The sequence below is a fragment of the Magnolia sinica genome, chromosome 5 (genome assembly GCF_029962835.1).
Source record: "Magnolia sinica isolate HGM2019 chromosome 5, MsV1, whole genome shotgun sequence".
Classification (NCBI taxonomy): Eukaryota; Viridiplantae; Streptophyta; class Magnoliopsida; order Magnoliales; family Magnoliaceae; genus Magnolia; species Magnolia sinica.
Window position 1 is genome coordinate 344,346 of NC_080577.1, and position 133,117 is coordinate 477,462.

At 40.3% G+C, this 133,117-nt stretch overlaps 4 protein-coding genes across 9 annotated transcripts; 3 read left to right on the top strand and 1 right to left on the bottom strand.

Moving 5' to 3' along the window:
- Window positions 1-16,000: 16,000 nt before the first annotated feature.
- Window positions 16,001-36,211, top strand: LOC131245028 (protein SGT1 homolog). The gene is made up of 10 exons (XM_058244193.1): window positions 16,001-16,314; window positions 16,934-17,003; window positions 19,679-19,803; window positions 27,726-27,897; window positions 29,059-29,155; window positions 29,319-29,384; window positions 33,461-33,599; window positions 35,304-35,386; window positions 35,521-35,625; window positions 35,863-36,211. The coding sequence occupies exons 1-10, from the start codon at window positions 16,155-16,157 to the stop codon at window positions 35,968-35,970; spliced, it is 1,125 nt and encodes a 374-aa protein (XP_058100176.1). The 5' UTR covers window positions 16,001-16,154; the 3' UTR covers window positions 35,971-36,211.
- Window positions 36,212-37,752: 1,541 nt separating this feature from the next.
- LOC131245031 (uncharacterized) lies at window positions 37,753-38,802 on the top strand. The gene has a single exon (XM_058244201.1). The coding sequence runs from the start codon at window positions 38,008-38,010 to the stop codon at window positions 38,560-38,562; it is 555 nt and encodes a 184-aa protein (XP_058100184.1). The 5' UTR covers window positions 37,753-38,007; the 3' UTR covers window positions 38,563-38,802.
- A 683-nt stretch (window positions 38,803-39,485) lies between these two features.
- Window positions 39,486-101,092, bottom strand: LOC131245030 (E4 SUMO-protein ligase PIAL2-like). 6 transcript variants are annotated; one of them, XM_058244195.1, is made up of 15 exons: window positions 100,621-101,092; window positions 87,225-87,297; window positions 86,824-86,889; window positions 80,065-80,130; window positions 79,868-79,950; window positions 68,533-68,584; window positions 66,840-66,911; window positions 51,911-51,978; window positions 51,795-51,843; window positions 51,608-51,692; window positions 51,343-51,444; window positions 50,128-50,179; window positions 45,910-45,961; window positions 44,636-45,646; window positions 39,486-40,436 (listed from the first exon to the last, which is right to left on the bottom strand). In XM_058244195.1, the coding sequence occupies exons 1-15, from the start codon at window positions 100,809-100,811 to the stop codon at window positions 39,837-39,839; spliced, it is 2,622 nt and encodes an 873-aa protein (XP_058100178.1). In that variant the 5' UTR covers window positions 100,812-101,092; the 3' UTR covers window positions 39,486-39,836. The 6 variants fall into 6 exon arrangements, with proteins under 6 accessions (XP_058100178.1, XP_058100177.1, XP_058100179.1 ...); XM_058244194.1 differs by having other exon boundaries at window positions 50,128-50,182; XM_058244196.1 differs by lacking the exon at window positions 66,840-66,911 and having other exon boundaries at window positions 50,128-50,182.
- Window positions 101,093-120,963: 19,871 nt separating this feature from the next.
- Window positions 120,964-123,034, top strand: LOC131247169 (late embryogenesis abundant protein Lea14-A). Its single transcript, XM_058247601.1, has 2 exons — window positions 120,964-121,283; window positions 121,366-123,034. Exons 1-2 carry the CDS (start codon window positions 121,078-121,080, stop codon window positions 121,613-121,615), a joined length of 456 nt encoding a protein of 151 aa, XP_058103584.1. The 5' UTR covers window positions 120,964-121,077; the 3' UTR covers window positions 121,616-123,034.
- The last annotated feature ends 10,083 nt before the right edge of the window (window positions 123,035-133,117 follow it).

The window sequence follows — 133,117 nt, forward strand, 5'->3', positions numbered from 1 at the left end:
CCCCCCCTCCCCTTTTTTTAAAATTTCAATGGGCCCCACACTCTGAAATATAGTTTTGGTGGGCCCCACAATCAATGTACATAGTTTTTGTGTGCCCCATACTCATGAAATTCAGTTTTGGTGGGCCCCACACTCAATGTACATGATTTTGGGTAATATGTATCTTTGGGTATGGGTTTATAAGATGAGTAAGGTTTGCAATAATACCCAGACTTCACTGTAAACTGACCATTTTGTCATCAGCCTCCAAATAAATATGCACTCTTATAGACCCAAAGAGGTTGAGCCAATCGACTATCATGGTTAATATCTTTAGCTATACTATCTCAAATAATAGAGAAGTCCAAAGAGCCATTGGGCCTAATAGGATCTTTCTAACATCCTGAGGAACATCAAGAAGAATCTACATTTTAATAGCAAAGTGTCACCCACCAGAAGCTAATCCCCCCTTTGACATCTTTTAAATCTCCATTTCAATAGGAAAGCATGGCCAACAACGGCTAATTTCTCCATTGGCATATTTTATCCTAACATTCTGAGGATCATCAAGCTGATTCTGCATTCCAATAGGAGAGCTTATCCCACCGGAGGCTAATTTCTTCCTTGGCATCTTTTAACATAAACATTCCGAGGAACATCAAGCTGTTTTTGTGTTTCAATAGAAGAGAGTTGCCTACCAGAGGCTAATTTCTCCATTTTCAATGAATGACATAATTTATCAAAAATCTCATTTCAAACTCTATGGACTTCCATCAACTAGAGCAGATTCTAGACAAATATGCCTTACCAAAATGAATTGGCTTGATACATTTAGAACAAATTCATTTTGACCATAAATTCATTTGATGATACATGCTTCTAGTCCAAGTGTATAGCAAGACTCAGGAAAGGTTTTAAGGTCTTGGGGAATGGGATCCATCATCTGGGCCCCTTATCAGAGAATCCAAGCATGAAAATGAGCGGGGCAAACATGAAAATGAGCGGGGTAAACATGAAAATGAGCGGGGCAAGCAAATGAGCAGGGTAAGCATTAAAATGAGCGGGGCAAGCATGAAAATGAGCAGGCCAAGCATGAAAATGAGTGGGTCAAGCATTGAGTTCCATATACATTGAACTTGATCGACGAGCATAGGAGACAAACTAAAAATACAGTGGGACAAAGTATAAAATTCATTTCATCATCCACCAAAATTACAAAGTATGTTATACATCAAAACTTACAATTCCGGCGATTATGCAAAAAAATTCCAAGTCTGTGCATTTCAGTCCGAGTTCCTTCTTTAATCACGATAGCCATGAGAGGGTTGATCCGAGGGGTGGGTTGATTGCAAAAGGGCCGATTAAAACTATATTGGGTTATCTTGCTGGCTAGCAAAATGATTTTAGGACCAGCAAGATAACCCAATATAGTTTTAATCAGCCATTTTACAGTTAACCCATCCCTTGGATTAACCCACCAGAGGCTATCATGATTAGAGAAGGAACTCAAACTGAAATGCATAGACTTGAAAATTTTCTGCACTCCAAGATTACTATAAACCTCATACAATGTATATTTAACGATGTATATAATACAATGTATACAACATATTTCCAAAATTTCTCCCATGCCCTGGACAAATATCATCTACAGACTAGAGACAAGCAATCATATGCTATTGACTTCCTCCAATTGGCGGTGAATTTTTGCATATCTGTTCCCGCCAAGGTGAGACCGCTACACAAAATGTTGATGTTTTTCATTACGAATATACCGCAGTCTAACCATTGTCCTACTTCGGCGTAGATTCATCGACTCTAACGATCCACTTCTTCCCTTCAAGCGCAGTGCTGTCTCCAGCGGCATGGAAGAGAATGAGGAGTGCATCAGTCATCTTCTTCATCTTCTGCTTGTACTTCGGCATTAGATTTGTGCATAAGCTATCCACAACAACGATTTCTCTTACTCTAGGATATATGACTAGTAAAAATCAATGTGAATTTTCATGATTTATGGGCGCATAGACCTGTTCATGTTTCACAAAATAATATATTAGTCAAAACATGATAGAACACGTAACAGTAAGACTTGGTGTTCTGTGATGAGTGCATTACTCATTCATAACACCAAATCGCTTTAACGTATGGTTTATCTCGCTGCTTGCCAATTGCGTAGGCCGTACTCAGCTGACTTATTAGCGAGGCCCGTTCTGATGCCAATTTGGAGGCCCGGTATGCAATCAAAAATGGTAAACACTCCTCAAGGCTTTGTTGTTACAAACATGATCAAAGTTCAATACATGTAAGAAAATAAAATTTTCAAACAGATTAAGAATTGGCGAAATAAACAGTTACCGTAAAATACATAGGACAACTTGCAATCTTGAGGATATACTATTGAAAGGTCGTTGTGCCTTTTCTCAAGGAACTCGATGTATGTGTCGACAGCCTAATCAATAGGATAGTACGATTTAGTCATAGATTAATATAACAATTAATTATATGTCAATCAATGCATATAAAGAATAAATTAATAATGCTTACATCGCTATCAACCCACTCATCCTTCATCCATATCGTACTGAACCATTTCTCCGCTGCCATGGCCTTGTTTTCTTCATACCAGTCTCTGCCTTTTTCACCTCCTACGTGGATAGTATCCTAAAAGGATCCATCTGTAGTGGAAATGGTATCGGAGAAGTAGCAAAAGCTATTACTTGCTCGGGTTCAGGAACCGCCCCAGGGGTTGTATCGAATACAGACATGGACAAATACAGAGAAATCTTGTAATATGATGGCTTCGGTATCCTTTTGGTTCTCCTTTCATAAACGGGATGAGAAGTGGATGGATTCGATACATTACCTTTGGCATTACTATACGATTGCACATCTAGATCCCCATGTCCAAGTTTTTAATCTTCAATATCATTTTGTTCCCCTCTCTTCCTTAACCCTTCACCCTCCTCCTCTATCACAAAACGTCCTCTCTGTGTACGACTACATTCCTTCTCCTTATTAAACTCCTCCCTCTCATTCGTTAACTTTTCCTTGTCCTCAAAAAATAAATCCTTCTCCCTCTTCAATTGTTCTTTCTCTTTCAGTAACGTCTCTCTCTCAGCAAACATTGTTTCTTTCCTTCTCATCCCTTCCCTCTCTTTTCTCAATTCGTCCCTCTCCTTCTTCAATTCCTCTCTCTCCTTCTTCAACTCTTCTCTCTCAATTCGAAATTTCTCCATAAAAACAACATTCTTCACAATACCCCCCTCCTCGGTCCCTCTCCCTCCACGCCTTTCTCATCGTTATCATCTGACTCGTCATCCTCCTCATGATCAATCTCATTACCCTCCTCATCATCTTCCTGGTCTCAGTGAGATACAAAATGTATAGATAAATATGTAAGAGTAAGGATAACTTTACAATGGAAGAAAAATTATGGTTCATTTTTCATAACATCTCACCTGGAAACTGTCACGCATCGAGCGAATGACATCCGTTTCCTATTCTCGTAGCGTTGGTTCTAATTTCATTACTACTGATGTCTACAAAAGAATAAAGAGTAATGTTAAATAAAAAAGTGTATATGTTAACTTACGTAAAGTAAATGCCGGACATATATATAAACTTACAGCTTTACTCTAGAAAATAACATGTATTCTGTTGTACCTCTAACTCTTCCAGCCTTGATATTGAATGAAGCGTGGAATTTGATGGGGAATATATGAAACAACACACACTTATAGGGCCGGTAATATCTCTACTGCCCATACCCGTTAGAATGAAATTTCACCAGGTTAAAATTTTAAAATTGACTATAGAGGGAAAACATATAGAAAATAAAAGGTGTTCTTACTTGTAGAGGAAGGACGCAATCACGTACAGTGTACCGAGGGAAACTTAATGCGGCAACGGCAGATTTGATTCCTTACAAAATTGTATAGTATCCCAAACTACCCCAGGGATATATATAGAAATCATCTAACGAGTCCACCAGGTGAATATAATTCATGTTACACATGGTTTTCGGTTCGGTTCCCCTAAGAAAAGCACACCACAACTAGAAGTAGGGCAACCTTCAGGACGTCCTCGTGCTTATTGGTGTCAACTAATCTCTCAAACACGTCCGTTAGGTGCTTCTTTAAGATTGGATATTCTTTGAAATATTTGTCTCTTAGTGTACTCGTAGTGTAACGAATCTTCGGTATAGTAAGATCTCCAATCCTAAGACCGGTAATGAGGGCGAAGTCCATCTCGGAAAATTACAATTGCCTCCCCCTGATCTCAAATACTAAATCACCTTTGTATCTTAATAAAAGAAGGTGAAATAGAGCCCCTATAAATATAAAGGATGTAACATGCAATAGAAACGAGAAAGGGAATTGCTTAAACAGATTTAAGCGACTATCGTGCTTCTCCACTCCACCCTTCACATTGTCAAACCACCATGTCGGTGTATACCTAGATGTTGGGTTGGAGATTATGGCAGAATATTCGTCGCCTGTAGAGATGAATTGAAAAATATATCAAACATAAAATTCACAAGATAAACATAGTGTACAAAATCAGACATAATTGAAAACAATGTAGCATTTTATTAAATTGAACAAGCTTCATATGAAATATAAATAGAAATTGAGCGAGGAAATACCGAAAATTGTACGAGACAAATTATCAACATAAGCGAGACAAACTATAATTTGATCAGGGCAAACTACAAATTGAGCAGGGCAAACTGGATATTGAACAGGGCAAGCTAGACATTTTACCAAGTTCAACGTTAGCCAGATTAGTGAACATTTATACTGGTAGTATCAACAAGAAGAAGTTATTTGCATCCACAAAAGATGTCTTTATCCTTTGTTCCAAAGAAAATAAGGATCAAAACAAACTATATAGGAATCAATGGTTTCAAGAAAATTGGAAGTTAGAAATACTTAAAGAGGATAGAGACCTGTCATGGATTGAAAAACGTCTTCTGACTCTTCTTTTTAACTAAAAACAATGGAATTATCCATTGCGATATATAAAAAAATGATCGCTTTGAGAAAACATTGAGCAGGGCGAACTAGAAAATTGATCAAGGGAAACATTCAATTTAGCAGGGGAAACATGAAATTCAGCGGGGAAAGGAAAATATGAAATTGAGCTGGGCAAACTTGAATTTCAGTGGGGGAGACATGAAATTGAGGAGGGCAAACTAGAAAATCAGCAGGGCAAACTACAAATTCAGCGGGGTAAGCATAAAATTGTACAGGGCAAACTGGAAAATCAGCGGGACAAACATGAAATTGAGCGGGACAAACTAGAAAATCAGCGGGGCAAACTAGAAAATCGGCGGGGCAAACTAGGAAATCAGTAGGGCAAACATGAAATTCAGCGGGGCAAACTAGACAATCAGCTGGGCAAACTTAACAAATAATTTCATGGCTTAAGTCGAAAAATCTAAACGTATCCAATGTTCAAATAGACCACACTACACGAAATTTTGAATTGAACTTCTAATGTTGATCATTTCTTAGGAGCCACAGAAGTTTTAGATCAAGCTTATAATTGTGTTTTCTATTAATCCATGTCTGTATGATCTTATGAATAGGTTTGATAACAAACAAACATAACTATTGGGCCGACTATGGTTTCAACGGTGGAAATCATTATGCCCACTATTTCCCGTGGTATGATCCACTTGATCTTTTGATATGCTTCAATTTGGGGCTAAACCCCTTAAAATAGATGGAAAAACAGATGGACACCGTGGATATACTACATACATTTAATGTGGGCCTAACTGAGTTTACTTAGTACAATGGGAGTGTACTGACTAACTCTGTACGCAATACGATTACGCTTGCTACGCCCTACAATAATGTTTTATTTGTAATATATCATGTTCATCGGATTATGTAATACCCCTCCGTTTTCATCGGAATATGTATACACCAAAACCCCATATGCGGAAGGGAACCTGGACATTGAGGGAGAGAACCTAGACATTGAGCGGGACAAACATGAAATTGAACGGGGCAAACATGAAATTTAGCGGGGGAAACATTAAATTCAGCGGGGAAAACATGAAATTCAACGGGAAAAAATAAGAAATTGATCGGGGCAAACTTAATTTTCAACGGGGAAAACATGAAATTCAGCAGGGCAAATCATGAAATTCAGTGGGGCAAACATGGAATTGAGCAGGGCAAACTGAAAATTGAGTGGGGCAAACATGAAATTCAGCGGGGCAAACTAGGAATTGAGCAGGGCAAACTACAAAATCAGTGGGGCAAACTAGGAAATCAGCGGGACAAACATGAAATTGAGTGGAGGAAACTAGAAAATCAGCGGGGCAAACTAGAAAATCAGTGGGACAAACTAGGAAATTAGCGGGGCAAATATGAAAATGAGAGGGGCAAATATGAAATTCAAAGGGGCAAACTAGACAATCAGCGGGGCCAACTTAACAAATAATTTCATGGCTTGAGCCGAAAAATCTAAATGTATCCAATGTTCAAATGGACCACACCACATGAAATTTTGAATTGAACTTCTAATGTTAATCATTTCTTAGGGGCCACAAAAGTTTTGGATCAAGCTTATAATTGTGTTTTCTATTAATCCATGTCTATATGATCTTATGAATAGGTTTGATAACAAACAAACATCACTGTTGGGTCAACTATGGTTTCAACGGTGGAAATCATTATGCCCACTGTTTCCCGTGGTATGATCCACTTGATCTTTTGATATGCTTCAATTTGGGAGTAAACCCCTTAAAATAGATGGAAAAACATATGGACGGCATGGATATACTACATACATTCAATGTGGGCCCAACTGAGTTTACTTAGTACAATGGGAGCGTACTGACTAACTCAGTATGCAATCCAATTACACTTGCTACGCCCCACAATGATGCTTTATTTGTAATACATCATGTTCATCGGATTATGCCCCTCCGTTTTCATTGGAATATGTATACACTAAAACCCCATATGCGGAAGGGAACCTAGACATTGAGGGAGGGAACCTAGACATTAAGTGCGACAAACATGATATTGAACGGGGCAAACATGAAATTCATTGAGGGAAACATTAAATTCAGGGGAGAAAACATGAAATTCATCGGGGAAAACAAGAAATTGATCAGGTAAACTTGATTTTCAGCGGGGGAAACATGAAATTCAGTAGGGCAAATCATGAAATTCAGCGGGGCAAACTAGGAATTCAGCGGAGCAAACTAGAAAATTAGCGGGGCAAACATGAAATTAAGCGGGGGAAACATGAAATCAGCAGGCAAACTAGAAAATCAGCAGGGCAAATTAGAAAATCATTATGCCCACTATTTCCCATGGTATGATCCACTTGATCTTTTGATATGCTTTAATTTGGGGCTCAACCCCTTAAAATAGATGGAAAAACGGATGGACGGCGTGGATATACTACATACGTTCAATGTGGGCCCAACTGAGTTTAAAATATACCTGTGCTGGGGTCCTTACTCTTGCTTGGGTGGTAAACTCTTAGGAGTTTCAACTCCCGGTCAAGGGTTCGAGTACCCATAGGTGGTGAAATTCCACCAGCGTGAGTGTGTGGGGTGTGTGTGCATGTGTAATAATAAATAAAAATATATATATACCTGTGCTGCGTGCTTTCTTCACTGGACCGACCATTTTCAGAAGAAGACAAAATGTTGATAAGGGGGGCCCACAAAAAGGGTTTTTTTGATCTTTCTACCAAAAATGCAGTGAGGAAAGGGGGTGAAAGCAACGGTAGTGAAAGCAGCAGTGGAAAGGGAGAGGAAAAGCAAACAGAGGAAATGGAGAGGAAAAGCCGTTTTCGTGAAAAGGAGGGGTATTTTCGTCCTGAAATTCGGTGTCCGTACGAGGAGGTCTAAGTGCACATTGTAAGTTTGTATTGCTTTAAAAAACCGCTGGATAAAAGGTGGGGTCCACAGTCGTAAATTTCTCCGGCATAATTTAATGAAGGCAAATTTCCTACTGTACGACCCATTTATGGCCCACGAACCTTTTTAAGCCCACTTATTTTTAGCTCCCAAGAATAAGCCTCAGCTGTACGGACAGCTTTTTCGATGTCGAAAATGCCCCTGCTTTTCACATGTCGAAAATCCCCCTGCAAAGATGAGTGCTGGAGCTCCGAGTTGTACGAATGGGCCCCACGGTTTTGTATTTATTATATCCACAACGTTCATCCATATTTCGAGATCATTTTGGAGCATTATCTTATAATAAAAAAAACCATATCTAAAGATCAACTGGACCACACCACATAGCAGCGGGGATATTGATTTTCACCGTTAAAAATTTCGTAAGGCCCACCATAACGTTTATTTTCCATCCAATCCATTCATAAGGTCACAAAGACCTGGATGAAGAGGAAAAACAAATTTTATATTGATCCAAAACTTCTGTGACCCTTAAAAGGGTTTCAATGGTAGATGTTCAATCCCCACTATTTTTTACAGTGTGGTCCACTTGATAGTTAGATCTGCCTTATTTTTCGTCTTAAGCCTTAATACGAGCTTGCCAAATGGATGAATGGTTTGGATATAACACATACCTCGTGATTGGACCCACAGAACTTGCTGACGTCAATACATAGTTATATAGTTGGTGTGTGGTACACCAGCCAATTCGCTTCCTTCTTCCACATGCGGCACTACCACCGACCCGGCGGCAGTGCTGCGCGAACTGTCCAGCCGGCGACAGTAGTACCGCCGGACCGCGGCATTGCCGCCCGGAAATGGATTGGCTACTCCCCTGACGTTAACCAATGGCTGGTGGTCGGTGCTATGTGGACCCCACCATTATGTATTTGTTTCATCCGTGCCGTCCGTATATTTTTAAAGATCATTTTAAGGTATAAGACCAAAGATGAGGTATATCTCAATCTTAAGTGGACCATATTACGGGAAACAGTTTTGAATGAGCATTGATCATTAAAAACATTTTGGGGGCCATAAAAGTTTTGGATCAAGCTAATTTTTATTTTTTTCCCTTCATCTAGTCCTATATGACCTAATTAACAGATTGGATGTCAAATAAACAGTATAGTACTCCTTAGGAGGATTTTAATGATGGATATCCAATAACTATTGTTTTCATGTGGTGTGGTCCACCTGAGATTTATATCTCTCTCATGTTTTAGATCAAGCACTTAAATGATCGGAATGGATGAAACACATACATCATGGTGGGGCTCATAGAGCACCGACCACCATCCACAGGGTTGGTTGCAGGAGGAGTAGCCAATCCGTTTCCCTGCCGCCCATCATCGTAGGCCCATAGAGCATGGATAAAACACATGCATAAAACGATGGATAAAACACATGCATCATTGTAGGCCCATAGAGCTTTGACACCAGCTAGCTGGGTGGCGTTGGGGTCATTAGCCAAACCACGTCTGGGCAAGTGATATGGATTATGGAATGCTCATTGTTTTGGCAGGCAGTCCCTTGGCCGGGATTGGTAACTCGTCCGAGTCGGATGTAACTTGTTTGAGTTGATTCAGATTGTGTTGTGTCAGATCTAAATCGACACCTAAATTGGATTAGTAAAGAGGGTGACTGGGTCTAACTCAGCCGAGTCACCTCAACTCAATTGGTGGGGCCCAACGTCATTTGAATTCGAATGGTTTTGGAAGGGTTTGTCGTCTGCAAGGATGAATTGGAAATTATATCAACGATAATATTTAATATTTAACGAAGCATAATGTGAAAGTTGACTTGTTGTGGTAGAAAATCATAAAGTATGGTGTGAGTCTGCCGAGTCGGCGGTCAGTTTTTTACGAATTTCAAATGAAAGTACAAGACTTATAAGTGAGTTTTCACAAGTTTTGGGCCTGTTTCACTCATTTATCAGTCAAATTCATGAAGTTGTCAGTAAATTTATACAAGGTTGTCGATCAAAAAGATGTCAATATTAAGCAGTTATCGGTCATTTTGACGAATTCCATGTCAACGTGGTCGACTCATAGGTGACATTCAACAAGTCTGCGGCCAATTTCACTCAGTTATTAGTCAATTCTCCGAGTTATATGTTGCATTTTGGCCCGAGAACGTCGTGAAATTGGTCAATTCCCTTCATGTCATGATCAATTCCATGCATTTCACGGTTAGTTCCGGCGATTCCCGTTCACTTCATGGTCAATTCAATTCATTTCACGGTCAATTCCCTTCACTTCACGATCAATTCAATTAATTTCATGGTCAATTCTCTTCACTTCACGGTCAATTCCATGCACTTCATGGTTAATTCCGGCGATTCCCTTTCAGTTCATGGTCAATTCAATTCATTTCACGGTCAATTCAATTCATTTCACGGTCATCCCCTTCACTTCACAGTCAATTCCATGCATTTCACGGTCAATTCCCTTCACTTCACGTCAATTCAATTCATTTCACGGTTAATCCCCTTCACTTCACGGTCAATTCCATGCATTTTTCAATCACTTCAAGACCGAGAAGTGAGTGAAATTCATCGCGAAGTGAGTGAACCTGTCCTAGAATTGAGTGAAATTTATCGCAAAAGTGAGTGAAATTGACCACGAAGTGAGTGAAAATCATCACGAACTGAGTGACATATATCCCTGCAGTTGAGAACTTTGAATATTTGACTGATAAGTTGGTCATATTCGAGCTAGTACAATGGTGGATTTCATACTACTTGGTGAAATTCACCTTATACATGTGAATATTAAACGAGTTATATCATTGTGTTTGTTTTCAAAAAATGACTTTGATAATCATCCTATGCTCAAATGGTGGGGAGTTAGTAAGTGAAAACAATCGATATACGTACAAGGGTGAAATGCATGGAATTGACCGTGAAGTGAAGGGAATTGACTGTGAGGTGAAGGGGAATCGCCGGGAATGACCGTGAAATGCATGGAATTGACCGTGAAGTGAAAGGGGAATCGTCGAGATTAACCGTGAAATGCATGGAATTGACTGTGAAGTGAAGGGAGTTGACCGTGAAATGAATGGAAATGACCGTGAAGTGAAGGGAATTGATTGTGAAATGCATGAAATTGACCATTAAGTGAAGGGGAATCACCGGGATTCACCGTGAAATGCATGGAATTGATCGTGAAGTGAAGGGAGTTTACCATGAAATGAATGGAAATGACTGTGAAGTGAAGGGAATTGGCCGTGAAATGCATGGAATTGACCGTGAAGTGAAGGGGAATCGCCGGGATTGACCATGAAATGCATGGAATTGACCGTGAAATGAATGGAAATGACCGTGAAGTGAAGGGAATTGACTGTGAAATGCATGGAATTGACCATGAAGTGAAGGGGAATCGTCGGGATTGACTTTGAAATGCATGGAATTGACCATGAAGTGAAGGGAATTGACCGTGAAATGAATGGAAATGACTGTGAAGTGAAGGGAATTGACCGTGAAATGCATGGAATTGACCGTGAAGTGAAGGGGAATCGCTGGGAACAGTTGTAAAATGCATGGAATTGATCACTAAGTAAATGAAATGAATGAAATTGACCGTGAAGTGAATGAAATGGATTTTCAACCATCGACCATCGACCTGATGGAATCTTGAAAAATAACTAGGTTGGTTGGCTGAACTAATTGAAATTGACCATGAAGTGAATGAAATGGATTTTCAACTATCAACCTGATGGAATCTTCGAAAATAACTAGGTTGGTTGGCTAAAGCAGGGCTGAAAGTCAGGTGGGTTGGGTTGGGCTGGTGCTCAACCCTAGCCCAACCCAAAGTTCCTATACCTCAACCTTAACCCAACCCAACCCAACCCAACCTCGGGTTGGGAATTCTCAACCCAAGCCCAACCTAAGTGAGCTCGGTCGGGTTGGCCGGGTTGGTTGGGTAGATATATGCTAATATTTTCGTTATTACGTTAGTCTATTATATTTTAAATACGCATCTTTTTTTTGTACCTGTTATTCCATTTATTATATATATAGTTATTTATCGTAAAGAAGTTCATTTTTTTCTAAACAAACAAGCTAAAATATAGGATAACTACTCTTTTAAAAGTCATATTGTGTATCAAGCAATCTATTTGGAAGAGAGAAATTCGACGTGTCTTGTTAGTTCGAGTCATTAGAAATGACTTGGACCAATGAAACCCAACAACATTGGAATTTCCTGTGCCTTCAACACAAACAATTTACACCCAATTATAATTGACTTATAAGGAACTTATATATCAATCGGGTTCGGGTTGGGTCGAGTAACCCAAGACCTCAACCCGAGCCCAACCCAAGTTTTATCGGGTTGGTGTTTGTATGGCCCAAGCCCGATATCAAACTCGATACATCCTGCCCAAGCCCAACCCAATGTTGGGTCGGTCGGGTTGAACCCGCCCAACTTTCAGCCCTAGGTTAAAGTAGCTTCTCCTACCTTAAAATCATATATGGTACGTCAAGTAACTCATTTTGGTTTAGAAGATATGCTTGTTAAATGAATAAAGAAAGAAATGAATAAAAAGAGATAATTTTTTTTATTTTTATTTTTTATGATTATATATTCATATTTATATAAACATGTATTGGAGAAAAATGTAGGGGGAAAAAATTCTCCATGATTTTTTTTCACGGTGTAATCCCCACCACTTTTGTGGGTCCCATCACAAGGTATATGTCATATCCAAACCGTACATCTATTTGGCAAACTCATATTAAGGCTTGAGACGAAAAATAAGACAGATCTAGCTATCAAGTGGACCACACTCTAAAAGGCAGTGGAGGATTAAATGTCTACCATTGAAACCCTTTTTGAGTCACAGAAGTTTTGGATCATTGTGAAATTTGTTTTTCGTCTACATCCAGGTATTTTTTACCTTATGAATAGATTAGATGGAAAATAAATGTTATGGTGGGCCCTACAAATTTTTTAATGATGAAAATCTATTTTCCCACTGCTTTTTGTGGTGTGGTCCCGTTGATCTTTGGATATATATATATATATATATATAATGCCCCGAAATGATCTCGAAATACGGATGAGCGTTGTGGATATAATAAATACATAACTGCGGGGCCATGCAACTTTGGTCTCTTTTGAACCGTTCATATGACTCGGAGTTCGAGGAGCGTTTGTGCTCTTCTTCGAGCGCCAGCCGATCCGCTTCCGGAAGGAAAGGCGGGGACATTTTTGACCTGTGAAAAGCTGTCAGTACAGCTGGGGCTTATTCCGGAGAGCTAAAAATAAGTGAGCTTGAAAAGGTTCTTGGGCCATTAATGGGTCGTGCCTGAGGAAATTTCTCTTTAATGAAGCGGCACCTTAGTATTGAACCAGCCTGACTTTTGGGGAAGTAAAGTACGCTTTGCTCCGCGGGTGCTACCCTAACCGTGTAGGGGCCACCTTGATGTATTTTTTGTATATCTACACCGTTCACCTGTTTTTTTATATCATTTTAAGGTGATATAGCAAACCATGAGAAATAAAAATCTCAGGTAGACCACACCACTGGAAACAGTGGTGAATAGCCATTAAAAACTTTTATTGCGCCACAAAGTTTTCGTTCAAGCTGATCTCTGTATTTTCCCTTCATCCAGGTTTTGTTGACATTATTAACATGTTGGATGTCAAATAAACATTATGAAAACATTATGATGGGCCTTTGGAATTTTTAATGGTGACGCACTCAATCACTACTGCTTTTTTGTGGTGTGGTCCACCTTAGATTTGGATCTGCTTATTTGTTGGGACATGACCTAAGATAGGGTGGAGAAACGGATGTACGGTGTTGATGTTAGGAAAAAAAGCATCAAGGTGGGCCCCACAGCAAGGGTAACACCACCAAGGTGTTACTCGGGTGACACCTGATCCGCTCCCGACATTCGGTAAAAGGGGGTACGCGACGAAGAAGGTGGATTTCATTCACGTAGAGTCCTTTTGAGAAAATAATCCCTGCTTACAAGGTAGGGTTTGCCGATGTTTTCCTTTCCCAAACCTGTTATGCCTATGTAAAGTTAATTCCAGGAGACGCCAGATCATGGCTAGTGATCAGTACTCTCTGGCCCACCATGATGTATGCGATTCATTTACGTTGTTCATCCATTTTTCGGATCATTTGATGGTATAGTCTAAAAATTTAGGTAGATCCAAAACTCAAGTGAAATATATTATAAGAAATAATGTTGCTTGAATGCTAACCATTAAGAATTTCATGAGGTTCATGAAAGTTTTGAGTCAAGTTAATATCCATAACTTTTCTTTTACCATGACCTAATCAATAAGTTAAATGTCAATTAAGCATTATAGTGAGCTTTCTTAATAGCAGACATTTAATTATTATTGTTTTTCTTATTTTATTGTACACCTTAGATTTAAATATGCTTCAGACTTAAGATACCTTAAAATAATTTTAAAAAATGAACAGACAAAGTGGGTAAAAAACATACATGATGGTGGGGCCACATAGCACCAACACTAGCCACCTAACTGGTGACATCATTGTTGTTAAAGGATGTCTTAAATTTTAGTCATACTCAACCAATTAAGGGACTTAAAGGTCCTTTCGACTCGAAGTCCAGCAATGAGGTATTTGGGATTTTCAGGACGCTTAACCAGTCGAGGGACAGGCTTGACCAGTTGAAGCCCTGACTCGACTAGTCGAAGGTTACGTAGATGGTGTGCGGATTCCGCGCAGACTACGTAAATTTGAGATGGTCTCTAGGAGGTGCATAAGTAGGATTTCTCTATCTATAAATAGGAGTCCCTAAGATCATTCTAAGGTATTTAAAGTTTCTAAATGTATTCTAAGAGTTTTTAAAAGAGTTCTAGGGTTATAAATTATTTTCATAGTGAAGATCTATGACTTTGTGCCGTGGCTTTTTCTGCAAAAGTTTTCTATGTTAAATCTCTGTATTCTCTTGTGATTGCTTAGTGCCCTTAGATTGATATCCTAGATCCATATTTGTAATATAGCAACACAAATCCCAACAAGCATCACTAGCCAAACTGTGTCCAATTCCATGAGAGCCATACACGCCAACACAACACAACACAACGGACATCAACACAACGGTGCATGACATAGGTGGGAGATCTCGTACGTGAGCCATACTGTTTACATCTTATGGCTCTGGCCTAATTGTCCTCGGAGCATAAAAATGAACCCCAAAAAACAAACTCAGGTATGCCACTATCACAGTGGACAATCAGGACAGTGATGCAACCAATAGAAACCTTGCACATTGTACGTGGGAACAACATTTTTTTAATTTTAAACCAAATCCATTTAGAAGGTGAATCCAATGAGGGTATAGTGACAAGAAGAAGAAGAAAAAAAACAGGCCATTGCAATACTCTGGTGGGTCACGACACACTATTCTAAAAGTTTTAGGAATGATTTTACACGGTGAAGTGCAATTGAGTTTGAATCTAAATTGATTTTCGGAATCCAATGGTTATTGGATGACTAACAGATTGGATTTTATTAATGGCCCACGTGTTGATTTTGAAGTTAGGCTCACCGTAAAAGCATTTGCATTGGATCTGGTCTCCTCTCTGTCACGATCTTTTACTGATCATGTAAGTAACAGCAACGCGGATTGCGTCCTACCCCGCCTGTATACAGCCGGGAAGGGAAGGAGCTATGATTGGCTACCGCCGTGTATGGGTTTTATCCACACCGTCCATCCCTTTCGCCGTGGACCACACCATAGAAAGCAAAGGTGATAATGATGCTTACCTTCGAAACTTTCTTGAGGCCCACCGTGATGTTTATTTGCCATCCAACCTATTCACAAAGTTTATAGACTTAATTCCCACCGTGTGGTTCACCTGCGTCTTGGATCACAAATATCCGTCGCCCTTTAAAGCTTTAATTCCCACTGTGTGGTTCACCTGCGTCTTGGATCAGCGTCAGTTTTGGTAGAGTGTATTGAAATGATACAAAAAAAAGAATGAACGGCGTGGATGAAACCCATACATCACGGTGGCCCCTCGGAACCCCTGACCGTTTCGAGCTAGAGACGGGCAGGGGTAGGACGGTATCCGCATTCTAGTAATAGAGGGATGAATGTACAGTGGCAATCGGTATCTTTAGGGTCGCTTGCGAGAAGTTTCCAGAAGTCAAGGGGGTCTCCCATCGACACCCTTTTTCTATGCCACCGCGGATCACCAGCCATTATTGCTCCCAATCGTCTCTCAAATAATCGAATTCGGGTGCAGCGACGACGATGGCGTCTGATCTGGAAAAGCGAGCGAAAGAGGCGTTTGTCGACGATAACTTCGAACTAGCCGCTGATCTGTACACGCAGGCCCTCGATGTGGATCCGAAGAACGCTATTCTCTTGGCTGACCGCGCCCAGGCTAACATCAAGCTCACCAATTACACTGGTTTCTATCCTATCCCTGTCGATTTCCTTGCTCTAGGGCTTGCTTTGTTTATTTATTTATTTATTTATTTATTTATTTTACTTCCACTACTGCTTGCACTCTACTTGTATTATTACATCATCCCTGTCTTTCCTATTATTTCTGCAATTTTACACATGATTTTGCAAACTACGATTGGAACTATTCCTATCATTCAAGTAATCTCTCTCGTTTTTCTCCCCCTCCTCTCTATCTGTTTCTTCTCTTTTCCTTTTTCCTTTGTTTTCTTTTCTTTTCTTCTCTCTCTTGGTTTTGAGAGTTCTAGAACCAGATCGATTGGTTTCTATTGCTTCTGGTCAAATTCCTCTCGCAGCATCAATGATGTTTAATTGTGCCCGTGCCTACCCTTTTTTCTTAGTCTTGCATGTTCTATGGATTGCAATTTGCATGCTCATAGTATTGAAAAAGAAGTTTTATTTTGCAGTGTTACAATGCCGTTCATTTCTATTTATTACAGGGACACTTTTTGCATTGTTGCTTCTATTTAGTTTGCTTTCACGATTTGACATTGATAAACACGCACACGCATATTTATTGAATATAACATTGACAATGAATCTTTGCTTTTTTGTTTGAGCAGAGGCTGTTGCTGATGCGAACCGGGCACTGGAGCTGGATCCGTCAATGTCCAAGGCGTACTTTCGTAAGGGGTAACTACTGTGCTCTCTTACCATCTTAGTTGTCTCTGTAGAGGCTGGTGTTTAATGCTCCTGAGTCCCGATCTCTCTCTCTCTCTCTCTCTCTCTCTCTCTCTCTCTCTCTCTCTTATATTTATTATTATTTTTTTCTTTTTTCTTTTAGGTGTTGGTTTACGTACAATATTCCGATTTGATATATTTGTTTATAGGCTTGCTTGAAATATGGGAATTTAGAAAAGCAGACACCTTTAAACTTCACAGTGCTCTACTACTTATTAGCTTTCCATCTATCCAACATGGAGAAGAGATACTTCTCTTGTTTTTGGTGCATCTGCTCTATGGTACTACTAATAATGGTTTCTTTGTCACTCTCCAAGCAATATAACGTCTCTAGTTGACTCTCTACAGTATTTGTAAAGCTAGCACCAAATGGCTGTGACGCAGCTGCTGCCGACAGTGTCTCTGTTCATCCAAATAATGTTCCAAATATTGGCAATTTATCGATAATACCCCTGATATTATCGGTATCTCCAGGTCAGTGACACTGAAACTGCTGGATCCTGGAAGTATAAAAATTTCAAAATATTGCCAATATTTTGGATAATATTAGCATACTTGGCAATATTACCAATACCAGCTATACTTTGAGAAAACCTGCTCATAAAAGTTATTTGTTATCAACGATATTGTAGATAATATCCCCTATACAAGTGTTAATATCCCCAGTACCAGGGAAACATCGGTAAATAGGCAAAAATTGACAGAAAATTGGAAAATTTTAAAACCCAAAAAATCTCCCTCTTTTTTTTCTTTTCTTTTCTTTCTAGTTCTTTATTTTTGTTTTTGGAAATTTGTTCCTTAGGTGATTTTGATCAGTCTTGTTTTTTTTATTGAATAAAAGTTTGGATTTGGGGAGAAATTTTGACTTGAAACGAAGACGGGTTAGAACTCAAAGGTGATGAAAAATCTATGAAAGCTTCATTTTTCAAATGTTCGCATGGATTATAGTAGAAATCCATGTCTATGCATGATTCTTATGTATAGACATGGATTTGTGGCAAAAAAAATAACATTTGATTTTATATTGGAAAAGGTGCTCATCACTGTTAATTAATGTGGAAATTTTATATATTAATGAGTGCTGGCCAATATATTGATTGGCTACAAATTTTGTATATTTATTTTATACTGATTTTTTTTTTTTTTTTTGGACAACATATGATTAAGCCCCGATAAAATGTATAATTGCTTGTCACAATATTTTGATTCCTACATTTAGAAACATGTCTTTTAACATCTCTTGAAGTTTCATTGAAAAATTCCACCTTTTTCCCAACGTTTTCCCAATGTTTTCCTCAGACATAGATATTTTCTTTTACTATCGGCGATACCAATACATGTTTCCATATCCCCAGTCATTGATACATGTAATGATACCGAAACTCCGAACACTGCATCCAAACAACATTGTACCCATATGAGAAGAAATCACTTTATTGCACAGAGGGATGCTACTTAAAGCAATCTGCAGCATGCGATTTTAAATTTCTCAAAATTTACCCTTGTAATGTCTAGTAACAGTGAAATAGATTGCTTTACATAAGATAATTGAATTTCCATATTTGTAAAATTTTTATTTATCTATTTTTCAAACATGGCCATCAAGTGACTTTGTTTAGCCTTCAAGTGGACTACAAAAATCCTCTTCACAAAGGGGCAGTGCCCCTGAAGCACAAAATATATGCTATTACACGCCTACAAGTTTTTGAGGGGACCGCTTCCACCCGTATCATATAACAAAGTTGGTCGATATGGATATGATATGGCTGTATTAGTTTGGGTGTGAATGTTCCCTAAGTGAAAATGATTGTTTGTTTTTCTAGTGAAGCTCTAGTCATTATGCCATGTAAGTTTTTTGGTTAGGACATTCTATTTGAAAAGGGAAACATAGAGCTTAGAGCCCATATTCTTCATTCATGCAACTAGTTGGGTTGTTTCGTTTCTTAACATTTCCTTGGGCTCACAAAAGAATTTTGTTATGATTTTTTTTCCTTGGGAGATAACGAAACTTTTATTAAGAAAAAGCAAAACCAAAGTAACAACAAGAGGGACACTGAGTGGGTGACCCGAGAACTATCCAAGAAAAGCATGATTACAATCCCTCAATTTGGAAGAACAAGAGGCCCATTTGATAACTAGTGACCTTGCCCATTTGATAACTTTTGTTATGAATTTATGCACAGTGATCGAGTCTTAGGCACCGTTTGGTGGATGCCTAAAAATGAATTGATCTCATTTAACTAACAATAATTATGTATTAGAGATCTTGATTGCCAATGCATAATCACTATAAACCGAAATGAGATGAACTCATTTTTAGACGTCTACCAAAGAGGACCTTAGTGTTTGTAGTTTTAACTCTTTAGCTCATTAAAACTCAACAAGATCTTTGTGATCAGATTGCTATGTTGAACATTCATTGACATGTGCGCCTTCACATTTTATGATCAACTTATGTGGGGCTTTCTTCCTTCACGTAGTGTTTATACTAGTGCAAATGTGTCCTACATCAAATCTTGTTCCCTTTTTTTTTTGGTGGATTATTTTGCATTTATAGACTTTATTATTTATTTTGAATTACCACTTCCTTTCAATCCACTAATTTGTTCATTTGTTCCGATTAACAGCATTGCATGTATGAAGCTAGAAGAATATCAAACTGCGAAGACGGCTCTTGAAGCAGGTGCTTCTTTGGCACCTGGTGATTCTAGATTCACGAAGTTGATTCAGGATTGCGATGAGCGCATAGCAGGTAGCAACTTGCTTTTGGTAACTTGTAATAATTCATTATCAAGGGTAGAGTGCTTTACAATCTCTAGAAGAAGCATGTTTTGAGAGATGTGCCCTTTACATGGCATTTGGCTTGGTAGGCATCTAAACTTTCTTTTTTTTGAGAGATAATAAAATTTATTAAAAGCCAACAAAAGGTAGGAAAAGAATACAGGCACAGAGAACAAAACAATGGGAGATCAATTAGCCGTAGCTGGCAAAGCATAAGGCACCCAACCCTTAACAAGCGCCACCACTACATTAATCACCCCACTGACCGAAGATTTTCGGCTTTGAAAACATTGCTTGTTTCTTTCTTTCCATATTGCCCAAAAAATTGCCATAACAATAAGCCTCCAAATGACTTTCCTCTCCTTCCCACTTCTAGCTCCATGCCAAGCCCAACAGAAATTCATGCACCGACTCCGGTATAACCCAAGCCATGTTAGATTTGGCAAGGAAGAAGACCCACACTTCACGAGCGAAATTGTAGTGAATGAATAAATGATTAATAGACTCTGCATCTTTCATACACATCAAACAAATATTCAGGAGGACAAGAGACCTTTGTTGCAAGTTATTGATAGTTAAGATTCTCATACAACCAGGGTGTCCCGTATCCGTTACGATACGGCCGTATCGGCTGTTACGTAACGGTAACGGCCTAGGCCGTTACGCGATACGGGGTCAAAACGGGCACCCCTCGATTTTGTGATCGTAACGGCCGTTACGGGCCATAACGGCCGTTACGGACCTGTAACAGCCGTAACGACTGTTACGGGCCTAAAGGAGATAGAGAAAAAAAAAAGTAAAAAAAAACACATACCTTTTTTTTTTTTTTTCTTTTCTTTCCTTCTTCTTCTCGGGCTGCGGCTGCGGTTGCGGCCCCCCTCTCGTTTTCTCCTTCTCCTTCTTCTTCTTCTTCTCAGGCTGCGGCTGCGGCCCCCCCTCTCGTTTTTTCCTCCTCCTTCTTCTTCTTCTGGGCTGCGGCTGCAGCTCTTATTTTCCCCTTCTCTCTCGTTTTCTCTTTCTTTCCCTCTCGTTTTCTTCCTCTCCATTTCCCTTTCTTTTCCTCTCATTTTTCTTTTTCCCTCTCATTTCTCTCCCCCCCTCTTGGTCTCGGTCGGGAAAAGAATGGAATCGGATTGGCTGGTGTACCGCACACCAGCTATATCGTTGCTGTAGGTATGTGTCGTGCGAAGACGAGCACAGACGCTCCTCGAGCTCCGAGTTGTACGAACGGTTTAAAGGAAATCAAAGTTACATGGGCCCCACAGTGATGTATTTATTATATCTACACCGTTCATCTATTTTTAGAGTTCATTTTAGAACATTACCCAAAAAATGAATCATATCCAAAGATCATCTGAACCACAACCTAAATAGTTGCAGAGATAATGATTTTCACCATTAAACAATTTGTAGGGCCCACCATAATGTTTATTTTACATCCAATCTGTTCATAAGGTCAAAAATACCTAAATGAAGAGGGATTTTTTTTTCATATTGATCCAAAACTTCTGTGACCCCAAAAAGGGTTTCAATGGTAGACGTTCAATCCCCCACTGCTTTTTGAAGTGTGGTCCACTTGATAATTAGATCTGTATTATTTTTCGTGTCAAGCCCTAAGACGAGCTTGTCAAATGAGTGGACGGTTTAGATATAACACATACCTCATGATCAGACCCACAGGACTTGGTGACGTCAAATGAATGGACTGTGTACGCAGCACGCTTTGATGACACGAGTTAATAAAAGGTACACGTGCCACATGGGCCCCACCATGATGTATGTATTTTATCCATGCTGTTCATCCATTTTGCCACATCATTTTAGGTCATGATCCAAAAAATTAGTAAGATCCAAATCTCAGGTGGACCACAACATAGGAAACAGTGGTTATAGAATGCTCACCATTAAAAATTTCTTAGGGTCCTCCACTGTAATGTTTATTTTCTATCTAACCTATTAATTGGGTCACACTGACGTGGATGAAGGGAAAACACACATGTCAGCTTGATCTAAAACTTTTGTAGCCCCCAAATTTTTTTTTTAACGGTGGCTTTTTAATTATTGTTGTTTCTTATGGTGTGGTCCACCCGAGCTTTGGATCTGCCTCATTTTTGGGCTCATGCACTAAAATTATTTGGCAAAATGGATGGACGGTGTGGACATAACACATTCATCACGGGTGGGGCTAAAAAAACTTTGACACTCCTGTGCTACACTTCACAATCCAAGTCCAGCCTAATTCGGGCCCTTAAAAAATTGTACACGAGATATGTATTAACTTAAAATTTACCAATTAAATTATGGACTATAATTGCTAACTCACAATGCCAAAATCAAATTGTTTGAATAGTTTTAATTGTTAATTTTTGGACACTTATTTTTTAAAATAGGGCCTTATTTTTTTTCATGATTCACTATCCAATAAATGTCCACCAATTCATAAGTGGGATAATGCCAATAAATTGCATGAATTTGAGGTTGATTTGGGGCATGGATTGGTCCTCCAAGTCAGCCCCAAATTGGCAACGCTATCTACGTAAATTTAATTTCATTTTTTAATAGAACTTTTCGGAGAAATGATATCAAATTGTTGAGTATATAAATTAGATATTTAGAAAATTAAATATATGAATTTTGTAGTCAAATTCAGGTTATCTGGTTCATAAATTCATTAGACAGTCCGATACAACTTCTCACCAAAGAGTGGACTGTTATACCATCATAAACATGTTCCAATTTATAAATGAATGCATATTTGGAATGCTTAGAATATTTCAGATTTAATCCATATTTTTTCATATTTTTTTAGCTAAAATTTTTTTTTGCACCGTTACGGGCCGTTACGCCCCCGTATCGCCATTACACCACTGTATCTGTATCGGTATCGGAGGGCACCGTTACGTCAACCGATACCGATACGGGATACCTTGCGTACAACCAACCGGCCAAACAAAAGCTGTTATCTCGGGGGGTGGGTGGATGCATAAAACCAATAGAGAAAGGGATGGGACGGACCTTAGAGGCCAGGATCACGAGAGACGGACTAGAAGAAAGACGCAACAGAGAACCTCCTCGATTTATGCCATTTCCAAAGCAAAGAGTCGTCCCTTGGAGAAGGCACCTCATTCTTAAGGTGATCCGGCAAATGGATAAATTTTGTTGTTTCTTCATCTGACAAGCTCCTATTGCAAGTGGGACACCACACCATGATGCCATCAGGAACCAAATAACATTGAGAAGCAAGGATAAAGTGGTCAGGAGCTAAATTTGCCAGTCTTAGGAAATAGTCTTAATGCGGCCCATCTCCACACCACATCGATCCAAAATCGGATGCGATCCCCTCTTCCCAAAGCGAACGAAATACCTTCACGCACCAAATGATCGGATGACACTATAGCCTTTTGAATACCTGAAGCCCGATAAAGAGAGGACCATTTCACAAACCAACTGCCATCTTGAACACCATACTTGGAAGCATTGACCTTCCTCCATAGGCTTTTAGGCGTGGACCCGAATCTCCAAATCCACTTGCCTAAAAGAGCGATGTTCATAAGGCCCAAATCCCTAATTCCCGCCCCTCCTTCGATTTTCAGCTTTCACAACTCCTTTCATATAAGAAGATGAAACTTTCGGCCGTCCTGAACCCCTTTCCATAAAAAAAACCCTTCCTCATTTTATCAATCCTATTGAGCACCGAACTTTGGCATTTGAAAAGGTCAGAAAATACATTGGCAAATTAGAAAGGACCGAACTTAAGAGAGTCAATCTAGCCCCCAATGACATGATTTGACATTTTCAGGATGCTAGCTTCCTTTTGATTCTTTCCAAAATCTTATCCCAAAGGTGTTTAGCGGTCTTCCCAATGCAAAGAGGCAACCGAAGGTACAAAGAAGGGAAAGAGCCTGTCTTACATCCCATAACTGCTGCAAGACTTGCCAACTGCTACTTAGCGACATGAATGCCCAACATTTCACCTTTAGTAACATTAACCTTTAGCCTGGACACTTCTTCGAAACAAACAAGAATTTTACGCATATCGTCCATTGCGGTCGCTTCTGTGTCACAAAACAACATCATTTCATCCACATACTGAAGATGGCTAATAGTAGCACCCTCATCCGCCACTTGTAATCCGGTAACAATACCTTGTTCCTCCCCCCTAACGATCATCTTGCTGAGTGCCTCGCCAAACACCACAAAAAGATAGGGAGAGAGGGGTTCACCTTGCTGGAGACCTCTAGAAGCCTTGAAGAAACCTTTTGGCAAGCCATTCACCAAAACAAAGAAAGAACCTGAATACATTCAAGATTGAATCCATTCTCTCCACTTCTGGCCAAATCCCAACCTGTCTAGCATATAGTCTAAGAAGTCCCAATCTACATGATTGTATGCCTTGTGAAGATCAAGCTTACAAACCAAACCATTCTTCTTCTGTCTAAATCTTGAATCGATGCACTCGTGAGCGATAAGAACCGTATTCAAAATCTGCTGACCCTTCACGAAGGCCCCTTCAAAATCTGAAATGACTTTAGAGAGCACGTTCTGGAGCTGTAACGCAAGAACTTTGGCTATATTTTGTAAGGACCCCCTAACAAGCTTATCGGGCGAAAATATGACAATTGTTCTGCTCCTAGTTTAGAGATAAGCGCTATGAAAGAGGTGCCGACTTCTTCCGTTAATCTGTTGTGCTCGAAGAAATCTGTAACAAAGTCCATGGCATCTTTCCAAAGGATATTCCAAAAATTCTAAAAAAAAAGCTATAGAGAAGCCATCCGGAAGAGGGGCTTTATCGCTGCTAAGCAAGTCAATATTCGCCTTCACTTCTTTTATATAACATTGAACCTCAATTGACGCGGCCTCCTCTTCTGAAATCCTGTTGAAAGGGAGAAAATCGAGGCACGGTCTATTCCACCTCTCTGAATAGAAGATTGGTATAGAAGGACATAATAACTTCATAGATCCTATCCTTATCCATCGTTCTCTCACCATTCACAGCTAGAGAGTTGATACGGTTGCACCTGGCACTGGCACTTGAGATCCAAATCCCGAATAATTGCTGACATATCATCAAATTCTGCCTCTCGGGCCCCTAGAACTTCCTTTTTCCAGGTCGTCAACTTTTCTTTCAGAAGCTTGAGTTTTCTACATAATCGATACCCCGCAAAGCCTTCAACCTCCGAGGAAGACTACCATTCCGCTTTCAATTTCTTAAACCCATCAATCTCCACCCATGCCAATTCAAACCTGAAGGGTTTTGGGCCTCAGTTATCAATGGGCACTTCCAACAGAATTAGCCGGTGGTCCGAAATGGTTCTAGGCAGCCCACGCTGACACAACAACGAGAATTTGTCAATAAAATCTGGAGTCACCAAGAATCTGTCCAATGTAAACAAAATCGCATTGCTCTGGCCATTTGACCACATAAATTTGCCCCCCCACAAGCGGGAGATCCACCAAATCATGTCTGCTCACCCAGCCTGAGAATCTTCTCATACTTCTGTTGATCCGTTCCCCCGTTGACTTTTTGTGTGCAAATCGGATGGCATTAAAATCCTTGCCCACAAACCAAGGAGAAACCCATTTATGTCTGACACTGTCCAATGGACTCTGTCTCTCCCGACCCTCCCCAGAAGAAGTCCCTCCTTCGTCTTTCGAAAACATTTAGAATAGATTTCGGGCATTTAAAGAGAGACATAAAATAGATTGGAACGTTTGACATAGATGTTGCCACTAAGCATGATCCTCTAATGCGCTCATGGATGTTCTAGATTTGGGTCCACCATAGGGTGCATGACTGTAGTTGTGCCACAATGAACTAAACCTTTTTCTTGTTTGGCATCTCTTCCTCTACTCGAAAAATTTGCTTTCTAATTCTATCTGAACCAAATACTGAGGAAGTTCTTCGGCTGCAAACCTCCTTTGACCTCCAGCATCTTAACCTTCACACCACAGGTGTAATCATGATCCTCTAATTAGTTGTTTCCTCTACCAAAATTTGCTTTCTAATTCTATCTGAACCAAACACTGAGGAAGTTCTTCAGCTGCAAACCTCCTTTGACCTCCAGCATCTTAACCTTCACACCATAGGTGTAATCATGATCCTCTAATTAGTTGTTTACTCTACCATGGCGATGATTGAATGGAATACTATTGGAATTATTACCATTGGATTTTACAATGTTGCCAGTTGCCATCTTCCTACTTACGGAGAGGGTTTCCTTGATGCTGTGAAGACGGTGCCAGCTGCCAACTTCTCTAATCTATTCAAATATCTTGAACAATCATGCCTCCTATTGACTTCCTCAAAGAAGTTCCTCTAGTTGCTTGCTGTTTATTTGAAACAAGCTCACAGAACTTACTTGAATACCAATTTGATGTAGGGTGGATGTGAAAAAAGAAAAGAAAAAGGTGAGGAACTTTATTTAATCACTCTAAGACGTGTAGCATCAACCCTTGATTTTTTTTCCTCAAAACTCTAAAAATACTGTAGCATCACTATATTGTTATTGTAGCAAGTCGTTGTAGTGCAGAACCCCAATGCATAGTGTAGCATGGTACTTTGGCACACAGATACTTGCAGAATCCTTTTAGAAAATAAAAAAACCCAAAACAACTGAAAAACAACTCTCCTTTGTGCATTGGCATGTGTTTAACACATGTGGTGTCCAATGCATGGGATGCATAATCGACAAATAGTCCCTTTGGAACCCACATCTTCATTGCATGCTTGTTGCGGCCCCCTCAGTTTCTCATTACTCTCCAAATTCCACAACCATTTGCCAAGTAACTCTTGGTTCATGAGTTTCAACTATTTAGTTGAAAGTCATTATACAATGACAACCTGACTCTCCCTCTCCCCCCAGCTTTGGCAGATATTAGTAACCTAGATCAGATTGCGGAGAATAAATTAGGAGGAGATGATAGAGAAATAAGGTGGTTAGATGGTTTTCCAGTGGAATCACATCTCTAGACTAGAGTTGCACCTCCAGGGCTAGAAGATTCTTGAGTTTTAGGGCTATCCAGTTGCAGGATATCGAAAACAATATTACAGATAAAATTTCATTAAGTAATGAGCAGAACCTTCACGCATTGTGTATATTGGACAATTAGAAGCATGTGTAATCCTTCTCAGAATACAGAATCTCCAGGAAGCTAGGGAACTAATAATGTGTAACAAGCAGCTAAATGAGGAAGCTAAAGAAGTAAACTGATTGATGTTGAAAAATAGATATGCTAAACTTGCTAAGAGAACTAACCCATTTTGTAGACCATTGGAGTCTGAGTACGAATGGTGCACTCATATGAACATTCCAGACATGTGAACAGTGTGTACATGTGTAAACAATGCACATACATGAACACTGCACAGACATGCACAACGTGTATCCATGGGTTGTGCAGACCATTTTTTTTTTTTGGTGAATGATTCTTACAGACCAGTGTTGAAACTTGAAAACTAGACTTGGACCTTGAAGGTTTGTTGAGTAACCCAGTCATGTTATTTCTAGTAATTCAGTCATGTTTTTTTTTGAGTCCTGAATGCCAATAGTCAGTAATGCCATATATTTAAAATTTATAAATATTTTGTGGTTTTGGTGAATCAAGTAGAGTTTTATCGAGTTGGTTGAGTCAAGTTCAGCGAACCGAGTCAATACATGGCCAAGTCAAAGTCTGATTTAAGCAAATTTGCATGCTGTCTTGTGCAGTATTGTACCTGTAGTTGTTGCTTGCCCTCTTTAAGCTTGGAATAGATCTTCTGAACTCATTTTCTAAGACGTCTTCTTAATTTGAGAAGATTCAATATGACACATTTATGATAACTGTATGTCCTTTTTTCATGTTGTATTTATTCTATACTTTTTTAATGGCTGTATTTGGTCTATACTTGCGCAGAGGAAACTAATAATGTACCAAAAAATGTGACGCATGATTGCTCGCCAAGCACTGTACCTCCTTCAGTTGGATCTCATTCATCAGATGCAACTGCCGACACTGTAGAAGATGGTCCGGGACGTGACAAATCTCGTCAGTTGTCGATGGCATCATCGGTTAAACCAAAGTACAGGTAGTTTTCAGCCCTTTCTGCCTGCCATGCTTTTCAAACCTTAGTTTTCCACAAAAGGAACCTGTTAATTTTTTCTTCTTTTGCATCTTGTGTGATTATCATGATTGTTCAACGCTTGTATGTTTTGTGATGTCCATAGTTTAACAGAACCAAAACTTGAGAACCACAGTTTCAACCTTTGTGGCAAGAACAATATAAGATGGCATTTCATTTATAATCATCTTATCTAGGAAACCATCGTACATAGTTGTCTAATTAGAATGACCAGTGTTTTCTGATAATCAGGGCCCCATGGTTAAAAACATTGGCCCTGTATCACGTATCAGTACTTTACTGATAAGATTTTTGCACATGAATCAACCATGGTCAAAATTCACTCCATATTAGGGTACGGACCATTATGGGTTGATATGCAATGGCGCTAGTTGTGGGATTGTTTTTTTTTTTTTTTTTTCCTCTGTTGGTTGTGGATATTATCTTAAAGAAGTGGTGAAAGGTTTTTTTTTTTTCTTTGTAGAGTTGTAAACTTGTAGTATAAGTTTTGTGTTTCAGTTTCACACATGAAGTACACAATGCTTTTGCACTATTTGATTTACAGAATACTTAAAAAACTTTAAAAACTCTAAAACATTCATATCCATGAGGATGATGATGATGTCTACGACCCTTCTGACCTTTGCTGTGGTATTGGCTGACTAATTCACTGAGCATGTATCCTAGATTACCCTTATACTATACTAACTAGTATCTGTTATCTGATTCATTTAAAGGTCTGTCCTCTTGTCGCTAGTCATATCTCTTGTACTCTTCAAGGTCTAGGCATATAATATATAAATAAAAGTTTTTAACTATATCTAACTCATGTCTTTCTCACTTGCACACATACATATGATTTATGTCTTGACAGATTTACAAACTCAAGGTACCATAGAAGTTGATCATAAAAGAAATGTTCCTAGTCACAGATTGGCTTGTTAGAAGATTTATGCTTATCTTTCCATATTCTTGCTTTTAGAGTTGTTGACCATGCCTGTCCAGTTGTTGGTTCTCTAAAGTGTAAATATTAACAGAGAAAGATAAACTGATGATCTTCACTTTCATAAATATTTTGTACCAGTGTCTCAGCTGTATGCTTATTTGACAAGTGAATGTGTCATGCAGGCGTGAATATTACCAGACGCCAGCTGAAGTTGTTTTGACCATATTTGCAAAGGCCATACCGGCTAGAAATGTGGCGGTTGATTTTGGTGAACAGATAGTATGCTTCTTTATTAAACAAGATTTATCATGCTCTGTTATATTTGTCCTTGTCACTTCATCACATGGGTTTTATATTATATTGCAAAGGTTCATGGGCCTACAATCATGAGACATTGATTATATTCCTGCTTTCCATTCATAACAATTGTGTTGCTTTCCAGCTGAGTGTTACTATTGATATCCTGGACGAAGATCCATATCATTTTCAACCACGTCTTTTTGGGAAGGTAATTTCCTTGTGATAGATTACGTTGTCTCTGCAAATGGAGTTTGTTATTTTGATACACAACGGCTATATCCTGTCTGTTGATGGATACTAATCACGTAGTTCTTCTAGATACACTGTCTCTATAGGAATGATTGGAGAAACAGAATCTGTAAGGCTGACCCAAATAGTTGTGAAAAGGCTATACTGATGAATCACTGTCTCCGTTTTACCCTCCCTTCTAGCATCTCAAGTTATGCTATCTACGTACATGCATGGTGGGCATGATGAAACTAATAATTTGTGTTGGATGATTTTCACTAAAGATTTGTGTTTGTAGGCAACATTTTCCTGTTTGGTTGTTCATAATAATTTTTTGAGTGTTGTTCCAAATAATTAAGCCATGATGTGTTTGGTGTTTTTCCTTTCTTTCATTTCCCCTAGACCATTGTTTATGCCTCATGTCAGTGGTTGTTTTGCACTGTAAGGTAGGGGTGCACATGGGTCGGTTCGGTCTGGTTCTGGGGTGAAACCAGAACTGAAAGTTCCTAACGGTTCCAGGAAAATCGGAACCTGAACCAGACCGTTTGCACCCTAGAACCAAACTGGAACCGTACTGTAAAAACTGGTTCGGTTCTACAGTTTTGGGCTTTTTATAATGCAGACTAGAGAGAGAGATGAGAATGGAATGGGGGCGGTAGGGGTGGCGTGAAGAGAATCAAGAGATTATGTTTTTTTTTTTTTTTCTTTTTCTTTTTTAAATATTTATTGCTTGAGATGGTCCGGTTCCAAGGTCGGTTCCACAGTTCGGTTCTACATAACCCCAAACTAACAACCGAACCGAACTAATCAGTTCTTTGATTTTCGGAACCGGAACCGGTGCACTTTAGAACTGGACCAAACCGTGCGGCTTGGCCGGTTGTGGTCTAGTTTACCGGTTCCATGTGCACCCCTACTGTAAGGCATCTTCTGTTTCAATGGCAACTGGCATTTTGCATATTTAAGTCAAGCATATATCATCATCATTATTTTATTTCTTTTCATATGTTTTGAGAGAAAGGGGGTGACTCAAACTAACTCGGCCAAGTCACACCTGACTCGTCAGAGGGAGGGAGGGTTGTCATGGGAACTTCGTGAGAACTTTTGACATGTGATGTTCTCATGGGAACTTCGTGAGAACTTTTGACACATGATGTAGGTACAAAATCCAGACGGTCAACTAGATGAGTCACCTAGGGAGGGAGGGATGTTCTCATGGGAACTTCGTGAGAACTTTTGACAGGTGATGTGGGTACAAAATCCGGACGATCAACTAGATGAATCACCTCATGAAATCCGAAGGGCCAAAAATCTGGTGGGCCATAACAAAGTGAGAGGCAGTTCAAGGGCCTCGGGGTTTTCACTTTGCTATAGCCCACCAGATTTTAGGATCATGCCGAAAAGTTAGCCCAATGGTTTTCATGAGGTGACTCATCTAGTGGACTGTTCGGATTTTATGCCCACATCACGTGTCAAAAGTTCCCATGAGAATTGGTTCTTATGAGAGTGCGCACGCGTGTGTGAAGTTCCCATGAGAACCAGTTCCTTCGGGAGCATTTGTATGGGTGGGTGGGGTTGACTCAAATCACCTCGGCCAAGTCACACCTGACTCGTGTGGCATGAGAGAGAGAGAGAGAGAGAGACCCAAAATTTATAAACAACCTGCAAAGCAGGAAAAAATATAACCCCACACTACCCAGAGGTAGCAAAAAGATCACTGGGCACACTGGCTTTTACATACACTGCCCAAGTTGCCATAAACCCTTTAATTTGGCTGTGTGTGTGTGTGGAGAGAGAGAGAGAGAGAGAGAGAGAGAGAGAGAGAGAGAGAGAGAGAGAGAGAGAGAGCCTCGGGGTTTCTACTTTGCTATGGCCCACCAGATTTTTGGATCGTGCAAAAAAGTTAGCCTCGGGGTTTTCATGAGGTGACTCATTTGGTGGACCGTTCGGATTTTGTGCCCACATCACGTGTAAAAAGTTCTCATATAGTTCCCAGGAGAATCGGTTCCTACAAGAGCATTTGTGTGTGTGTGTGTGTCTGTGTGTGTGTGTTTGTGAAGTTCCCATGAGAACCAGTTCCTATGGGAGCATTTGTGTGGGTGGGTGTGGGGTTTTCCTAACATCCCCATGTCCCCACCTTCATGGAGACGTTAACAACGTCCCTAGACCTTTTAAAGGGCCCACGGGGTGACCTATTGTTGACCTTAACCATTCATTCATTCATACAACTAGGAGCAAGCCATGGTGCAAGAATCACACCGATTGGATGATCCTAACCCTTTGAATGGGCCTATTTGTTACAACCATCAGTTGTTTATGAGCAACAAAACACATGGTTAGAATCATAAAATCAAAGTGTTACTTTAGAACCATGAGAAATACAAAGCGGGATCTATCTACTAGATGTTTCAAGATGATGATCGGATGTATTATGTTTCTCCGGTCAATGTTGACTGTCCATTTTCATGCTGTTGATTGAATGGGCCTATTTGTTACAACCATCTGTTGTTTATGAGCCATAAATCACATGGTTAGAATCATCAAATCAAAATGTTACTTTAGAACCATAAGAAATGCAAAGCGGGATCTATCTAATAGATGTTTCAAGATGATGATTGCATGTATTTTGTTTATCTAGTCAATGTTGACTGTCCAATTTCATGCTGTTGATTGGAAGTTTAGGATCACCTGATTGGCATGATTTTTGCACCATGGCTTGCTCTTTGTTCTATGAATGAGTGAATGGTTTGGGTCATCAATGGTCACCCCCTGTGCCATTTAAAAGGAGGGAGGGAGTCATCAATTTAAGACTGTCCATATATAAATCCCAACCTTCATGGGGAGGTTAGCAATGTCAGCTCTTAAATGACACATGGGACAACCTTCCCAGCTTCCAATGTTTAACGGTTAGATCTTTGGCTTGTAAAAAAGGATGGTTGTAACAAACGGGCCCCATTCAAGGGTTAGGATCAACAAATCGGCATGATTCTTGCACCATGGCTTGGTTCCAATGGTACTATTGAATGAACCATCCCAATTAATGGTCGGGCATCCCAAATGTTGTTGAAAAGCTCTGGTGACATTGCTAATGTCCTCATGAAGGTGGGGATGTTAGCATTTCCACACACACACACACACGTGCACACACGTACACACACACAAACACATCTCCATATGTATGTATGTAGAGAAAGGGGAACGGGGGAGTGCCTTAAACAAATGAACTCATTGTGGTTTGGGTAGGAACTACAAACAGATCAGTTCAAGTGTAGATAACATGGAAGCATTGGAGTATGCACGAACCTGTTCATTAGCCCCAGATTCCATATTCTTTCATCATTTATCACCATGTAATAATGGCCTGTGATTTACCATTTACTCTAATTGTATAGTCATCAAGAAATCCACACTCCAAAAGAAAGGGGAAGAACTTTTCAGAATAGGTGTCTCACTAATAAATGGATCCAACCTATTATTACCTTTTGTGTATGGATTCCAACACAAACTTCTATTTTCTTAAGGGTTCCTTGAGGAAGCTCATGTCATAGAGACCCCAGCTGCTGAACTATATCAGTAGCCTCAAGATCAGGCGATGCTGTGTCCTTTCATCTAAGCACCGTGCATCCACCTTTGTATATCGTGGCGAGAACATGATAATAGTAGGACATTCAGGAAAGCGGAGATAATCACTTGGTGGTATCGGTCAGTAATTGGTGGCATAGTAGGCATATGTGCTTTTATGTTTACGGGGGACACTTGGATAAGTGTACACAGTTGCCTATTTTTGTTAAGCGTACAACCACTTCTATTCTGTTTTATATAATAATTTTTCTGATGAATTGTTTTATTTAAGACAGTACTTTCCTTTCGCACAACTCTTGGTAATGGAAAGACTGGACATTTTATATGCATTGCCTCTGTTATTTTGAAATTGAAATGCTTCGAGTCTTTGTAGAAGCCACCTGTTTGATTACTGTGCACCTTTTACACAAGTTATTTTTGTAACTTTGTTGGCTAAATCAATTTGATTATGGTGTTGTTGGCTGGGTGGCAAGACAGATTATACCTGAAAAATGCAGATACGACGTATTGTCTACCAAAATTGAGATCCGTCTCGCAAAAGCTGAAGCTATTAATTGGACTTCTCTGGAATTTAGCAAGGAGAATGCAGTTCCACAGAAGATACACGTATCATCAGGTAGCCATGTGTTTGTTTGGTATGTAATGCTGTATATGTTTGCACAGTGTCTGCAGGGTTTTCTGCATGATTATGTTACCCACATATGAAGTTTTGAGTATGAGATTTGCACATAAAATTGTAGTGCCAATATGGGTACAGCAAGAGCACAGCAAGCAGCAACAATTGCCATGTGTATAGGGCTACCGCTGCTAGAGAGCGCAGCAGCCATGTGGCTCATGGCTGCTTTCAGCAGAAGAGGCAATGTGATACCCTTTAATATGGAAGGGAATCACACCCTTTCTTGTGAGCTCACAACAGCTGCCATGTGTCAGTTACCCGACACATGGGCTGCCGTCTCTTTACATAACCAGGGGATTCCCCTCTAATGTAGCCACAACAGTTGCCACCTAGCAGGGACAGTCTGTTGCCTTCTCAAAGGCAGGCATTTTTTTTTTTTTTTTCCTCACTTGTTGCTGATAGCTGCAGCACCTGCCAGGTGGCACTCCAAAGAGTCATGCCTTGACAAAGGGCTCTTATAGCAGTGTGGTGTGGTGACAATATGGGGGAGACCCCTTGCATATGCCTCTATAACATGGAAAGAACTCACCTGACAGAAAGGTCCCACGCTCTCTCGTTAGCAGTTTGCATTTGCTGCTTTCCCTTCACAGGGCAGTTCTTGTTCAGGCTAACTGTCCATCACCATGTGTGTGCAGCTACATAGGTGAGCTCTAGGAGTCCACCCTTATTGCAGTAGGATGCCAATGCCCTGCTGACACATCTCGAGGTGAAGGATCCATGGATCTCTTCTTTGATGGAGATCAGAGGCACTGATGTGTCTAGTCCCCATTGGAGTAGTGATACGCATGATCCAAGTGACCTGGTGCAGGGAACACTTCCAACAAAGCGGCTCTAAACAAGGAAAATTTTCCCTTTCCAGAGGATTCACTCTCTATGACATGGCAACATACAACTGATGCAATGTCCGTCAGGTTGATAGCCCTGATAGCCCTGGCTTTTGGGAGTCTTGCCACATCAGCAGATCCCCTGCATGCATGTAGGATTTCTAAAAACCCTAAGAGAGTGGTATTCTGGCACTTACCTTAAGGAAGGGCTCTCTTTAATGGTTGCAGGATCCTTCTAACTAGGTGTCGCACCCGCTTCGAATCCCTGCTTTGGACTCTCCCTGTTGCTCCCACTTCCTATGTATTTAACTTGTTTAGATTTTAAAAGAGACAATTCTCTGCTCGTGCACCCAAACTTGTAGCCACTTCGCTTCATGCCTCATACAACTATAGGGCTGCCATTTCCACACCTAGGACTGGCTCTTATCTCAGCCAGCTGGAGCCTACCATGTGGATGACTCCCATTTGGGAAGGGTTCTACCACCCTTTTGTCCCTTTGGAGACCTACTAATAACCCTGAAGGGGTCCCTTTGAAGGACAGTTCTTCCTCAGTCTAGGGTTTAACCAGAGAGATTTCTTGAGAGCCCTGCAATCAGAGCTTCTAGAGTTAACTATATGCACTCCTCTCTCTTCTATTTCTCCTATTTTCTCTTTACTTTATTTCTTGCATCCAAATTCTATAACTCTCATGCTAGATCCATATCTAGCCATCTTCTACTGAGAAGTGGGGAGTTTCACCTCTATAACAGTAAGAGGAAATGTTGGTGTCCCGAATCTCAGGTGTTCTTATGCCTTTACTTTCTTTATTTTGAACTTTCAGGTCTTAAAAATGAAAGACCCACATACCCATCTTCAAAATCGACAGTTGATTGGGATAAGCTGGAAGCACAAGTCAAGAAGGAGGTCTGCCAGTAAACTCATATGCGCAACATTTGACATATTTATGTCGAGTATTTACCTTGGATATGACTGACGAAATGCACACACACTGTTAGTTCCCATTGATACCTGATTTTGAGATTTGCACTTTCATTCAGGAGAAAGAGGAGAAGCTAGAAGGCGATGCAGCTTTAAACAAACTATTCCGTGATATATACCAAGATGCTGATGAGGATACAAGGCGTGCCATGAGAAAATCTTATGTAAGACTTAACTACCCTGTGACTTCCATGCAATTGCATTGCTAGCTGTTATTCTCTGTTCTTCACTGGAGAGCTTTCATTGTCCCTTTAGCTTTTGACTGGCTGTGCCATCCATCGGTCATCTTGGAAAGTTTGTAAACATTGCAGTTGCTCTTCATAGGATTGAAGCACATTTTTCTCCCTGATATGTTATTCCTCCACTGTAGTATTCTAATTTGTCTCCTTTTATTTGTACAGTATGAGTCAAATGGCACAGTGCTTTCCACAAATTGGAAAGACGTGGGCTCAAAGAAGGTGGAAGGCAGTCCTCCTGAGGGTATGGAGCTGAAAAAATGGGAGTATTAACTGTTCAGGCTGGATTCTTCTACTGTATCGTTATATGTGTCTTGTGTGGTGACAATTTTTTAATCAGTACATTGTGACATGTTTCGGGCAGATTCTAAACTGCTGGTTGCATCGTGGTCATGGAATCTTGGTGAGGTTTGGTAGTTTTCGAAGGCATTTCTTAGTTTTCAAGGAATGGTCATGCAAATCAGATGACTCTACAGTTTGTCGTTGTGTTAATTATTAGAGGGTCTTATCTCTACTTGGTTGAGATTTCCCCAGGTTTGTACATTTGGAAAGACTAATATGAGCACACAGTGCAATCTGGGAGTTGGCTGTACATGCATCTAACTCCCGGTAGAACTAGCAAGCCATTTCAAAATGCAAACTTTCAGCAGTACTTTTGAAATTGTGTTAACATCCTGGCTGCCACCCTCAGTGCATTTTGTGCATACCAACTATACCCGTAGGCATTTATGGTTATTTAAACCCGCTATTGTCTCTCTCCCAGCTCAGTTTTCCATAATATTATAAACAGTTGGGATCCCAGAGTTGGTTAGTGGCTGGGGAGCATACTGTTGAATTTGGATAGAAAGTGTATCAGTCCATTAGAAGCCATGATCTGATCCATGTACAATGGTACCATGATCCGAGCAGTTTGGATTTAGTGGCCATGGCTGTGGTTGTGCTTGGGGTGTCACCCTGTGGAAGCAACTCTGGCACGTAATCTAATCAAGTTTTTTCCACCAACATGCCACGTGTAGGACATCCATACCATGCCATATTTGTGTATGCTTATCACCTATATGTTGAGTCAGATTGTTGTGGGTGGCCGGCCTAATTAGTGTCAGGTTATCTTAGCGGTGAGCTTAGCACACCAGTTTGAATGGTACTTATGTCCAACTTTTAGGTGGCATGAGGCAAGAAAGACCTGGATATGGATTTCCTTGGTCTTATCGTTTATCCAAAGACTAGACTTGTGTGATCATTGACACTTTTTCTAAAGTTAATGGCGGTGGCCCATCCACCGTGCACCAATCCAATCTATGAAGATCTTGGGCCCTCCTTGTTGGCATGTACCTCCGAATGTAGACCTATTGGATTTCTCATAGTCATCTTTCGAGAGAGCTAGAAATTTATTATTATTATTATTATTATTATTATTATTATTATTATTTTTTCAGTTTACCTTCTACAATCAACAATTCGGATTGACATAGTCGTAGGATCAATCTAGATCCCATGATAGTTCACCACAAATGGCTGTCTTGTCGACTGTCCACATGGCATTCTTGTACATCAAGCAGGGCTGTCAATATTGCTCACCTAATTGTGGATAGAGAATTAACTAAAAAGCATGAAATTTTCACTGAGGTAAAGGGCCCTAGTCCAAAAATCTCAAGGGAGGCAAATAATTCAACAGTTGTGATTTTCTGCCTATCCTTTAACATGAGTCCATTTATGAAAAGGGGCTTGCTTAATGTGCCCTTTGAGATCCAGAAAAGAATATGTATCTTACTAGAGATTTTCACCGTTGATGTTAAGTCATTTGCGCAGCTTGAGGGATCTTTTTGTTAAATGGGCCACACATGGCTGGGCTCCATTTTTGTATTAAAAAAAAAAAAAAATCCCAAAGGGTGCTGTACGGATAGTACGCATTAAGCAGTACTTCCGGGGCGCTAATATCTACTAGAGGTTAAAAATGAGAGAAGAGGAGAAGAGAAGAGAAGAGGAGCAAAAATATCCACTTAAGTTTAAAAACGAGAGAAGAGTGCTAATATCTACTTGAGGTTAAAAAACGAGCGAAAAAAGAAGAGGAGAAAAGAAAGGAAACAAAAAGGGACGGAAAAAAAAGGGCTAAAAAAAACAGAAGCAGCAGGTTTTACAGGCGAGTAGCTGCTTGGATAGCAGTCAAAAGAAGAGAGGCTCTGACTAGTGGGGGAAAAAGAGGAAAAATCGTAGGCTCTGGCTAGTGGGGAAAAAAGAGGAAAAATCGTAGACAAGTAAGAAGAATGGAGGAAGACCGAAGAAGCAATCAAAGACCATCTAGGAGTAGGGATGCTTAGCAAGCTCAAAAACACAGCACAAAAGCATCTTCTTCTTCTTCCTCCTCTTCTTCTTCTTCTTCTTCTTCTTATTGGGATGATGATTTGGACGGTGGTGGTGAAATTGGGGACGAAAAGGAGGACATGGGTAGCTCTGTTCGTCCTCGTCTATGCACTCCTACTCTCTTCCTCTTGGAACCTCATCCGCTCCATCCTCACCTGGTATTCTTCCTCCACCATTGGCTTATGGCCCGCCCTCTACGCCTCCCTCCTCTTCGGGGGCGTCTTCGGCCTCCTCTCCATGGCTGCTGCCTTCGCTATTGTCCTCCCTGCCACTGTCGTTACTTGGATCACCGTCCTTGTCCTCCTCGCTTTCGCCGGCAAGCCTCGCCGCTCCCTTGTGGTTGAGGCCCGCAAGATCACCGCTGATATCACCACCTTCGCCATTAAGATCGTCCTCAGGGAAGGGAATATTGTTGCTGCTGCCGCCGCCATTCTCAGCTTCCTCGCACTGTTTCGGAGCAGCCGTAATGGTGGGACTACCACTGATTCATCCTTTGTTAATTAATTAGTTATCTTTCTATCTAATTCTAATACATCCCCCACCCTGAGTGCCGATATAATCATTGTGGAGAGAGAGAGAGAGAGAGAGAGAGAGAGAGAGAGAGAGAGAGAACAATGCAATGCTCTTCGCCATTCCCTTTTAATATTTCTTTCTTTTGGCAATGTAATATCTCTTCCCTGAGTGAGTGTTGTAAAACTATTCAGCTATTAACACTTGTTTCTTTTATTTGAAAGGTTCATGGCATATTTTTGTTGTTTGTATGTAGTTGTATTTTGTGGGAATCCAATATTTACTAATTAATTTTAAGGGCATGCGATGCAATGAAAATAAAAATATCAAACGTTTTGTTAGACGATTATTGCCTGAGTTTCTTTTTTTTTTGGGCCCCTTCTTAGAGGAGAGGAAAGCAACTTAACCAACTTTCCTATGGAGCTTAGTAACAAACGTTAATGTCTGGTTCTGCCAATGTGCACCCAAACGCACAATATGAGAGAGGGTCTACCTCAAAACAGCGTTTAGGCATCAAACATCCCTTTTGAGGGTGCACCCAAACAGGCCCCAATAGTCCCACATCATCCAAGGGTAAAAGTTACAATTGGGCACATGCATCTTCCTTCCATTTGATGTTGATGAACAGTCCAGATCATCAACTATGTGTGCTCCATCCATGTCCAATTGCTATATTGTCCACGGTGGTTGGCTGTCCTTGCCATGCTAATTTGGTTTCAAGTCAGCTATCCACAAACAAATGTGGACCTATCACTTCTTTTTTAGGCCCAACGTTTTCTCAAACTGTCAATAAGAAGAAATCTAATTCGACCCAATCATTCTGATTTTTGAGCATGTCTCATCCAGCCAGTTGCGAGCTATAATTTAGGGGACTTAGCATCACCTGCTCTTCTTAAAAGGGGGAAACAGATAACAAAGAATCCAAATCCACAGCACATCCATTTCACTACATGAACTTCTCTATGCCAACTGCAAAAGAACATGTATACTCTGGAATCCAAAATAAAACTGGACAAAACCATAACTACGGAATCAAACAACTATTGCTAGTTATGCATAGCTCCCTATCTCAGTAGGTTCCAGGCAGTCAACAAATACATAGGCAGTCAGTTTAATGCATAGGAAGAGGCCCCTCGGTTAGGATGCCCAAGCTTCCTGTCCTTCCTGCATCCCCTGTAGAGTATGCCTGGGTTTGTCCACCAGATTTGGTGCTGTTCTGTTTGCAATGAGCATCTGCAGTTGCACCTAACTGGTGGCAGTTGGGTTTGTCACAGCAGTCTGGCTTGTGCCGGTGGGGTGGGTTGAACAATGAGTTGGCTGAGAGCAGCTGAATAAGTCCTTCCCATAAGGCTTCCCCTCATCCGCCCTGTGGGCCGCCAGTTCTGCTCTGATGGCAGTTCTGTCACACTGTCAATCATAGGAGCTGGTTGTGCCCCACCCAAGTTCCATCTGTGCTCTCCCATGGTTAGCCTAATACCATTGGCATTCGTGGGGTAAGATGATATTGTTCTGGGAGCTTCTGAACCTGCCACTGCTGGTGGCCCTGCTATCTGTGAGGACTGATGGGGAACCATTAATTGAGTGCGTTGGTTAGTTGCACTTCCTGCTGCCAGATCGACACCTTGGCTTGTTTGCTGAACATGCAATGATGGCACACGAGAAGATTGGCGGAGCATATTCTCAAGGTGGCTAATAGTTTGAGAGACCCTCATGCATGCAGGATGCTGATATTGTGGATTTTGGTGGCGTGGAGGAGGCCCAGGGGAAGCTCTATAAGCACTTGCTTGATTCTGGTGGCCTGTTGCCAGATGGCTGCTCCCCTGTTGGAATGATTGGTTTGGAATATAAAGATCCTGACTATCCCAATTCTGTGACAAAAAGCAACTACATCAATCAGGAAAACCACCACATGGTAGGGAAAAAAGGAAATGATATCAGAACAGTTGAGTAACAAATTCATAAGGAAACCTTCAAAGGTGAAAAAAATTTCAGCTATTTCATTCATAAAGTCACTAAAACTGATTTCGAATGTGCAACTGAGTCGAACTGCCATATCCAGTTCAATCAAGATGAAAGGACCAAATCATGAACATTTCCTAGCATTCATGATGAGGAAGTAGCTGTTGAATAGCAGTTGCATTCCTTTCAACAAAGCTTGAAAATAGTGCAACTGCAATTTGTAACTGGCCCCTTTGTGTGAACAGTACAGAAGGTATTACAATTTGGTCATTTCCACGTCCCTGAAGAAATTATTGCAATTCAATTCAATTGTGTACCCAAGTGCACAATACATCTCAGCAACAGCAGAACAGATGCTAGACTAATCATGCTGGTGCTTTGTTGTAAATGCTTCAAACTTGTACAAAATTAAGTGCTGAAATCAAGGATGACAGACGGTGTATACTGGCAACTAGATCAGATTCATGGCCTATCTGATTGAGTCAGCATTTGGAGAGTGAATTAGCAACATGATAATGCCTCTCAATCACCAAGGTGGAAGTTTCTTTAAACGGCCCAAAGTCTTGCCAAGATTGCTTGTATTCAGAAATGGATGCTCAAAATTTTAGCTTGACCTGATCTGGTAACAGGTCAGAGGGATTTATGAGTCTCTTATTATAGTTCATAAACATTGTATCAGAAATATTGCTCATCAAGTGTCACATTGATACGCCAAAGTTCTTTTTGGGATAAAATGCATGCACCGGGGAGAGCAATAACAGGCAGGAAATGCGAAATTCGGGACTTTTCTGACCATGCACCACATGATGTTTATACTGTGTTTAATTTCTGCAGCATCTGAGTCGTAGAAATACTGTTAACAGAAAAAGTAGAAGAATGGTCCACATTCAACAGAAACAGGCCTAAGATCTGCTGCCACTATTTCCAATCTGGAAGCGGTTTTTTGGGACATCCCCCATTTATGCATCGACCATTGGATCATCAGTCTGGATTCCGGAACACTCCCATGTGTAGGTTTGAATGCTCTGGATTCTGGAACACTCCCACGAGTCTGGACAGGTGCCACAGGACACTGCACATCCTGTGGCATAGGATTGGATAAATTCCTCACTGAAAATATATGAATCGGGAATTTTGCATGGTTTCACTCTTCCCTAAGGGCCTACTTGGATGCATGGAAAGGAAAGGAAATGAAACATAATTTCCCATGAAACAAATTTTCTATTGTTTGTCAAGACTTTTGTGAGAATTGACAGTTAAACACCATTTCTCACTTTTCCTTTTTGTTGGAAAATCAACAATTTATTTTCCCACCTCCGCCTAAGAAACACATTTTCCTACAATTGAAGAAAAATGAATTTCTCAACATTCAAACATGTGCCACCACCCATCTCCAATCGCCTCACATGTGCCATGTATCCAAATTTTCCATCATCCATCTTCTATTTTGTCACACATGTGCCACCATCCATCTTCACTTGGGCCCCACAAGTACAAAGCACCTCAAATGTGCTGCGTATGCCAACTTTCCATTGTCCATCTCTTGTTGTGTCACGTGTGCCACCATCCATCTTCACTTGGGCCCCACATGTACAAAGTGCCTCACATGTGCCAAATGTTCTAACTTTCCATTGTCTATCCTTTTTTCTGTCATACATGTGCCACCATCCATATTTTGCTTTTGCCCCACATGCGCAAAGCGCCCACGTGTCACTGTACCACGTGCATTTGACAAAATATGGCATGTGCCAATGTGCCTATGCGCACGTGCCGCCATCTACCTCAAGTGCTCAAATGTGCTGACGTGTTGCTTGTGTCACATGTGCCACCATGCAACTTCAAGCACCCCTCATGTGTCAAGTGTGACACCATTAAGCTTAAGACCCACAAGTGCCATCATCTATCTTTGAATGTTCCATCTATGTCATGTGTTAATCTATCACATACCAATAACCACCACAATAAATTGGAAAACATGCCCCAAAATTTCTAGAAGCATCTTATTTAAAAACAAACATGGAAAACAAAGTTTCATTTCCCATGCTTTCCTCAAATCCAAAGCCCTAAAGATGAAGAATTTCAAAGAAATCAACAAGTCAGAAAGAAAACAAATTTACAGTACATTGGTTTTAAGCCTGGAACACACTATGGGTAAGGTAAAATTACTAGACATAAATTCTATGGTATAAAGATTCCAAGTACTGTAATTTGAAGGATTGGGTGGAAGCTTAAAATTTTCAATCTTCTCTTCTTGCGTTTGAGGGTGCTTTTGCTGGGAGGGTGTTGTACTTTTGTATACTTGTATATTTGTATGCTTTGGCTTGGGCCTTTTTAAAAAATATATCATTATTGTTCAAAAAAGAAAAAAGAAAAAAGATTCCAAGTACTAAAATATAAACATATTAAGTTATTGACATGAAGGCACACAAACATTTGTTCCCGTCTTCCTCCATTCTTCTAAAATATTGAGGATCATCTCGCACATGACATGTAGTCCTTTACCATTACATAGAAGTGGGCCCATGGTTCTGTGGTCCAGACCATTGATCTGATGGGCCCCTCCCTGGATGGACCATGCTCGAAATCTCCCTGGCAGGATAAACCTAACCCTTCAATTGGTGGCCCTAGAATAAACAGTTACGAATAAATACAAAAAGAGCCTGCATTGAACTGCAGAAAGGCCAAGGTTTGAATAGCTGGATCTTCCAATCTGAGAGATTTTTTTGGGACTATTCATTGAAGATCAACAGCCTGGATCATTGAAACATGCACCAACCTCTTTAGAATCAACGGTTGAGAACAGTGTGGCCTGTGCTAGAGGATCATATAATATCCTCTAGAATAACATTTAGAACTGCTAATGGCTGTCAACTTAAAACTGTTTAAGTCTCATTTTTAATATGGTAACTACTCTATGTAATCCTTTGTCAGGTGGCATGAACTATGTTAAAGTGGTGTGGACACAGATTTGAGATGAAACAACATCGGTTGAAAACAGTAAGTCAGCGAACCATGAATGATAATTTCTTAAGCAAGTCATATCAACAACAGATTACTCAACCATGGATCCCACTTATACAAACTGTACGCCCTGATTGTACCATATGTGTCTAGCTGATCCAAATAGCTGGGGCAGGGCTAGCTGAACCCATGGATGGCTTTAGGAATCCTGTTTCAACACACGAGCGTGTGTCTTCACACATTCTTAGGCTGAAGATTGTATAAGACCACCATTAATTTACCATTAATTTTTTTGCCATTAGTTCATAAAAAATGATATATGGAACTGGTTGAAACGTATTGGAGATGGAGGGTAAGCATGGGGAATGCAGTTTGTTTTTAATTTTTTTAATTTTTTAATTTTTTAATTTTTTTAATTTTTAATTTTTAATTTTTTAAAGCTTGGAACTTGTTGATTTATATATTGAAACAATTCTCACCTTTTCTCTATTTAATGTTTTGTTGTCATACTTGATGAGTTTAACCTTTACAAATTTGTCCTTTTGGGACATTCAAGTTCAGAATTAGGCATGATCGTGTTGACATGCAAGCTGTGTTCATTAAACATGTATAGGTAGGTTCTCTGCTGCTCTTTGCAGCCAACTTGGGCATGTCCTTACCACTATTGGTCGGGTGGTTGTAAATGTGTGCTTCAGTGCTCACTTCGTCTTGTGTTTATTTTATTACATGATATGAGGGGATTTCATCTGTGTACCTCGTGCTCAATGGTACGTGTGGTGACCCTGTCCACGACCTTCCACTTGCTTGCCCTTTGGGGTGCGCTGCGCGCAAGCAAGTCAAATGGGAGCTGGTACTGGGTGGGGTCATGTTAGCATGCAAACCTTGCCAACGTGAGCCACTGCCATGGCTGGTTCTTGAGCCAGGTAGAAGATGAAGGTTGACGTCCAGTGGGCAGCTGATTGTATGATTTGCCAATCCAACATTTAAAATCTGACTCCAAATTGCAAGGAGAAAGGCTAAGATTATGGTGCTGATTCATTCATTCATTGTGAACGTAAAGTGGGACTGATGCAATTTATATACTTTGGGCTGCAATAACATTGACATGAATTTGTGTTTCAGAAAAAAAGGGATGAAGAAATCTAACCTGTGTCATGGTGTGAGGCTGCAATGAAGATGAAGCAACATCAGAAGTCGACAGAGGATTTGGTTGTGTCTGTGTGACCTGCTGCCTTTCGAAGTCACAGCCTAAGAAATTAAAACTATCTGGAGTAGCCATCACAGCAGGGGATGCTGGGGAAGCAACAGGAGGGGTGCTATTGCAGATCATGGAATTGACACCCAGTAAACTTGTTCGTGGCCTTTGCTGATGCGAAATGGGTCCTTGTGTCTGGGCTGGAAGGGCCTGAATTGCTATGGGGGCTCTGCTGACATGTCTAGGTATTAATCTTCTATCGGTTTCACGGCCTACAATTGAATTTCCAAATTGTGGCTGTTGTAACTGCATGTTTTCAGTGGTTGCAGATTGCCTGGCTTGTCGCGCAGTCTCAATAGTGACTGCTGGTTGATTGATGCCACATCCATCCATGGGATCTTGATTAAGCACAGGTGAAACAGCAGTTCTTAGCACTGGAGCCTGCAAGGCACCAATGGTAAAGGATTCTGAAATGCCTGTATGGCCATCCATTCTAGCAACAGGTACTTCTGATCCATTGGAAGCAGATGACAAAATCCTCGACAAGATAGTATGACCTGTTTGACAAGCATCTTCTTGTACCGTCTCTGAGGTACTTCTAAGAAGTGGAGACTCAGAAAGATTTTGAGTAACAGAAAAACCTAGATGAATACCCTGAAAAGGTTTCCTATCTTCAGATTCACAGGTATTTGTGTAATGCTGGTTCACATAGCCCATTGAAGTGTCTGCTTCTGTAGAATTGATCCCCACATCTCTGTCATCAGTTTCTTCCGTAGTAAGATCCACAACATTGGTTTGGATATCTTGGGACGTAGATTCACACTGCTCTAGTCCATCTTGATGGCCAGGAAGTGCTACATTTTGTGGTTGATTAGTATGGTCATCATGTTCGGCAATAAGTTTCCAAGATCCATCTGCTGAGATAAGTACATCAGTGATGTCCTCTCCTGCCTCTTCCAATAGCTGAACAGGAAAGAATAGGTTATTTAAATGGGAAAGTGCTCTGCAGTCTATGCAAAACCAGAACTACTTGCCTTAACCATATTTTGATCAATACGCAAGTCTGTGCAGCAAACAGGCTGGTTACAATGAGCACAACGCCAGGATGGCTTTCTTGAATTCATTTCCATGAAGTTGTCATAATCAAAACACTACAAAAAGAAAAGAAGTAAAAAAAATGCATTTTTAAATTCCATGATTGTGGTCAAATATCGTGTAGCTCTCACCTGATGGTGTCTGCAGAGATGTCCTTTTACAGGGGTTTTGATACGTCTAAAGCTGTTAACAATGAACAAGGAAGAAAATGCAGTAACTCAAATACTTGCCAAACATGCACAGGTAGGGTAATTAGGTCATCCTGAGATTAAAGCTTGTATGGATTATGATACATGTTACTACATCTTCTAGTTTGTAAGAAAAAAAGATGGTCAAAATAATGAAGTACCATGTTCATGTACACGGTTCAAAGAGTTATCAACACAATACTAGCTAAGGCCAACTTAAGCAACTTGCCATGTTTATTTTGTCCAGTAAGGAGGCATTGCACTGCCTATTCCTCTACGCCAATGAAAGTTTTTCGTATGCTACATTCAGAGTTGGTTCAGAGATTTAGATGGTCTGGGGTTACCTTAGAAACCATGTCATGTGTATAGTGGATGAGTCATCACCATTTTTTAAAATGGTGGCGAACTATCATGGAGTCATCATTCTCATCATCATTGTCTAAGCCTTATCCCAATTAATTGGAGTTGGCTACACGAATCTTTTTCCGCCATTCCACTCTATGCCTTCAGTTAGACGATAGTTCAAGTCCTTTTGTACTACCTCCATCCATGTCCTTTTGGGCCTTCAACTTGTACCAACTCACTCCTAACTGGCGCAATTCTTAGTTTCCATTTCACATGACCATACCATCTAAGTTTACTTTCCCTCATCTTATTACCTATTGGTGCTACTCCCAAGTTCCCTTGAATGCATTCATTTCTAATTCTATTCTTCCTCGTCTTGCCACTCATCCATCTCAACATTCTGATTTTAGGTACACTCATCCTATGAATATGTTATTCCTTAACTACCCAACATTCCATCCCATAAAGCATGGCTGGTCTTATAGCTATCCTATAAAATTTCCCTTTCAGTTTGAGTGGTACACGGCAATTACATAAAACTCTAGAGGCACATCCATTTCTTCCACCCAGCTTGAATTCTATGGGCAACATCCTTCTCAATCTCTCCACTAATGAATTATTGACCTAAGGTATCAAAAGTGGTCATTTTGGGAATTTCTTGGTCAACAATCTTAAGTAATTTCTTGTTTTCACTCCTATTATTACTAAAATTGCACGCCATGTACTTTGTTTAGTTTGACTAATTTTTTAAATCCTTTAGATTCTAAAGCACCCCTGCATAAATCTAGCTTTGTGCCTATGCCCTCCTATGTCATCTGCAAACAACATACACCATGATATCTCTTCTTGTAAATGCCTCGTTAACTCGTTCATAACCAATGCAAAAAGGTACAGGCTCAATGACAACCCTTAGTGCAAGCTTATAGTAATTGGGAACTCAGTTTTCTCTCCACTAGTGGTCCTCACATTTGTTAATGCTCCCTCACACACACACACACACACACACATATAGGGAAAAGGTACTATGCGGTCGAGCTCATGGGAACTTCCCATGAGGTCGAGCTGTGTGGGCCCCACCGTGATGCTTGTCGAACATCTACCCCATCAGTCAGATGCACCATTCCATGGTGGGCCTAGGTTTCAAAAATCAAGTCAATCTGTGACTTGTGTGGGCCACACCACATACAGAAGTTGAGAGGGGCTACCCTCCATTAACAAATTCATAATCATTTGTTGGGTCCACCGAGATGTGGTTTGCAAATCCAGCCCATCCATTATGTGTGTCCCACTTGGATGAGGGTTAAGACCAAGTTTCAGACGCATCCAAATTTCAGTTGGGCCCCACCAAGTGCTTTTATATGTTTTAGGCATGTCTTCACATGCTTTTAGATGGTATGGCCCACCTGAGTTCCGTATATGGCTGATTTTTGGGATATCCCATAATTTAAAGGGGACCCATCAAATGCACGGTGTTGATGGTTGACAAGCATCACGGTGGGGCCCACACAGCTCAACCTCATGGGAAGTTCCCATGAGCATGACCGCATATTACCTTTTCCCATATATATATATATATATATATCCTCTTGAAACTCTTTTCTTTCCCAACACCCACCGGATTAACTCTTTACAGACCCTATTGTATACTGTTTCTAAGTCAATTAAGACCATGTGGAGATCCTTCCTCCTCTCCCTATATTTTTCCATCAATTGTCTAAGTAGGAAAATAGGTTCAGTGGGAGACCTACCGGGCATGAAACCAAACTGATCATGTCATATAGTCATCTCATGCCTTAGTCTTTGCTCAATCACTCTCCCAAAGATTCATAGTAGGCTTTGTAAGTTTAATCCCACTATAGTTACGTGTAGCTTTGTCTATCTCATTTATTCGTATAAATAACTACCATGGTACTTTTCTTTCATTTGTTTGGCATTTTCTTCTAACTCACAATCTTATTGAATAACTTTATTAATCAAAATAAACTAGTATCTCCCATACACTCCCAAACCTCATTAGTATACCAACTGGTTCGATGGTCTTTCCTCTTTTCATCTTTTTTAAAGCTCCTTTCACTTTGGATGTCCTTATCCTACGAAAGCATTTATGGTCTTTGTTGTCATTTGAGTTTATGATTCCTTCTATGTCTATGCTCACAGAGTGGTGAGATGATCATACCATTGTTGCGCCAATGCGTGGCATGAACTCCGTGCAAGCTATTGTGGTTTATTAAGGGTCGTATCCTGGTTATAGCTGACATGTCTCTTGACCACAGACGAGATTCAACTACAAGAGTGCTGTGGGTGATGGACAGGTGACCACCAAGAGAGGTCCACTTGTTTCTTGGGCTACATGCATGTTGATGCTTGTTTTGAGCCCAATTCCTCTTACATGTCTTTTTAACGGTGAGTACATCATAGTGTGTTGTGATGGCATAACCTTGGGGACGTGCCTGTCTTGTTTGTTGGACTGCTATGATCTAAATTTGATTGGCAAATTTTACATGATGGTTGGCGAGGCATCCACTACAATGGGAGGGTTCTGTTGGTGTTGATGATTGAGGATGCAAGTTGATGAGATGTTGGTATCGGTTGGGGTCCTCTCATTGCCCACAGATCGAGGGTGAGTCCTTCTCAACCAGGAGACCTGAGCATTGGCGCACTGTGCACAATTCATCTCTATAGTCTATCACTATACCTGACAGTTCATTTCTAGCTCTGTCACTGTATCTCACAAGTCATCTCTATGGAGGTCCCAATCACGGTTCACGGGATGGCTTGTTTTCAGAGATCCAACATAGGAATCTTTGTGTGCGATCCAGGAGGATGACAGAACCTTTCCTTGTGGGCCCCACAGACCCGCATCATATGGCTGGGCCCTCGAACATGTCAAATACCTAAAGTGGCAACTCTACAAGTGACGATGATGATAAGTAGAGAACAGTTCTCTCAAACAAAGGGAGTCTGATGTAGGTCATGTGGGCCTCAATTATCTTGAGGGTCGAGATCAGGTAAGACAAAGGGCCACATGATAGGCGGTATGAGCACATTGGGGATCCTTCTGATTTCTACAGCAAGGGCAAGCATCTAAGGGGTATGTCAGTAATTTCCTTTTGTTGTTGGTTAGTTGTTAGCCAGTGAGTTACAAAAGGTTGTTAAGAGTCAATTTTGGTTTGTTGACAGTTAGGTGTGCTTAGCACGCTAATCACAGAATTTGCTAGAAGTTAGACATGAGTTTGTTGTAAGAAGACTATAAATATCATGTAATAAGCATTGTAAAATAGTGTTGGGACTTGGGAGATTGTATTGAAATTTCAGCAATATTTGAGAGAAGAGGGTTGAGAATCTTTTCCCTTGTGTGTTTGGATTGACAAATTGCTATCCAAAACCTGGGAAACCACAATTCTCCTACTTTCCTGTGCATTTGGAAGTTGTCCAGTTTCCGTCAAGATGTGAAGATCATTGATCTGGGGTTACGTTAGTAAATTCCACAATTAAACTCAGTGTGATATTTTGTCACTGCATCAAAGAAATACTTGGCAGGATGAAGGGTTAGACTTAACCACAGGTCCTTCTGCACTTGTGATATCCACAATTTATTTCTACTGTCATCCACTACAAAAAGTTAGAACCGGGTGAAGCATAAACAAACTTTAAATGTTTACAAAACAACAAGTTAAATCATGATGACCATCATCACCATAACCTTGGGTCCACAAAACAACAGGTGGATGCAGGAGCAACATGAAGAACATTAAAAGACAAGAATTTGTAAAGATGACCTATAGCAAGGCTTCATCCAAGGATATCAAAGCATACCTTATCGGACAATTAAGTGATATTCTTGATGGCCCCTCAATTATCTCATCATCTATTATCCAAAATCAAAACAAAAATTATATTAGCCATGCACCATTACATCCAGTACAAGATTGACACAAACTATGGAGTACAAAAAGAAAAGGTAGTGATATTAGATTGAATATCGAAAAGAGAATCCTCATTCAACAGAAGTTGTAAATGAAATAAATCTTTTTTTTTTTTTTCTTTGCTAGGTAAAATGAGATAAGTACAGAGTTTCTAATAGATAATATGGTAAATGCATTTCTTTCATCAAGCTTCTTGTAGTTTGTAACTTATGTGGCCATCAAGTTCTAGAAAGTTATTTTTGAATGAAATTCAACTGTAAGAGAATGGATGTTGGGAATGTCTAGATAAAATAATTTTCAAGCGGTGCACTTGCTCATCCACTAGAATGTTAAATAGAGAAAAAGTTGGTTGCTAGAAGAAAGAAAGTGGAAGAGCTATGTTTTAGGAAGTCCACATTCCAAACCACACAACTATGAAATGCACACACAAAAAGCACTCTGCATGCATATTGAATGCACATTGGAGTTTGAGCATGAGGTTTTTTATATATAAAAAGAGATGGGAAACTATTTCTACAAAAAAACAGCCACCAGACCATAGGATCATGGCCTAGATATAAAATTCATAAGGTGTGTGAAGTGACAATGCAGTCTGGAGCTCAGTGATTCCTAACGAGTATGTACCGTTGGGATGGTTCCCAGGTCTGTCAAACAGAGGGGACGGACGTTGCCAATAAATAAAATGGGTATCAATCGAATAGGAGCTCAATAGATACTTCAGGTTATGCGGGTGATATTGTCTGGCATTTGGTATCATGTGGAGGATTGGGGGTAAGATTCAGTTTTGGGAGGATATATGGGTAGGGACTCTTCTTTGGCCTACAACTTTCCCAGTTGTAGTATCTGTTTAAACAAAAGAGCTGTAATGGACTATCTGAGAGAAATGGGAACTTTCCCAGTCGAATCTTGCCACATGAGCAAAAAAAAGAAAAAAGAAAAGAAAATGGGTTGGGCTCGGGTTGATGAGATTGAGTAAAAACCAGGTCCGGTTCAGGCTGATTCTAACCCAAGCTAACCCAACCTGAGTTGCAACACTAATTCTAGATAATCGTTTCTGATTGTTGGTGAACACAGCCAAAGCAATGACTTTACTTTTCTTGGTTACCTGATGCAAGTGCAGTGTCAGCAGGTTGGATGTAATCTTCTGTTACTGTAGTATCAGAGGCTGATATCAAACTCATGTATGCTATCACTATGATATAATTGCCTGTAAAAAGATTCGGTTTCATGTTAACACAAATTGTGACAGGAAGCATATGCTTTTTAGGTGACTTGTGATGGGAAAACAAACTTTATTATTATTATTATTATTATTATTGTTATTACTAATATTTAAACAGTGCTACACATAAATTTTATGTTCTGCGTACCGTTAAAATGCCCAATAGCTTGCATAACATTTGTCCCATATCTAAGCATTGCAGTCACATCTGTTGGAAATTGTGGCCCACTGTCCTGATCAAGAAAAAAGCATAAACAGAAACAATAGCTACAGCCTCAATTCCCCATGCATGTATGAACACATTTCATCCAAATGTCCTCATGAAGCACACAAACCATTGAAACATTTGTCCTTCTCTCTACTCCTTTTCCGTTTAACATAAAACTGCAAAATGAACAACATGATTAGAAGAAATCAATCAATAGTACTGGAAGGAGGAATTCATTCATACTTCACTTCTGGTGGACTTATAATACAAGACGATGTCTCCATCTTATCCGTTTGAGCTACAAACAACCGCTGCACAGAGAAAATAACATTAAGCTGGTCAATAGCTTCAAAATACAGTGAATCTTAAGCAACTCTAGTTTTGATTAATAAGCAGGCTTCGATAAGACACCATATGCATGCTAGAGAATTGAATACTTTCAGCTTACTAATTTGCAACCATTGAACTGTAAAAGGAGAATCACGCATTTAAATCTGTCTCATACCATTGAAGAGGACAAGAGTAAACATGCACATGCTAACGTATAGTTGCACGAAGCGTGAAGTGAAGCGGCAACAAATTCGGGTGCAGGAGATGGGAAGCATCTCTCTCTCTCTCTCTCTCTCTCTCTCTCTCTCTTTCTCTCACAATGAAAATCTCATTAAAAGGGCTGAAGCCAAGGAAAACAAAAACAAAGCAATAGATTACAACAACTGCCAAGAAATAGGACATTGGCTATAGAGATTTATAGCCATAGCCCATTCCTCAACCTGCCCTTTACCCCTCCTAAACACATCCAATACTCACTCTAACTTGAAGATTTCTAAAACAACGATTGTCCCTCTCTCTCTCCAAAGGCCCCATAATCCTGCAATCATATCCAATCTCCAGATTTTTGACCCCCTTGTTCCACTCCCTCCTCCGTGCCATGAGAGCAAAAACACATCTATAGAGCCTGGAAGCACCCACTCCACTCCAAACAGAAGAGAGAACTCATTCCAAACTGCTCTTGCGAAAGAACAATGGATGAAATGATGATCCATTGATTCTGCATTTTGGAAGCAAAGCAAACAAATATTCGGAAGACAAAAATTCCTTTTGCAAAGATTGTCCACTGTTAAGACCTTATTTCTCCCTAATAGCCAAGCAAAAGCCTCCACCTTCGACAGGGCACCATACCCCCAAGTGAACTTCGTCGAGCATAATTCAGCGCCTACTCTCCCACCACTAATCTAGCAATAGAAAGATTTCACCGAGAAAGTCCCTGATTTATCTTTAAACCATCTTAAGGAGTCGACGCTTGCTGGATTCGGCACCATACTATGCAGCACCTGGAGAAGACGGACAAATTCTTCCACCTCACTATCATTGATATTCCTCCTACACGGGGGAGCCCACACTACCTCCCCACCCCTCATGGAGAAACAAGAAGACACTGGAAATATGTATGACTAGGTAGGAAGCAGGAGTGATGGCAAGAGTCAAAAGCAAGGATTCAAAGGGGGGAGTGGCACCTAGCAAGAAGGATCTTACAATGCTTAGGAACACAAGCATGCAATGCCAGTTCAAAGGCCACCGAATGTTAGAAAACTGAATGGTATGATAGATTTTGGAAAGGTGGAAGCATAAACTTTTAAAATCCAAATCTTAACTCTTAGATCCATCCCCATGTATATGTTATCAGGTTTCTAAAAAGATCTAAAATGGATGGTTGATATCATACCTCCAATTGTCCTATCTCCAATGAAAGGACAAGCACATAATCTTCTTCTTACCACACTATAAGAGAAGAGATCAAGAACCATCCACAAGGTGGACCACACTTATTATGATGTTAAGGGGAGAGGATCTCTCTTCTTTTTCTCTCCTCCTCTCCCTGATTGGACATCCAAATGAGGAGGGAACATTGACTCCAATAGTTATCAACTTTGGGATATGATCTTACGTGGGAGGAGATGAGGGTTTCCCAATATGAGTGCAATATGGAAACAATATGGTACTACGAACCCTATGGACTTCAATACGCCCTACAACATAAAAAATCCATATTCCTGACTATTTGGACCCAAATCTTTCCACTCTTAGTGGCATCCACTCTTTAGCCCAAAGTCCCATGTTACCACGAGGTGAACCACAAAAACATCTAACCATTTAATTTCCATCAAACATGATTAAAACACTTTAATGTTTAAATAAAAAAGATTCAACGTCCAAAATCAGAAATGATTCCCGTTGAAAACGTTTTGAGATGCTGGCCAGCTATTTATAGCTTGATAGAGTATCTAATAGGCAAAATCTAACCACAAAATAGGTACCAGGTAACCAGTGGATCTCATATTGGAGCACATCAGGTTTCAACCAAATCTTAATGCATGGACACAATCACACCCAATGTTCCAGATATTGCTGATATCATCAATAATATCAGCGATATTTCGGTATCATTGGTTTATCGATACAGATCAGTAATTTAAACAATACAATGTATGGTGTGAAATTAATAATAACGCGATATTGCATGATACATGACATATCACAAAATATCGGTGTTCTCTTCTATATAAATTCCTCGCATCAACGATAATATTGATATTATCAATATCGAGAGCTTGTATGTAAAAACCCAGAAAATCAAGTGGAAAATCAGAGAAAATAAAATAATTAGATTTTTTTTTTCTCGAGGATCTCTTCTTGGGGTGATTTCAACAACTCCTTTTGGATTTCTAGTAATGAAATCTTGGATTTAAGGGAGAAATTGCAAGTTGAGGATGGAAATGGGCCGGAACTCCAAAGTGAATAAAAGATTATGAAAATGCTATTTCTCTGAATATTTGAGCATGCTAATAGAAATCCATGTCTATGCATGACTTTCATGCATTGACACGGATCTGAGGGGAAGATATCAAAATTTGAGTGGTGGATGTGCACTCTCCATTAATCAAATTTTGCATGCATGCATGGATGGATGGATGCGAACAATGTATGTATGTATGGATGCATGCATGCATAGATGGATATATATGTATGTATGGATATATCCTTGTTGTCTCTTGTTAGAAAAACTTATAAATGTTGTTCCTATCTAGATCATTGTTTTCTATTGTTTTATAGGTAGTGTAAGAAGTGGGGAAAAGGTGGAGCAAGGGATGCAGGTGGCAACACGGACAACCACTTAATGGATTTGGTTCCAGGTGTAACTACTGTGGAGTGTGAACAAACTTGTGGCTTGCCAAAGTGTTCCAAAGGAGGTGAAAGCGCATAGAAGGAACCTGTTGCAATTGGGTAAGGCACAACGGGAGGCACAAGACAGGGAGACTAGAGATGGGCTATCGTGTCCTGTACAAGGTCTAGAGACTATCAATGAGGACTTAGGTCATGATTATGATGTCATTCTTATCCTGATGTTTGTGCCACGGAGCATGAGATGATGGAGTATAGACATGATTACTGTGACTCTATGCAAACAAGCTAGGACAGCAGCAGAGGTAATGGCTTGAGGAGAAATGTGAGGTTGGTGAGAGCAACAAGGGGGCGAGGGCAGTGGTTGACGGGTTGGGGTAGGGATTGGAAATTCAGGGGAGGCTAGACTACATCGCAGTCAGAGCACTTGGGTGCAGGATCCACCCATTGAGGGCGCCAAACAGAGGAGATTAAAAGACATTGAATAATGGAGTGAGAGAGAGGACTGAGAAATGGTTTATATCGAGGAATGTGCCAGCTAATGCAGTTGTGAGCTCACATTTCAAGCATAGAATCAAAGAAGTGCAACATATGGCATGGGTGTGAACCCTCCAACAACCAAAGTGATTCTGGAGTGTTACCTTGATCAGCTGATGCAGCAAACATAATTTCGGTGAAGCCGAATTGGAAAGATTACGGTGTTATAGACTTAAAGTGACGTGTAGTTGGGCTCATCAGATTATCAATTATTAACTTCACAGTGAGGTTGACAATATTTATCAAGTCCATTGATGTGTCCAACAAAATTAAGGATGCACCCTACATATATTAACTAGTTAAGGATGTGATACAAGAGGCAGTGCTTGTGATAAATAGTGAGAAATGATGGTAGTACTTTTGTGAAGGTGGGGAAGAAATTGATAAACAAGTATAATTTGTACTAGACATCGTCCATGACTCACTGCATATACCTGATGTTACGGTCGATAAGGGCAAGGCCATTAGTGAGCACTTTTGAAGATGCGATGAGAGTGACAAACATCATATATAATCACTCTTGATATTGCCCATGATGCATGAGGGGTGTAGAGGGGGCATTGATCGGCCTGAGATGGCACGGTTTGCCACTTACTTTATTGCACTAGAGAGCATGCTCAGGCACAAGGGCAGATTTAGAAATTTGTTCCGCTCCCTCCAATACAATGAACGGAATTAGAAACATACTTAAGAGTGTGCAAAGGGTTGAGGAGATAGTGATGAGCAATTGCAATTTGGTATAGAGTGGCTGATGTGGCTGCCATCCTTGCGCCGATGTATAAAGTGTCAAGGGTGGTAGACATGGCCATTGATGGGGCCGATTAATGAATTAATGTAGCTCATGAAACAGGCTATACACATTGCATCACCTTGTTCGCATGAATGGGTTCTTAGAATCATAAACCAACAATGGTACAAGACCCTTGAGTGATCATAAACCCACTTTGTTCCGTTGGTAAGTTTTTACCATGCTGTTCTTTGTTTTAAGATATTATATTTGTTTATGTAGCTCATTAAATTTTGTTTCGGTTTCATCATATAGAGCTTCGATCATTTGGAAGGCAGTTGCAGCGACAGAGCAGTTGGTTTGAAGGGGCATTGCCTTCTCCCTCGGTAATAGGGCCTGCATTCGGTTTTGGGTGGACGTTTGGTGTGGTAATTCGGCGTTGCAAGATCTATTCCCCAGAGTTGCCAATCTCACTCCCGGTCACTTTATTTTAATTGCGGACTGGTTTTTTGGCTGCAATGGGCAGGTTTTTTGGACCCCTCATCGTCAGAATATATTGAAAGATGAGATTGTCAAGTTCACCGGGCATTTGGAGCTTCTTAAGGATATATTCCCCTCTCAAGAGACAGATTCAGGTTGGCACATTCTTCCGGCAAATTGTCTGTCCAGTCATTCTTCTGGTTAATTTATTCGTTGCACCATCCTACAGCTCTGGTGCATGCTTATCATCCTTGGTTCTATGGTGCCCCTCCTCGTGTGGTGGCTTTTGTTTGGCTTGTGGGCTAGAAGAAGATTCTTTCATTGGACAATCTTCAGAGGAGAATGCTTGTTCACAATATTTCTCTCTTATGTATGACAAATGCAGAGTCGATTGATCATCTCTTCCTCCATTGCCCATTCGCCTAGCAAGCTTGGGAGCACTTTTTATGTTTTTTTAGTTCTGATTGGGTGATGCTTGAGTCAATCGTTGATCTCATGAGGGCTTGGCACGGGAGTGGTGTGGGTAAGGTTGGAAAAGCGAGGCAGCTTACCTTTATGGCCATGTTATGGGCTATTTGCGGTACTAGGAATGGTCTTTGTTTCCGAAATGAGAAAGTGGGTGTCGATGAGGTCATTTCGAAAGTTAAAGCTTTCCTTTCGAGTCGGGCTATCAATGTTAAGGCCATCTTGGCAGTTATGTCGTCTTCTTAGTTTGGTTGTCTAGTGCTTGGTCTGTATTCTTTTCTTGCTTTTGTAAGTCTTCTAATAATTTTTTTGTCATCTCTCTCTCTCTCTTAAAAAAAAAAAAAAACTCACAATTCCTAAACTTAAAGTACCACTCTAGGCATCATCTTTGAGAAGATAATCACTTAAAGATGTTTGTTCTTATGCCTGTTCTTAACTTTTACACAAAACTATGCCCCAATTCGAAGGGAAAAGCAGAATTTGAAAATCAAGTAATGATACATTTACTATCTTATAGTAATAGCATCTGTGTACCATATCAAATAGTTTGTAGTTGATTACTATGTAGTTTACTAGTAATTAATAGCTATTGCAGTTTAGAGATGCTAGAGGCCTAATTCTTGTTTGATATTGCAAAGGCATCAAGGGAGAAGATGATACCTTGTGAGAGCACTAATAATAGTACGAACTTAGAAATAGTGCACCTATGTTACTGCATTAAACTAAAGAAGATTGTGTGATCAATTGGCAGGCGAGTGGTGGTCCTTGTACGGTCTTGGCACTGGTTTTATTCGACAATGCATGGTTTATGTCTGTATAAAAGGGAAAGATGTTATGGATATTTTATTTCGAGTCTGTAAACATGTGTCTTTTAATGTCTCCTGAAGTTTCACTGAAAAATTCTACCTTTTCCCAATGTTTCCCTCAGACAGGGATATTTTACCTGAAATATGCGATATTATCAATGATATCGACACATGTTTTCACATCTCAAGTCATCGGTACATGTAATGATGCTGATACTTTGAACATTGATCACACCCCCATATCAACAACATTATGAGCATAAAAAAGGTGTCAAAGCCGTTAAACTAAGCCTAAAAGTCACTCCATAACCTCAGCTTTTTTTTTTTTTAAAAAAGAAAGTAACGAGAGAATATATTAAAACGAGAAGGAAAAACAGAACAAAGGACAACTGCTGAGGTAGCAGGAGCCGACTTTACAAGCCAAGAAAAAGAAGACTACAGTCCTTAAGAGAAGAAACATTGGCTGCCCACTCAATAATCAAAGATTTAGCCCTTGAACCCACGACAAGCGAGGACGATTGAGAGTTGTTGAAGCATCTGTCGTTCCTTTCTTTCCAAATCGCCCACTAGATGACCAGGATTGCCATCTTCCATAGCTTGGATTTAGCCTTGCCCAACCTAAAACCATGCCAATAGGCCAGAAGAGAAGAAGCAGAAGCAGGGACGCACCCGCTGACATGAAATCGAGAGAAAAACTCCTGGTGAATCTGAGTAGCAAAGGGGTAGTGGACAAAGAGATGATCCACTGTTTCGTCGTTGGCCATGCAGCACAGACAGATGTTAATCAGTTGCATCCCTTTCTTCTTAAGATTGTCTATAGTGAGGATCCGATTTTTAGCCGCCAACCAACCGAAACAAAGGAGCTTGGGAGGGACGGGGTATTTCCAAATAAAAGGGCAGCCAACCAAAGAGCGGGGGGGAGGGGGAGCGAGAGCTTCATAAAGAGACTTAATTGTGAAACAGGAAGATTTGTCTCTAAGCCATAGAAGTTTGTCTTGTTCAGATTGGATTGGTGAAACTGTGGATAAAAGATCTAGCAAGGCAGCATAATCAGCAATCTCCCAGTCATGAAGGCTTCTGAAACGTCTAATGTCCCACACTATTCCGGAAGAGGATTGGTAAAATAAGTCGTCAATGACGCTATCCTTATTAGCGGCAATGCAATGAATAGAGGGGAAGCGGTCCTTAAGCTTACTGTCCCCCAGCCAGAGATCATCCCAGAACCGAATAGCCGTCCCATTCCCCAGGTGGTAGGCTGAATTTTGAACGACGTAGGATTTAGAACGCAATATTCCTTTCCAGATACGAGAGGCTCTATAGGAGGTGGAATCCTTGGTCCACCATCCACCGTGAGAAGATCCGTATTTCCCTTTGATGATAGAATTCCATAAGGCTGCCTACTCAGAACCCAGTCTCCAAGTCCACTTACCCAAAAGGGCCTTATTCATGGCCTTCAAAATTTTGACACTAGCCCCTCCATCGTGGAAATGCCTACAGACATCTTGCCAGTCCAGTAGGTGGAACTTATGCTGATTGTTTTTACCGCACCATAAGAAATCTCTTCTCAGCCTGTCGATGCGGGACAGGACAGCAGGGGGGCAGATGAGGAGAGACATGAAATAGGTGGGGATGTTGGATAAAGCGGCTTTGATTAGAGAGAGCCTCCCTCCCATAGATAAATATCTGCATTTCCATGTGGCCAGCGTTTTCTGAAATTTGTTGACTACCTTATCCCACATCGAAGTCGGCAGGGCCCCGACAGCGAGCGGCAAACCAACAAACTGCGTTGGAAAGGAGGCGGGCGAGTAGCCGAAAGTAGTAGCGTATTGATGAAGATCAGAGTCTGGCACATTGACCCCAAAGATCTTGGATTTAGCCATATTGATACGAAGACCCGAGACTGCCTCGAAGCATCTAAGAGTCGTGAGCAGGTTATAGATTGCATCGGGGTCAGCTTCAATCATAATAAGCGTGTCATCTGCGAATTGAATATGGGAGATTGGAGACGATAAGCTCGGCATCGAAATGCCCCTGAATAGCTGACGATTTTGGCCCGCTTGCAACAGCTGAGAGAGAGCTTCTGCGACGAGGAGAAACAGCAGCGGAGAGAGGGGGTCGCCTTGACGAAGACCCCTAGAGCTAGGGAAGAAACCTTTAGGAGTGCCATTAATAAGAACTGAGGAGTGCAACGATTCAATGCAGGCCTTTATCCACATTCTCCATTTCTTACCAAAGCCCATTCGGAGTAATAAGTAATGTAGAAAGCTCCACTCTACATGATCGTAAGCCTTCTCGATGTCGAGTTTACAGAAGACAGATTTTGTTCCAGAAGAATGACAGGAGTGAAGAACTTCGTTAGCTATGAGGGCCCCGACGATGATCTGTCTTCCCCTTATAAATGCATTTTGATACTTGGAGACCAAATTACCTATGACTGAGGAGAGTCTGATAGATAGGATCTTCGCCAGAATTTTGTAGGGTTCGCCAATCAAGCTGATGGGTCTGAATTGGGAGAAAGAGGTAGCCCCCGGAGTTTTAGGGATGAGGGCTATGAAGGAAGCTCCTAACCCCTTAGACAGCTTACCTCTGACATGGAATTCGAACAAGAAATTCATAACATCAGATTTAACAGTGTCCTAGAACTGCTGAAAGAAAGACATGGGGAAATCATCAGGCCCGGGAGATTTGCCGCCTTCCATAGCAGCAAGCGCCGATTTAGCCTCTTCTTTCGAGAACGGCAGTTCAAGAGAGAGGGCTTCCGAGTCACTGAGAGAGAAAAAAGGGGTCCCATCCATGAGTGGTCTAGACCAGCCTTCAGAAGAAAGGAGAGAGGAGAAATAATCAATCGCATGCTTTGAAATTTCTTGTCGATCATCAGTCAATCTGTCATCCACCATAATACTATGAATGGCCTTCGCCCGGGCTTTCATGGAAGCAATTCTGTGAAAGAATCTGGTATTCTTATCTCCTTCAGATATCCACTTCGCACGCGATTTGATCTTCCACGAGACTTCATCCTCGAGGGCTCGGGAAGATAGGGATTGGATAATCTAGATGCGCTTAGATAAAAAATCTGATGAGAGAGAGTCACCCTCGACCCCGGCATCTAACCGTTGCAACTCAGCGAAAAGCCTTTCTGATTCAATTTCTTTATTTCTTAGAACTTTAGTCTTCCAGACTTTTAGCTTCTCCTTGAGCAGCCTCAACTTAGAAAGCAGGCAATGACCAGCAAAACCAGTAACTTGAAACGAGTCCCACCATTCCGCTATCATCTGTTTGAAACCGGTGATGTTGATCCAAGCAGAATTGAATTTGAAAGGCTTAAGGCCCCAATCAGTATCGAGGACTGAAAGGAGAATGGGGCAGTGATCAGAAGTCGATCTGGGCAGAGCCGATTGAGAGACGGAGGGAAATTCCTCTATCCAATCCAAAGAGAGAAGGAATCTGTCCAGCCTGGACTGAATCTGCGACTTTCTACCGTTCGACCAGGTGAATCTAGCACCCCCCAGAGGGAGGTCAACGAGCTCCTGCTCCTGAATCCAATCAGAAAACGCTTGCATGGTCGGGGTGGAACGCCTCTTCTTAGAGTGTTCATTGACAAAGCAAATGACATTAAAGTCACCCACATAGCAGCAGGGGCCTGAAAAGGACTGTCTAACGCCAGTCAGTTCATCCCAGAAGATAGACCTTAACGAGTCATCATTAGGACCATAAACAGAGACAATAATACAATTGAAAGACGAGGACTTATCTCGAAGAGTAACCGCTTTGAAGAAGGAACCAGTGAAAGAGGCCTCTAAGTCTCACTTGGAGGACTTCCGGGCAATGAGGATGCCACCCGAAGACCCCTTTGCGTCTAAGGAAACGAACTGAGCATCCGTGGGACCCGAAAGGGTAGCCAGAAGGGCTGACGAGAAAGACGGGACTTTAGTTTCCTGAAGACAGATGACGTCCGGCTTTTTCTCCTAATAGAGCGTTTAATCAGGCTCTGTTTCTACTTAGAGCCCACTCCCCTAACATTCCGGGAGAGGATAATCATTGGGCAACCGATCTGCCCCGAGTACCCTTACGCCCTCGACGAGCTGTGGATGTGGCAGACAAGGCTGGAGAGGATTGGAGACGGAGAAGTTCTCTGCTGCTAACAGATTGGGAGACCTACTTGACCAGGAGCTTCCCCGGGGGTAAGGGCCTGCCTCTATTCTCAATTAATTGGAAGAGACCTGTGTAATCTTTGGGACGATTCCCAAAGGAAAGACCCAACACACGGCCCACACATCCCACCGCATCTCGAATCCATTTTTTGTCGTGGATTTCTTTGTAAATTTCCTCCTTGCTCTTTCTGACCATACGAGGGGATGAGATGTCTTCCTGTTGCTGATAAGGGATCTCTGAGCACATCTGGAGAGGTTCCGCGGCTATCACATCCCGCATTGAGTCGTCCTGGAATAAGGTGATGGGCCCCAAGTCCGCCCAGTCTCTGCCGTTAGAGTGCATAATATTCGGGGTAGAGGTAGAGGGTGAGGTGTCAATGGAGTCGGACAACGCCTCATCAGAGAGGACCCCCTGGATGAGACGTCAAGTTGGATAGAACGGGTAGGGGTGAGGGAAGAGAGCTGGGGGTGGCCATCTGGAATATGTATATCGGTTTGGATCGGGTGCGGGATAAGGATGGGGCTGGGGTTAGAGGGGACAAGATCGGGTAATATGACAAAACCCTGATTATGCGAAGAGAAGCGGATACGGGTTGCTGACGGATCTGCATTGACAGACCCGATGTTGATAAGGGATGTAAGGGTAAGAGCTAACGTGAGCACTTCCACGTGGCGAAGGCTGGAGCCGTCGATCAGACTTTTGGGAGACGCATGCGGAGATGACGTGCCCGGAGCAGAAACGTCAACTGTAATACTTGAGTTTGATGTGTACGGGCGGCCACGTGTCTGAATAAAAGCGGCGCGGGTCGAGGAAAAATCGGTCGTCATTAATTCAAGCTGATTTTCTCGGTCGCGTGTCGCGTTGTTGGAGATAGGACGAAAATTTCTGTCTGCGTCTGTAGATATAGCAGGTGATCGAGACTTCGGAGGCAAAGGGGACGAGCCACGTGTACTTTGATTAGGCTTGACGCCACCCGGATTAGCGTCTACTGCAGTTGAGGTAGAGGTCGTCAGAACCGGTGGTCCGCGCGAGGATGGGACCGGTGATCCTTCTTCTCTATGGTGCTCCCGCACGAGCACGGGCTCGGGCTCGGGCTCGGCCGAAGCCCGAGCATTCCAGACATCGCCCCATCTCGGATGAATCATACCGGGGATTTCCTTCTGAACAGGAAGAGAAATCACTCTGTTATCAACACGAACGCGGATATGAGACGGGAGAGAGGAGCCTTTTTCTCTTCTCACTCTTGCCCGGATAACACCCACTTCGACTCCTAGCTGAGTTTTAGAGTCGATTTCGAGGAGGAAGCCTAGCGAAGACGCGGCTTTTATGAGAAATTTGTCATACCAGCACTCCATTGGGACATCCCATATGAGAATCCATATATTCTCTTTGCCAAAGACCGAAAATTCCTCCCACGGGATGATCTGCTTTACCGAGCCAGAAGCGAAGTTGCCCGGCCATGGTTAGCATATCTGGGTTCAGGCCTGGACAAACTCGCACCCACAGGGCGTTATAGCCCAATGGTTTGATATCGGAGTTACTGTAGTGAAAACCAGTGCAGTCTCTAATCCATGATCTCACTGCTGGAATAGACGCTCCTTCTGTTAGGATGACAACCAACTTAGCCAAATCTACACGATTCTTCTCAAATATAGTTTGATCAACGGGGACGGAAAAGTCAGGTCGCTCTTCTTTAATACTCAAGACGGCAGGGCCGTTCGAAGAGGCCGGGGGGGACTTCTGTCGGGGATGGGTCATGGGATCTAGCATAGGTGGGAGAGTCGGGTTTAGACCAGACTGTCCGGCAAGGGCGTCTTTAAAAGAAAGTCCGATGGAGAGTTGTCTAAGAGGCAGACTTTGCGGTGCTGGCCGATTGGGCGGCAGTTTGGATAGAGAGTTGGAGGGACAATTTTGGCGATAAGAGGGAGGCAGGGTTTCCAGGCCAAACCGAGCCCTCTGAACTAACAATTTTTTTTTTCCATCATAGCTAACGCCGTGAAGCATGTCAACCGCCTTGGCAAGTTCATCTTCACTGCTCATGCGGACAAGAGTGAATCTGCGATAAGCCACTGAAACTCTATCCCTAGGCATTACAACATCCATTACAGCACCAACTCGCCCAAAGATCTTTTCTAAGTTTAAGGGGTACCAGCCATGGGGATATCCTTTAACGAATAAGGTGGGGTAGAAAGGTTTTTTGATCCGGTTGTCACCCACCAACTTACGGTTGCGACGGGAAGGGGGCACCACGTTCCAATCTCACTCATCTCTAACAGGGGGCCTAGGGAGGATCCATCTGATAACCGGAAGATTTAGAACTGTCGAAGCTCCTGGTCTTGGTGGAGAAATCGGCGAGGGTTGGAGAAGATCATTGATGATCATCGGAGAAGATCATCATTTTTGCTAAGTTTATAAAAAAACGAAGGCCTAAAATAAATGCAAATAAATGCATTTATTTTATTTGCATAAAATAAAATAACCTCAGCTTGAAGGAGGTTATTGAAGTAGGTACAAGATCAAATTAACCATACAAAGGATGACAGGCCTCTTGGTAGGTAATTTGATGTGATCCATCAAATGCTGATGAGATTTGCACTCTCTCTCTCTCTTTCTCTCTCTCTGTGAGATGATGAAAAATTTACTATAAGCGGCTGTAGCCAGAAAAAACAACAGAAAACTATACAAAGGCCGGGAGAGGCTTACAACTCAGCCCAGCTTTCTGGGAACCGAGCGACACCCTTTGAGGCCACAACCCATTCTTTTACAAGCATTTTCACGATCAGAAAAACCTCCTTAACCCGCCCCACCCGGTTCCTGAAACATCTATTATTCCTTTCCTTCCATAGGAACTAAAGACTGGCCAACAACAAAAGCCGCCTAATTTTTCTACCCGCGCTCGTGTGCATTCCTTCATGCCACAAAAGGAAGAACTGCGCAATGGAGTTTGGTGAGACCCACTGAACTCCAAACAGATTGAAAAGCTTTTGCCACAGCTGCGTCGCAAACTCACAGTGAATGAATAGATGATCCACTGACTCCCAAACTTTTGTCGTCAGTTCTCTTCACATTGGATGACCATAAACTAACTCTGGATATCCCAAACCTAAAGGAATGGTTAACGAATTTATCGTACTCAAGAACCTTGGCATCATAACTTTCCTTGAGCCATCATGGCCGTTGTGACCAATATTTTAAATATTGACAATATCAGCCGATATATCCCAAGATATATCTTGTATCCCACCTGTGCGATACAAAACGCACAAGTAGTGCCGATATATCCCACATGTTCGATCCAGTGAGCATTTTCAATTTCCAATCCTCTCTCTTCTTCTTCTTCTTCTTCTTTCTTTCTTTCTTTCTTTCTTTCTTTCTTTTTTTTTTTTTTTTTTTTCTGAAATTATGTTAAATCAGTGTCAAGTGGTTACAAATCCATTGGTTCTTCATGTTTTGCATGAAAAATCATGGAGTTAGAGATTTGATTTCAATATCCACTGGTTATTCATGTTCTCCATTTTTTAAAAAATTGTCCTTTAACCAATTGTCAATTGAGACTAATTTCGAAGTATTTAGGAGTATTTGATGAAATGATCATCACATACACTCTAATTTCAAAATTTGAGTGTAGGCGGTCCAATTTGGGGAAATTTTCCCCAATTTCTCTCAAATTGCTTGCAATGTTGCACTCCAAACATGAAATCATGTATGAGGGTTGATCTACTGATTCGTTAAATCCTTGTCAATTTTTGGAAAATAAAAATAATTTTTAATTAAAAATTAATAAAATATTATTATTATTATTATTATTATTATTATTATTTTGAAATTTCCCTTCAACCAGCTATCAATTTACACCAATTTCTAAGTATTTAGGAGTGTTTGATGAAATCATCATCGCATACATTCTAAATGTTATGCATTCCATTTGAACACAGTTGCATTAGTTCTATCATACAACTCACAGCTTAGGACACTATACAAAAGAAACCTGCACTTCTTTTTTGAGATGTTATGATTTAAAAGTATGTATTAAGGTCTTTTTTAACAATCCCTGAAGTTTCATTGAAAAATTCAACAATTTTCTTAATATTTCCCCATGTTTCCCAAAAAGTGCGATAAATTACCCGATATATCCCGTTCAATAACTGATATGTATCTGTATCCCAAGGGTGCGATATGTAATGCGGTACCGATATTTCGAACACTGGTTGTGACCACTCCATTCTTTCCCAAAGGGCCTACTAGAGAGACTCCAGAATATAACCCCACTAAGCATATATACATCCAATGCTCCACATACAATTGATAAAAATACATCACTAATGATTTCATTCCATTCATTAAGCAGCACTAATGACCTAGCTCCAATAAACAAAAATCAAATTGTGTTGCCATGGCACACACATCAAACACTATGTATTCCATACATTGGATGTTTATTTGTATGGAATTAACTGAGAGATGCTCGTTTAGAGGAATCTAACTAGTTACTAGCCCCCTTCATCAGTTAAAGACATGTCATTAGAAAGGTGAAGGGGCAGACAAGAGGAGATGAGCCGAGTGTCAACTAAAAAAAATGGCAGGAGCTGGCATTTCCACCCCAGAAACAAGCATGCAACATGGGACAGACTCAATGGTGAAACTGGCCATATGTAAGACATGTTCAATGAATGCAAGTAGCTTTCTTTGCAAATTTATCACTGCTGATCTTATCAGGGACTTAATTATTCATCCCCGATGGATTTGTCTAATGAAGGAATCAGAGCAATCAAATCTGCACCAAAAATTGCTAAATGAAACCGAATAAACTTCAAGAGATGCTTACAATTCTTTCTTTTGCAGCGACTGGCAGAGCCTTGTGGATAAGGAAATCGACCACCAAAATTTCATATCCAGGCTATACAAAACAAAGGCAAAATTTAGTTAATTGTTTCTAGTGTTTATCATGAACTTATACTCGAAGAAACCTGTGAGAAAATATATACTTGAAGAAATACATGATAGGCAACTGAGTAGAATACATTAGTAAAGCCAGTGATAAATGTTGAGACAAAGCCGAGAAGAACAATCAGTAACTTATGTTATATTTAACATAAATAATAATAAAAAGAACACAACCCCACCAACACCCCCACCCCCCCCCCCCCACCCACACACACAAACCTAACCTTTCTTCCAAAAATACCACCAAATCAAAGCCCAAATCCCACCATGATCTTTAAAAAATAAATAAATAGAAAAAAATAAAAAATCCCTTCAATTGGCATGCATCTATTGTTCTCCTCCAAAATGGATGATTTCACTTCCTTATTCATGGAGAACGCCATCAACACTCATATTAGAGGAGATTCGTCTCAAACGGTTATTTTCCCCTTCTCCATAAAAACAAGAAATAAAAAGTTTTAAAGAAGATCTAAGACCTTCATTGTCATCTAACACAAAAAAGCCTACAAAAACTTAAAGTTGCACTAAGCATGAAGCGAAGTGGCAAAAAATTCAGTGTGAAAGCGAAGAAGCATCTCTTTTAAATTGTAAACAAGTATAAATAGGTAGGAAGCGGGAGCGATAGCAAGACTCTGAAGCGAGGATTTGAAGCAGGAGTGGCACCTAGTTAGAAGGATCCTAGAACTAAGCAAAAACTTTCTTTTCATTTTCTTTGGAATCTCTACATATTTTTCCTTCTCAATATCTCTATTTGATTGGGGAATCACCCCTTGTTACATTTCCTACAAATGCCCTTTTCATTCCATTCTTTAACAAATTTCCCTTATTTTTTAAAATTATTATTACTATTGGTGTTTTGGTTTTTTTAATCCCCCCATCATCAGGGCAACATCCAACAAGCAGCATTTCCATTGGTCTTCAAAGAGGGCCCCCTGCAGCCCCCCTAACAAAACAATTTGTTATCAGTTTCACATTCAACAAGCCATGTATTCATTTTGGGACAATTTTTCAACAAATGTCATTGCAAATGAACCCCAAGGGAAGTTTTAACCTGTCTATTTGATTACCTTTTTTTTTTAAAATAATAATAATAAATTGTTTATTAATCTCAAAACTCTCAGTATGTGCTGTTTTTTTTTAAAATTGAATGATAATAATCTAGTTCTTGTTCTCCAGCTTCACATTAGTACTTATCACTTAAATTACAAGCCATAATAGCGTATTTCTCTTTTAGGCTGGTGTCTAATCCATCTCAAATGCCATGAGTTCTATTTAGCATTACCAACATGAATTTCATCCTATTATATTGTCTAGATTCGTTCTGTTTGATACAGTCCATACTCAATTGATCCATCCTATCCCAGATGACTTCTAATTGTTAGAATTGAAAGATCTTGCTGCATGTAGTCAAATCTTACTTTGACAAAAACAAAAAGACTATCTTTTTAGTTTTCAATAGGAATTGAAAGACATGAAAGGGTGTCTCCCTTTATTAAAAGGGGGGAAAAAACAAGGTTCACCTCTAAAGCAAATAATAGAAGTTAAAGAAATTAAACAAGAGACTATCAGCAAACCTTCACTTCAAGAGAAACAATTATCTGACCCATCTTTATCCGTGGATAGAATCTGCACAGATAGGTCTTGCAGATATCATTGAATTATCATAGAAATTGCTTCAAATGGGGAATCTCCATTAATCAAAACATTGTAAAGCATAAAATCAGTGCTGTTTTGAGTAATGTCAGTGCAGGATTTATTTTTTAAAAATATTGTCAGCGCAGGAAAATAAAAAAAGCTGTGTAAGAAAAAATAAAAATCAACAAACACAAATAAGAGGATCTGATCTTTTCCAGGTATAAACATCAACTTAAATGAAAAGAAGACATAATAGAAATGAGATCACCAACATCTATGGTTCAACATTTTCTGAAGTATTTAAAACTTTAAACTGGTGTTTCTACCTAGATGAGGGCCAAAAGTGAACCCCAAAATCTGGCTGGGGCTAAATCTGTCCATACAATTTGTTTGTTTGTTTGTTTTTTTCCTTTCTGACTAATTTAATAGCTTTAACACTGTATGGTGTTGTGGGGCCCATAGGACTGCATCTGTGCAATAGAGGAGTCTATGGGCTGTGCAACTAAGGTAAGGTTTGGAAGGCATGGGAGCATTCTCATCTGTGCAACTACATGTGTGGATGTGTTCTGGGTTTTAAGGTTTTGCATTTATGATATATAAACACTGTAGATTCTACATGGCTTTGAATGGTGAATGAAAAAAGGTTCTGCCATTCCTACCTTGCATTAATTTTGGAGTCTGATGCTTCAATCATGGTGTGACTCAACTAGGAGTTCCAGGTTTGATGCGACTTCAAACCTGAAACTTCAAATCAGGTGTTTGAGTGTATTGCTTCAAATCATCCGTCCTACATCACCCTACGAATTAAGCAGAACCTAAAACAAACTAAACAGGACCAAACAAAATCAACCTAAAACGGAAACAACCTAAAACCTTTATATAAGAAGGCCGGCCATGCAGCAGTAGGTTTAAAGGAACAATAGTACAACACGGCTCCTATGTTATAAAGAGCCTTCCCAACATTCAAGGAAAAAAAACTATCACCAACATCCTCATCACATTTAAGGGGACCAAATAAAATCAACACGGATGCAAATTTGGCCCCAACATCCAAAATATCAACATTATATATAACTGTGAAAAAAAAAAAAAAAATCTAAATTATATCTCTGCTGTATATAATGCTAGTAGGGGACAATTTTACCTCCCACACTTCGTTTAACAAGGACACGGAGCTTTGGATTTTTTATTATTTTCAAAGATAATGGGATTATATTAAAGGAAAAAAGCTAATACAAGGAAAGAGGATCTGCTGAGGTAGCAGAAAAAAACTAAAAAACCTACAAGCCTAGAAACAAGAGGTCATACTCCTTAAAACCGATAACATTAACCACCCATTCTATGATCATCTTTTTGGCTCTGGAACCCACTGCTTGAACCGAGGACTGATTGTCATTGAAGCATCTGTCGTTCCTTTCCTCCCAGATTGACCACCATATGCAATAATTGCCATTCTCCAAATCCGGGTTTTGACTTTACCCAGTTTGTAACCATATGGCAAGAATTGGCAAGAATTGCCATTCTCACAGACTGACCATCATATGGCAAGAATTGCCATTCTCCCAGACGGAGCTTTGGATTTTTGAAAGGACATGTGATGGAATTTAAAATAAAGGGGGGAATTTGGAGGGCTGTGGGTGCTTGGTGACAGATGGTGCAGATTTTACCCACAAAAAGCCCTCTCTGTGTGTTATCCACATCCTTTTCCTGCCAATCTCTTTCCTATCTCTCACTCTCTTCCTCTCTACATGTGCATGGCATGGGCCATACCCCTAGTAACCTTAGACAAGAAAACTTGCAGAAACTGTGTCTGAAAGCTCTGGAAAGTTGAATTCAAGGTTGATGCAGACATCCTACAGAAAAAATGCAAAACATATCCAGCAATTTATCTTCATGAATAATTATATTTTTGAAAAATGATAAATATTGATTTTATGGTTGATAGTTCCTGAATCTTTCTTTATGAGTTGAAAGTCTCCCTTCATTTGGTGCTTAAGAACATGGAGCATTGACTTTGTGTTGTTTGACTTGTTTACTTTCCCGACTACGACTTCAATTTATCACCATGGGAGTGGATCTTTGTGTTGCTAATGTCTTCCTACACATCAAATGCTAGACTTTAGGACACGTTCTCATAGATATTATCTGTAGTGAAGGGGATGATATAGAAAAATGAGATATGTTGCCTCTTGTTTTAGAGATTTGATAGTACTTCAATTACCAGCATATCAGGCTAGGACTTCTCAAGATGATTTCCCAAGGTTTGAGGTGGCATATATGAGGCCGTGGACAAAAATCAAATGACACTATCAGTGGAATGTTTCTAACAATAACATTATTTTATTTTTGCATATGCAGAGAACCAGATGGGTTCATTGATTAAATGGACGATATCGAGGTCTTAGCTCTGCACTGTGATTGTTTGTCCACTCATAGCAATGACAAATGGTTGGTATAAAAATATTAAAATATGCATATGTTTCTTTTTGCTAATTTTAATAAATTTTGGATAAAAAAATACTAATACACACAAATACATAAAAATACAATGGATAGCATATCTATATAAGCCCCTGTTCACACTGCACTAAACCATGGGTCACTTTGCAGGTCTCCTAGTTTCTACTTAATAGAAACTGTGAGTTCTTCGACCTTTCCAAAGAATCAATCCAACACCACCACAACTTTTTGCAGCATGTGTGATTGTTGTATGAGAAGAGTTGATCTTCAAGGGTGTGTTATCCTTTGAAATTTCCCCTTGTTCTATTTGTTCATTGTCGTGGTTGGTACACATATCTAGAAATTTGTCCTCATTTTCAGTAGGGATGATTTAAGGATGCTCCTATAGAGAATGCAAGTTATGTATTGTATGTATTGTGTATTTTCACTATGTTCCTTTTTGGGTGTATGCATGTGCATAGTGTTGTGTGCTCTTATGGAGTATGTATTTGTTTCTCTAGCAACATAACAAAAGGTGTGTTAGGGCTTCAAGCTCTAACACACAACAAAGCTTCCCTCTCAAACCCTCTATCTCCTCAAGCCCTAAACACACAACAAAGCTTTCCTCTCAAAATCTCCCTCCTCTCTCTCTTTCCCTCCTATTTCCATTTTCTCCCCTTCACTCACCAAATCCATCCAAACCAACTTAGTATCAGAGTCGGTCACTGTGAGTTGATCAACACTACTGGAACCTGCTAACATTAGAAACCGTACAACTAATGTCAGCACTGTACATTCCGTACGACTCTTCTTCTACAAAGGGAAGAACATTGTTTGACTTTGAAGTAGTTTGATTTTATAAGATTCATGGTGATTTTTGCAGAATTTTTGGAGGCCATTTGAGGCATGTTTGGACTATTTTTCACATTCAACAGAAAATCCCCTACTCTCGAAGTTTCTGTGACTCCTCTCCAATCAGTAAATGTTTCTTTGATTTCTCTTCATAGTAAGGGTCAGATTCATTGTCCCTGATGACCCATGGAAATTTTATCGCATGATGGGAAGATTTGAGAGACTTGTGAGCCAAATAGAGGTCTGGTTGTACCCTCTTCTTTTCTTTTCTTTTTTTTTTTTAATTGGGGCCCACTTGAATTTGGGGCCTATGGCTTAGACCAAATCTCTTGGTGTATGTCTATGGAGCTGATCTAGCGTAGTGGGTGGCTATGCCTGATTCAGGTCTCATTGTGAGTGTGGCTGCTGCATTTCTTTTCTAAAAGTTGCTTTTGGGACCTCAAGTCCTCTTCTAGAACACAGATCTATACCAATATGAGAGTGTCTCATCGTGCGTGTTCTCTTGTAGCTGTTTTGGCTTTGTTTTGTGTTACTAGGCCCCTATAGAGGACAAAACTTCTTTCATATCCGGAGTTGGATCATAAAAATCACCTCTTATTGATTACTACAGTAAAGTTGAAGGGTAACAACTATTTGTAGTGGGCCCAATCAGTGAAATTGTTTCTAGGAGGACGAGAGACCTTTTTACATGCTAGATGAAGCCCCAAATCTGTTAGATGGAAATTTCAAGACGTGGACCAAGGAGAACTGCCAAGTCCTTTAAATGGAAATTTCAAGACGTGGACCAAGGAGAACTGCCAAGTCATAACTTGGCTGCTTAACGGTATGGAACCTACTGTGAGTAATTCAGTTATGTTTCTGACGTCTGCCAAAAGGATATGAGATGCCATTCATGATATGTATTCAAAGGCCCAGAACGTGTCCAAAATTTTCCAGTTGACCCTAGACCATGGGAAATTCCAACAAAATTCAAGATCCTTGAAGGAGTATTTTTCAGCTCTTCGAGGAATGTGGGATGAGTTGGATCTCTACCATCCGCACCCCTTCCCACTGTAACATGGACTATGAAAATGTTTGGAAGCAATGTCAAGAAATTAGAATCATGCAATTTCTCTCTAACCTCAACTTTGTGTATTACAATGTTTGAAAGTAGATCATAGTCATGGACCACCTTCCTTCTCTCACAGCTATCTATGCCATGTGTCAGAGGGTCGATACATTGTCCAACCCTACTTTTGCTCCACCTGATTGATCTGCTTATGCTGTTGGGGACTGACTTTCCTCTAGCTATGGGGCTCAAGCTCCAATGTGGAGCGGTCAGGGAAGTGGATGTAATGGTGGATCAAGTAAACAAGGCAAGGGTTGTGACACTGATTGTGGTAGTCAAGGCCGTGGTGGACGAGAACAAGAACGTGACGGACCACGCCTCTATACACGTTGTGGGGGCACAAATCACTCTGTTGATAGATATTGAGATCTTGTTGGCTGTCCATCTTGGGCTAGAGTATTTGTAGCCAGTAGTGCCTCCACTTGCTTTGTGAAGACTTCGTTGCCGCCTGTAATGTAGAAGCCTTTTTCGAGTGATTCAATTCTTGTCTCGTGAGGCCTGCAATGTACTTCATGTTCGTGGTCTTTCTGACACTTCCAAAGCCACGATAGCCTAGTCAGGTACTATTGACAATGTGTCCTCTTCTCCTTCTCCCTAGGTCATTGACTTTGGAACCATCTCTCACATGATTGGTAAGTCTCATTTGTTTAGTTCTTATCTTTATTCTAGCCAATCACACTTTGTCATTGTTATTGATGGAAACCAAACTCCTGTATCTGGAATGGGTTCCATCAAGTTCTCTTCCTCTATGCATATGTCATTAATTCTACACGTCCCTAGCTTTCCCCTTAATCTATTATCTGTCAATTCACTCATGAAATCTTTGAATTGTTCAGTGACCTTCTTCCCTTCTCACTGTGTGTTTCAGGACCTCCAAATGAAGTAGATAATTGGTGGGGGGCATGAACGTGAAGGCATTTATATCCTAAATGATGCACCTGCAATAGCATTTGGTGCATTGCCCTTAGAAAGAGAGTCATTGTCTATATGACATTGTTGCCTATGATATCCATCCTTGTCTAGGTTAAAACTTTTATTTCCTTCAATTTCTACATCTACTCCTTTATATTGTGAAACCTATGAATTCTCCAAACATCATAAGACTATCTTTCCTCCTAGATCGTTTGAGAGGAAACTCAAACCATTTGAATTAGTCTACCTTTGATGTTTGGGGCACTACTCTCGTTATCTCTCTCTTTTTTTCTTTTTTATTATTATATATAAATATTTTGTAACTTTCATTGATGATTGCATCCAGATGACATGGGTTTATCTTAAAAAATCTAAGCATGAAATGTTTTATATGTTTAAGGTATTTTTTAATGAGGTGGTTATCCAATTTTAGTGTCCAATCAAAATTCTATACTTTGACTATGGGGGATTACATGTTGCATGCCTTTTTGACCTTCTTGTAGGACCATGGTGTTTTATCTCATACTTCATGTCCAAGGACCCCTCAACAAAATGATGTCGCTGAGCGAAAGAACTGTCACCTTCTTGACGTCACCCGTGCTCTCTTACTTAGTATGAATCTTCTGAAACGTTATTGAGATGATGCCTTGCTTACTGTTGTATTTCTGATTAAATGTGTTCCATCTCGAATATTATCTCACAAGTCCTCATTTCAAATTTTGCATCCTCATGATAAACCGTTTCCTTTACCCCCTAAGGTTTTTGGATGTACATGCTTTGTTCGAATTCTTGACGGTAATAATGATAAGCTGAGTCCACGGGCTATGAAGTGCGTCTTTTTAGGGTACTCTCGATCACAAAAGATGTATAAATGTTGTGACCCTCTAACTTGTAAGAGATGTATCAACCGATGTGACCTTCTTTGAAGACATTCCATTCTTTTTTGATGAAGGGAAATCTCCACATAATCCTCTTACCAGTCAAGGAGAGCCTATGCAGTCTATCTCTATACCTCTTCCTGTCTCTTGTCTTGATGACGCTCCTACTCCATCTGTCTCAAAGCCTATCCTTGTGTATCATTGATGGACTAAATCCTCTACTGATCAGTTGTCCATCATTTCATCTGCTTCAGCTGGTAGTGCAAGTATAAACTCACCATCTCTTGATGATGTTCTTATTGCCTTGCACGAGCCTTCCTAGTCATACACAAAGCATCCCATTAGCAATTTTGTTTTTTAATCACTGTCTTTCACCTTCCTTCTAGTCTTTTGCAGCTTCCATATCATCCTCTGTTGCCCCACGTAATGCATACGAAGCTATGAGTAGTGTTCGAAATATCGGTATCACACAATATATCGCACCCTTGGGATACAAATACGTATCAGTTATCACATGGGATATATCGTTTGTATCGTGTAATTTATCGCACTTTTTGGGAAACATAGGGAAACATTGGGAAAATGTTTGAATTTTTCAATGAAACTTCAGGGATTATTAAAAATGACCTTAATACACACTTTTAAATCATAAAATCTCAAAAAAAAAGTACACATAATAGGTTTCCTTTGTATAGCGCTGTCTGATTGAACTAAAATAACTATATTCAAATATGTTGCATAACATTTATAAATGCATCAAGACATGTATATCCACACCATCCATCTGTTTTGACACCTTAATTTACGACACCATACCAAAAATAAAGCATATCCAATTATCAAGTGGACCATGCCATAGGAAACAATATTGATTGAAGGCCCTACCATTAAAACCTTCTTAAGGCTCACCTTAGTGTTTTCATAGTGTTTATTTACCATCCAATCTATTATAAGTTCACATAATCTTGGATGAAAGGAAAAAAACAAATATCGGATTGATCCAGAACTTTTGTGTCCCTTTAATAGTCAATCACAACTTTTTTCCTTTGGTATGGTCCACCTGATAATTAGATGTGCTTCGTTTTTTGGATAATACACAAAAATGATTTGGAAAAACGAATGAACGACATGGATGCATAATTCATACATTAAGGTGGGCCCCATAGTTGCACCGTCTTGGGTGAGTATTGGGTCTCACCTTATCCGCTCTCTTGTTCCTGACTTTGATATCTATACTTTTTGATAGGTATTGGCTCAAAAAATGAGGCAGATTGTGTGGGCCCCATGCACTGTATCCATGCCGTCCATTCATTTTTTTGGATCATTTTAAAGCCTGAGAAAAAAAAATGAGGCAACTCTAGAGATCAAGTGGACCACATCAGAGGATGTACGTAATATGGTGGTACCTTGACTGTGGGGCCACCTCGACGTAATATGGTGTATATACACCGTCAATTCATGTTGGCATATTATTTTAGGGAATGGGCCAAAAAATGAGGCAAATCCAAAAATGAGGTGGAACACACCACACGAAAAAGTGGTCATTGAATGGCCACCGTTAAAAAAAATTTAGGGGCTACAAAAGTTTTGGATCAAGCTAATATTCATGTTTTCCCTTCATCTAGGTCCGTCAGACCTTATGAACAGACTGGATGACAAATAAACATCACAATGGGCCCTACGAAAGCTTCAACGGTGGATATCATTGCCACCATGACTTCTTGTCATGTGGTCCACCTGAGCCTTATATTTAACTACATTTTAGCCTTATACCCTAAAATGACCTATCAAAATGGATGGACAGTGTGGATAAAACACATACATCATGGTGGGCCATACAGAGCCTTTGACAAGACCATCCGTTCAATCCGCGTCTGACGCAGATTTCCTGCAAAAGGCTTTCACAAGAAGTTCTTGCGCTTAGATGCTAGGTGGGGCCCACTGTGATGTTTGTGAGAAATCCACCCCGTCCATCCATTTTACGAGCTCATTTTAGGAGATGCGACCGAAAATGAGGAGGATCCAAAACTCAAGTGGGCCATATGAGAGGGAAAACTGGGGAAAGAGTTTCCTACCGTTGAAACTTTCCTGGGATCCACCTTGATGTTTATATGTCATCCAAACTGTTTATGAGGTCATTCCCACTGGGATGAAGTGAAAACATAAAAACTTATCCTGATTCTAAACTTATGTGGCCAAAAAAATGTTTCAACGATGGTCACTGAATCCCTACTATTTCCTCTCGTGCGGCCCACCTGAGTTTTGGATCCACCTCATTTTCGGTCACATGCCCTAAAATGAGCTTGCAAAACAGATGGACGTGGCAGATTGCTCACAAACATCACAATGGGCCCCACCTATCATCCCAGCGCATGTACTTCATGTGCGAATATCTTTCGCATGAAATCCACATTCGACCGCGCGATTAAAAAAAGGCTCGGAAGCCCTATTTCAAAGCAGAGAGGGTTTCAGCCCCCAATACCCTAATTTCTCTCCCAAATCTCCGGATTTCTCCAGATTTTTTTCGCATTATCTTCCGAAATCAATTCCCTACAAACTTCCGAAATCAATTCCCTACGAACAACACACTTCGATTCGAATGGCCCACTAAATGCAGCTTCCGATCAACGCAAACTCTTCTACAGGTACGGAAATCCACATGTTGAAAGTTTTCGTCTTTTTTTTTTCCGATTTTTTAGATATTTACATACAAATAAAAAAAATTCTTGGTATCTTCTGACGGGTTCCGTATCGCTAGGTTGCGATACTGATAATATCGGCCAATAGTATCGATATTGCGAACACTAGCTCTGAGTAGCCTCACTGGACTAAGGCTATGATGGAAGAAATGCAGGTACTGAAGAAGAACAATACATGTGAGTTAGTTCCCTAACCTCCAGGCAAACAGACAATTAGATGTCAATGGGTTTATACTATCAAGTATCTTCCTGACAGTTTTATTGATCGATATAAGGCACCTATGGAGTAGACTATTCCGAGACATTATCACTTGCGGCCAAGCTTAACTCTGTTCATGTGGCTATCTCCTTGGCAATCAACTTGTCTTGGCCACTATTTCAACTAGTTGTAAAGAATGCGTTCTTATATAGTGATCTTGTAGATGAGATCTATCTTGAATCTTGCTCAACCTTTATGTCTCTCTATATGTCACGGCTCCCCTCTCGTATGACGCCTCAATAAGTCCATTTACGGTCTCAAACAGTCCCCACGTGCCTGGTTTAATAAATTTAGTCATGCTCTTCTGGACTTTGGGATGTTAGGCTATAAGCCTGCTACCACTCCTATGGATGCGACTTACAAGATTAGTCTTGATGATGGTGAGCTTCTTCTTGATCCTGGGATGTATCAGAGGTTGGTTAGTTGACTTATCTATCTCACTTTCACTCAACTAGACCTTTCATATGTTGTGGGTATAGTAAGTCAATTCATGCATGCCCCTCATACCGCACATCTAATAGTAATGCATCTTGTCCTTCAGTATCTCAAATCTTCCCCAAGCAAAGGTTTACTTTTTCAACAGCATGACCACCTTCACCTGTCTGGTTACTCTGATGCCAATTGTGTTGGCAATTTTCATGATTGAAGTCTACATTCAGATACTGTACATTTATTGGTGGAAATTTTGTCACCTGGAAGAGTAAGAAATAGTCTGTCACGGCACGATCTTCTGCTGAGGCTGAGTATTGGGCGATGGCTCATGCGGCATGTGAACTTGTTTGGCTTTGAACTCTCTTACAGGAGCTCAGTTATAATTTTTCAAGTCCTATTTCTTTGCATTGCAAATCAAGCTGCTATTCAAATTGCCAACAATCCCATATTCCATGAATGCACGAAGCACATTGAGTTTGGCTATCATTTCATTCAAGAAAAGGTTGCCAACAAGGAAATTGCAACTCCCTTTGTTCACTCTAGAGATCAATTGGCCAATGTTCTTACCAAGTCTCTTAGTCGGGATGCTCTCCTTCGTATCATTAGCAAGTTGGCCACGATCGATATCTACGCTCCAACTTGGGGAGTAGAGAGAATACAAGTCGTGTATTGTATTGTGTATTTTCACTGTGTTCCTTTTTGGGTGTATGCATGTGCACGGTGATGTGTGCTCCTATGGAGTATGTATTTGTTTCTCTAGCAGTAAAATAAAGGGTGTGCTCCTATGGAGTATGTATTTATTTCTCTAGCAGTATAATAAAGGGTGTGCTCCTATGGAGTATGTATTTCCTTTTTCCCTTTTCTCCCTTTCACTCCCCAAATCCATCCAAACAACTGCTCCAAAGTGATGATTCCACCCAAATTAATAATGGCCAAGACTGATTAAAGTGCTTTTAAATGTTTTTCCATCAGTTTTTTACTTTAAATATTCACAAATAAACACTTCTCGCAACTTTGCATTGAGTAAACTATGATAGCGCAGTACTATGGTCTAAAATTTGAAAGGAATAGCACAGAATTTGCACCAAGATGTACAGAGAAATAAGTACAATTGTTAGTCACTCCTACAAAATGTGACTTGTGCACAAAAGTTCTTAATGTGAGTTGTATGTGCAGTTCTTCAAAAACACATTTTTGAGTTGCCCATCTCATGTATGCCATCAGTTGACTTTCTGCCTCTCAGTTAAAGATCCAATACATCAACACTGATTTCAAATACTACCTGGTCAAAGCTTCAAGTTGGATTATGACCTAGAAAACCAAAGCCTGCATTTTCTTGGTTGCAAAACCAAAGAGTCTACATTTCTCAAGTTGATTTTGCTTGGAAAGCCAGAGTAGCTGTTTGAATGGATCAAGTGTATGAGTGTCATGTCTATAATTGCATGGAGCATGAAGCAAAGTGCCAGATTCTGGCACAGGAGCACAGTAGTCTGTTTCAAAATGTTTTCAAGTATAAATAGGTAAGCGGGAGTGGCATCTACTTGGATCATGCAACTAGGTTCATAACATTGAAAAGTTGTTCTAAAATCCATGTTGTAGTGAACATACAGTAGAATAACAAATTACCCAAAGGATGTTAATCAATTAAGGTTCGCGAAGTATCATTACAGAGCAAACCACAAGACAAGTTTATACCTGCATATAATTGTTAAAATGATATCAAGAACATTGCTTGGTTCAGTGCTAAAATTCCCTGTGCCACAAAAACTGCTTGATATCTAAAATGGCAATAACTTTTATAGTTAGAAATAGCATTATCAATTAAAGGCTGTCAGAAAGAAATGAAATATAAAAAAGAAGTAAAAAGATTGAGGGAAAAAAAAAGTCAAAACCTCGTTTGTTAGGGAAAGAAGTTCTTCAGTGTCTTTAACCAGGAACCATCCATTCCGACAAGCACTCTACCAAAACAAACACTGTCAATAGGACAATGGAATCTTTCCCAAAGAGGAGATATATGAGGCGCATCCAATGCTCCTCATGTTGCTGAAATTCTCAATAATATAAGCTGATATTATCTGTATTGCAGGTCAGGGATACAGATATGGGGTGTAACATAAAAGTATTCTTTATCCAGTCACTATTATCCATAATATCATCGATTTGTGAGATGTTAATGACAGCACTTTGAAATAAATACAGTATTGTCGATACACGCAATAATATCAATGATACCAGCACTGATACCTACGAAATTCCAGAAAATGAAAAATAAGAACATTTTTTCAAAAGTTTGTGTTTGTGTGTGTGTGTGTGGTGGGGCTGGGGGCATGTCTTCTTCGAGATGTTTTAAACTGTGCATTATGAGGTGAATCATTGCATTATTTCTCAATAACTAGTGCATTAAAATCATATTTATTAATTAAATATTTTTGTCCAACAGTTCATTAAATACAGCAAAAAGAAGACAAAAAAACGTGTGATGGTTTAACCCTTTTTCCAATATTTCCTAAAATGGCCCATTCTACTTTATTCATCAAATCCCGCTCAAATCTTATGTTTTGATCCTCAAAATAGGCCTAGATCTAGTCTAAAATTAGCAAGGGATTAAAAAACGATTTCGTAATGGCCGTTACGTATGGCAATAGTGGGAACTGTTACCATGTTACGGGGCTGTAGCGGCCATTATGGAAAAGAAAAAGGGCCCATGACAGCCTAATTACAGCCTAATTACAGGGCTGATAGAGGTTTTACAAAAGGGGGAAAAAAAGAAGAAAAGAAACCATAATGGTCGTTATGGCCCGTATCATAATGGTAGCGGTGGCTGTTATGGCCACCATTACCATTATTGAATACCTAGAAAATTAGTTCCTTTGATGGTTCAAATGACAAAAAAGGAAGTGGAAAACAAGAGAATTTGAAAATAAAAATTCCAAATTTGGGCCTTTATGGCCGTAGAGGCCCGTGTCCACCCTAAGGCTCTGTATCGTGCCAATAAGGGGCATCTCGGCATATATCAGCCGATATGGGTTCGATATTGTCCATTTTTTCCTAGCTGACCGGTTCACCCCCTTAACACATAACAGGGTGGCCAATTTTGTTATATGACAGACGAATGTGCATAACATAACGGATATTCAAAACCATACTTCAACACTCTTCAACCCTTTACAACTTGTTATTAAAAGTCCCATTGTTTGCTTTCTCAATAAAGTTCACAACACTGACAAGAAATATGTAAGCTATAAAACTTCTTGTTTCCTTGTGTTCTCCATAGCCGTGCTTGATAAACTGCCTTGATAGAACCAAGCACTACCCATGAATTTTGAAAAGGGCAAGGACGACCTTCAAACCATTGGAGCAAACTGGTAATGAATAAAGAGGCAGTTTATCTATTCCACATCTTTAAGGCACAAAGAATGTACGTTGGTGATGATCATGTTCCTATTCAAAGATGGTCAATCATCCAGACTTTGGCAATAACTTATTGAGCTAAAGATACACATACCACAATCCAATGATGCCATTTTAAGCTGAAGCCCACACAATGTAACATGTACTTTGGAAAATTCTAGTCCACATAATCAAACGCTTTCTCCATATTAAGTTTGCATAACAATCTTGGTTTACCCTCCTATGTCTCAAATCGACACGTTCATGTGAAATTAGTTCTATATCAATGATTTGCTTTCCAAAAAGGAATGCCCCTTGCAACTTGGATACGACTCCACCTAGCAACTTTCAAATTCCGGTTGATAGAACCCTTGCCAAGATTTTTATGGACTTCCAATAATAATAAGGCCTATTGGTCTAAATCCTTGAAACATACTGCCCCATCCTTCTTGAGGCAAGGACAATTAAAGAGGCACTCATTTTCCTTTGAAACCACTACCATGTCATAGAACTCGGAAATGAAATCTACCAAGTCTCCATTCACTATTTGCCGAAACACTTTAGGAAAGCAATTGGAAACCTGTTAGGCCTAGGGGGTTTTGTCCCTTGCTAGGATGAAGACCAATATGAAAACCTCAGTTTCCTCAATTGTGTGTTCCACCCAAGCCATGTCTATTGGTAGTGGGTGCCCTTGAAATCCAACTTGCTCCTTTTGTTGATCGGAACTAGGTCATGTGTAACATCTCATGATGAATGGAATTGGGTCATTAGACCTTTATGCTTCATACTATTGTTTGTAATATATGACTGTGCATGGAAATATCTTTCTTATGGGTAGTAGTTGATCTCTTTTGGGTTAACTCTGAGTTGGTCTCATGATGAAAGAGTAGAGGACATATCTGCCACGTTTTGGTCACAGAAGAGTAGTTTCCATAGTTCTCTAGTACATAAATTCCCACTCCAGGACATATAGACCATCCATATCTAGTTTGTAGTTATCTTGTGTGTTGATTGAACCAATGACGAACTGAGATGGCTTAATCTCCACCATCAAGCATCTGTTGCATCTTCGTTTGGGCCCTTTACCGTATGGGAATATCGATTTTCATTAGTATATGGGTTCGACTGTCAAGCTCCATTGAATATTCTTATTGGAGGTTCACATTGAGTCTCCTAACCAGAGGCCTATCATGCTCAGGTTGGGCTTGATTATGCACAAGCTTGAAATTACCCTTTGACTTGAGGATATGGAGGGTGATGTTGGTCTTGATGTGATGGCTTTGACGCATCTAGTGATGCCACAATGTGGTTGACATACGGATGTGGTTGGGTGCATGCACTGAGGTTTTAAAAAAATCTCTTGTTCTCCAATACACGATTCGCCCTATCAAACATTAGGTAGTGGCTTAAATATTAATTATTAGGGTTCCATCAAGATTTATCTTCGTGGGCCCACACTTTTTGAGGTTTTGAAATAGTTTTCCAAAAGTTTTTAAATCGTTGGATCTTTTGTTTAACCATTCATTTTGTTTTATTGTACTTGACGGAAAACCAATGGCCATGGTTTATTATTAACCAATCTCTTAGTTTGGCATCGAATTATGATAACAGTACGCAACCACAATGGTGGAGGCATATTTTGGGGTGTTGGGGTGGCCCGGTATAGGCAGCTCGATCCTATAGGGCTAGGGCCAGGGCTCGGGTCCCTAAACTTGGCCAGAGTCATGGCCTAGGCTAGAAATCTAGGATTGGTGTTCGAGCCAAGCTGGGCATGGGCCAATGATGAATGGTCCGGCTTGTTGACCTAGTCCGATCATCAAGAGGGCCAAAATTATACAAAAAGAATCGATATCTTAAAAACATTTGTGAGCCATTTTCCAATCACCATACATGTGTAGTTGGATTCACGTCATGTTTTGCATGTACACACTATTTATATGATGCGACTCATCATATCTGGAGGATACCCAAAAAATTTCGTAGATGAGACTATTTAGTACCTATGCCCATTTGAATATTACCATTACAGGGCTGGCCTTGGCACTAGCTTCGCCCTATAAGGCTAGGGCCTACCCAAATTGATTAGGACCAAGACAGGGCTTAGAAGAGTAGGGCCCAATGGGGCCAACCTTCGCCCAGCCCATTGCTACCCTTGGCGAAATGGTCATTTTGAGTACATGAATAGATGCGGTGTGTGCACTTTTGGTGAGAGGACCAAAACCTTAACTTCCTCCACATAAGATCCTATTCATAGGAAGCCTTAGCTTTAAAGAGACAGTGGACATCTAACCTTCCTCCACTTCACACATTTTCCACGGAGAGAGGAGAAAAAGATGAACGAGATGTCATTTCCCCTCTTGTTTCTTCCATCACTTTAGTGGTCCACTTCAAGGGTTGATCTAAACCCTTAAATCTATAACTCAGCCCTATAGTGGGATCTAAATGTGCCTGGGCATTCATTCTTCACTGAAGACAAATCTAGAGAGATTTCCCCAACTCTAGGAAGAAAAACATCAACAATATCATTTATTGCAGCTTTGATTTAAGGTATGAGATCTGAACCACTCTTTTCTGGGTTTTGGTTAAAAAAGCCAAATCTATACATTTGATTGATCCTTAACTGGATTGAGAGAATATTTTTTAGAAAATTATGCTCCCATTTGTGTCTTTCCATAACCACATTAATGTCCTCCCCACTAATCCAATCAAACTCCGAATTAGTATGACGTGGTTAAGTGCATCCTTTTTGAGGTTTGTCTTATCATTTGATATTGGTACATATCGCATGATACATTACATGCTACTCGTATTGCTCATGAACGATATGGTTGTATTGACCCGAAATAGCTTGATGCAGAGGTAGTAAGGGGCGATAATAGGTGGTGAATGATTTGATAAACAAAAACTAATTTGCAAACTATGATCCTTCATTGTAATGAGATTCATGTAGTATTTTACCATCACACTATATATTTCCTGTATATCCTCCACGCTTTCCCCATCTACTTCACAACAATGAACTTTGTTTAGTCCCTTTTTGGTATTAGAAATACCAAGAAAAACTTAGTGTTAGTATCTTCCTTCTTTAAGGGTGGGAATGCGCCAAGTAGCCCACCCGATCTCTGGGTCAGGCTTGGGCTCAAGCCATTTTAGCCAAACCTAGCTTATATGTACATGTGTTCATTGTTCCAAGTACCGGCGATGTTATTGATAATATCGCCGATACTATTGGTATCACCAGCTTGGAGATACCAATAACATTGATGGTATTAAAAAATTCCAGGTTTGCAACTATGAATCTTTTTTTGCTATTATTTTATTCCTAAATATGCAAATATGTGTATTTTAGCATCTCCTGAAGTATCAATGAAAAATTCCACCATTTTCCCCAATGCTTCCCTGAGTGTTACATGCTTTTAGGACCTCATCAAAGGAAACTTATTATGTATGCATATTTTTTTGCAATTATTTGATTCCACTATGTTCCCTGTTGTAACTATAGTGCCTTCAAACTCATGGAAACAAGTTCCTTGTGTGATCGCTGACGTCAAGTGTTAAATATGCATGTGTGTTTTAGCATCTCCCGAAGTTTCATTGAAAAATTCCACCATTTTCCCCATGTTTCCCCAATGTTTCCCTCAGTCAGCAATACATTTACAGGTATTGGCAATAAATATCAATACATGTTTCTGTATCCCCAACCAACAATACATGTAACCATATCAGTACTACAAACGCTACATGTGTTAGGCTCTACAAATATGCCATTCTAATCCTTAGTTTGACAAGGCATCTTATCTTGAATGCAGAAAGTTGGTTTCATTCCTCAGTTCCTCTAAAATGTCCATTTCTTTGTGCATGTGTGGCCTAGTTAATTAACAGATAGATTAGGAAAATTCAGGTGGGAAATAGGGATTTTATCAACTTTTAGACCAGGTTGGAATGGGTCGAGTCGGGCCCAACCAATTTTTTGAGCTTGGGCCTGGGCTTGCTAAGATAGGCCCATCCCGGGCTCAGGCCTTGTGTCATAAGAATCAGGCCAGGCCTGAGCCTAGCCTGGCAAGGCCCAAACCCAGCCCACTGCCAACCCTAACCTTCTTTGGCCAGACTAATTTTATAGAGGTTGCAAACTTGAATACCTAATGAATCATAATTACAATCACCTCTTCACATAAGAATTATTCTTTATGAATTGGAGACTTCAGTAAACTAAGAATCAAAATCAAAGACTAATAAAACGAAACTACTAAATACAAAATTCAAAGTGTCACAAAACTGACAAATTTCCAAATAAGATAGAGAGTGATTCATAAAAATGTCAAGACTTGGTCATGTGTTTGTACATCCACTTCAACCGATCAGCAAAGACGAAGATCTTCCTCCAATTCTCCTAGAGTGTAGATTCAATTATTAGGAGGACTAGCCTAGGTGTAGGTGGAGAATAGGACATATAACAAAAGTGACAGGTTGAAGTGTTATGTTGGCTCCCAGAGCAACATCAATTGTGTAGTTGTGTGGGAAACCAATTTATCAAAACTATAATTTTCCATATGAGTATTTGGCTAATTAGCTATAACAATGACAAGACCTAGCCGAGAAAAATGAATCAAGCCTGCCAGCAAGATCCTAATTGTAGTTATGCATACTGCAACCCAAAATGATTTTTTTTTTTTTTTTTGGGGGGGGGGGGGGGTATAATTATGAATGATAAATCAATGGAAAATTAGTAGGCTAGGACATTAACACCAGTGCGCAGAAGATAGATGAACTTTTGGATGCTAAAACCAATAAGCAAATTCACATCATTACCCTTCCGTACAGAGCAAGCAAAATTAGCAAAAAAATAGATTTAAGTAATAAACAAAAGTACAGTTCAAGGGCAAGCACAACAAGAACCGTGAGTACTAATGTGTTTTGTAAGAGAGCATGAACGACCACATTCACTGCTAAAAACATAAGCACCAGAAACATCCATCGCCATCCAACAAAGTACGTCTATCCTTAAAATAAACAGTGATCTTTGAAATATTTCTTTCTAATACGTTTTGCAAAGCACATCTAACAAAGCACACCTAATATGTTTTGCAAGAGGGCATGAACGAGCACATTCACAGCTAAAAGCAACAGTCACCAGAAACATCCATCACCATACAGCAAAGCACGTCTATCCTTAAAATAAACAATGACTTTGAAATATTGCTCCTGAGATTTTATTTTATTTTTCAATAGCAAACATCAACTGCATGTGTTACAATATTTACCTTAACAGAAACCATTAGCAGCATAATAGCTGATTGAAGGGCAGCCTCGTTCTTACGTTGATACACCTACATGATATTAGAAGATGAAATGACAATGAGCATTACAAGTAAATAAAGGAACAAACTCAGAAAAGCAATGAAAAAGTATTGAAGTTGTTAGTTTCCATGCGTGGTAGGCGATGGGGTGCTGGTGTTCTAGCATTGCAACATTATCATCAAACTCAACATTTGTGTTAAAAGTGTGTGCATGTGTGTTTAATTTTATTTCAGTGCTCCCTCGGGACACCATAAGATCATATTAATCCAGAATGTTAGCAGAGATCAGGTTTCATAAATCCTAGATCTAATTACCTCTCTCTCTCTCAAATAATGATAAAAGAAGTACTTGATAGAAGAATTACCTGTTTTATTACTGGAGGTAAGTCATGTACTACCAGAGGAATCTCATTGTGTGCAACCGCATAATCAATACCTCTGTATTCATTCAAAGCAAACCTTGTCAACCACAGTACCAAGGATAAAAACGATAAATATGGTGAATAATTAGTTCCAATAACTAGGGCAGAATGTTTTCTTTTTCATTCTTCCTTTTTCTAATTTTTTCTTTTCCTTGTATTTTCTTGAGACAAATAAAACTAGCGCAAGAAGTAACATGCAAATACTGTATCAGTATCTGCATGTTTCTAAAAGAAAAGAAACAAAAAGTAAGACCCTGAAAGAACCAAATCCTATCTCCTAAGTGTGAAAAGTCAAAATAGCACCTCCAAGATAAGGATACTATGGTAAGAAATGCATAAGAAACCAACATAGCAAATTAAAGTTGGTACTGAAAGTGAGAAATAGAACACGAAATCAAGCAAATACATACTAAAATTATGCAGGCGATAGTGTCAACAGAATATACATGCGTGCATGTCTTATGTATGTATAGAATTCTCACATGCAACTAGTGATGAGAAAATCATGCTTTAGTTGGTTGTGGGGCCCACCGTGGGTTAGTATTGTGTGCCCTAGAAAGCCAATGCTCTTCATTAAACCTTGTTTAGGATTATATGGAATGTAATTTATTTTTGCCTCATTAATTGTATGTGGAACTGCAACTAATTGTTCCTTCACCCTACCCCACATTTGAGTGTGAGTGTTCATTTTGTTTGTGGGTTCCTATGCTTTAGACTGGACTGAACACTTGCATTGGTGGATTGCATCAAGTCTCAGGTTCAGAAGGCCCATCATGGTTGAACTTTGATCGACTTGATCATGTACTAGCTTCGGCTAATCCTTATACTTGAGGTCATGTTGGAACTTCATGGTCTTAGTGTTTTATACTTTAGCTCACCTTGCGAGGTTACATTAATGACTGACATACGGGTGTTGTTAAGCACATACATGAGGATGTAGTTAAAGCCCACATGCTCCAACATGGGATCCACTTGTTTAATCAAGATGCATATTGTGGACTAATCTTACTGATTGGACTGTCCATCAAATGTTTTAAAGCTGGCCAGCACTTACTAATGTTTTCAAAAGGTTGATCGTGCTTGATGGGACAACCAATGGTTGAGATATCTTGGTCCATCTCTTAGGCTTGCATGGGATTTATGGGCCAAATTTGGGTGCATGGATAGGCAGGAATATAGGTTTTTGATAATGTAGGGCACACCAAAGCCTGTAGGGTGAGGAACGCCATAATAGGTATATACCTTTGAAACCCTAATTCCTTATTAATAAATCCTATCCCAAGGAGAAAAAGAGAGAGAGAGAGAGAGAGAGAGAGAGAGAGAGAGAGAGAGAGAGAGAGAGTCCCCAACCCTTTGCTTCTCTTCCTTCTCATGACACGTGTGTCTAGTGACCTTGAATGGTTCTCATGTGTCCACGCCCCTAGCCCTGTTGTGGGGCCATGAGCAAGCCCTCTCTTCCTTCCCTTTGTTGGGATAGATAGAGATCTACATTGGAGGATCGACAATGGACTTCTTCAACGGTCAAAGGATAAAAATCTAAGGTAAAATCTCACCCCTTGATTTATATACTTTTGAATTTGATTGCATCTACATGAGAACCCATGCTAGCATTCTAAAACATGATTTTTAAAAAAACTTTTAGGCTTTCATGTCTTTCGAAAACAACTAACACTATGGTGTGCACATGCATCCAACCCATCCAGCATGTTCACCCGATCATGAAAAGGAATGTCGCAAAAATCAAGTTGGTCCAATCATCAAATTGGCCAAACCATAGAAACAATAAATTAAAAAAATATATATCACCCAAAAACCTCCAAATTAACATGGGACCACCTGATGGTTGGAGCAACCTAATTTCTAGGTGTCCCATCATCATGGTGGAGCAATTCTATAAGACAAGTTGTATGTACACACACACACACACACACACACACACACGATGGGCCCCTCATGCAACTAATTGCAGAATTTTCTCATCCACTGCTTTTGTCTGAGAAGTTCTCATATGCATACATAGAAACATGTGTATATGTGTGGGTGTGGCTGCCATACACACATCTTGGTGGGCCAACACAGCTCGAATGTAATGAGGACATCTAACCATTTAAAGTTTTTTGTCAATGGAAGCAGGCCCCACAAGCATCACTATGGATAGGATGAGATTTTAGATCAAGAGAAGCTTGTTGTAGAAATCATTTATTTTTAGTTTATTAGTCTTATGTTAATTCCTATTGCAGAAATTTCTATTTTAGTTAATTTCCTGATTTTCAGAAAATTCTAGTCTTAAGAAATTTCTATTTTTGTTAGTTTCCTACTCAAGTTGTTTTTAAATTAAGACTTTTATTAGTTCCTGTTTAGGTTGTTTCTAATCTAAGTAACTAAGGGTATTTTGGTATTTTCCTTTTATTTGCAAATTCTATTTAAAGGGAGTTAATTTTTTTTTGGAGAAAATAAAGCTACAGAGCTTTTCCACAGCTGGGCGTGAGACCTTCCTCTTCCTCCTTTTACTTTTCTTACTTTCTTTCTCTGGTTAATCATTATAATCTTCTTCTTACTTCTTCTTTCTTCCATCTAGTTTATTTGCAAAAATCTGGAATTCTATTTGTGAATTTCCTACTTCTTGTATCAAATCAAACGTCCCCAACTGATAATACTATCTGATCTAACGGTTTGTTAAAGGATTAGATCATCACGTTGGATGGTTGAATTGACCCTTGTGAGACATGAAAGTCATACTTTCATAGGATCCACTTTTCAGATTTGAATATTTAGTACTATATGATTGTAATGGATGGCCATGATCATTAATGAGTTTCTTTCAGATAATTCTTATTTATGATGAATAACCACGTCTCTCTCTCTCTCTCTCTCTCTCTCTCTCTCTCTCTCTCTCTCTCTCTCTCTCTCTCTCTCTCTCTGTGTGTGTGTGTGTGTGTGTGTGTGTGTAGTCAAGTCACCACTTGCTCTAAAAGCTCAAGCCGCTAGAGGATGGTGTATCAATGTTTATCGAGGGACTTTAACACTCCCCCGCACACCTAGGTGGAGGGACACTCACAACTCACACCATAAACAGCCCCCGTACCTTCCACTCTAATAACATGTCATACAACCAATTACTCTAAAAGCTCAAGCCGTTAGAGGATGGCATATTGATGTATATCAAGGGACTTTAACACAACCCCACACAGGAACGTACTGGGCAGGGTGGAGACACTCATAACTCACACCATAAAATGACCCCCTGTGGGATACCTTTCTCTCTGATACCATGTCAGATCACCACTTGCTCTAAATGCTCGAGCCACTAGAGGCTTTAGATCACCACTTGCTCTAAATGTTCGAGCCGCTAGAGGATCGTGTATTAATGTATATTAAGGGACTTTCACACACACACGCATGTTGTCATAATCGTCATCGTATTGTAAATCGTTATCGTATCGTAAATCGTAAAGAGGTCTGAATTGTAAGAATTTTTCAGATTTTCATCAAACATGTCATAAAAAAAAATAAATTGTATATAAATTTTATTTTTAAAAAAAAAAACATATCAATCATCCATTTTGTCATGAATATGCAAAAAACAAATATATATATATCATTGATTCATTGTCTGTGTTGTACTTGTATCATCATGTCATAATCAAGTTCAAAAAATAACATTTTCCCCATCCCCATTTACATAGAAGAAAACAAAAAACTATTGAGGTCCCACACAAGCATAGAAGATTATAAATTGATTAAAAATGAGAAAACTAGTGAAATTTTGAAATAAATGAGAAAACACTTGAAAAAAAAAAAAAACTAGTTATGCCTACATAAACTCCAAATCTCACCACTTTCTCTCAAAAGAAAGGAAAAAAAAGTGATATTATAATGTATGTGAAGCATAAATAGCTTTCAAACATAAAGGCCCTAAAAAAGAATTCAAAAAACTGAAAAAAAAATAAAAAATTGAAATATTCTATTTTTCTTTTCCGAAAAACCCATATTTTCACCAATATATGAAATAAATAAAATAGGAATGAATAATTGAATATTTTACATGTATTCTTACCTATTTTAACGTAGGAATCAAATGCAACAGGCGGCGTTCGATTCTGTTGAGCGATGAAAAAGATACGTTGATTTCTTTCTCTAGGTTTCCCATGGCCCACAAGCTCCAAATGTCCCCAAAATCTCTCAAAAGTTGCAAAATATATGTTATTTTAACGAGGGTGAGGCCTAAATACATTTTTAAAAAAGAGCCATAAAATTTGCAAAAAACGAAATGAAAAAAAAAACCAGATTTTCTACCAGATGCTGCTGGTTTTCTGCGCAGAAAATTGAATCGTACGAATCGTACAATTCACAAGATAATCGTATCGAATCGTATGATACATCTTGATTTGCGATTCAGTCATACGATTTGTATCGTGCAATGGTACGATATGATACAAATTGTATGATTTTGACAACATTGATATATAACTAGAGAACCCACTCCCTTTGATACAAATGGACCCGACTAAGGACCCCATTGGCAGACCACCCAACATTCTAGAAGCATCGACTATTTCTCTCGCTCTAAAGGGACCAAAGGACAACCATCAGCGCTACTTTCCACCTAGATTTGCCCAAGCCGCCGCCACCTTCGGCATGCTACGGCGGAACAAATCTTCGATTAAGCCAGGCATCACACAAAGCACACCAAAACATATCAAGATTCCAAACCAAATGATCCTGGAGAAAGAGCAATGGATCTCCTCAGCTTTAAAACAAAGCAGATAGACATTTGGTAAAACCATCGATCTCTTTTGGAGATTAGAGATAGTAAGGACCTTATTCTATTTCTACCAATGAGCCAAGCAAAGGTGGGACACTTTGAGAGGAGCTTTATAAGACCACGCAGGAGTTATATGGCTTCTTACGCTCCTGCCATTAACCCAGATCAGAATAGTGAACAAGGAACGAACCAAGAACTCCCCTGATTTGCTACAGCGCCAAGTAAGAGAATCTATGGCACTCGGAGAAGGGGACAGACCATACAGATGAGCCAATAACGAGAGCAAGTCACCAAATTCGGCATAAAAAAGATCATGCCGACAATGGGGGACCCAATCCCACCAAAGGCAAGAGAACTAAAGCAATCCACTACAAATATACTAGGAATAGGGCACAAATGGGCTAGACTCAGGAAAACATTTGAAGGGGGGAATCGCCACACCACATCCTCCCAAAATCTAACCCAAGACTCTGACCCAGTAACACAATTGAAGCCACTGAAAACAATAGGAGCCATTTTAGAAATGCCTTTCCAAATAAAAGAGGACCTTTTTGTCTACCAAGAGCTTGCCCATACTTAGTCACCATGACCTCCCTCGAAAGACTAGAATTCTCTACACCAAAGCGCCACACCCACTTACTAAGTAGTGCATCATTGAAGGCATCCAAATGCCTAATACCTGCAACTCCTTCAACAATATGGTGGCAAACCTCACTCCAATTCAAAAGATGAAACTTACTGGAGGAAGTTCCCCCTCGCCACTGAAAATTTCTTCTCAATTAATTAATGCCGACGCCCACCGGACACTTGAACAGGGACATAAAATAGAGTAGGAGATTTAGAGAGGGGGGATTTAATAAGAGTGATTCTTCCACCTAAGGAGAGCAACCTTCTCTTCTAAACTTTCCTCTCCATTCTCTCAATAACTTTATACCAGAGATAGAAGGCAAAGGAGGAGACCTAATAGGATGAAGGGAAGGAACTAGTGTGGCATCCAAAAACTTCTGCCAAATGGGCCAACTTATCAAGAGGGACAGAGATAACCCAAAATTTCACTTTTAGATAAATTAACCTAAAGACTTGATACCACTTCAAACCAAGAAATAGCCAACCACAAAAGAGCCATCATAAAATCTTCAGCCTTGCTAAACAAAATAATATCATCAGCAAACTGCAAACGAGAAATCGGGACAAAGAAGTTCTCGATATGAAAACCCCTAAAGAGGCATCATCTTAGCCTCTAGATAGCATCTTGCTGAGAGCTTTAGAAACTATCACAAAAAGAAAAGGGGATAAAGGATCACCCTGACAAAGGCCACAATAAGATTTGAAAAATCCAAACAGATACACACACACACACACACACACACACACACACACACACACACACAAACACACACGTTTCAGAAACTTTATATTTAGTTACGAGTCATCCAATGTAAAAGCTGAAGATTACTTTTAAATTTTAACCCAATAAAAAACAGTGTTTGGCGAGATCTTGAAAATTGTTAATTTGGGCTTCAATTTACAATGCATGATTGTTCCATATTTTGCTGAGTATAGCTTACATATACAAAGAAGAGTATCCTAAAATTGTGTCTACAAGAGCAACTGGAGTGAGAAATGCAACTAAAATGGAGAAGCATGAAAAATTGCTTCACAAAACATAGACATTTCTGGCAGCAAGCTTCAATGGCAACTACATGAAGAATGGGTTTCCAACACCTGGAGATGATTGTAAAGGATAAGTCTGAGCAGCAACAGGCAGCAAGGCAGTTTAGTCAGCAAGTATGGATGTGCTGAGAAAGTTAAGGAAGATGCAGATACAATCTTGGCAGCAGGTGATGTGGTTCTGGATCTGTCAGTTGACTAGACTCGTGCTGGAGAAATAGGGGTGGTTATTTGAGGAGATGCAGATTAGATCTGGTGTGGTGATGAATAGAGCCAACAATAGAGATGCAAATCCGTAGAGCGACAGATTAAGAAGGGTGTGGTAATTGTTAGAGATGGGTTTTATCTGATTACAGCACCAATGCAAAGATGATTTTTAGTGGTCATTTACAGAGGCGAGGCATCGGAAAGAAATCTGCCAATGCACCGGATTTGTTTTCAGATAGCAATAAACTAGATCCACTGCTGCAGAGATCATTTCAGGGATTTTCCAGTCTTCAGTGAAGAAGCACCCAATTAATAGGGACAATAAATAGAGATGGGTTTGATCAGTGATTACGACGAGAAATTGAGGATAAGATCAAAGCCGTGCAGGAACAATGCTGTCAGATTGGATCAAAGATGGGAGATGCAGATCAATAACTGGAAATGATGAAGATGGGAATTGACGGTTGGAGAAGAAGTAATGGATGATTTGGCTCGAGATCAAGGGTATAACAGACATCAAAGGCCAGGAATGGCCCAAATAACTGACTTGCTCGAAATCTTGGTGAGTCACTGGGGACTCGGGCGAGTTGTTAGTATGGCAGATCCTAAGTAAGGAATGTCCCAAATCTTGCACGCATTTGCCTTGTTGGTACCCGAGCCATGAAGCCTGCACAAGTAGGTGCATATAAGGCAGCATTTCTCACTCTAGCCGTATGGGTTTCTTTTTTTGATAAGCTTGAAGAGCTGCATGAGGGAATCTATTTTGGTACCAGAATACTCTACAACACCTTTGTCAAAAGAGCATGCAACACCAAACTTTTTGTGGGCCCATCATGATGTTTGTGTGAAATCCAATCTGTTCATCAGTTGTGACACCTCATGTTTTTACCTACATCAAATAATCAGGTCGATCCAAAATTTAGGTTGATCACACAACATGGAACAAGTGGGGATGGGGACACCCAACATAGAAACCTTCCAAGGGCCCACCATGTTTCTCATATGCCATCCAACCTATTCATCATTTGATCCCACCAAGATGAAGACACATCCCAAAATCAGCATGATCCAAAGTTCAGGACTGCGTGAATTAGAGGTTTTAGGCATGCTTACATTGTTCCAATGGTGTGGCCCACCTGAGTCTTGGATCAGGCCAATTTTTGTTATGTGGAAAAAGTGGGTCCGGTGAACATGAGATGACTCAACTTAAGGACAAAGTGGATGTGACACACTCATCACACTGGCATGAGAGCTCGAGTGTTGCATGACCTTTACTACATGTTTTAGAGGATTTAGTATCCTATTTTTGGGGGTAGAGGGAGAAGGTGAACTTAGGTATCTATTTTTGGGTTAGAGAGTGAGAGAGAGAGAGAGAGAGAGAGAGAGAGAGAGAGAGAGAGAGAGAGAGAGAGAGAGATTTTTGGGGGTAGAGGGAGAAGGTGAACTTAGGTATCTATTTTTGGGTTAGAGAGAGAGAGAGAGAGAGCATGTGTGTGTCAAGCCAAGTTGGATAGTCCGATCTTCATGAAAAATCGGCCACTTTGTCGAATTATTTGGCAGAGTAGTTGAGTCAATAAGTGATCCAAAGTGTGTGAGTTTTTGAGTGATCCAACAAGGGATTTGGCCAATCTTGAGGGGAACAACTAATCCCTAAGTCGGATAACAAGTTTTTAAACAATGAATTCAAGTCAGAGTGTCAAGCTACAAGCGAGGATTGATAAAAGTGTTAGATTATGCGTGGCCTATCAGACCTATTGGAGACATACACATGTTTTTACACATTAGATTTTATTGATGATTATCTAATGTGGATGGATACGTGTGAATGTGATTGTATTATGCACTGTTCATGGTGATGCATACACATTATTCTAGGTGTGGTCAATGCAATGAGTATTACCATTGTGATGTAGGACATGAAATTAACCATGGAGTGCAAGAAATCAAGTTTGTGATTATGCCAATATTCAATAATCACAAAATTTCACATCCTACATATTATCAAACATTCAAGAAGGAGAATCTATGGGGGTCCAAGCCTACATAACCATTAGGGCCGGATCAAATAAAATTATAAGCCAAACAAGCTCAAAGGAGTGTAAGAATCGCCCATTCTTCCATAGGATTGTTCCCGACTCAAGAGTTCACTAAGTTTCAATTTGGGGGAAAATTTAGGGTTTGAAAATTGGGGAAATTGAGATTCGGGACCCTTTTGGGTTATGAATTTCGGATTATGAGGTTTTCTAGATGACGGTTAGGGATCGGTCAAGGTGTTCGAAGGTAAAGGGGCTGATTTAACAATTCCGTTGTACCACATGTTGATCATATTTACGAGTGAATATTAGGGGTAGATCTAAAGAGGTTTAGGTAAAGGATTAATGGGGGATTCTATGGGAAGGTTTTAAGCCAAAAAAAGGAAAGAAACAGAGGGGAAAAGAGGACTTGGGATGGACCATGCACGTGTGTGACTAGATGTCCATACGTGTGTGGGGCTCACAAAATCGGGAAAGGACTCCTAGGCTAGGTTCAGCTAGGGATGGGTTGTTTCCATACTAAAAATCACATCAATCCGGCACATGGTTTGTGCGTAGTACTCCGCCGAAGTTTCAGCCCCGTAGATGCGCCGGAATCTAAAAACCTTCTTGTGCACCGCTGTGGGAGAGGATTCTGATGAAAATATTGGTGAATCTGATGGTGGATGTGGTGTTGAGGATGATGGATGAGATGCGGAAAAAGATGGTGATCATTTAGATTGGGTGTGGCTTCGCACCACAGTACTTAACCCTTTCGAGGAAGGGAGGGCTTCGCACCTAATTTCATCCTTCAACTCAATGTGAGGGAGAGGAAGAAACGTAGAATTTTTTTTTCTTTATAATATCATGAGAGTCCATACATGGGATTGCTTTATTTATAAGAAAACCCTAAATCCAAAAGACAAAACTGCCCTTGCAACATGTGCGCGCACTAATACCAAAGCTAAAATAAATAAAATAACTAATTTAAGCAATCAAAGTCGTTCATGATGCTTCTAACAATAAAAATAATCAAAACTCAAAATCCTAAATCATCTAAAGTAGTGGGCCACAATCATGAGATCCGATGGTAAGATCTATGTGATGATCGGGTCCACTCTAATGTTCCATAACATAGCCCCCTAATTATGGGGTCCTCCAAAAATGTTGCCGTCGATCCAAATCGACAGTGGGGCCCGCTTCCTCGAATACGTGCGTAGAGGGGGCATGTGCATGATGTCCCCATCACATTGTCAATTATCGTCAGTATAAAGACTTGATCTACCATTTGCACGACATAGACATTTTGTGGATGTGCACAACAAGAGTAGTGCATGATAAGGTGCACGTACATTTGAGATGTACCTCCATCTTCATCCATGAGGAGATTAGGATGAGGTCTCACCGAGACCAACATGATCGGCTTCATACCTCGCATAATTCGTGCAAGCCTATTAAGAGCACGGAGAGGTCATAACATTATCAAGAAGATCTCGCATGATGATCACATGCACAACGAGCATTAAATCAAACACGATGTGTGGATTGAGTCACACGTAATGTGAGACCACTTGTATATGACCAATGAATCAATTTCATCCACTTCAATATGCAAGCATACTGGTCCTATAGGTGACCCTAGTGTCCTTTGTACACTCCACTGTGAGGTTGGAATATAATGAGGTGGCAAAACTTTATTGTATGTTCTAAAGTTCATGATTAATGGAATCGACTGGGATGCATGTACATAGGGAAAGCGGTTGAGTTCAGTTGGAACACATGGGTGAGTTAGAGGAAGACCATAAATGTGATCACATAGTTTTGGAGGGAAGTGGACTGCGTCCTGCCCCCACCTGGACGATAATCAGTCCAGGAAGGGCTCTGTGGGGCCCACCGTGATGTGTGGTTTTTATCTATGCCGTCCATCCATTTTTCCAAATCATTTTAGGATATGAACCCAAAAATGAAGCAGATCCAAGGCTCAAGTGAACCACACATTGGGGATTGAACTCCCACCATTAAAAACTTCCTGTGAGTGGCAAAAGTTTTAGATCAATCTGATATTTGTGTTTTCCCTTCATCCAGGTCTAAATGACCTGATGCAGGACAATCAACCACTTGCTCTAAAAGTTCGAACTGTTAGAGTATGGTGAATTAATCCCTTTATCTCATAGCCCAAGCCCCATATCTCATGGGTTAGGACCTCGGCCGAACTCCCTTCGTGGGCCCCAAATCACATGGGCCGCCCACCCCGAGTGTGTCCCCGCATCTCACGGGCTACCCCACTCGAGCCCGGTGTGAAATGCGCATTAATCACCCTTGGTAAAGAGTCTCGAACACGAGACCTCTCCGTGGGTCCTAAATCGCATGGGTTACCCACCCCAAGTGTGCCCCTGCATCCAACAGGCGACCCCACTTGAGCCCAGTGTGAAAACGCCCCTGCATTAATCATCCCCGGTAATGAGTCTCGAACACAAGACCTCCCGCTCTTATACCAATTTGATGCAGGACAATCAACCACTTGCTCTAAAAGCTTGAACTGTTAGAGTATGACAAATTAATTCCTTTATCTCATAGCCCAAACCCCACATCTCATGGGTTAGGACCTCGGCTGAACTCCCTTCGTGGGCCCCAAATCACATGGGCCACCCACCCCGAGTGTGTCCTCACATCCTACGAGCTACCCCACTCGAGCCCGGTGTGAAATGTGCATTAATCACCCCTGGTAAGGAGTCTCAAACACGAGACCTCCCCCGTGGGCCCGAAATCGCATGGGTCACCCACCCCAAGTGTGACCCTGTATCCAACAGGCGACCCACTCGAACCCAGTGTGAAAATGCCCCTGCATTATGACCTTATGAACAAGTTGGATGGAAAATAAACATCACGGTGGCCCCTAGGAAGGTTTCAACAGTGAGTTTCATTATCACCGTCACTTCTTGTGATGCAGTCCACTTCAGCATTGGACCTGCCTAATTTTTAGACTTGTAACCTAAAATGATATGAAAAAATGGATGGACGGCGTGGATAAAACCCATACATCACGGTGGGCCCCACAGAGCCGCTACTTGGATGCATTAAGCATTTAATGCGTCCAAGCGGGGGCAGGACGCAATCTGCTTCCGTTTTGGAGATAGTTAATTTTCCTATGGGCATTAGGCATGGATCAAATGGACAATTAGATTTTCACTGTGAATGTTTTTGGTAAAATATTGATATATAAGATATTAAATACTTTTTTAAATGGTTTTGATCAATCAAGTTTGTAAAAGAAAATCCATTAAATCTCAAAAGCAGATAAATGCATATCTAGATTGGTGCATTGGGAATTGTGCGTGAGCACAAATGTTATTAAATGATGCAACCAAATGGCCACACGTACCGATTGATCAAGATTTGAAGAAAAGGCCCGCATCTCACACGAGCACGCTTCGCATGTGTGTACAAGAAAAGGACCGCCTTCCTTTTTTAGTCCTTTTTCTTTCAAATCTCTAGATTAGGAAATTTCATCTTTCTTTCATATCTTTATTTTAGGCAGGGAATAATTTTAAATATTTTCTTATCTAAGTATCTTCTTATTTTAGGCATTTTCTTAATTATAATGCTTTATTATTTAGGTGTTTTCCCATTTTCGCAGTTTTTTAGATTCCATAGTCTTTATTATAGGTTGTAAGGTTTGATTATAAATAGAACTTATGGCCTATGGAATAAGACAAGCTAATTAATATTCTCATTATGAAATTCTCTTATTTTCCCTATAGTGGCTGTTGAAGGGAGGGAGAAAGTGATCTCTAGTTCAAGATTAGACTGTTGAGATTGCTCACGGTCTTGCATTAGTGATCTCTAGCATTTTGCTAGAGGATTGTTAGGTATTTTTCTGCAATATCTTTCTTTTCTAATTGATTTATTTGCTTTCCCTTTCGGGTTCGCATCAAGAAAGTATGAGAATTGATAAAGCAATGGGAGAGATAAGTATTTCTTATATCATGGGAGTGGACTTACTTATCAGTTATACCAAAAAGTCCAATTTCCCAATGATAGAAATCTAGTCCATTGCTCTAAAAGTTGTAAAGTGTATCAAGTATTCTCATCCCATTTTCTGGTTGAGTCTCAGCATCTCTAGCAGGCTTTCCTTCATCTCCTTGGTGATCGAACTGGCCAGTATTTGTAGTTCTACATCTGAGGTAATATCGATCCAAATTTTATTCTTGAGCATTGTTGCTTCCACTTTTGGTTTCAAAAAGGTAATATGGCTTCCTCTTCTGCTTCTTCTTCTTTTTAATTCAATAAGGGAAGGTGAAATTGGCTCTCATTTTACGCTAAACAACCATTGACGTTGGAATTTACTGCAGTAAGTAAACAATGGAGTTGGAAACCTGAAATCATAATCATAAATTGAACAACGTTTCAACCCAAAATGATACCAGGATTTTTATTTATATTTTCTTCTTAAAGGCATGACCCAAGCGCTCAAAAAAAAAAAAAGAAGCAACGACTCAGTGTAGTTGGAAAAAAGAAAAGAAAGAACGAAAAGTTAAAAAAGGAAGTAAGCAAGAGAAGGGAAGTCGAGAGGCATTGGAAAGAAGGTCAGAGAATGGGGAGCAATAGAAAGAAGAAGAAGAAGAAGAAGAATGGAGAGAAGTTAGAAATGGGAGAATGAAGAGATGTAAAGGAATAGACATACTTGGCTAAGTGGAGGCAGGCGTTGAAGAGATCACCGATTTGGGTGTGGAGACCCAACCTTTGTATCACCGCCCCTATGCGTAGCGAGTTCATTGCCGACGCTGTCACCTCTCCTCCTCCTCCTCCTCCTCCTCCTCTGGGATCCACCCCTGCCTTCAGCGGGGGATGAATATCCATTGCTTCGTTCACCATTCTCGAAGCCACGTCAAGGCTTTGTTGCGCCTTCAACCTTGTTCGGAAAATATGCCCTTCGTTTTTCTTTTATTTACGAAAATACCGTTGACTGATGCCAGTAAATATCGCAACAGAAGAGGTCGAAGGAAAACATAAAAAAACCTCGGTGCATGACAGCCCGGCTATTTTTGTTAGGCCATAGGACCCGTTTTAACGCTCCGAAGGCTATTTTTGTTAGGCTAGAGGCCCCGTTTTAGAACTCCCGCGGTTTCCCTTCCCCTACAATTTTTTATTTTTATTTTTATTTTTTTATTTTTTTTTGGGAAAACGATAGGAGACGGAGACGGAGACGGAGACGGAGACGGAGACGGAGAGGTATTATCCATCGGAGCGGAATCCTCTGCAACACCAATTTTACACCGCGCCTACACCAAAGATCTGTGGGTCCCGCCGGTTGTATTTGTAAAATCCATTCCGTCCATCAGGTTCTATCCTTGAATCTAAGACCTAGGGAACAAAATCCTTCCGATTCACGGCTCAGGTGGGCTACAGGACAGGGAACAATAGGGATAGAATACCGAGCATGAGTTTGTGTGTGGGGCCAGCATGGCATATTTCTTTCAAGTTAATGAGGGAGGATGAATTGAAGATGCAGATATCAGCCCGATCTAAACTCACCCGGACCACACAACCTGAGCTTACCGGTTTTAGGAGTATTTGTACATTGTTTCCACTGGTGAGTCTACCGAAATTTTTATATCCCGCTGATCTTTTGTACGTACTGTTCAAATAAGGGTTCAAACCCGATGGATAGAAGTGGCTTTACAGGTATCATCTTCTAAATAATGCGTTAAGAAATCGCATTAAGTACAATTCTCTGCTTTTGAGCCTACTTAAAAGTGGGTCAAGTCGGGTCCAATTAGTTTTTTTTTTTTTTTTTGCTCCTCGTTGCGTCGGTTCGATTGGAAGCTCAATACGTCCATTTGAACACATTTCATAGGGTGACACACGAAAATCATATTAATTGGATGATCCGGTCCAATCTTGTTTTCTTTTTTAAAGCCTTGTATACGATGTTTACAAATTGCCTAATAAAAGTTCATGTTAAAGAATAATCAGCAATCCATGATGTGTCTTAAAGAATTAGATAGATCACAAATTGCCAAATAAAAGTACACATTAAAGAATAATCAGCAATCCATGATGTGTCTTAAAGAATTAGATAGATCAAATTGCTGGCTGAACTTAATTTTGTGTTAATGATCTAGACCATCCACATTAATGACCACCGATCAAATAGTTCATGTGTCCCAATTTAATGCGTCATTCGCATGGTTACTCATAATGTGTAAGGGAACTTAATAACCAACTTAGATGGAGGGATTGGATAGTCAATGTGTCCCCATACAACTATGAGCATTGTAACTTATGGTCTTCCCAGGGCATGGGGAACATCTCCATGTTTCTATGATCTTAACAAAATAAAACATCTGGAGCCACACACATGTTGTTGTCTGATATATTAAATTTGTTTGTAATAGAGTTTATTGATGTCTTCAATATATCACTCGATTCTATCAAGTAGTTGTTGATGCCATCAACAAATGCTCGATTTCATTGAGAAAATTTAGAAAAAAAATAAATAAATCATTATTTATTGCTAGACAAGTTTGGAGGTTGATACTCGATGGCATTGGAAGTTCTTCGATGTCATTAACTAGTCCTCAATAATAGTTAATGCCATCGAAGGTCCCACCGAAGGCAATGCAAAATTGCACAAGTGTACGATTTGTTTTTATTCTGATTGTAGTAATATATATATCGGGTGTATTTGGAATTATGGCAATGATTAAGGCTTGTTTGGATGACAATAAGTTTTTTAAGTTGTAAGTAAATTCCGGTTAACTTATTTATAGGTGAAAGAAAGTTATAGATAATTCTATTCGGATGTAAGTTGTAACTTAAGGTAACTTACTTTTTTGTGTTTGAATAGCTAGTAATTTAGTAATAAGTTGTATATTCGTATTAATTAGAGCTTGAACTATGAAATCGTTAAAAACTCAAATTTGCATATAACCAAATTTGGATAAAAGTATTTTATTATATTGAGCTCATGTAGATGAATAGTTTAGCCAATTCTCAGGCTAAACTAATCAACAAGTGTGCCATAAAAGTGGGCTTACATTTTTTTTAATGCTTGTTATGTGGGAAAAAAAAATAAAAAAAAAACTTAAGGCGGCATATCAAAGTAAAAAGTTTCCATTTTCTTTCTAAAATAGGCAAGTTTTTTCTGTTTTTCTCTACTTGCCATGCACATGTGACAAACAAACACTAGTTGGATACATGCACATTTCAAAAGCACTCAATCTTATAGTACTATATAAGCATGAAAACAATGGCTTCATATAACCAAGCCAGCAGAGGATCTCCTTCAAAAGCAATGGCTTGGGGAATTAGGTTAGGCTAAGAATAGGGGTTGTTTCTTAGCTTCGCACCAGTTATAGATCTCACAAGGTACTTGAATTAAACAGATCTGGGATCTATTTGGGGACAACCTACACTAAACAACAAGCCCCACTTGTACAAATAGGGATGTACACGAACCGGGCTAGCCCGGTTAACTCGCTCGACTTGGCCCGAAAAAGCTCGACTCAGCCTGACCTAAAACTGAGTTCGGTCTGGGACGGGCCATTTTCTTCAACTCGAAACTGACTTTGGGCCGAGTTCGAACAGGTCCCAGTTCGGCCCAACTCGGTCCGAAACCCGAATCGACCTGGTTCGACTCGGCCGTTTATATATATATATATATATATATATATATATATATATATATATATATATTCCTAAATTCTTATCCTAACAATTTACAGCAATCCAGACCGTCAAATTTGTGAGTCCCTTTGTAGATAGAGCAAAGTTCCAAAAATTTATGATAAAAGCCCTTTCCAAAAATCAAGATTGTTCAAGTTACCTGTCAAAACCCTTCCCATAGAGTAGATGGAGCAGAGTAAAAAAATCAAGGCTGTCTAAATTGTGGGTCCGAAACTGGCTTGAACTCGGCCCGAACTCGCCCGATTGTTGACCGGGCTGAGTTCGGGCTGGACTTGTTGGCCCGGTGATCGGGCCGGGCCGGGTTTGGCTAATGATCGGGTCGGGCCGAGTTGAACCCAGTTCGACTGGGTTCGGCCCGATGTACACCCCTATGTACAAATGAACACTGGAATGACCCATGCCTGTGATATGTGACTTGCTGTCGATAGCCCATGCACCGAAAATCACTAGATGAGAAGATACTAGCCATAGAAAATTTGGCTTTTTATTGGTTGGATGGAAATCTTGCTGCATTTTCCCTTTGAACCCTCGACTTCTTATCAGCTTGTTAAAAGGTTTACAATTTTTCCATCTGGGACATTTTTGGTGCAAGAGCCAACCATAGTGAAGTCCATGATATTAATGGTTTGGATCACAGAACAATGGCCCCGCTTGTACAAACTAGAGACAACAAATGCAGTACTATGTGATAGCTTCGTCAAGCACCGGACATCTTAACCGTTCAACACGTGAAGTGTCCTGCTAGGACAATCTTGACCATTGAAAAAATTTCATGCCTATCTAGCAACTTTGATGGTGGACTTTCAATTATTACTGTTTTCCAATGTTGTGGTCCACCTAAGATTTAGATATGCCTCGTTTATGGAATCAAGCCCTAAAATGATCTGAAAAAATGAATGGACAGCATGGATAAAACACATACAAGATGGTGGGTCCCACTTACCACCAATCATTACCCATGCTTCATAGCCAAACCATGTCCGTCAACCTCAACGCAAAATAAATAAATAAAGGGGGAAAAATGACTTTTCTTAGGTCAACCTTACTAGATCTTGATGAGAGAGGGAGAAGGAAACTGAGTGAGAGGGAGATGGAGACGTTGGAGGGGAAGAAGCTGTTTATATGATAAAGAGGCCACCAACTAGCTTGAATGCAACTGTGATTCTCCCCAACGGCAACCTTGCAACCTTCATTGCATTTAAATGCAGCCTCATAACTTTCAATGGCCGCTTAGCCTTCACTCCATTTGAACGTGAGTAGGCCTCTTCAATACAAGCTGTGATTCTTTCCAAAAATTTTAATTTCAAAGATTCCAACGATTACCTATATTAAAGATACATGTAACTTGAAAAACAACTCTAATCTCTATATTTTTCTGTATGAAAGTCATACGTTGGGAGAAAGTTACCTGTAACTTTATTCCCCAAAACATCAACCACAACATTCGTACATGTAACTTTGTTACATTTTAGAAATGTTACTAGCATCCAAACGGGCTTAGGGTTCTCTAAATGTTTTTATAAGTTTGAGAGAGTTTTGAATGGCAAAGGCTATGGCTTTTCCTCTTGGAGCATTGATCAGTGAAGTTTAATCTTTTATAACTTTGTTTTTCATAGCGCATCTCGCTTTGTAGCATAGTTTTTTTATTCTACAAGAAAATTTTCACATAAATTCCGTGATTATAATTATCTTGTTTGATTTCTCCATGTGTGCTTCTACAAGTCCCAACACATGTATAAGAGCACCAATTTACATCCCGTTTCAAAGTAACACGTGTGTGATCTAATCTAACCATCAAGTGACTATAGCCATGTAAATGCTCTCATATTTCTGCAAACCCAACTTAATCCAGGTCCAAAGACCTGATGGGTACCCAGACCCATTCAGATCCGAGACTAGGTAATTTAAGAAGTCGAGCATGAGGGACCCGAAACCAGTTAGCTAGGCTACGGCAATTATAGCACCAGGCCTGGTGACAGCCCTGGTTGTAGAAACAGTAGCACCAGACCTGTTAACAGCCCTAGCTACTTATAGACAATTCCATGTCAGTATAGAGAACATGGTAATCCTGATCATCCATCTCTTGGGATGGGATGTCCCAACTCCTTTTGCCATTGGACGTTCCATTCAATCGGTATGTCAGCAGGTTGAAGTATTGATGGCCTGACCTAAGAATCTACGTTCCACCGAATGCGAGGCTCATCAAATCAGTACCTAAGTTCTCGAGACATTTTATGACGAATTATCCCGCCGGAGGATATCCACATTATGCTTGGATTCTCGAAGAAGAGCAAATGGTTCGATGATCCAGAACATTGGGTATGTTGGGCCTGTTAGGGATGGAACGTTCCATACAGACCTTCAGCTTGCAGCATCCTCGTTCAACTGAAAACGCACGAGAATAGTGGCTAGGAGTTTTCCATATGAGCAACAACCAGATATCTCCATTGTTGGGGGCCGCTTAAAAGGTTGGGTTTTCAGCTAACGCAAGTTGGGCCCATTGGGACCCACCAAATTAGAGTTGTACATGAACTGAGTTAGCTCGGTTAACTCGCTTGACTCAACTCGGCTCAAACTCAGTTTTGAGCCGAATCGAGCTGATTTTTTAATTTTAAAAAAAATTTCGAGCCAAGTCCAAACTAGACCGAACTCGACTCAAATCAGCTTGGAACTTGACTCGAACTTCACTAATTCGACTCCGATTGGTCTCACTTAGTATAAATATTTTGTATATATTTATATATTTAAATAAATTATATATTATATATGATTTATTAATTATATTATATATTATATATATTAAAAACAATAAAATTTAAACTCGAACTCAGCCAGAGCTGTACATGAGTCAATCTGAGTCGAGCTTGGCACAACTCAGCTCAGCTCAACCAGTAGCTAACCCTAGCTCGAACTCAGCTTGGCTCAGTCCTTAAGCCTGTTTGCCTAGCTCAGCTCGGTTCGATCAGCAGCTCGGGCCAATTCGAGCTGAGTTCGAGCCCGTGCGGCATTTTATCAAACACCTGAAATACATCTTAAATTTCTCATATAATGCAAAGCAGTAGCGACACTTTACAAGTATTTCATCAAACACCGGCGTGCAACATCAAAATCAAACAAAATCTAACACCCGGTGTGCAACATCAAAATCAAACACCCAGTAAGTAGCATCAAAATCAAACACCCACGGTATCCATTCTTTCCTCGCCAACACTTCATTGAGTCATTTCATCAAACACTTGGCGAGCAACATCCATATCAAAATAATCAAGTCCTCGATTCGATCCGAGTTGGTTTGAGTTGAGGTTCGATCCGAGTTGAGTTGAGCGCGGGCTGGCTCGAATTCGGCTCGACAAGTCGAGCCTTTTGCGAGTCGAATGGAGCGAGTTGACCAAGCTAACTCAACTCATGTACAACTGTAAACTTAGCTCATAGGCTCGAACTCGAACTAAGCTCGACTCAAACTTGGCTCGAGCTGTTGACCAAGCCGAGCCACAAGCTGCCCAGTCAAGTTCGAGGACCGAGCCAAGCCGAGCTTAGTTTGAGCTGAGGTAGCATGCTAGCCGAGCCAAGTTGAGCCAGGCCAAGGTCAACTCAGTTTGACTTGTGTACAGTAGTGCCATCATGAATGCACCATGTTCGTATAATCTACCCACATGGAACAGATGGACGGTCCAGTTTTAAGTAATTAGATAGAGAAGGCTCGCCCGCGCTGCTGTGGAATTGAAGGATGCACCACCTATGATTGGGAGCTCGGTGCACCATCAAGAATCTTGAGATTGGGAGCTCGGTGCACCATCAATCTACAGCATAGAAAGCCATGGGAATTCAACACCTACCATTAAAAGATTCTCCAGAGCACAAAAGTTTTAGATCAAGTTGATATTTGTATTTTTCATTCATCCATGTCTCGTTGACCTTATGAATAAGTTAGATATCAAATAAACATCATGGTAAGCCCTAAGAAGGTTTCAATGGTGGGTGTTATTATTCCCCTGCCTTTTGTGGTGTGGTCCGCTTGAGGTTTGAATTTGCCTCATTTTTGGATTCATGCCCTAAAATAATTTGGCAAAAAAGATGGATGATGTGGATATAAACATCATAATAGGCCCACAAAACTTTGCGACATCAACACACCATTAAGACTAGTGGGCACATCCCACCTAAGGGGAACAGATTCCATGAGGACCTCGGTAAGTTCCTAACATGGTAACATTCAATTGTTTAAGTCTCTTATGATGTCAACTTTCAAATGAAAGGGGATAATTTCAAATGAAAGGGGATAATGTCCTTGCACAACCTGAATGGATTCAGTCCAAGTGGGGGATTCGTGTGTTAGGGGCCGTTGCACAAAACCTTAGGATCTAGCATCCTAAAAACACCAGAATTATGGGATAATGAAGCAATAAAATAAATTAAATCATGAACCACACAACACAAGAGATTTTTACGTGGAAAACCCTCGAAGAGATAAAAACCATGGAACCTCGTCTAGAGCAACAATTCACTATGAAGTAGAACGTTACAACCGATCACAAGCACACCTCGCTTGGATTAAACGTTCTTCACTCACATAGGAGCGGATGAACAATAAGAGAATAAAAGAAAAACGGTAAGATCTCACCGATCACAAGAACGTAGAAGTGCTGAGATGTCAAGTGTACAGTAGATCACCTCTACGAGCAGAACCTCCCTTCTACAAGCTTCCTCTCTCTCTCTCTCTCTCATACACACACATTTGAAAGCCCTAAACCCTTTAGCAAACCCTTGTAAAGCTTTAGGAAACTCTCTTGCATTACTTAGAACAGCCCTATGTACCCCTATTTATAGTTTAGGCAACTTGCTTCCGCACTTCTTTGAAAACCATCTCAAATTTACACAGTCTGCACAAAATCCGGACATGAATCTGCGTAATCTCGACTGGTCGAACAGGGTCCTCAACTGGTTGAGCGACCCACTCGATCGGTCAAGCACTTGTAACGCCCTGAAATTCGGGGGTCGAGCATAACTCAGCTCCCGAGTTCCAAAACATCACTTATGCAACATATTTAATGATGAATGTATGTTGACTGTATTAGTGCACAAAACATAGAATAGATTAAGCCAAAACACAGATATGATTTAGGGATAAGTGAATAAAGCAAGCGGAAGACTTATAGAAAACTAGGTGTACAAGTGTAAATCCCTGAAGTACATATACAAACCAGGTCGTACTGAAAGTGTTACTTAACAAAATTTAAGTATCAAGTTACATCATTTGAGTTCCCAAAAATAATCCCATAAACCCGCACATCAGACCGAGGCTCGCTAGAACCCGTCTGAAAACTGCATATAGGAGAAGGCAGCCTCATCATCATCCAGCTCCCGCTCTGCCTCAGAAGTCGCATCCACATCTGCAACATCAGAGCCTAAGACAGAGTCTGGTGGGTGTTTAACACCGCCCCAGAAACGTGGGAGTGAGTGATCAACTCAGTGGAACAATAAGGCATTAGTTAACATGTTATCAGTTCAATCAAACAGTAATGATAAAGCAGAACAATTAAATAAATCCTAAGTACTCTTGTTTAATGCGAGGATGTATGCAATATGATGCGTGCCCTCACGCGTACACCCTCAACGTCTTCATCTTACGTTACGCATGACATTGCCTCAAAGTGCGCCACATCTACAAAGCACATGCAAATGCGGTGAATGGATATGATTACCAAGTTGTTATTAGTCCATTTCACACAGCAGGATTGGGAAGCTAAGATACCTTCCTCATGTCACCATCCAAACAGTGATCCATACTAGGGTCGTCAATCCTAAACATCTCATACGATCATATATTTGAGGTCGTAGCAAAGGGCTCGTCACCAATCAATGCACGCCTTTCATGCCCTTACTACCACAGTTCGGCTCGTCACCTTATTGCGGTATCCAGGTATGCTCGAGGTCACTACAAAGGGCTCGTCACCAATCAATGTAGGCCGACAGCACGAATATAGTGTCCCATACCACCATAATCGGCTCACGAGTTTAGTTGCTCACTGGTCACTACGGGGAGGCTCGTCACCCCAGCGTAGGCCGACAGCTTGACCACGGTGTCCCATACCACCATGTCTGGCTCATGAGTCTTAGCGGATCAAGTACCATAGTTAATAGGATTTTACTGGTAAGTTCGGTACCCTAGATTCAATCAATAGCGTCCATACATGGTGAACATACATCGGACAATCGGGTTACTTGGCGAACTCAACTAGCATGAGCGCACGTTGAGTTGAGCGACATAGAGTGCGCAAACACTTCGCGTGGCCAAACCACTGCCGACAACTCTAATACGGCTCGGGTTCGTCTCATACGTCCTACGTGGCGAAAGCAACCTCAACCACGAATATAGTGTCAATTACGGATTTTCTGGACTAAGGCATAGTCCCAAACACCTTACACTACTACAGATACTCATATGGATTGTAAAACAATAATGGAACAACAACTTAAATCATGGTACATACACATCTGAAGAATCTCAACTAAGCATAAATGTAAGCATATGTAATGCTTGAATTTAAATAACATGAAATGTAACTTGTATAAAGGAAATCATGCAAATCAAAGGGAGTATTGAGAATCACTTCTCAACGCCCGCAATAAGTGTAATAAGTTACACTTTAGATCATTCATGCATTTCTACAAACACTTAGCATACATGGAACAACATACATGACGTATGTTGAAATACATGCATCTAGACAATTCCTTTTACCAAGGAGTTGTCATACATGCCTCTAGCATACATATATGACAAATAATCATGGCAAACATAAGTGTATATTTTATACGTATATGGTACTTTATAAATACACATAGAATACACAAATCTCAATATAGCACATGTATATCAGGAAAGCAACGTAAACACAACATTTGGCATGTGAAATTTCATCCATAACAAGAATAAATCACTAACTGGCGTTGAAAGCCTTGAAAACCATAACCTATACACTTAAAGTCCGCACCTTAAGCGAAGAAAGAACCACCGAACTGATTTAGATGAGTTGTCTTCGTCAACGGCGATGGAATACCCGAAGACAAAGATAGAAATGAGATACAACAACACCAAAACTAATCTAAGCTCTAACACAGGTTAGAGTTAGGTTAGAGTTAGATTAACTTACCCCAAAAAGAACTCAGAACCGTCAGAAGAACGATTCAAAGTGAAGGTTCAAAGATGAAGCAGAACAAGGAAGAATCCAAGATGATTCACCAACTTATCTCTCTCACTTTCTCTCTCTTTTCCACTCTCTTTCCAAGCTAGGGTTAGAGAAAAATTGGTATGGAAAAGAGGGCTAGGGTTTAAGGACTATAAATAGGCCTATTCTTGATGAAAATAACCCTAGGGACAAGGTATACTTAGGTTATAACCAAAGCATGCCTTTCTCGATCCAACGAAGCACTTCTGGTGGGCCTATAACCACGAAAGGTCGGACTTAAGCTCATTGACCATGGATCTAGGTCAGGCTGAGTTTTCGTACCGACTGACTCTTCAGATCAGCCGTGGCGGACCACACTCAATTCAACGGTCACGGGATCTCGATCAGGTCCACAAGCACTAGGATATGCCTGGGCCAACTATCCTGATCAGAGGGTGAAATTGGGTCAGAATCCAACGGTCAGATAGCTTAAAATCGTCGCGCAAGCGACACGATTCATATTTCATAAAAGCTTAATAATTTCCAACCGTTCTCACACTCTTCACTCCGAACTCAATCAAATCGACCCAGAACATTAGATGGACTTGATTTTCGAGAAGATGGTCAAGCCCAACTCGGTGACCGCAACAGCCTAAGATCATCACCATCGGACTTTCGAGCGCGGTCCAGGTCCGATCCAGATCTTCCAAAAATTCTCCAGAACAACTGGCTTTAGCGATGGATCCCAGATTTCAGAGTAACGTAGCGCTAACTAATCTACAAGTTTTGAGCCATGCAGATACAATTTAAAGTGATTGATGCGAATTTCACAAGCAATCGAGTATAGCGCTAATTACCCCAAAAATAACTACTTAAGGAAAGATTAACACAAAAATTTCAAGGTCATTACAACTTCCCTCGACTGGTCGAGCACCACAGAGTTCCAAATCAATTTGCTCGCTGGACTTTAAGTCGAGCACCACTCGACCGGTCAAGCAGTGCTCTCGACTGGTCAAGCAACGCGGTGATTCCAGTGTTTGTGGCATCCGAACCGCACCACATCTCCTCTGATCTGAGGAGGAAAACCCCATCAAATCTCCTCATTTCTGAGTCAGGAGGAATCTGCCATCTGAGAGCTTGCGCGTGAATACACAGTGGTCCGACTCTGTTCTGTCATACCCATGCTTCAATATAAACGAGTTGAACTTCTTGTACCATTGACGTATAGCTTGTTTCAGCCTATACAAGCTCTTCCTCAGCCTACACATCATATGCTCTTTGCCCTTAACTTCGATGTACTAAGCCTCTGTCGTCGATAATGCTACAACCTTCTGTAGTTTGCTCTCCCAAGAGACCGCTTCTCCTGCAAATGTGAACATGAACCCCAATGTAGACTTCCTAGAGTCTATCTCACTTGCCATATCTGCATCTGTGTAGCCCTCTAACACGAGTTTTCTATCACCATAGTATAGGCTCAACCTGAATGAGCCTTTTAGATACCGCAGTATCCATTTCACCATGTCATAGGTGTGGTTCTTATGTAAGGATCTCATCTCCTCTTGCATAGCTTTCAACCACTCCCCCTTATGCTCGTCGGATAGGGCTTTAGAATAATCTTCTGACTCTCCCACATTAGTGAGCATACTGTACTCATGCGGCGAGTACCTCTTAGACGGCTGTCTGTCCCTAGATGACCTCCTCACCTGTGGCTCAACAGGTGGATCAAGTGGGGACTACTCTCGGTTCATCTTCCGTAGGAATTTTCTTATCCTCTGCACCTTGTTGTACTCCCCCGTCATCAAGCACCATGTGAGGAATAACCGGATCCATATCCTCTAGCTCTGTTGAACTAGGCTGCGTCTTTTTTGGCTTACAAATGTCTTCAATATATTAGTCTTCAAAGAAAACCACATCTCTACACCTGACGAGTTTTTTCTTGGTTGGATCCTACAATTTGTAACCGAACTTTTCATCACCGTACCTCAAGAATACATACTGTCTGATCTTCATATCGAGCTTGGACCTCTCGTCCTTTGATACGTAAGTGGATGCCCTGCATCGAAATACCCTGAGATGATTTTACGATGGATCCAATACAATCCACATCTTCTTGGGTACTTCTCCATTCAACGGGGCTAATGGAGGCCTGTTTATCAAATACACTGCCGCGTGCATTGCTTCTCCCCAGAACATCTTGGGCAACTTCGCATGGGATAACGTGCATCTGATTCTCTCAACAATGGTGCGATTCATCCGCTCAGCTACACTATTATGCTGGGGAGTCTTGGGAACCGTTTGTCCATGTTGTATACCCAGGGACTTGCAATACTCATGAAAGTCACCGATGTATTCACCACTATTGTCAATGCGGATGCAGTTCAATAATCTACCTGTCTCTCTCTCGACCATAGCATGAAACAATTTAAACACACCAACGACCTCGTCCTTAGATTTCAAAGCATAAACCCAAACCCTCCTAGATGCATTATCTATAAAAGTGACAAAATACAATACCCCACCCAAGGTTTTTGTTCTCATAAGACCACAAACATCAGAATAAACCAAATCTAATGCATGCACTTTATTAACATGAGAAGCAGATTTAACAAATGAAACTCTATGTTGTTTTCCTAATAAACAATCAATATAGGTTTTGAGAGGTATACATGTCAGTCTGAAAGGAGCCGCTTCCTCGCCAGTAGCTGAAGTCCCTTTTCACTCATGTGGCCTGAACGCCTGTGCCTAGAGCCGGGTAATCCTGACCCAATCCGGTGGATTCGACCCAATCCGACCAGATCTGACTCGATCCGAACCGATCCGACGGCTTGGATCGGTGCGAATCGAGTAGGGTAGTCCAGATCCGAAAGATTTTTGGGTCGAGTTCGGATCTATACTTACTCGGATTGATCCGATTGGATCCGATCTAATCCGACCCGACCCGACTCGATCCGGCCCCATCATGATGTATGTGTTTCATCCATTCCGTTCATCCATTTTACATATCATTTTAGGGCTTCATATAAAAAAATGATAGTGATATAAATCTCAGGTGGACCACACCACAGGAAAATAATAATGATTGGATATCCACCATTATAATCCTCCTAAGGTCCACTGTACTGTTTATTTGACATCTAATTTGTTGATTAGGTCATAAGGACCCAGATGAAAGGAAACAATAAATATCAGCTTGATCAAAAACTTTTATGGCCTCCAAAATGTTTTTGGTCAATGTTCATTCAACATTGTTTCCTACAATGTGGTACACTTGAGATTTCTATATACCTAATTTTTTTCTCATTATATAAAATGATCTATAAAAATAGATGGAGGGCATGGATGAAACACATACATCATGGTGGGGCCCACAGAGCACTGACCACGAACCATTAGCTGGTGGCAGGGGAGTAGGCAAGTAGCCCATCCGTTTCCAGTACGACATCTGCGCTCCTCGAGCTCCAAGTTGTACGAACGGTTCAAAGGAGATCAAAGTTATATGGGCCCCACAGTGATGTATTTATTATATCTACATCGTTCATATATTTTTGGAGATCATTATAGGACCTTATCCAAAAAATGAATAATATCCAAAGATCATCTTGACCACACCATAAATAGCAGCAAAGAATGATTTTCACCGTTAAACAATTCGTGTGGTTCACTTGATAGTTAGATTTGTCTTATTTTTCGTCTTAAGCCTTAATACGAGCTCACCAAATGGATGGACGGTTTGGATATAACACATACCCCATGATTAGACCCACAAAACTCGCTAATGTCGATACAAAATCACAACTGTGCAAGCTGTGCTTGCATGAAAAGCAAGTCATGCGATTTCTTACAGTGCACATCAACATCCAATAAAAACATGAATACGGTAGATGGAAAACTCTTTCAGAGCCATGTGGGGCCCACCTTGATGCATATGTTTTATCTAAGCCGTTCATCCATTTTAACATATCATTTTAGGCCTTGAGAAAAAAAATAACATATATTAAAGGTTGAAGTGGACCACATCACATAAAACAGTTGGATTAAATTCATACGATCCGAATCGTACCTAACTCGATCCGACTCGGTTTCTTTGACCGAGTTGGACTCAGTTCGAGTCAGGTGAATCATGTATCAGATTGGTTCAAGTCAGGTGACCCGGACTTGATTCCGGATCAGATCGAGTTCGGGTCAAACTATTGACGTTTAAGATCGGATCGAGTTGAACCCAATCCGATCCGATCCAGACCGATGCCCGGCTCTACCTGTGCCACATGTCAATAGCTGAATCTTTCGCTGTGTTCAACCCACCCTTGCACATACTGACACTTGCCTTGTAAAGACTTCTTTCCTCTGGCCGCAATCAATGAACCCTTAATGAGCTTCCAACGCCCACCAACAAATCGGCTTTCATAGCCATCATCATCCAACCTTTCTGTCAACATCAAGTTGAGGCAAAGGTCTGAGATATGCCTCACATCCCTAAGAACCAATGTGCAGCTCACATCGGTCTTCACACAAATATCACCGACCTCTATGATCTTTAATATGCCAGAATTTTTCATCTTCACAGTTCCAAAATCACCTCACTTGTAGCTTGTGAAGAAGTCCCTGCATGGAGTCGTATGAAATGAAGCTCCCGAGTCTATCACCCAGTCAGTGTCTTGACTCGTAGCCATGAGACAAATATTATGATTAGCTAAAAGAATAACTACAACGTCGCCATCTGAAGCAGCCGCAGTAGAATCTGATTCATCTTCCTTCTCCTTTTCTTTTTCTTTCTTGTCGTTTTTCTTATTACGACATTCATGCTTGTAGTGGCCCTTCTTGCCATAATTCCAGCATTCGACATCCTTCCTAGTACTCGACTTATCTCTTGATTTATCTCGGGCCTTCTCGCCCTTTCTGTTCTTTCTTCTCCCTTGATCTTGTATCATAAGGGCATCTTGCTGAGTAAACCCCTGAGACTTCCTCCTTGTCTCCTCATTGAAGAGATAACTAGTTACCTATTCCATGAACACCTTTCTGTCTGGCGCAGAGTTACTTAGAGACACCATCAATGTCTCCCAACTATCAGGCAATACTAAGCAATAGTAAGGCCTGTAGTTCATCGTCCAGGACCATCTTCATGGCGGAGAGTTGGTTCAATATATTGTTGACTTCATTCATGTGCTCAGCCACAGAACCACCATCTTTGAACTTGAGATTCACAAGTTGTTTTATCAGAAAAATCTTATTGCCGGCTGTCTTTTTCTCATACAACCCTTGTAATTTCAGCCATAAGCTAGCAGCTGAGGTCTCCGTAGACACATGATGGAATACAAAATCGTCTAGCCATTGTCTAATAAACCCTACCACCTTCCCGTCCATCTTATTCCCATCATCATCTGACATATCCTTTGACTTTGCTGATATATCTTGAATTGGAGAATACAAGTCTTTGCAATAGAGCAAGTCCTCCATCTTAGCCTTCCATATGGTCCAGTTAGAACCATTGAGACTGATCATCCTTGATTAGCCACCTTCCATAATTCAGAATTGATCCCACTCTGTTCAACCAACCTGAACGCTCTGATACCACTTTGTTGGGGTTCGTTCCACAAATTTCAAAAGGCCTAGTTATATGTCCTTTCGGGGGAATAGGACTATGCCAAATTAAAACTTTAACAATGGAATTTAAATGAATAAAGTAAAGATAGCACTATAAACCAATCACTGTATGAAAATGTAAAGCAACCATCAAATACTAGAACAAAGAGGTTGATACCAATGTTGTTCTAAGGACAACCTTTCACCATAAAAACCGAGGGTTTATGACAGGACAACCTTACTAGAATAATTTGAATATTAAAAACTCAAACTGAAAGGAAATAAAGGAAATAACAAGAAATAAATTCTAAACTATTACAACATTTTCCACAATGCTTGAAATGTAAATATTACAACATTCACATCCACACATACATCCCACAAACTTGAATGATAAAAGATATAGAAAATAAATCACACATTCACAAAGCACAAAGAGTTGTAGTGGTTCGCTTGTGTATTCACCAATTGTTAAACAACAGCCACACAGCTTGCTATTCCACTCCTAATATCCTCACACAGGGGATATTAGCGTTCACTATGAAAATAGGTTTCTCAGGTTCACCTAAAACCCTCACAATTGTGTCTTTCAAATGGGCTTACACAATTCAAAAACCCTAACCTTTGAGTTTTCTGGCTCTCCTCAGATAATCAAAACAATAAGATTTTTCTGGCTTAATCTAAAAAAAAAACCAAAATAAAGAAATTTACAATAATGTAAAAATACCTGGATTTCTCCTTTTGTAGTAGCCTGGAAGAACCAATCGGAGTAGAAGTTCGAACATAGAAGTTCAATTGTCTAATACTCACTTTGAAATGGTTCTAAGTTCTAATTGATTTTAAATTAAATCAAGTTAGGGCTAGCTCTATTTGATTTTGATTCCAAGAAGTGGAATATCCCAATTCCTCTTTCAAATTAGATTGGAATGTATAAACAAAATCAAATAAGAAAAGCTAACAAAAGAGAATTTTAAATATGCACAAAGTAGCTTAAAATGAACACAAACTTATCTCAGAGTGATGTCTTGATTTTTCTTGAATTGGATTATCAAACTCTAAAATTCGTGCTCTATTTTTAGTTGCAGAAATCGTATCTACGACTGGTCCTGTGGACACTAAGACTGGTCATAAGTCGAATAGATTTTTAAATTTTTGAGCGCGATCGGATAAAATCGTTCCACGACTAGTCGTAGTCCTTGCACGATCGGTCGTGACACCTCTACGACTGGTCGTGGGGCACCAGGTTTGTTCGCTGTAGTTTGAGTCATAGATCCTAAACTGGTCATAGGACGAGTCGTGCACTGTTCACACGACCGGTCGAACAGAGTCCAGGACTGGTCGTAGCTCAACCAAAAAATACCAAAAATTTGCAACAAACTTAGGACTAGTCTTGAAATTTCTTGGACTGGTTAAGGCAGCTTTAGGACTAGTCGAACAAGGTCCAGGATTAGTTTTAGAACAGACCAAACATCTATAAAATGATTCAATTTGAATTATGTATATAAAATGACCTACCATAAGGTCAATCTAAGGTCATTCATACCTTAAATGAGAAGTATATATGGACATTGAAACTTCATTTCTTCAGATGATGCATGGTTGACCTTTGAAGATTATGAAACTTTAAGATCTTTACAAGATGTAGCTTGAACTTGAGATCTTCTAAAGCTTAAATTATACTTCATCTTGTATGTTATATTGAGTTGTACTTGAGTCTTGAACAAGAACTTGCCTTTTGATGTAGCTTTTGGAAGACTCTGAACTTTGAAGCTTACAGTACATGACCTTACATTTCTTGAAGTAGATCATCATTCCTAACTTGAAGCATTGTGATGTAGTATCTTGAACATATAAATCAACATGCTACACAAGACACAAATTATGTTTTTGGCACCACAAAATTTGATAACTAAAGGAGCAGAAAACCATAGCACTTACAAAAACCTTAGGATCTAGCCGTCCAAAAACACCAGAATTATGAGATAATAAAACAATGAAATAAATCAAAGCACGAACCACACAACACGAGATTTTTACGTGGAAAACCCTCGAGAAGGTAAAGACCACGGGACCTCGTCCAGAGCAACAATCCAATATGAAGTAGAATGTTACAACCGATCACAAGCACACCTCGCTTGGATCAAACCTTCTTTACTCACGCAGGAGCGGATGAAAAATAAGAGAATAAAAGAAAAACAAAGAGATCTCACTGATCACAAGAACGTAGAAGTGCTGAGATGTCGAGTGCACAGTAGATCACCTCTACGAGCAGAATCTCCCTTCCACAAGCTTTCTCTCTCTCTCTCTCTCTCTCTCTCTCTCACCTTTGATAGCCCTAAACTCTTTAGCAAACCCTTGCAAAGCTTTAGAAAATTCTTTTGCATTACCTAGAACAGCCCTAAGTACCCCTATTTATAGTTTAGGCAACTTGCTTCCACACCTCTTTGAAAACCGCCTCAAATTTACAAGTCCGCACAAAATCTGGATATGAAGCATAACCTCGACTAGTCGAGCAGGGTCCTCGACCGGTCGAGCGGCCCACTCGACTGGTCGAGTACCATGGAGTTCCAAATCAATTTGCTCACTGGACTTTGAGTCGAGCACAACTCGATCGGTCGAGCAGTGCTCTCGACTGGTCGAGTAACATGCTGATTCCACTGTTTGTGGCATCTGAACCACACCACATCTCCTTTGACCTGAGGAGGAAAACCCCATCACCGTGAGGCCCACCATGATATATGGGTTTTATCCTCGACATCTATCTATTTTTCTAGATCATTTCAGGGTATGATCCCAAAATTGAGGCAGATCCCAGGCTCAAGTGGACCACATGAGAGAAAGTGGTGGTGATAATGACACCGACAGTTGAAACCTTACTACGGCACCCAATGATGTTTATTTCCCATCTATGTTGTTTATAAGGTCATGATAGAGACTTGAATGAAGGGAAAACACAATTACCGTATTGATCCAAAACCTACGTAGCTCTTAAGAAGTTTTTAAGGGTGGGCATTCAATCCCCACTGTGTGGTCCATTTGAGCCTTCATTCTCTTTATTTTGAGGCCCTACCCTGAAATGATATTAAAAATAAATACAAATAAAGAGCTTGGATAAAACCCATACATAATGGTGGACCTGATAAGCGCTCACCTAGGAGTCCATAAGCAGGCCGGAGGCAGTTGGCTTACCTTTCAAACATGCCTATAAGCAGGCCGGAGTCAGTTGGCTTACCTTTTAAGCATGCTTTGAGTTGGTTCATCTTTGACACTGGCACATGGCAAACTCAAATGTGTGGCCATATCTTCTTCTTTTTACTGTGTGGTGTTGCTTTCAAATATGTTTTGTATGGGCAATCTTAGAAATGGCACGTGTCCTGATCAAATGTAGCCATGTTGGTAGGACAATATAAAATAAGCATGGATTCTATCCTCACTGTCTATTCATTTTTCAGATTAATCCAAGGCATGAGCCCAAAACTGAAACATATATCCAACACTTATATAAAATAATAGAGATAATGATGTCCATATTCCTTAAGGGCCTGTTTGGCCAGTTGCATTGGAATGGATTAGGTGGGATGAAATTGCATCCGTTCTTGTGCCAATTCCACTCCATGTTTGGGAAGAATGGAAAAGCTTGGAAGTAGATCAGATGGAATCGCATTGTGTCCCGTGCCAATTTTACTCAATGTTAGTAAGTTGTGTAGGTCCCACCATGATGTGTGGGCTATATCCACACCGTCCACCCATTTTTTCAGATCATTTTAGAGCATGGGCCAAAAAATCAGATAGATCTAAAGCTCAAGTGGACCCCACCATAAAAAGCAACGGGGATTGAATACTTACCGTTGAAAACTTCTTAGGGGCCAAATAAGTTTTGGATCTGCCTCATTTTTAGGCCCATGCCATAAAATGAGGTTAAAAAACAAATGAACGGTTTAGATATAACACATGTGTGTTATTCTCAATAGTTTCAAATGATGGTAGGTATATCCATTCAATGTACTACCGTGTTACAAACAAAATATGGAATTAAGCTTATTCCATGGTAACAGGAACAATCCCTGCCATGAGTAATAATTATGTTTCTTTAATCCCATCCCACCTAATCCTTTTCAATGCAACTGGCCAAACAAGCCCTAAATGGTCTAGAGTATTGTTTATTTGTCATCAAACATGTTCGCGTGGTTTCACTTAACTAGATGAACCGCAGACACAAATTAGCTCCATCCAAAACTTTTGTGGCCCAAGAAGTTTTCTAACATAGCTAAGGCTTTTAATTTTCAATGTTTCATGTGGTGTGGTTGGCTTGAGATTTGGATATGATTAAAATAGATGGAGGGCATAGATGAAACACATGCATCACGATGCTCCCACATAAAAGTCAAACTATATATGCTTTTGGCGTCGTGATCCCTCCTCAATGAACGTCCTCTCCCCTTCCTAACATCGCTCGTCCTGATGAGCATGCAAGCGTACCACGTGTGGGGTTGACGTGGGGAGGTAGATGATGTGGACTTCAATATGGGGAGCACACCTGTCTCAAGCAGGGGACAGATGTTTTTAGAGGAGTTTTGAGAATCTCTATACCGTATACTAGGGAATCCAAATCCTCTTTGGCTCCCTCCCTCTCTCAATATATTTGGAGGAAAGACGGATCACAGTTGCAAAGCATAGCAGAGAATAGCAAAAAGGTAGGATCCATGGCTCAGTTGATAGGTAAGGCAAAGAACTTCGTGGCAGAGAAGGTGGCTCACATAAAGAAACCAGAAGCGAACCTGACGGATGTATCAGTTAAGAAAGTTAGCAAAGACTCGGCCACCTTCAATGGCCAAGTCTCTGTATCCAACCCATATAGCCACGATCTCCCCATCTGCGAGATCACCTACTCTCTGAAGAGCGCAGACAGGTGAGGGACGTAAAAAACTTGCTTATATTTTGTTCTTCATATTAATTAATTCTTATAGATGTGGATGTTGTGATTGTTAAAGAGTAATAGCATCAGGGACGATGATGGATCCAGGGTCAATCAAGGCCAAGGAGACAACAGCGCTCGACATCCCTCTCAAAGTCCCTTACGACTTCCTATTGAGTCTTGCCAAGGACGTAGGCAAAGACTGGGACATCGACTATGAATTCCAAGTAGGACTCTGCATGCAAATCCCTGTCATTGGCAAGTTCACGCTCCCCCTCTCTAAGAAGGGGGAGATGAAGCTCCCAACCATTGCTGACGTTTTCTAATTCACTCTTCTACTTTATTTATTTATTTATTATTTACCTCTTTCTTTTCTTTTATCGGGCATTGTTTATAACAATGAATAAAAGTTTCCTGTGGCGACCTATCTACTGCATGCCACCACTGCACAACGGAATTCTTTTAAGGCTCCTTTGTGAAATTTTGGATTTTTTTATTTTTTAATTATTATTTATTTTGTTATGTGGCAGCATGGGTTTTCAAAATCCTGATTTTAGAAATTATCTTTGGAGCATTTGATTTTGACTCTTGGATTCCTAAAATTATTTCATGGTACATTCACGTGATAAATGAAAGTGATGAATTAAATACTCTAAAAGAAAATAAACATGACATAATTAAGTGTGCAACAGAGGATAACTTTGTGCAATCTAAGATGAACATAAGATGATCATTAAGTTGGCTAATAAATAAAATAATTCCAAACTTTTAATAACTTAGAAAAAGTAGTCTCACTAATTTTATAATTGAAACAAAATTTTATATTTCTTTTTAATTAGTTGTCAACTTTATTTAATACTTTAATCTTTATAATAATTGCTTGGGCTTTCCAACACTATGTGAATGTAAGCGAATGCAAATGAAAATGTTAATGAATGTGAATAGTTAAAAGAAGAGAGGGTAATTATGATGGTTGGAAATGATTCTAACATTTTAGATTTTGAATCCTATGAAAATGAAATTTAGAATTTTCAGAATTTAACATTTTGGTGTGGCAACAACTGGCTTTATTGGTAGGAGATGTTAAAATTTGATAAAGAAAATTAAATGCGCATATTGGCCAATGGATGAGTGTTTTGTCTTCTGTAAGGCAGTGTTTGTGTTTGGATGTAGGCAAAGCTGGTTAGTGCATGTGCTAATATGGGTTGACAACATGTCACATGTAAACATGGTTCTGCACAATGAGTCAAAATGAGAAAATGTACATCAAATTCGATCCTTCTTTACTCAACTACTCTTTTATATTTTACTCATGCCTCACTCGTAGACTCACCCATTGTGTGGGTGTGAGTGCGTGTGAAAAAAAATAAAATAATAAATAAATTTGTTGCTCAAATATACCTGCACGCTAAAAGCCTTTTATGTGGTACATGCATCACACGTGTCTGTGGTGTGCAATCGTTCATTTTTGGAGCAGCCACGTGTAGCACCTCACATCAATGGTGTACACATGTAATAAATGTTAAAAATGTGTAAACAACTATCTTAAGCTTTGTTAGTAAACTGGATCATCCTGCTGTCTGGAGTGGTGTATTTGTCCAACCTCTCTAACCTCTGTTTTTTTTAATTTTTTATTTAAATTATAATTTTTACTGGACATATGCTGGGAATAACCAACTTGGCTCTTTGGTGCAAGTGGTCTAATAAGAGTAATGTAAATGACCCGATTTATATATATATAAAAAGACTTTTTGGCGCTCACTTAGTCTGCTAAGTATGTCCAGCGAATCTTGTATAGTCAAATCAAATACTTTAGTACGTTAAAAGAGTATCTGGCAGAATAATTATGAATATGTGGCAGGACTACGTTATTGGGCCTTTGTTCCTGGTCAATCCCTTTTCAACCCAAATCTAGCTTATGAACCAAGTGGGAAGTTGCCCACAACCATATTAGCTTATGACTGATCAAGCAAAAGAAAAGCAATTTTGGGAAGTTACCTAGTTCCATCTACTCATTCGTGTGAGCAAAAGATTCTCTGTTTATCTGGTCCACCAACTAAGTGACCCACCCAGATTAGTCTACTGATTAAACAAATAAATCGCAAATTTTATTGATTGATGTGGGAAGTAACCCGAATCATAGTTTGACACGTGCCCGAATTTGCAGTTTTGACTGATTCATATGAAAAGTTGCCCAGATTAGTCGACTGAAATATATATTTTTAGAAGATTATCAAAATTTTATTACTTCCTACGGGGTAGAAGTCTAAGAATCACAGGGGAAGAGCATAAGGGCGGGCCCACACTTCGGGTTAAGGAGACAGAATGAAGTATTCAGGCCTCTGCCAAAAAGGCAAAACAGAAAGGCCCATGCCTCGGATTATCTGATTTGTGAGCTGCTGATTTGCTCACCTGCTCCTGTGAATCCCAAGTTAGACCGATTCACATGCTACATGTTAGCCACATCAAGTGCCTGATTCACATGCTAATTTAACCATATCAAGTGCCCTGGGCAGATTTGTTGGGTAATTGTATAAGCAAATTCCAAGTTGAATCAAATAAGTGAGAAACAAATGCAAATAACGTATGCATAAGAACACACGTGATAAGGGAAAAAATTTATCACGGAAAAAATTACAGTACAAAGCAGCACAAAGTGACAAATGATCCACTATGAAAACAAAAGCACCAGAGATGAGATCAATTTATATATACAAAATCCTATTTTCCTTATTTAAATATTCTAAAAATGACTTTGCTCTCCTTGTTCTCTTTCCTAATCTTGTATTACACTTATATATATATAGTGTTACACTTAGAATAGGAAACAAATCGTGCAATTATGCAAAATTGCGCTTGTCGTCGATATAAGCATCAATTGATCGAGCTTTGTGCCTACAATGTTCGATCAATTGAACATGTTCAAAAGTGTTCATGAATTTTTCAAATTTTGTTGATTGCTCGAACTTCCGAGGTCGGCCGATCGAACCTGTCTAAAACTATCCAGAGACCAATCTTCTATGTAATTTGGGGTTCGCTCGATCGATCGAGAAGTCTCTTCAATTGTTTGAACTCTCCTATTTCTTTACCTATTAAAGACATCTAGACAATAATTTTTACAATGACTTCAATCATCATGAACTACAACTCCAAGCTCCATCTCTAATCGTCTATATCGTAGCTTTACCGTTGTTGCTTCTCGTGCACACTCTGTCTTCATCAAACCTTTGCCATACCCAGAGAAGTAAAACATAATTTTAGCTTCTTTATGAGAACTATTGTAAGCATATCTGTCGGATTCATGCTCGTGTGGATCTTTTTAAGAGTAATACTGCTTTCTTTAAGCACCCATCGAATAAAATAATGACGAACATCAATATGCTTAGTACCAGAATAATATATCGAATTCTTTGCCAAATTATCACACTTTCACTATCACAATTAACCGGCACGACCTCCTACTGAAGCCTAAGTTCATTAATCATTTTTCTAAACAAAGCACTTCCTTGAATACCTCCATCACTACCATATATTTAGCTTCGGTTGTGAAAAGAGCAACCATATATCGAAGCTTTGATATTCAACTGATTGCCACACCTAGCTAATGTAATGTGATGAATGCTCGTGTTAGCCAAGTGAATTAATTAAGTCCATTCATCCATCAAGATTGGGGAAGCTGCCATATAATCAATGGCTTGATCTAGATTGTTAGGCCCAGGGTGGCTGTAGCGGCTTTGTGCCTGCGATTCTTGATCCATATTAGGGTTGACCACCCAGACGACAACTCCCCAATCAAGTGAGGCTAACACTGGCCTGATTGATCACTCAAGACTCGGATGACACAGCCTGGACGTACAGGGTTAGGCTACCCATCGATGGGCGGAGGGTGCCTACAAATGATGTAAGGGTTGTCACCTAAATGCAATTGTGGAACGGTTGCGGCATCATTACGGTTTGATGTACTAGGCTCATATCCTTATTGGTTGCTCATTGGTCACTACAGGGAGGATCGTCACCCTAGCATAGATCGAAAGCACGGACACAATGTCCCATATCACCATACCTGATTTTTAAGACTTGGGGATCGTATCACTAACGGTTATCAGTAGACCTCTCCAGGATATGTGGGTGCTCCAGATTCAAGCAGACGTGAACAGACATAGTGAGCACACATGGTTGGTCGGCTAGTAAACTAGTTAGATAGACTCGATGAACCTCGGCATAATCAGCATTGGGCATAAGCATCCCGTGTAATCCGACTACTGTCGGTTATCCGCGTTCGGAACGGATCAATTAGACTAATTTGGGGAGACCAACCCAAATAGTGCTGCCCTCATAAATTTATGGTTTGTTGGCCAATCTGATTAACTAAATAGCCACAATCAATCAATATACTTAATAAATTAATTATCGCAACTATAGGAAAGATTACAAAATAATAAATCAGGAAAATTTTACTTGATTTGGGCATTTTATCGAACATGCGGACATACTATATATGTAACGCCTTGGTTTTCATAACCGGAGTATATAACTCGCATCCCAAAAACTTGAAAGTTAACAGAATATAAATGACAATCAAATAAAATCAAAATGCAAATAGCGGGAATCAAGCATAACATAAATATAATCAAGATGAGAAAATTTTCCTGGCCCACTTAGTTGGGGGCCGAATACAAAAACTTCAAATGTAAAATGTTCTAAAACAAACTATCACAACTGGGTCTACTGGTTCAAGCCATAATATGCAGCCGCTTCCTGGTGTGGCTCTTCATCGTATAACTCTTCCTCGATTGTAACCGTCTCCGGGTCCGCTGCGTATCCGTCTGCCCCTGTACCTGTATCCTCTGTACAGTTGAACATTGATAAATGAGTGGCCAGCTTAGTGTGATTTCCCCTCAAGATTTACACACCGCCACCCTAGACAAGAAATAACATAAAAACATCCAGGCAACTAAAACAAAGTAGAATGCAGTCTTATTATATGTATGGATGTGTGAATGCAATCATCGACCTGAGGATGCTCATTCATTCGGAACTTGAGCTTGTCACCCATGCAATCATTAACTTGGGAATGCTCATCTAGTCGGACTTGGGCTCGTCACCCATGCAATTATCGACATGGGAATGCTCATCCAGTCGGAATTGGGCTTGTCACCCATGTAACGAGGATGACCGTTAACGAAGCACATCATGTACCGCATAACGACTGCCTGTCGTACATCACGTATGTTACTGATAGATGCTGATTTATGCTATGTATGCATGATTAGCTAAACCATTATTAGTCCAGTTACAATTAGTCAATTTCAATAAGCTCAAGGTCACTATGGGGGCTTGTCACCAGTGTAGGCCGACGGCTAGGGCATAGTGTCCCATGACCACCATCCCCGGCCCATGAGTCTACCGCCTCAGGGTATTTATAGAGCCTATCAACACGTGACCAATCAATTCTTAATACAAGGGAGCTACCACCGTATGCTGAATAGGAATAAAGCATTAAAATCATTAAATGCAGTAACTAAAATGAGACGGTATGTATGATTCAAATACGAGTAAAAAGCGGTGATAATAAATATTGTAAGGTTCATTCCATAGTTAGGTAAGTGGAATCACTCCATAAATGGTGAAATCCTATGAATCAAATGTCACTAATTATAACCTCCATGTTGAGGGTTTAATCTTATCACAATCAGTTTCGTTACACCTTAAGTACGAACTCTCCTTAGGTAGAGGTTCCATAGAGAGGTTTCTTTAGTAAGAGTTTTGCAACCAATACGATAATAAGAGGGTATGGCATAGAAGATCAAACATGCTTTAATAATCAAGGTAAATCACATGTATACTTACATTGCAAGAGTCACATAGCCATAATGTATCAGTTCTAAGACATGGGCTCAAGAAAGCTAAACATATAATTTATATGTTGGGTGACTAGTCAAGTAATTTAGACAAATCTAGCATATACTTTCCAGCCAACTAATCAAGTACTTTAACCCATCTAAAACACGCATTTAACTAGTCAAGTATACTAACCAATTTTGATTAATTTGAAGGCATGATTTGAGCTATCCACATGTTCAAATCAATTCTAAATTATAAGCTTAAGTAAATTAGTCAAGTATCAACCATTTATAAAGCATAAGTTCAAGCAACCAATTGAATGATTTACAATTCGTGGGTCATCATTCGTAGTTATCATAAAGGCTACCCTTAGCCTAGCTTGGGGATGGAAAGCCCAAGGGGAAGAAAATCATCACCTTCAAGAGTTGTCTAACCGTTCTTGATTTACGTCCCTGTGCACACCTTATGGCCTAAATCATGCAAATGGTTCCCCAAGGCCATTCCTGATGTGATGACTTGTATTAGAAGAATTTTAAAACATATAAGTCGTTGAAAACGAATGGAGTTTGCATGAACTTGATAGCCTAGGGAACTTGGGTCCGCATTAGGGTGAACGGGTCCACCCAATTTTACCTTACCATTTGGCCTAGATTGGGCCCCAAGTTTGCCCACTGATTTGATCCAACTCGGCAGCCCACTGACTGTTATAACGTGGCCCACCTGATCTTTATGTGTGCCCCACCTGTTTTTATGGTGAGGCCCACTGAGTTTTAGCTCAAATGCGGCTCACTGAGTGATACACTCAGGTGTGGCCCACTGAGTTGAAAACTCAGGTGCGGCCCACCCTGTTTATGTGGTGCGGCCCACTAAAGTGGAAAATGAGACTGGATCTAGGCTGATTTCAGCTGGATTCAAGGCCCATCTGCTGGAAATTCTGTAGCCAAAAAACAAGGCCTGATGAAGGCCTATTTTCGGCTCACAACTCGTACCAGCAGGACGCTGGTTTCACAGCCCATTTACGGGCCATTCTCGGCCATTACAAAGCTCATTAAGGGCCTGCCTTTAGTCCGTTCCAGGGCCCATGTAAAGGTTTCATTTCTGCCACAATTTCAGGTTAGTTTTGAGGTTGAAACTGGGTATGATTCTGGCTTAGTTCACCTGTTGGATGCCCCTCAGATGATCCTAGTTATCTGATAAATGGTCACTGACGATCAGTGGCCCGCATTACCGGTCTCACAAGACTTGATGAAAGCCTGGGTTTCAGTCCGTTTCAGGGCACATAAAGAGGCCCAGTTGAAAGCTGTTTTCCAGCGCTCCACATGGCCTAGTTACAGGCCGTTTTCAGCTTACTCCCCAGCCCAGACAGAGGCTTGTCTTCTGCCATATCTCTGGCCTGGTTTTGGTTTGTCTACACGGCCCGATGGAGCTCAGTTTCAACCCGTTTTCATGGCCTGATGGAGGCTGGTTTTAGCTCACATTATGCCCTTCAATCTTAGCTGACCGAAACTCCCATGGCGACATGCCAATGGGTGAAAGAAAAGCGAGGAGAGGTAGCTCGTTACCTGGCTAGCTCCGACGTTAGCTAAGTTGGCTTGACTCATTAGCAACTACAATGAGTGCCCCTGTGAACGTCCACTCCTAAGTTAGCATGGTGGTAAGGATTGAAGGGAATGACTAAGCAAGTGTAGGGTCTATACTTGATGGGTCCTAATCTCAAGATGCAGTGAAACAACAGCCTTCTCTCGATCGAGTCGAGCTAGAGATGGGTCGAGTCGAGCTGGGTAGCCTTGACTCGATCACTCAACTCTCTTTATTCTCTCTCTCTCTCTCTCTCTCTCTCTCTCTCTCTCTTTTCTCCTTTTTCTATCTGGTGCGAATCCCGAGGGCAACAGTGCCCTACTTATAGTTGTGGGAGAGAAACCACTTACGGTTGGAAAAAGAACATCCCTAGCAACGGTCGTGATTGAAAAACGGCCATGCATGGGGCCCATCCACACTTGGGGATGGATTGCTGATACCCTGGCCCACCAGAAAAGCAAGTTTTTAGGTTTGGTGGGGCCCATCTCGTGCTCACGTTCGGATGTGTTAACGGGGAAAATGACCCGGCCATTAATGACAGATCACTATCTCATGTATTTTGACATGATCTGGTCTGTTTGAGCAGACCAGATGGGACCTCTGATCAGCATAATGCCCATTTTTTGGACCACAAACGTGAGTTTCGATTCATCTCACCAGAAAGTCCGATTCTCACCACTTTCTCATGAGATGGGATGTTTTTCTCTCTCATCTCGTACTATCTCACAGGGAAGGGCTAGGATTGCCCCACGTAGCTCAGGGAATGGCCAGGGGCGTGCCAACATCTGCTTCGCAAAAAGAAAATTCTCCTTTTTTACTTTCCTTGGTGCAGGCCATTGTTTAGCTATTTCTGGAAATGGGAGAGCATGGTTGTAGCTGGAAGACGGATGGCTGGGATGGCACGATCAGGCTGATCGTGGGCCACCCGTGCAGCCACAGATTGGCCCCACATCCCAAATCTTAGCCACATGCAAGCTTTTGAATGGTTCCATCCCAGATCTCTCGTTCTTATGCATGGGCTCAAAAGCTTATAGAGTTATGATCAGACGGGTCCCACGAGCCTGATGAATGGTCTGGATCAGTCGGATAGTGCCCAGGGTGAGCCACTTTGGAGGCTGAAGTCCATCAGATTCAAATGGGTGTTGGCAGGAGAAAATTTCATTTTTTTTTTCTGGTTTTGGATTAGTCAAAGCCGGTTTGACCGACTTGGTGTGTCCAGTGCACATCGTGCACGAGTTCACAAGGTGCACGAGCACACCGTTGTGGGGTCCATTGTGATGGTTGTGTTAAATCTACTCCATCTAATCATCTTGGGGACCCCACTTAGGGGTCCTGGCCCATTTTGGGGTGGGGCTGAGGCCCAGGTGGGCTGTATCACATGCCCCAGGCCCAATTTAGCCTAATTTATGGTGATCCGATGGTTGGATCAGTTTGATACTTAATTTCAACGACTAATTATAGATTTAAGATGCAATGGGTGCTTAGTTAGCTATCTGCTAGCCTTCGAAGATTGATCATTAGAGTATTGTTCAATTAATTGATTTAGAAACTATCGTAACTTAAGGTGCTTGATCAAGGTTACCTTCTTGACTGATGTATAGTGTATTTTAGCTCCTAAGACCTCTGATGAATGGTTTCAACGATGCTTAGAAGTCCCACCCTGCATATGTTGGGTTGAAGTTGTTTGTTAGTCGATTTTAGATTTTCCATTGATGTTAGTTTAAATGGTAACACCCGCGTACCGGAGGTACGGGGTATTACATACTACCTAAATTATCACAATTTATATGTGATAAGGCAAAATTAGGCGCACATATAGGAGAATGATACAAAACATGAACGTGAAATTTCAGCAATTTTCACCCTATTCTAGCATGTAATCAGATGTTCAGGCTACATTACACAAAATTCAAAATTTATGAATGACAATCAATCGAACGAGTATACACTGATTAGCATGCGATCATCTATTTACTACATAAATCATTAATTGTGACATGGGCTTAATAATCGGCAACCTAAATGTAATGGTCCGCACCTATAAGTGATTCATCGATTTTTTAGCATCGCTCCTAAGATTTGGGTTTATAGATCAATGTATTGGTGCTTGTGCCAGCGAGGTTACCTTGCAAGGGTGCATGCAATCAACCTCTAAGGCTCAAATCATAAGGAGGGTCCGATATTTGTCTCTTTCTTACTGTCGGGTTGTTTCCTATGGCACGACACAGTCGGGAGCTATGCTGTGGCTAGTGGAGGTGGAGAAATCTCCCAAATTACCTTCCCTAAAATTTCATTCTCCTCCTCTCCTCACTCCCTCTACCTGTTTGCAATTAAAATTTCCTATTGGGGGGGGGGGGGGGGAGAAATAGGGCATTTTAAATTACCGGGGATTTGTACAAATAGCCCCAAGACCCCCTTTTCTCTTAGACTAGCCTTGGGGGAGGGTGTTTCTGACTTACAGGGCCTTAATGGAGGCCCATAGGCTCATCCGCACTAAAGGGTAGGTATCCCACCATGGGATCTATATTACATTACAATTTGGCGACAAACGGACGCTTCGATAAACCGTGGGGACCCCACTTGCCATAGATGGTCATCGGTGATCGATCGGGGTGGCAACTATATGGATATGAGCATGAAAATATCTTTAACTCATACCTCGAGTTTGGTATCGATCTAACGGTCAGAAAGCCACAACTTCGAGAAAAAAGCGGAATGTTTATTTCATTTGAGTTTTAAGCTTCAGTGTAGGGTATTTGCACATTTCAAGCACTCGACCTCTGGCCCAAGTTGCGCAGTTCTGAGTACTATCTTGATTCGTCACTCGCGATGGACGTCAAGCCCAGTGAAACAGATATTATTCTATAGTTTCGGAACTAGTGACCCACTAACAAGTGGTATAGAGCTTGTTCGGATAATCGGTGCATTTCTACAATGAATTAGATATTATGATTTATTATGCTTAATCATTAGGGTTTAGATTAACTATGTTCATAGTGTGGCCTATTCGTAATTAGCAGAAATGACGATTCGGTTATAATCACTATAAACCGTTGGTTCGTAGGTTAAATGAGTAACTGGGTTGATTTAGTTTTTTAATTAAGATACGAACCATAGTCGTTTCGGCTTTAGATATGTCTTTATTTGGTTATGGTTGTCTCAATTGGTTAGTGATAGGTTGGGTAGATTTAGGCCCTATGTAAACAAATCACGGAGTTAAACTTGATGTTTAAGAGATTGGTCGGATTCGTTGGCTTTCTATGATTAATTAATCTTATTTGTGTAGTTCTTTATTGGTACCACCCACATATAGGCTCAATTCGAGTATTAAAGGTTAGTAAGTGACGATGTAGGTTAGTTATATATAAAAAATAATTTTTTAAAAAATAAGGATTTTTGACAATCCAAAATAGCGAAAATTTAGTACTTACAATTCTACTATGAAAAAAGCCTATTTACCTTCCTAATCCATATAGTTCAATAATCCATATCCCTTCACTATTTGTGGTCATTATTATTGGACAATTCCCATGTGGCCCCAAATACTTGATCATTAAATCTTAACCATTGGATCCCTTCAATAATTAAAACAAATTCTATGTCTATGATTGAAAACTTACAATTAACTAATTAGAAATAATAAAAATGCTAGCCAGTCTTTAAAACACTTGATGGATGATCCAAACCTATGATTAACGACACACTAATGCTCTGATTAAGCAAATAAAGTGGATTTCATGTTGGATCATGTGGTTCTGGATGAACCAGATGAAAGCACTCAACATTACCCACTTTTTGTGGCCGTGCAATAGTCTTGTACAATGAGCCAAATCACTATCAGTCAAGCATCTCGGCTTATACATCCTTAGGCGTAAAGATTTAATGACGTTAGTACAATTGTAAGCATCATTCTAGTTTAGACATGATAGGTTCTTCCGATCTAGCTAAAACCTTATAAGTGATTGATGCCAAACGTGAGTGACCAAATGTTCTATATAAGGCACTATTTATGGCATGTTTACATACTCATCTATAGTAGGGTGAAGGTACACGAACACTAAGTTGGACATGATGGTGGAGGCCATCCATCCGGACATCAAGTCAATCTCCTCTCATAAGATTACTATCTATATGTAATATGACAGGCTTATCCTTGGAACTAACTATATATGATTTATAGACCACGACTCTCCCCTAGCCATCCGCCATTGTGTCTAATATCAAGGTGCTTAAGGACAAAAGAGGCAAACCACCCGAACCCATAATGAATCAAACATGTTCCAAATATATTAACTTGATTAAATAAATGAATGAACAATCTAGACATAACTAGGTCCAAAGCAACCAAACATTGGTTTTGTAGGACACGACCCCAACAGCATGGCCCTAGTGTTATAATTGCCACC

Bases quoted from the DNA above. Each gene is read 5' to 3' on its own strand.
- LOC131245028 (XM_058244193.1), top strand. From the start codon at position 16,155: ATGGCGTCTGATCTGGAAAAGCGAGCGAAAGAGGCGTTTGTCGACGAT. The intron at 17,004-19,678 runs GTAACTACTGTG...TCCGATTAACAG, and splicing joins AAGGCGTACTTTCGTAAGGG to CATTGCATGTATGAAGCTAG. The intron at 35,387-35,520 runs GTCTGCCAGTAA...ACTTTCATTCAG, and splicing joins AAGCACAAGTCAAGAAGGAG to GAGAAAGAGGAGAAGCTAGA.
- LOC131245031 (XM_058244201.1), top strand. From the start codon at position 38,008: ATGCTTAGCAAGCTCAAAAACACAGCACAAAAGCATCTTCTTCTTCTT.
- LOC131245030 (XM_058244194.1), bottom strand. From the start codon at position 100,811: ATGGTGAACGAAGCAATGGATATTCATCCCCCGCTGAAGGCAGGGGTG. The intron at 68,585-79,867 runs GTATAAACTTGT...CTATCTGTGCAG, and splicing joins ATTTTAACAATTATATGCAG to ATTCTATCCACGGATAAAGA. The intron at 66,912-68,532 runs GTTTGCTGATAG...TGTTTTGTATAG, and splicing joins TTGTTTCTCTTGAAGTGAAG to CCTGGATATGAAATTTTGGT.
- LOC131247169 (XM_058247601.1), top strand. From the start codon at position 121,078: ATGGCTCAGTTGATAGGTAAGGCAAAGAACTTCGTGGCAGAGAAGGTG. The intron at 121,284-121,365 runs GTGAGGGACGTA...TGATTGTTAAAG, and splicing joins TCTCTGAAGAGCGCAGACAG to AGTAATAGCATCAGGGACGA.